Below are 144,179 nucleotides of genomic sequence, written 5' to 3'. Positions count from 1 at the left end.
TCCAACACCATGTCTGCTTCTTTGCTGCCATGTCTCACCACGATGATAATGGACTAAACCTCTGAAACTGTGAGCCAGCCCCAATTAAATGTTTTCTTTTATAAGAATTTGGGGTGGTCATGGTGTCTTTTCATATCAGTAGAATCTTAACTATGACACTATTCTATATTTTACTCTACAACTAATAAAGTTTGAGTACTATGATGCTTAAAGACTTCATTTGCCATTCAATTCAATGACACTGTTTTTTAATCCATTAAATTCAATGAGAGATGTTCATATGTGAATGGGTGTGAGTCCATCTACTAGAGCACGGGAAACTTACCATGAGTTATTTCTTCAAGAAGAAATGATTCTCTCTATGTCAGACCCTACCCACTGTCAACAGCTCTTCTATATATGGGTGGGACTGGAGATAATCTACTCCACTCATGCTGGGATTTTGGATGTCTTGGCCTTGTGTGGGGGCTTATGTAGATGATATGAGGTCATGATTATGGCAGCCATGTCTTGTCCAGACGAAAGCATTTCACACCACTTTCCTAGAAGGTCATTTATCATAGGATATATGATCCAGAACTGGGAAAGACCATTGATACCTTTTCTTATCAAGAACCTGCATTGTACTTTCCAGCATTGTGGAGGGTAGCTATCACAGAGGATGTTTCCTGGTTGGTTGAAGTTGATATCTCTGTGACCCAGGGCCCAAGTGTGTGTTGTCTTCAATAATAAAGCCTTAACATCAAGTTATAGTAGATAATCAAGGGCTATGATAATATTCTGTGTTATTTTTGAGACCCCTGGGAACTTTCTGGCCAATATCTTATAGTGAGGCATCCTATGTCTTTTACTGTGATTTTTATTTAACGATCAATGTCCTCTGGGATCAACATTGTCTGCCCATGTAAGACAATTCCCTTTATTGGGAGAGCAATGAAAGAGATACCATGAGAAAGGGAGACATCATGGGGATATGGAGAGACCATGAGCTAGGGGAGTTCCCAGGAATCCACAAGGATGACCCCAGCTTAGACTACCAGCAACTGTGGAAAGAGTGACTGAACTGGCTTAGCCCAGTAATCAGATCGGTGAATACTGAATACCCTAACTGTCATCATAAAGCCTTTCTCCAGTAACTGATGGAAGTAGATACAGAGATCCACAGCCAAACACCAGGCCAAAACTCTGGGAGTCCAGTCAAAGAGAGAGAAGAGGGATTCTATGAGCAAGGAGCATCAAGATCATGATGGAGAAACCTACAGAGACAACCAAACCAAACTAGTGAGACCTCATGAAATTTAGATCAACAGCTGTGGAGCCTGCATGGGGCTTGACTAGTCCCTCTGTATAGTGAGACAGTTGTGTAGAGTGATTTGCTTAAGGGGTCTCCTGGCAGTAGGATCAGAATCCATCCCTGGTGCATGAACCCACTTTGGAGCATTTGGAGACCACTTCTATGGTGGGATACCTCTCACAGCCTTGAGGTGGGGGAGGAGCTTGGACCTGCCTCTACAGAAGGTACCAGGCTTTGCTGACTCCCCATGGGAGGTCTTACCTTCTTGTAGGAGGAAATGGGGTGGTTTGGAGGGGTTGACTGGAGGGGCTGGAGGAGGGAAGAGGGGATCTTTGGCATGTAAAATGAATAAAAAAATTCTTAATTAAAAAGTAAGACAACTCCCTTTAAAATATTTTCTCTTTGCAAAGCTGTATTTTAATACTAGTTTAGCCACTAGGCACTAGCATGGTTCCATAAAGCTTATTCCATGTGTCCTTAGCTCTTGTTAATCAACCCTGTAACATTTCCTCTCCCCTGTAACTCACATGGTCTCACCACTGCTTAACCCTTAACCCTGAGCATCACTTGTCTTTTGTCATGTGAATTTTTACCATCCTTCCAATTTTTTGAAGTAGGGTAGTTGTAAAATAATGGGCTCCTACTGCTTTTCATATCCACTTTCTTTGGGTTAACCCTCCCTGTCACACCTTGATTTCTCCTATACCTCACATCCTCCCTCCTTAACTCTATCTGTCCCCAGTATTCTACTATGTTATTTAATTTTACCTGTATTCTATTATTCCTCTTCCCTTAATAACTTCAAAGACCTCTTTTTACTTTGCTAGCTTCTACTTGTATATCAAATTAAATACACAAAACAAAAAAAATTGAAGGATCTGAACATGAGAAAAAAATAGTGTTTATATTTTTGGATCTGAAGTTACCACACCTAGTATAATTTTTCCAATTCCATCCATGTATCTGATAGTTTCATTTTTCTATGAATAACAGTGCATTGCGTCCATGTGTTGCATTTTTGTTATCCATACATCTACTGATGCATATCTAGATTTAGTTCATTTCCTAATTATTGTGAATAGAATAGCAATGAACCTGGATGTTCAAATGCCCTGTGGGTATACTCTGGGAGTAGTAAAGCTGGGTCACATAGCAATCCTATTTCTAGTTTGTTGAGAAACTTGAAAATTGATTCTAGGGTGTCTGTACTAGTTTACACTTCCACAAACAGTATATAAGGGTCTCCTTTCACCAAGGCAATGCCAGTATTTGTTTTTACTTTATTCCTGATGATATCCATTCTGATTCTTTCTTTCTTTCTTTCTTTCTTTCTTTCTTTCTTTCTTTCTTTCTTTCTTTCTTTCTTTCTTCCTTCCTTCCTTCCTTCCTTCCTTCCTTCTTTCCTTCTTTCTTTCTTTCTTTCTTTCATTCTTTCTTTCTTTCTTTCTTTTTTTAAGAGATAATTTCTCTGTGTAGTCTTGCTATCCAGGAACTCTATCAGTAGACCAGGCTGGTTTTGAACTCACAGAGATCTGCATGCCCCTGTGAGATGGTTTCTTAATGATAAGTTTAGTAGGAAGCAAGGATTTTGAATACATTTTAAAGTGTTTACCAACCCAATCATTTGTATTTCTTCCTTTAAGTATTTTATATTTAACTGTATAGTCCATTTTTTATTTGATATATTTATTGTCTTGGTGCCTGTTTTCCTTAGTTTTTTACCTATTCTAGACATTAATCCTGTTAGATGTAAAAAGATATTTTCACAGCTGGGTGGTGGTGACACATAACTTTAATCCGAGCAATTGTGTGGCAGAGGCAGGAGAATCTCTGTGAGTTCTAGGCCAACCTGCTCTGCTGAGTGAGTTACAGGACAGTCGGAACTAAACAAACAAACTTTCTTGGAAAAACAATACAAAACAAGAAGATATTTTCCCATTCTGAAGTTGACATTTCCTTTGTGTACACAAGGTTTTAGTCTCATGAAATCTCATTTGTAAACTGTTGGTATATTTCCTGAACTACCTACTAGAGTACTGTCTAGAAAAGCCATACCAGTGCTTAAGTGTAAGAATGTATTACAGCTCCAGGTGGTAGTGGCACATGCCTTTAATCCCAGCACTCAGGAGGCAGAGGCAGGTGGATGTCTGTGAGTTTGGGGCCAGCCTGGTCTACAGAGTGATTTCCAGGACAGCCAAGTTTACAAAGTGAAACTTTGTTATGAAAAAAAAAAAAAAAAAAAAACGAACAAACAAATAGGCAAAAAAAACCAACCAAACAAACAAACAAAAAAAACCACCAGTACTTTTCCACAATTTTTTCTAACATTTTCAGCTATTAGGTCTTATTTTGATGTTCTTGGTCCATTTATCTATTCAGAGTTTTTCTTTTTTTCAAAATTGGTAGGTCACTATACACATAATATATAATCATATATACAAGTGTATTCTAGATTAGACGTATTATATATAATATACTATGTGTACTATATTATATGTTATGCATTATGTATCATATAGCATATACCATGTATCATTAATCAACATATATCATAATTACATATTATATTATGTATGTGCAGTATTTCATACAATGGATTTTGATCATGTTTACCCTCCCTGAATTTCTTAAAAATTCTCCTCCTCCCCTACTAAGCAAACTTTATGTTCTTTCTCTGTTTAAAAACAACAACAATACACACACAAAAAAAAATCCCAAACATAGAGTTCATTTTGTGTTGGTCAACTGCTCCTGAGCATGAGACCTGGTCATGCTGTTGATACACACAGAATCATATAATTGAGGAAAACTGATTTTTCATCCCCCAGAAGATGTTAATTACACATAGATTCTTGGTCACAGGTGGGATTTTGTTAATAATTCTATTTCTGCATGTTAAGATTTTGCCTAGATTAAGCTGGTGCAGATCTTGTACATGCTGTCAGAATATCTGTGAGTATATTCTGTGCCATTATAGGTTTGAAGTATGTGATTTGTTTTTTGATTTTGATTTTTACAGAGGGATTACAGTTAAGAGATTGTCATACATTTCATACACTATCAGGACTTTTGAAGTTGGACTGAATGAATTTTTTTTTGCATTATGATATGGTCTTTGGGGGCCAGGTTGTGGAATGTGGTAGTTTGAAAGAAAATGAGCCCAAAAGTAAATGGCACTATTAGTATGTGTGGCCTTGTTGGAGGAAGTGTGGGAACAGGCTTTGAGGTCTCTTTTGCTCAAGCTTCCCTCAGTGTGACAGTCAATCAACTTCCTGTTGCCAGCAAGATGTAGCACCCTCAGTCCCAGCACCATATCTGCCTGAGGCTGCTGTGTTCCCCTTCATGAACATAATGTATTGAATCTCTAAAACTGCAAGTGAGCCACCCTCAATGAAATGTTTTCTTTTAAGAGTTGTTATAGTAATGGTGACTCTTCAATAGTAAACCCTAAGACACCTCCTTCAGTATTTTTTTTCAGCATTGTTTTGGTTACCATTGGTCTTTTGCACCTCTGTACATTTTTTTTACATTTTTTCTATGTCTGTGAAGAATGGTCTTTTAATACTGATAGGAATTTTTATGCAATGACTTTATAACCATCACCAAAATGTATCTGGTTTTGTTTTACTTGTTCAGAGGTTTTTTTAAAGAATGATAAATTATCAGTTTGTAATATATTGACTTAGTACACTTTCAAATAACGCACACATTTTGATAAATGAGTTTAATGATAAACAGGGCATCTCATAAAACTCTACCCAGGGATATTAGATTCTTAAGACTGATGTAGCAAGCTACATCAAACTACAAACTGATGACTAAAATAGCTTCAATTTCAACTGTCATAATTTTAGAAGACCCAAGATAGCAGCAAGAGAAACCATCTCTAACCATCCATAGTAAGGTGTCCTGCATTCCTTTGCACTGCTTCATTTATAAATCAATCTCTTCAGTATCTCTTAACATTTCCACATGGTTTCCTCTTATGTAACTTCTGTGTTTCCTCTTTTATTGTACAGCTATATTATGTAGGTTTAGGGCCTTCTGAAGCTATGATGATCTTTCTTTAAGCTGATTATATATACCATGACATTATTTCAAATTAGGTCACATTCACAGCTGCCAGCAATCACAACTGGAACATGTCCTTTACATAGACATTTGTCAGTCTGCCATACTGTGCATCACAAGCTTTCTTTTCCTCTCATATAGTGATAGAATCTAGACCAATATTTTGGAGACATATGAAGTTTCAGTTTCTCAAGAAATGGGGCTGTAATGTTGTGACACAGTTCTCCACTCACATCTTTTTAGTTTGAATACATGCACTTGTGGCTTTGCTATCATATTAGAGACAGAATAGTTATTGGAAGTTAAATGGATATGGTCATCTCCATCATCTATAAAACTGTCAAGTAAATACCTACTCCAGAAGTTTTGCTTCGATGTTAGTGACTAGAAGCAAAATAAACATAGTTTGATTTGCAGTTGGCCTGCTGTGTTTATGACATGAGAGCATTAGGAAAAAATGCCATGGGAGAGCAAAATCCAAGAAAATTTAATACAGACTTCATTGGGGGAGTCATAGGAGAAACAATTTTTCAAATCTTAGAGGTGTTTTATTGCTGCTTTTAACATTCACTACATCTTTCAGCAATCTTTGCATATAAATATTAAAGGTATCTTAAAGAGTAATTTATATGCAAATACATGGATATTAAACATCACATGATTTAGAAACTATTACATAGTGTTTTGAGGGCTACAGGAAAAACTAATTTGGGCTTTCCTAATTCGCATATTTTTATTTTTCAGCAAGAGTTTAGCTTAATTTTACCTTTGCTTTATGAGAAAATAATTTGCTAAGCATATTTATCTTATGAAGAAATTGCCTCTGCTTATTTGACAAATTATATACATATTCTTTGTAGCCTGAAAACATTTATATATGAATAATTGATATACTAATTATATCTCATTCTCAGGCATTAGTTAAATCAAGTTCTCCATGTTCTGCTTCTGTAGGAGACTCTAGTTCATATGCTGAGTAGAGCATGGTAAACTATCTCATAAAAAAGTTCTATCTATGTAAGAAAAAAAAGGCATTTTAATTTATGGTTTTCTTGGTTTAAAGCTCTTGTCTTTTGTTAATGATGTAAGCAAGAACACAACATTTCATTTACTGGATGTTATTTCTAAGTACTGATTTGTTCACATTCTGAAACAGAAAGGGAAATTTGCTGGGGTCAGTGTTAAGACTGGACATTGCTATAAGTGAGGGAATAATGGCACTTTGAAAAGTATGGCACTTTCTTTGTACAGTATGACACTGCCCATGATGTCATTGTTATTAGGAAAGTAATGAGGTAAGTAAACCAGGTTGGATTCTTTGGGAGCAGTGAGGACACTGAAGATATTTGTGTCTAACATTGCTCAACAGGATTTCAGAGACTGAAGGAAGCTGCTAAATTTATTAATGGAATTTATAGAAGAAAAATTTTAAAGCATTCTAATTTTGTAACATGAGTTCTCAAGAAGCCAAAACAGTGCTGGTGCTTGCCAAGAGTCTGGAGAATTCAGAGCCTAAATGATAGAATGAAAGTTAAGGATGTAGCTCAGATATTTCAGAAGAAGTTAGAATAGATTATAGACCCCACAACATTTTATGAAAGATAGTTACTGCTTTATTCAAGCCTTAATTATTTGAGCAGACTATAGGTTCAAGCCCCAAGATTCTCATAGTATTGAAAAGATTTCTAAGGAACTGACGAAAATATTGAAACAAGAGGTCAGCGTGCCCTTTTATTTCCACCAATATGGTGTTTTTATAGGTCTGCAATGTCAGCTCCTCCATTTCTGTTTTAGGGATAGTTGACTAAATGTCTATTATATGTATTTAAAACAGGTCTCTCCAGGTTTACCTCGGGATTTGTGTTGTTTGTTGCATTGTTTGTTATTACAACAGAGATGTCAGGTTTTTGGATATAATAGTTGCTTCTGAAAGCCTCTGACAGCAGCTGGGAAAAATAGAAAAATATTTTTGAATACTCATTAAAAACCTGGATAAAGATGAAGAATTGGAAAGCTTCTGTGGAGCTTTAAGAGTTTCTTATTACCTATAGCCATAAAGTGTGTGATGAGGGATGATTATAAGGGCTATAAATCACAATGTGAGTTAAATGTAGGAACCTCCAGGTGCCCTCACTAATGGTTGTACATAGATCCTGAAACCTAACATACAGAAACATTTTGATGAACAAATTATAAAACCAAGAACTAAATCCCCTTTCTAATAGGAACATCCCCCCTCAACTGCCTTACACTCCTTAAGACTGCATTTCTTTAGCCATGGACACTGGTGATGCACAATTCTCTAGAAAACACAACCTATTCTACCCATGAACTGAAAACAAGAGATATATTTTATACTCAAACAGCCCCAGAGGAGAAATAACAGAAAGAACTATTGTGAATAAAACAGTGTTGACCAAAATAGTTGCAGAAATCTGGTAATCCAAACATCAGTGAGGTAAAGCTGCCTGAGAAATAGTTGGGAAATACTCAGATGTTCTAAGAGTCACAACAGGTGGGCTCTGAACTGAAGTCAAAGACCAAAATCTGCACTATGATTTAGTGGTCAGAAGTGGCATTTGAGACCAGAGGAAATCCAGATATTTGGACTGTGGCATAGTGTAGGGCATTCATTTGGGAGTTTGATGTGTTATTATGCTTTCCCCATCATGATAAAACACCTAACTGAACCACTCAGGACAAAAGCTTAGTTCACAGTTCTAAAGGCTTAAGTCCACAGGTGACTTGCTTCATTGTTTCTAGGCTCTGATGATGCAGATCATCATTGCAGAAAAGCTTGGCTGAATGAATTTGCTGCCTTTACAGCACTGACAAGCAGAGAGAGAAAGAGAATAGATCTGAGGGGGAACCTACCTTGCAGTACTTTTTTTGTTCTTAGAATGTATTCTTAGAAACTAAAATACTTTTTAGGTTTGTTCCTATGAGTTAAGAGTCATTACAGTTGGTCAAGTGAAAGCCAATGTGGCATTTCTACACCAGTATTTAAAGCAATAATTTGTTCTAGAAGATTGGGAGACAATGAGTCATTATCAAATACTTGCAAATTTCAAATGAGTTGGTGTTCTTATTGTATCCACCATTAATTTATGTCTTGGCTGTAAATGGTTTATATTTACCTGATTAGAGGATTTTACCAAACTCAACTGAATAGCAAAACAAAATTTTATAGGAGAAAAATTAATGTCTTTTTACACACCTATGTTGATTTCTGTAGCATGTCTATCAATAAAGATAATCATATTCATAAATGACAGACTATCTGGCTGTCTCACATATGTTAGTTCCCCTGCTCTTGGTTCTGTGTGGTCCAGAAGGATCTTGAATGCCATGTTACTCTTCAAAATATATCATTGCATTTTATTGATGATATTATGCTAACTAACGAACTGTGATGGGTATTCTTGGTTGTCAACTTCATTACATCTGGAATTAACTACAGTCCAAATGGCTGGGTGCACTTGTGAGGGAGTTTTCTTAATTAATCATTTGGAATGGGAAGACTCACTTCTAGTCTAGACCTTCTGAGGTGGGAAGACCCAGACTTAATCTGGCCCACATCTTCTGCTGGCTGTTTATATACAGGACATTCAAGAAGGAGGCTTGCTTTGTCTTTTCCTGCTTGTCTTCACCTTTCTAGTAAGTCCATTCCTTCACTGGCATTGGAGCCTACTTTTTGAGATTCCAACATATACTGAAGACCAGCTGAGACATTTAGCCTCATGGATATAACAATTACTGGAATCTTGGAATTTCCATTGGTAGACAGCCATTGTTGGACTAGGTGGACAACAGCCTATTAATCATTCTAATAAATCCTCTTTCTCTCTGTCTCTGTCGCTGTCTCTCCCTAAGTTTATTCTATAAGTTCTGTTCCTCTAGAGAACCTTGACTAACACACCCAAAGTGGCTGAATATTGCAAAATCTAGCAGCCTGGATAGGAAACAAACAGGCAAGACAATGTGAGATAGACTTTGTAGTGTGAAAAGGACAGTTGCATCTGTGTACCACTTAAGAAAAAGGCTTGTGATGGGATGTCCCTTCTTAGTAAAGAACAAATCACATTGTATTCTATGAGCAAAGGATAGAAATATTTGTTTTCATTATTGGATTAATTCAAAGAAACACATACAATATTGAAGATCTCTGTTCTGACCTGTTTACTGGCCAGTTTAGCTTGGAGTCTGGTGGGAGAAAGGACTTGAGCACAGAAAAGGGACCAGTTGGTCTGCTGTTTGAATCTCATTATTTACTATGTTCAATAGTGAAAGTGGGAAAATTATTAAGGTATCAGAGCTAGGATTTGTGCCAATAATGGGTCCTTTTTCTGGCAGAGGCTAGTTATGGAAGGTAAAGGACAAAGACAAGGTCTTTCATGATTGGATAATATTTGATCACTGAATGATCAAGTTAGACATTTGAGAAATACTTGTTAAAAAGGTAAACAAATGGGAGTGGACTAGGCCCTCTGCATAAGCAAGACAGTTGTGTAGCTTGATCTGCTTAAGGGGGCCCCTGGCAGTGGGATCAGAATCTATCCCTCGTGCATGAGCTGGCTTTTTGGGGAGCATTACCTATGGTAAGACATCTTCTTGCACAGCCTTGATGCAGGGGGAGGGGCGTGGACTTGCATGTATGAACTGAATGTATGAACTACATTCAACTGGATGTACCAGGCATTGCTGACTTTCCATGGGAGGTCTTAACCTTTTCAGAGGAGGGAACGAGGAGTGGGTTGTGGAGGGAAGGCCGAGGGGAGCGGGAGGAGCAAAGAGAGGGGGATCTGTGGTTGGTATGTAAAATGAATAAAAAAAAATTGATTAAAAAATAAAATGTTTTTATTTTATTTTATTTGTATGAGTAATTTGTCTACAAATATGCATGTGATCTATGTCCATGCCCGTGCCTGTGAAGTCCAGAAGAAAGAACTGGAATCCCAGGAAATGATGCGACAGATAGTTGTAAGTCTCCATGCACATGCTAAGAAACAAAGCCCAGTTCTCTGCAAGAGCAGGAAGCACCCTTAACTGCTGAGTCATCTCTCCAGCTCTGAAATAGGACTGCTTAAACCATTTTATTTTTTTGGCCATTTAAAACACCATGTTCTTAATAATATACTTATTTAACTGAAAGGAAATATGATTAAAAGCACTCTTACAGGAAATACTTTTCTGAAAGCTGTATAGAATTAGTTCACATGCTATCAAGATACGTGAGTGGCTTCATGGACACATTTTATATCAGACCCTTTGCCATTCAGTCTCGTCAGTGCAAGTAATTACACAAACAGAATTAGCAGACATGACATAGTTGGCCAATCACATTATTTATGTATAGATCTAAAGTGGGAAACCAAATTGTGTGATAGCTATTTCTTTTCTTCCATTCTTTTTCTTTTCTTCCAGTATTGAGTTTAGAAGCCAGGCTGTGCCAAGCACTCTACCACCACACCACACTGCCAACCCAAAGTTTAGCACATGCGTTTGACATTGAAAAGAATTTGGTGTGGAAAATGTTTCTGCTTTCAGTGCTTAGCATCTTCATTTCTACATTGGGGTAGTTACACGATTGACTTTAATAAAGATAAGAACTAGTATTAGTTACTCACAAACAATAAATTTTCTACAATAAGTTTCCTTAAAATTGAACAAAGGTACTACTGTGTTTACTGTCTTTATGATGACTAATTGGATGAATGAAGCTGAACAAAGTCTAACAATATTTAAAACTATTTAATAGTCTCCATATTGATTTAACAATTTAAGTATTCTATCAACCATAAAAAAAGGATATGAAATGATCCAGGGTTAATTAGCTTCCAATGCTTAACCAGTCTTTTGAGCCTAAGAGCATAACAAGAATTTTTAAAAGTATGATTTTTCTTAGCTTGGCTTAAGAGTGCTAAAGACACTAACCATTATTTAAAGAGGCATAGATAAGTGTAATGGAGCTTAAAAATTTTGCTGAAATTTCAGTTTTGTGAAACATAAGACTTCCTTTGATTTCTGATTACAGGGATTTTGCTTAATTTCTGAAAAACAGATTAATTCCTTAAGTAATTAAGAAGACATTGAGATAAAATAAAGACAGGTGACTTCTAAATGTACAAATGTTGTTTGTATTGAAAGGGGAGAGAAATCAGGAAACTGTATCTATAGGAAAGCATACAGGGTTCTCAGAATTTGAGTAGGTGTCTTCTTCTATGTGAGCCATCTCCCCATGGTGGAATCCCTTCCCAACTACTTTATCATTTAACTGTTTACCATACATTCTGTGTTCATTTACCTGTAAGCATCTTTATCTAGTCAACTATGTTGCAGGATTCTTGATAGGTTATATTCTGGGTATATAGGTGCTTGGCTGCTGTTGGTAATGTTGGTGGGTATGATGGCTTTGGCATTTGGTTTTATAACCACTTAAGATGTCATAATTTCTGTCACGACCTGTCCATAACAAAAGCTCAAACCGCATACTTAACATTGTTTTCCTGAGTGATGTGGCTTTTTCTATATGGGCCTGTGACATATCATTTGGAGCTTAAGTCATAGATGGCTGTGAGCTGCCTAAAGTGGGAGCTAGGAGCTGAACTTGGGTCATCTAGAAAGCACCAAGTGCTCATAACTTCTGAGCCATCATTCCAGCCACTGGTGTACAATTCTTTAAAAATATTCTGTTAGTTATACTAGTCTAGGTTGACATTTTTATTCTTGTTATAAGTTTAGAGATGTGACTGGCTATTTTTTGGCTTGCATTATTTATAGAAGATATTCACTGATATTCCTATACACAATACATAAACTTGTTTCAAACAATTTTATTATAAAGGATATTACTGTTATTTTCTTAGGTACTCACGTTTATCATTTTCCATTGAGCTCCTACAATCTGTTTACTTAAAATTTTTATTATAATTTAAAAACATTTCAGCTATTATTGACTCCCTTCTCTTGAGTATATATATATATATATATAATATATTATATATATATATATATATATATATATATATATTAGTTAGGAACCAATTTTATTCAACTTGCCAAGATTTTTGGTCCAACTTATTGAAATGAGGAATACAGTCATGATATTAGGCATCCTTGTCTACAGGTTCTATTGTGTATTAGTTCTTGGTAGATTATTTGCATGTCATATCAAATACACTGGATTCCACTACTATCAGTAAAGAAACAAAGAAAAATTGAGATGCAACCATCAATCTCTCTCTCTCTCTCTCTCTCTCTCTCTCACACACACACACACACACACACACACACCAAGTTGTCTCCAGATCTTAGCTTTTTTGTTTTAAATAATTTTCATCTTGGGCTTTTAATTTAAATTGACAATTTACATTTCTACATTACTAAATTATGATGTCTAATTTTCTTGGGGGTTATTTTTTAACCAAAATCTTTTATAATTCAGAGTGAGGGCTTTATCCCATTGGAAGAGCATTGTGTGAAAATATATATATATTTGATATATATATATCGCATGCAAGAGGCTCCATATTCAATCCCAGTGCTACAGAATTGATACTTCCTATTTAGAAAATGTATAAAAAATAGACACTCATCTTTACTAAACATGACATTCTTCCAGCCTCTTGAATATATGGAATATAGTCATGATAATATTTAATGACTTTGCATACAAGTTCTGCCATGTGTTCTGGGTACATTTCAATTGCTTGTTTTGTTTTTGTTTGATTACTTGTTTTTTATTGTTCTTCACATATTTTTGACATTAATTTTCTGGGTAATTTTTATAGAATACTAGACATTTTAAATATCACGTTTCTTGATTTTTTTTATATATTCAAGTATTAACCATTTTCTGTAAATCCTTGAGGTTGTTCTGGAAGACTTTTAAAAGTGCCAATCTTTTCTTTTCTTTTTTATTAAGAGATTTTCTATTCATTTTACATCCCAACCACAGATTCTCCTGTCCTCTGTCCTCCTGCCCAAGCCTTCCCTGCCAACCCATGTCCTATTCCCACCTCCTCCAAGGCAAGGTCTCCCAGGGGGAATCAGCAGAGCCTGGTACATTCAGTTGAGGCAGGTCAAAGCCCCTCTTCCCTGCACCAAGGCTGCACAAAGTGTCTCACCATGGGCACTAGGTTCAAAAATGCCGGCTCATGCACTAGGGACAGGTCCCAATCCCACTGCCTGGGCCCCCCCTAAACAGTTCAAGCTGAACAACTGTCTCAATTATCCAGAGGTCCTAGTCCAATACCATGGGGGCTTCTCAGCTATTGGTCCACAGTTTATGTATTTCCACTAGTTTGACTAGTTGTCTCTGTATGTACTTTTTCTAGTCATGGTCTTGATATCTCTTGCTCTTGCTCATAGCATCCCTCTTCTCTCTCATTGATTGGACTCCTGGACCTCCTCCTGGGACCTGGCCGTGGATCTCTGCATCTGCTTCCATCAGTCACTGGATGAAGGCTGTATGATAACAGTTTGGGTACTCAGCCATCTGATCACCAGAGTAGGCCAGCTCAGGCACCCTCTCAATTGTGACTAGTAGTCTATGGTGGAGTCATCCTTGTGGATTCCTGGGGACCTCCCTAGCACTCTGTTTCTCCCTATTTCCATGGTGTCTTCATTTATCATGGTGTCTCTTTCCTTGCTCTCCTACTTTGTTCCCATTCCAGCTTGAACCTCCCACTCCCCTAAGCTCTCATCACCTGTGTCTTACCCTCGATTACCCATCCCCTCACCCCCAGTTTACTCATCTAGATCTCATCCATTACTCCATTGCTGGGCAATCCATGTGTCCTTCCTAGGGTCCTCCTTACTAGCTAGCCTCCCTGAAGCTGTGGGTTGCAGTCTGGTTATCCTTTGCTTTACATCTAGTATTCACTTATGAGTGAGTATATACAGTGTTTGTCCTTCTGAGTCTGGGTTACCTCACTCAGGATGATATTATCTAGTTCCATCCATTTGCCTGCAAACCTCATGATATCATTGTTTTTCTCTGCTGAATAGTACTCCATTGTGTATATGTACCACATTTTCTTTATCCATTTTTTAGTTAAGGGGCGTCTAGGTTGTTTCCAGTTCTGGCTATTACAAATAATGCTGCTATGAATGTAGTGCCAATCTTTTCAAGGCATACGTTTAGATTTTATTTTCTGAAAGCATGCAACTTTCATGTATTGAGGAGTTGTCTATTACCTATACTTTACTCTCCTACTGGGACAGTAGTTGATATGCCTTAAATCCAAAGTTGCCTGGACTATGACAAAGATACTCTTCCAGGCCCTTTGCAAGATTCCTTAGTTGTTCCATCTACTAATTTCTGCAGGTTCTTCTCCTGACCTTGTGTAGGTTCTGTGGAGCTGAACAGTCAACAAGGCCTTCTGTGAATTGTGAGAATACTCTGTGTATCCAGTTGTCTTTCTGGCACTCTTCCCTGACACATCAACACCATGGCATCCCTGGCTCTCAACTCCATATTCAGCAACATTTTCCTTGTTTCTCCTTTCATGCCACGTCCCTTGTTGTTTGTATATAGACATGGACCCTCTGTTATTCCACTCCATTCTGTCTGTAAGGCAGAGTTATTTTAATTTTAGTATCATCTTGATTACCTTAAAATCATCCCCCCCCCACACACAGAATGCTTGTTGCATTTTTGACACCTAAACACTGAGAAAAATGTAAATCATGAAACTTTTTACAAAGAAACCAGTCTGCTTTTTTTTTTTATAACAGCTTTCTGTATGATGCTATGTAGCCACTCAATAAATAATCTTTAATTAGTAGACAACCACTAAAAGATAATAGGAAGGGTATTTTTTGTTTGTTTGTTTGTTTTTCCATTTTTATTGATTTGAAATTTTATCAGAAAGTCTTAGCCTGGCATGGTGGTGCATACTCATAACCACAATGCTTGGAGATCTGGAAGGTTGAGTTAACCTAACTTGAAAATAAGTAAAATTCTCTTGTTTTTGTTCTCCCTTTGAATATGTTTTTGAACCTGTGTAGATTATGCCTGTATTTCTGAACATGGATTAAATACTTGCTTGTAATATTCACAGTCACATATGTTTTCCATACAATGAAAAATAATGTTACATATTAAGGTATGAATAGATAAGGTCAGTTTGTGTGATCTGAATTTAATTCATATCAATCAAAATAATGCTTTCAGTATTCCATGTTTTACATTGAATTCTTTGATTGAACTTGATCTAACTAGAGCTGATTTTCGTGTATTTCAAGAGATATGAGTTTAATTCTTTTGTATACATGTCCACATGATGTTTTCACAGTACCATTTATTGAAGATGCAGTTTGTGTTGGTCAGTGTTATGTCAACTTGATGCAAGCTAAAGTCATCTAAGAGGAGAGAACCTCAATTAAGAAAATATCTCCTTAATATCAGGTTGTAGGCAGGTCTGTGGGACATTTTCTTAATTAGTGATTGATGTGGGAGGACTCAGGCCGTTTTGGGTAGGGTCATTCCTGGGCTGGTGGTCCTGGGTTCTATAAGAAAGAAGGCTGAGGAAAACATGGGGAGAAAGCCAGTAACCAGCACCTCTCCATGGCCTTGGCCTCTGCATCAGCTTCTGCTTCCAGGTTCCTACTCTGAGTTCCTGCCGTGATTTCCTTCAAAGATGCAATGATTTGGAAGTGTAAGCAAAATAAACTCTTTCCTCTTAAAGTTGCTTTGGTCATGAGGTTTCATCACAACAGAAAACCTGACTAAGGCACTATCTTTTCTCTGGTGTGTATTTTGGCTTCTTTTTCAAATATCATATTGTAGTTGCCTAGATCCATGTTTAGGTCTTCTATTTTGTTCCATTGTTTTTACATGTCTGTTTTTGAGCCAGAACCAAGCTGTTTTTGTCTCCATATCTTTGTAATATAGCTTGAAATCTATGGTGGTAATCCTTGCAATATGATTCTTTTTGCTCAGAGCTGTGTTGTTGTTTGAGTAACAAATGCTGATGAGGATATATAGAAAGCTTATTCACTATTGGTGGGATTGCAAGTTTGTACAGTCAGTGTTGAAATCAGTGTGGAGAACTTTCAAAATGTTGAAACTAGATCTACTTTATAACCCAGTCAAGTCACTCCATGGCATGTGTCCAACAAACTGGACATCCTATGTCACAGATCCTTGTTCAGCTACCTATGTTCATTGTCACTCCATTCCCAATATCTAGGATGCAGCAATGGCATAACTACTTCTGATGATAAATGGACAATGGGACCTAAACAATGCAATACCAATTGACATGCCAACACACACACACACACACACACACACACACACACACGTATATGAAGAGGTTATGAATTTGAAAGGTAGTAGGCTATGAATTTGAGAGGCACCCAGGAGGAGTTGGAGAGTTGGACAGAGAAAGGGAGAAGTAAAATGTGTAAATACAGCATTCATATATAAAATTCTCAAAAATTAAAATAAATGAATAATGTTGTCTTTTTCTTTCAGTATTGATTATTTTTTTACCGCTTAGAAAAATCTTTCTCTAACATAACATAAACTTATTTGTTTATGATATGTTATTTTGAGTCAGTATTTGATTTAATTTGATTAGTTGTCATTAGTTTCAATAAAGAATTATTTCATTTCTGCTCTTGACTGGTTTTGTTTATAGCTATGGTAACAATTTTGTAATGTAAATTGGTGTACTTTTATCCTTGAAAACAAACAAACAAACAACTTGGCCCTGTTAAGTGATGGGTTCTTTTAAATATTAGCAATTCAATTTATTTATATTCATAGAAAAATGAAAGAAAGTTTTTGCTACATTTTAATTTTCAGAGACTGTTCTAAAGAAGCAATAATATATTTTAAGGGATATGAGAAAAAGATGGCATCATGTTTGTTTACAGCCAGATTCCTTAATCAATTAGTTTAAATTCTTTCTAAAACTTATTTATTTTATTTTTTGAGATATAATATTCTAACAGCACAGCATTTCATCTCATCCAATTTACAATGTAATGAACTTCTTCTTGGGTTTTTAACTTTGCCTCTTTTTGCAAGATAATATAACACAAAGGTAAACTAAATTAAGTTCACTATATGTTTTCGCACTATAGTTTGAAAAGTGTTATCTTGCTGTGTTATATTCATAAGATATACAATAAATAAGAGGACAAACATTCACAGTCCAGTAGTATTAACACATATGCATACACATGCATTCTTTTCAGCCATAGAAACCAATACCAATCTATAACGATGGTATTTAAAAGGGTCAACAGCCATAGCTTTGTTATTTTCTATCTCTTTATGCCTTCTGGAAGTTGGTTACAACATTTGAAGCTAAGCTGCTTGGGCTTACCTTCCCATAGTGACTTTTTTGAAAATGATGATATATTTTTAGACCTGCAAACAACCCATCTCTGTAAACTCAGCAGAGTAATACATTGTAGCTTATTAATTCTGTGCATTTTATTGTATTTTTAAAAGGCTTTGATATGAACAGGAGAGTTTTAAATGACATAAATGATAACTTGGGTGTATATTTAAGAATCTGGAAATGTGAAGTAACTAAATATTTGAAAAGAAGATATGTTTAAGAAAGGATGGAATAGAAAATGGAAGAACTGAAGGTGTAAACAAATACACAGGTGTATAATATTACCCGTACTGTACATTTGTAATGTGATTTTATTACAGATCTCTCATATTAAAATTGATAGTCAAATACAAGTAACACATTGCCCCCAAATGTGTGTATAATATTCTATATACTTTATCTTCTATTTACTTATAACCAATACATTACCTACAACTCAGTGGAATTTTGGATAAAAATATTTTATTATACTTTTATGTGATATTTAGTTTGCAAAAAAATACTGCTTTCCTCAAATAGTATTGCATACACAAGTATCAAGATGCATATGTACAGATTTTGACATGGTCATAAAAGCCACTAGAACCCACTATGCTGAGATTTGAAGAGTGGTTCACAGCTTTGATTAGTATGGAACTAAGTGTTATGTGTCCTTGTTCATCTAAACAGAGTGAGTGAAGCCAGTGAAAATGAATGTGTTGTTAAAGCTATCAGATGGTGTTGTTATTATTATTATTATTAGTAGTAGTAGTAGTAATTAAATATATTCATTTATTCTACAGCCCTATTGCAATTTCCTCTCCTTTCTATCCCATTCCCTTTCTCCACTTTCCTTCCCCCCACCAGTCGACTCTTCCTCTGTGTCTGTTCATAAAGGGGCAGGCCTTCCAGGGGTGTCAACAAGCATATCAAGTTGAGGTGAAACTAAGCTCCTTCCCTCATATTAAAGATGGGCTAGGTAACCCAGCATGAGGAAATAGTTTCCTGAAAGGCAGCCAAAGTGGTAGGGCCAGACCCTGCTCCGAACACTAGGAGTTCCACAAGTACATCATGCTACACAGCTGTCACAGGTTTAGAGGGCCTCGCTTGGTCCCATTCGGCTCCCTACCTGTCCAAAGTCTGAGAGCTCTGATAAGCCCAGGTTAGCTGTTTCTGTGGGTTCCCTTGTGATGACCTTGACCCACGCTGGCTCTCTTCAACAGGATTCCCCAAGCTCCAGCCCAGAGAGCAATGAAAGGATGTCTTGATGGGGGTGGGGCACTTTGGCATCGGGTAGAAACCTGGTGCAAGGAAAACTCCCATGAATCTACAAGGATGACCCCAGCTAAGACTCCTAGCAATAGTGGCTAAGTACCCTAAACTGGCCATCTCCTGTGATCAGATTGGTAACAATCCAATTGTCATCAGAAAGCCTTCATCCAGTGACTGATGGAAACAGATGAAGCAATCTATAGCCAAACATTGGTGGGTTTTTTGTTTTGCTTTTTTTTAATTAATTTTTTTCAAGGTTCCAATAACCTTTCTAGGGAATTCAGGACTTTGCATTGTAGTTTGTAGAACTCTCATAAACATGCCTCATTTTTTTTTTTTGCTGTAGTATTGAAATAAGAAATCTGGTATGGGAAATTTTAAATAAAGTCAGATATAACATTTTGCTTCAGTCTCTGCTAGTATTTTAAGTTTCTTTTCTATGAATCATACATTTTCCTTTTTTAAAGAATGATCAATAGTAAAAATCCTCCTGACCTATGCAGATAGCATCCTTTTATCCTCAAATCTTGTCATTGCTTCTGTGTAAGCACCAGCTCTATGAATTTTATTGAAATGGAAAGACATTGAGCTCAAAACTGGCCAGTTGGAATTTTCCTCTTAAGGTACACGGAGTTAACCCAGAGGGATTAGAAGGCACAGCCTCCAGCATCAAGGCACTTGGCTGCCATGAACTACTTAGGCAGAAATGTATGTTGTACATGGGAGAGACAAAAGAGGCAGAGCCACAGGCACAAGCAGAGGTGAGAGAATGTGGATTCAGAGAACAGGAAGCAGGATGAAAGCTAATTTCATCCTTTTATAATGATTCTAGTTCCCTTTTACATTAAATTAGGAAATGCTCGTATTATAAATGTTCTTTCCCACCCAAGTAGAGCTAAGAATGTTTTCACTTTTATCAATTAAGACTAAGTGATGTCACATAAATTATTCAAAATGATTATTGATTAAAGCATGTGTCTATTTGTTTTCTGGTCAATAATGATTTATTTCTGCAAACTGGACATTAATATTCCACCAAGCGTGTTGAGGTAATTGCAAAATATAAACAGAAAGTTCAGAGAAAATGTTGACTTTCATTTTTCCACTTACAGAGATAAAGTGATTGTCCAAGTACACAGAGGAAGGAGAAGTTGGGGTCAGGGCTTGATCTTGCTTCTCCTGTCACCTGGCAGGCCTTTCATTTATTCCATGCTTGGCTGTGAAACACAGCATCATTGCTGCTCAGCTCAGCTGTGTCAAAGGAAAAAGCAGAGTTTGTGTCTGATGAAAGATCATGCTCTCCGCCTTAGATGTTCTGGTTCCAAGGAATCAAAGGAGTTGCATGGAGCTTTCACATCTCATGGGTCATTACACACAGAGAGCATCCCAGGCACATGATAAATGTGGAATCAGCAGTCATATTATCTCAGTTCATCTTCAAGCAAACATGAGACTTAACTACCTTACAGATGAAGAAAGTGAGATCAAAATGACATCTTTAACTTTATAGAGGAAGTAACTGGTATAGCCAGAACACACATTCAAGTCTTTCTGACCAGTATCCCTGCAAGATGTCCACCTTTGTGGAACTCAGGGTTTATAGTTACGTTGGTGGTTATCTTTCACCTTTAGTAGCTTTAGAGATCATGTTCTTTTCATATTTAACTCTTAAAATATTGATAAGGTTGGTTTTTCATCAAATCAACTTATGGTCAGATGTTTATTCTAGTGTAATGATAAGTTTAAAAATAAACATTGTAAAAATTCCATAGAACATGTGTAACTACAAACTTGCTAAACTGATAGAGTAAACAAATTTGAAATTTAATAATATATGAAATTTTATTCAGCTAATTGCCAAGCCTAAAAGATAACTAACATTTCTCAGATGCAATTCATTTAATACATTAATTGCTTTTAAATAAGTGCTATAGAAAGTGGAATATCTTTGAATACTTTAAAACATTTTTAAATTTTTTCAACATTATCATTTATGATGAATATTTTGTTATCCATATCTTTATTAAAAATATACATACTTACTGTTACTTAAGCATAATAATATAGACACATTTGTTATAAATATCTGAAAAGGATGATTCACAGAAATGACTATTATATATATATATATGTTTTATATAATCTAGAATGAAAGTGTTTATTACACATTTCAGTAATTTTTCTTATTAACATCAAACTAGGTTTATTTTTCTGTCATTAAAATATTCTTGTAAAATTATAAATGCTGTATTCTTTCTAATTCATTTGAAAATTGTATCATTCAATTTGTGTCAACAAAAAATTGCACATTCAACTAAAGAGAATCCCCTAAATTAAAAATTCATAGAGAACATACACACAGGGTATGGTGGTGCATGTCTTCAATCCCAGCACTTGAGAAGCAGAGGCAGGTGGATCTCTGAGTTCAAGGCTAGTTTGGTCTACCAAGTAAGTTCCAGGACATCCAGGGCTACACATAAAAACCATGTCTTAAAAAAAAAAACAACCAAAAATAAAACAAAACACCACATATTCAGTGCTGAGTTTTGTTGTTACAAAATAGATCCTCTTAAACAAGTTTGAATAAGCCTTTAAATTAAGTCTGTCTACTAAGAAATACTGTTTGCAATTATGCTTCACAAAATGACTCAATTCTTCTAAAATCCATAATTATTCCATTTTGAACTTTAAAATTCTTGTCTAGCAACTAGCAGATTAAAAAATAATTCACATGAGTCTAGAAGAATAATTTTGAAATACCACTTGAAGACTGCAATATAGTTATGTATTTAGGGCATTCTTTGGGAAAATCATTTATTTTCAAATGACACTAAATCTGGCTTAAGCCTTAGAGAAAATTATTTTTGTTTTTTACATAAAAAGAAAAGTAAGATTCAAGTTCATCCTCTTCATGATACTTTAATTGTGCTTATTCTTTGAAGATTTCATACATGTCATACAACTTTATCATATCCACCTCTCATTTCTCCTCCTCCTCCATATATACAATATAACTTTATCATATCACCTCTCATTTCTCCTCCTCCATATATACAATATAACTTTGTCATATCAACCTCTCATTTCTCCTCCTCCATATATACACTATAACTTCATCATATCCACCTCTCACTTCTCCTCCTCCATATATATGATATTACTTTATCATATCCACCTCTCATTTCTCTTCCTCCCTATATACAATATAACTTTATCATATCCACCTCTCATTTCTCCTCCTCCATATATACAATATAACTTTGTCATATCCATCTCTCATTTCTTCTCCATATATACACTATAACTTCATCATATCTACCTCTCATTTCTACTCCTCCATATATACAATATAACTTTTTCATATCCACATCTTGTTTCTCATCCCCCAACTAACCCCAGGACCCCCATCACATCTCTCCCTCATGTCTTACTCATTTTTCTTATTGAGGACAGATAGTGAAGCCCATATGTACACGGACCTGCAGTCTGGGCATGAGGACCCTTCTAGGGACCACATCCCTAAAGAAAAGAGATTCTTGCTCTTCCTGTAGCTATCAAGTGTCAGTAGTTCCCAAGCTTTCAATGGAAGTTTGAGAACCTCTCTCCTGTTCATGTTAGGATTTATAAATTATTATTTATTGTTTGGGAATATTGTACATGCAGATAATGACTTTAGAAAAAAAGTCACTCATCATATCCTCATGTCAAATTTCTTCTTTCCCAGTTTCATTTCCATGTGCTTCATTTTTTTAATTGAAAATACACTTTTCATACAATATATTGGTTTTTTTTGTTTCACACTCCCCCAACTCCTGCCACATCATCCCCATCCAATTCCACACCCTTTCTTTCTCACTCCCATTACAATACAAACAGGAATCTAAAACATTAAAAAGAAAATAATAATAATAAAATAAAAACAAACAAACAAAAATAGGACAAACCAACCATACCGAAGAAAAAGAGCCAAATGAAAAGGATAAGAAACACATACATTGGCAGACACAGAAATTCCATAAAATACAAAATCAGAAACCATAATATATAAGCAAAAGACCTGTATGATAAGAAAAAAATGCGCAGTCAAAGCATTACAAGTCAAAGAACTTCCAAAAATACCACTGATTTCATTTTGTGTTCGCCTTCTACTGCTGGATGTGGGACCTGGTCTTAAAAGTGGTTTGTCCAAAAAAAAAAAAAAAGCTGGGCGGTGGTGGCGCACGCCTTTAATCCCAGCACTCGGGAGGCAGAGCCAGGCGGATCTCTGTGAGTTCGAGGCCAGCCTGGGCTACCAAGTGAGTACCAGGAAAGGTGCAAAGCTACACAGAGAAACCCTGTCTCGAAAAAACCAAAAAAAAAAAAAAAAAAAAAAAAAAAGTGGTTTGCATCCCCACTTAGACTAATTTTTACTTTGTGAGTGGTGATCAGTTGGAGGTGGTTCTGGGCTAGGGATGTGGTCTGTGTCCACTTCCACTCTCAGCCCGTGGTCCCCATCAGACCCAGACCTGTGTAGGCCCTGTGCATGTTCCCAGGCTCTGTGAGTTCATGTGTGCATCTGTCCTGCTGTGTTTAGAAGACCTTGTTCCCTTGGTGTCCTCCATCTTCTCTGGCTTGTATACTCTGCCTTCTCTTCTGCATTTATCCCAATCTGCTGCACAAGGGAGCTCCTCTGATGACGGTTGAGCAAGACACTGATCTGTGAGTGTAGCAGAATGTCCTTAGGCGTCATCCTGCCCACTATGTTCCTTTAGCAGAACAGTGTTATTTGGTTTTCTCCTAGGTCTCTGACCTGTCTAGTCTCAGGTTCTTGGCCACTGGAGCAGTGTCAGGGATGGGTTTCATCTCATTCCTCATAGTCATCCTACTGTGCAGTAGCGTGCAAAGCCTCCTTCTCCTATCTAATTATAACAATACTTGTTGGTTGAGTTTGAAATTAAGAAACACCATGTCATCCTGTAGCTCTGACAATATTACTTTTATTTTTACTCTCCTTTCGTGATCAATATTTATTCCCCTTATCTCAGAGTTAACATGATTGATCTATGACCTTATATTTATCTCTGTAAATTACACAATGTATTTTTTGTGAATGTGTATTTTTAGTAACCCACAGAAAGACCACCACAGTCAATATTCTTTTCCTGTAACCAAGTACAAGGGCATGGGTTCACTCTTCATTACCAAAACGTTTTAAAAGGAAAGTCTTGTTTTCGTTAATGTACAAATATTTCTCAAAATCTCTGTGGGATGCATGGATCTAATCATAGTATACTTGTCAATGCTGGTTCTGAAGATAACACTCTCTTCTGCAAAGGCAGTCAGCACTATGCATACACGCACACGTACACACACAGTTGATATTTTTACTCTGTTTAATTATCATCTGTCTAGATCAATGCCTGACTGTCTTGATTTCCATTTCTGTGATCTGAGGAGCGTTGTCTAGCACACTGCCCAGTCACTGGGAGCAGCATGGCAGGTACTTTATCTCCTTCAAATCTCTTTTGCCTCCCACCCCACCCCATCAGACTTTCTGTCTTTTCCTTGGTTAGCAGAAGTTTCTACTCCTTTATTTATCTCTGTCACGTTGGATCCAGCCTGCCTACAAGAAAAAGCCCTCTATCTCCGCTGCTGTATCTCTGTCATGTGAGATCAACAGAGAGAAGGCTGCCCTCTGCTGGCCAGACAGAGTCCTCACGAGGGTCACCAAATTGACGCCAAGTGGTTTGGGCTGGGACTTTCAGGATTCAGAATTGAGAGAAATAATTTCCTGCAAAGCCACCTCGAATTCTGTTATGGTTTCCTAAACTAATTAATAAAAAAAATACTGCTCCAAATTACTTTGCATCTTTTGTTTATATAATAACTTTCATGTTTCATTTTTCCTTTCCTGTCCTGTATTTGACATAGCACAATGCTTGTTATAGTGTTATTCATTGTATTTCTCTTCCTTAAATTCATTTGTGTTATTGTTTGGTTTTTTAGTTAGTTAGTTTTGTTTTGTTTTAATTTTCCAGTATTTCTACCTTCTATAAGACAAAATAGACATATTGAGACATTCCATCTCTCTGTTGCGCCCACTGCCTTTTTTTCCTTGACCACACACTTTTTTTTTTCACTAGAATAGTGCCAAAAAATTTAATTGCTGGTTAAGGGAAAGATATATTTAGGATAATATGCAATTTAAAATTTACAAAAATATATAATATTAACTAATAAAGGGAATATTCTTAAACCAGACTCCCTTCCAAATCTGTAGGTAGCATTTAATTTGCACTATTCTTGATAAGTAATGAATGAACAAACCAACCAACTGTTTCACTCTTCTGGAATTTGACTTGTTCGGAAAGAATCCAGTGAAGTTTTATCCAGAACAATGTCTTGTCTTGCTTTAGCAAGTTTCTGCTCCCTGCTGGCCATAAAGATTTGGTGACTATTAAGGAGAGTATGAGCTCCATCTTTAGTTAATTCATACTTAATCTGCTTGGGTGCTGGACTCAGTTACAAGTCAACTTGGGCTCTGTTCTTCAGGAGTACACCGATTTTTGCAACAAGAAACTTACAGCTCACTTTAAAAGCACTCTGTGGACTGTGGTCTTTATAAAATGTTCAAGAAAATGGCACACACAAAAAAGGGCACCTTACTTTTTGAGTTTAATTTGGTTAAATAGAGAGCCTTGGATGGTGCTAGAATTGGTGAGATCTTAGCAGCACCTAGCGTCTGGTTGTGGAATCACATCTGAGACTCGAAAATCTGTGTCGAGTAAAATACAGATGTTATGTGTCTCACATAAGGTTGGATAGTGATTCACAGCAGCTCAGGTCAGAGATGTCGCCCGTGTTTCTAGATAACTGTTCTGAGATATGTCCCTGCAAGAGAAGTCTCTTTCATAACCAAGGAGTAATCCATCAGCTTTAAAAGTAGGGAGGCTTGGGCCTAGGGAGATGGCTTAGTCAATAAAGGATTTGCAGGGCAAGGATGAAGACATGAGTTTGATCCTCGGAGCTCACAGAAAAAGTCTAGATATAGCACGATGAGCCTACAATCAGAGTACAGTTCTACTCTGGGGAAGTAGACACAGCAAGACACTGACAGTCAGCTGCTCAGCAAGTCTGGTTATTGATGAGCTCCAGCTTCAGTGAAGGACTTTGCCTAAATAAGTAAGATGGGCTGCTTTTGAGTAAGATACTCAGCTTTGACCTCTGACCCCCACAGCTACACAAATACAAATTCATATGTGTGTGTGTGCGTGCGCGCGCGTGCGCACGCACGCACACACACACACATTTGTGCACATATATGTGAACACATACAATAAAATAAAAGACTTAAGAAAAGAGAAGTTCTGATTTGGTGGAAATAAAAATATGATGTGTTAAGTAAATTTGGGTGGCCCTGATTGCTGGAAACCAGAGATCATACATGTTTAAGAATAATTGAGCATACACATGTGTGAGGTCATGCTACTACCTTTATTGCCTATACCCAAGTAGATCTTAATACACCCACTTTGACACTGATTGACATAGTAAATAAACCACAAGGAAAGGACATGGGGCTATGAATAATCCAACCAATAAATTTGCATATTTCTGTTGATTTTTGAGTAAGAATCTTAATTTCATTAGAGAATAAGCTTTACTGTATTTTTGTAGGACATTGAGCATGCAGTTAGCGAAAATGAATATCTCTGTGTAGGGAAGGGTGTGTTAGGGATCTAGCCAGGCACTTGTACATGCTAGGTGAGCACCCTCTCGTGGCTACATTGCCAGATTGCAGGCAGACTTTCTCTGTCCTACCAGCCAGCCCTCAAATAACCACACAGAAACTTATTAATTATAAATACTTGGCCGATAGATTAGGCTTGTTATTAACTAGCTCTTACAAGTCAAATTAACCCATATTTATTAATTTACATGCTGCTATGTGGCTTGTGGCATTTTACTTAATCTTCTACATATCCTGCTTTCTCTGTGTCTGGCTGGTGACTCTACCCTTCTTCCCAGCATTCTCTCAGTCTTTCTCTCCTGCTTAACCTCTTCCTGCCTAGCTAATGGTCAGTTGGCTCTTTATAAACTAATGAGAGCAACACATATTCACAGTGTACAAAAGGGTTATTTCATAGCACCAGACTGAGATTGTTATCTTAAATCTAGAAAGTAAGATACCATCTCATCATATTCTCAAAGGATAAAATAACTAAATAAAAGAATTAAAGTTCCTCATAGCCATCTATAAATAATAAAAGGATACAATCAAATAAGTACCAAATTAAGGAAAATAAAGCTAAAATTATAAAAAAAAATTATGACTCATACTGCAGAATACAAAAATACATTTACTGATGCAAGAAAAAATAAAAGGAGGGATTAGCATTTACCATAAAGTACTATAAAATCCAACAAAATATAGAAATAAAATTATATCCTAACTATTCATGTGTTGTTGGAGGGTCCACAGTAGAGTCTCAGTCTTTCCAGAAAACTCCAAAGCCTGGATGCTTCTTAAAGCCACATTTAAGGTGTACTCATATTTTAATCAGTGTATCTACTAATGTTTGGATCTTCCATCTAATCTTGAATTGCTGACAGTGCTTCCTACTGTGGAAGCTGAGGCTTTGTGATGTTCCATGTCTGCCCAGATGTCAGAAAAGGGCCAATATTCTTTTGCCTGAGGATACATGTAAATATTTGGGGCTTTGAGAGTCACGTGCAATCTGCCAGTTCCAGCTACAGAATTATACCAATATTGATCACTGTCATTCCCATACAAACTCATGTACAAGTTGGGAGTGTGCAGTACATGGAGCTTGTTTGTAAACTATAGTTAAAGCTAAACATTGATTTGAATAAACGAATAAAAGAACCAAATCCTTCTGTTTAGCTTCACTGGTAAAAATTCTGAACCTGAATTTCAAACTTACTAGCCTTTTGTCTAGATTTCACTTGTTAAAGAGCAATTAATTAAAATTTCCTGATATGGGAACCACAGAAATTGCAGTAAATTGTTGGGTATGATTGATATCAAGTCCATGTTGTTTTTAAAATATCACCATCTGCCTAGACTATACCCCAGGACAGAGTAAATCTGAAATAAGCCTGATGCTCTGCTCTCGTTTGATAAGTCCATAGAGGGTCCTTAAATGGTGGACTATGATGAAGTTAATGGAAGGTTGGCAAGTTACAGTCTGTCCTTGAAATGATCCAGAACTGAATCTAATGAGAGAATGTGAAATTGCAAAGAACTGTAGAATGAATTACCAGGGTCAATGGTAGTCATCACTGAAATGAATGGTTTGACATAATGAAGCTCAACTACAAAATGATGATTGATGTGAGAGCAGTCACATACAAGAAGAATAGCAGGCCACTCTAATTCTGTCCAGTGCAAATCCCTTTGTAAGAAACACTTAAGTCAAGCACACAGGCTCATTCTTCAAGTGATGTATGTGGCTGGCCAATGAGAGACCACAGTGAGAAGGAAGAATTAACTCCCCAATTTCACAATGACATTTTAAATTGGTATCTTCTCCTTTTGGATTCTGGGCTCTGAAGATCTTGCCTAAACGAGTGAACTGAGACCCTGACAAAGGCAAGGTATTTGTACAATCAGGCAGGAATAGGTTCTCTTGGCACCATCTAGTGAGATCTCAATCAGTTTTTACTCCACAGCTGAAAAAAACAAAACACTAGCTTGTGAGGATTTTCCCTAAGTTTAGCTATTGTGAGACTAAAAAGTTGAATGTTCTTTCTTAAATTACTCTGAGGAGTAAGACTTACTAATTATGCAACGTTTAACAACTATGGTCAGCTGGCATTGTGGCATCCACCCCAGTTTGTGGGTATGGCATCATCAGTAATAGCATAAAAGAAATACAATATATATAATATATCACCTTTAGATATAAGACTATACCAAGATCAAATCACTACTATTTAAATATGCCTTCAGACATCTTGGCAAAGTCTCTGGCCAGGAGATGAAAGGTAGATGATGTATGAAACAAATGCAAAAATAAAAATATCTCTCAACTGTATAAATATTTAGTTTATACATATACACATACCCAGTGGTGGAAAATAAATAGTTTGAGGCACAAATCTTAGTTTAGTGTATGCATAAGAGAGAAAAAAATTGACAGAGGAAAAAGTAAACTTGGCTATTTTTGTTTTGTTTATTATTTCTTTTCTTCACTCTGCAGTGCTTGGATATCATGGTCTTCCGGCTTAAGCCTCCTGAGTTCTGAAATTAGAGATGTGAATGTCCATATCAGGCTGGCCTTGCTTCTAATTTACCATAAGCATTCAGCTTGGATGATCCGAGTCCACATTGCCTTTTATGTAGTGAAGGTTATGTATCAGAACTGTATGGATTGTTGAATTTCTGATGTTACTGTCATTCTTCCAGCAATTTCACATGGTGTAAAATGTAAATGAGTAGTTTATAAATTGGAGCTGCTGAAGTTAAACAAATTTCAAAATCAATAAGTCATGATATACTTGTAATTCAAAATCAGCATGAATTACTTCCTCCTCTTCCTCCCAGTATTGACCTCCTACCCCTTGGTCTAATATTGTTTTGAAAAAAAAAAAAAAAAAAACTTCTAAAACTCTGGCAAAAAACAAAGCAAAACTGGATTTCTTTGATTTTTCAACATGCAAGTAGTGCTTTAGTTAGCCCTTGCCTCAGCTGCTGAAAAATATTTGAGTCTTTTAAGGGAGTCAATGTTAATCCCTTACTGCTTTACAAACCCCCAACTGAGAAAAAAAAAAAAAAAAACCCTGAGGCTATATCATAGAGGTATTAGATTCCTATTGTTGCTGTGGGGAATTTCCACAAATACAGTGGCTTTTCACCAGGAGACATATGGTTGTAGTATTCCTACCCCCAGCATCCTTTCTGAATCTCCAGTGAAGAACCCATTTCCTTGCTTTCCCAGCTAGGATTGGTCTTCTGCATTCTTTGACTCACAGCCCTTTCTACATTTTTATATTTTTCTTTTTTATTTTTTCATTTTTTATTTTCCTCAGTTTGTACTACACTTATGTATTTGTAGGGGACAGGGAAGAATGTCATTAACTATGTATGGAAGTCAGAGGACAGCTTTAGGAAGTTGTTTTGTCCCATTATGTGAGTTTTGAAAATTAAACTTGGGTCATCAGGCTTAGTGGCAAGTTCCTTTATCAGTGTTACCTTTATTCATTTTAAATTTGTCACATATTTCATTCGTTCATTCAACAAATTACTAATGTGCTAAAACAATGGGGTGTTGATATTATAAAAATAATGGGTTTTATCTGTATTTAATATGGATTCAGGAGAGTAACAAAAGTCACATGAATAAGTGAAAAAATAGCCTATGCATGTAAAAAAATATGATTGTTGAAGCAGCTGTAAGGAAAAAAAGTAGAAGAGTTTGATCTGTTCAGGATGGTCAATAGCTATTGCTCTGGAAGGGGAAGAGAATTCTTGCAGGTAACATAACTTATACTAAGAACTGCAAGAAAGAGAGCCACTGGGGTGTATTCACTGAGGTAGGGGTTAGAATGCAGGGAGGTTTGGGAATGGCAAACACCATGAAGAGCCACCTAAGTCATTTCAAGATTGGGTCTTTAATTGTATGAAAAATAGATTTACACAGGTTTTATGATCTGAGGGGAGGTTTCCTTGAGTATAAAGTACACAAAATAGAAGTATGTGATAGTGAAATTTACAGCTGGCAATACAAGGTAGCAGGATTTGCTTTTTAATTTTGGGAGACTATTTATCAAGAGAGATATCATAAAAAAAAGTTTGACGGATAATGTTTCTCTTTCCCTTTTGCTTGTTTGCATTGATCAGAGAAAACTGAGAAATCGTCTCTTCAAAATTGTAACATAAACAACATTTTTCAATGCAACCTTTGTAGATACAATATTTCAAGCATTAGGAACTTTTCTTAGCTAGAAAGAAGTCAGTGTTGGACAAGCCTGGATGAATTTAATGCCATTTTGATGCCCTGCTGCCTGAAACTGCACCCCCTGAGATATGAGATTTGAATGCAGTGAAGGGTGCTATTTCTCAGAGTCAATTCTGTGTAAAACAAAGCAAGAGGAATTTCTATCATAAGTAACACACTGCGGCTATATGGAAGTAGAGATATTTGAAAATAAAGAAGCACAAAGGCATGACTTCCTGTGTGAAGGATGATAGTACCAGGCATGGGTAAACCACTGTTTCAACAGACAAGGTTCTCAGAACACTAAAGGGAGGACAGTGACTTGGATTCACATTCAAACTTAAAACAACTTTTCAAACAAAAAGGATGGAAATAGCTTATCTATAAGTACTGAGAGAATTTACTTTTACTTTGAGTTTTAAATTCAGAAGCAGTAGCAGAAGAAGAATGATTTTAGGAAATCCATTCATGTTGAGCCATGGCATGAAGCAATATTCATTGGCATATAGGAAGTATAGTCTGGCTTGATTGTATTTTGCACACAACGGGTCACTCAGTAACAATGATGAATAATGAAGTAGAAAAGATAAAAATCCAACAGCATGCTAGCACTATAGAAACATGACTCTAGGCAAAGAACTGAAATGCATCACATAAGCCTTGGCTTTTTGAAGAAAGACTTGTTACATTTGTGAAGGTGGCCAACTCCATCCCTGATATCACCACAACAAAGCTGGGACAGAATGGACAAATATTATCGCTAATTTCCCCTGATACTTAGGTGGGTTACCAGCGTTATCTAAGATCAATGAGGAATGCAAGATCTTCTCCTTTATAGAACCTTCCATGAAGAATGAACAATGTAATGGCAAAGCTGTTGGGTAAGCTGGCATGTTTCAGTGTACCTTTGAAATGCTGCAAGTATCAGCAGTGAAATTGGAACCACTGGAGTTGACTCACACTAAGGGACATAGAATTTTGCCCTAATAGTTAAAATTGTAATTTCCTTTAGAAATTAGTAAGGTTTAATACACATTACTAAGGCATATGTATATCATATCCATAGAAAAGTATGTATGCAAATGTATAATACGGTGAATTTTCACAGTGTAGATATTTTATAACCAGGTAACCCACTTGCAGATCAAACCAGTACCCAACAATCTCTTTATTGTCTTCTCCCAAAGAAACCACTATTCTGTGGTTCATTTTTTATTGAGATGATAATATGATTACGTCATTTCTCCCTTCCCTCCCATCAAACCTTCCCATATATTACCCCCTTGCTCTCTTTCAAATTCATGTCCTCCTTTTTCTTTAATTGTTGTTACACGTGTACACACACACACACACACACACACACACACACACACACACCCCTAAATACTACCTGCTTGGACTACATAATGCTATTTGTGAATATGTTTATAGGGATGACCATTTGGCATTGGAAAAACAACCCAATGGGGATGATCATATCTCTCACTCTGAATAGTTGCCTCCAGTTCTCTGAATGAGGATGAAGCCCCATGGCCTTCTCCCATCCACTTTGGCATGCCCATTGCTGTTGTCCTTGCTAGGTTCATAATTAGGCAGTTATGTTGGTGAGACTCCAACCACAATCACCAGGAGACACAATCTCATAGCAAATTCCCTTATCCTCTGGCTCCTACAATTTTCCCTTACTTTCTAATGCAATATCCCTTGAGCTGGGAACTAGGAGCTGTTCTGCAGATGTATCTAATAGGGCTGGGTTCCCTAACCCCACATCTTGATTGGCTGTGGCCTTCTTCAATGATGTCTGCTTGTTGCAAGGAGAAATCTCCTTCATGAGGAGTGAGGACCATACATATCCCTATTCATGGATATAAGAACAATATCTAGAGTCTAGCTAGGGATTATGCTGGCCCAGCAAAGCAGGATTTTAACACCAGAGATTAATAATAGTAATTCTTCTTGATTGTATGTATCAGTAATTGAATATGATATAATTCCCATAGCTATTCTTCCTGCACCAGTTAGTGTATTTTACTTTTGTCATTTGAGACAGGGTGCTGTTTTGTAACTTGCACTGCCTTGAACTTACTAAGTAGACCAAGCTGGTCAGGAACATGCATGCAGCATGTTTCTGCCTCTGCCTACTTAGTCATGGGGTGAAAGATATGTACTTCTATGCCCATCTATGACTATAAGTAAATTATATTGGAAAGTTCATTGAGATACTTCTAAGAATGCATATAATATACTTTAATCATATCCAGACCTCCATTACTCTTCATGTCCCTTTTCCTCATAATCCCTTTTTCTTTCCCTAATAGTCCCATTGTCCTTTCATATCTTCAGTCTTATTTTGCTCATAATTCCACATAATATAGAAATCATGATCCATACATTTCTTGGTTGGCTCATTTTCTATGCTAATTTTTGACATGCATGACTATTACTCTACTACACTATTCTTTTATACAATAATTTATAATACTTATACATCTGCTGGGTATATTCCAAGGTGTTGAACTACTGAGTCATGGATATGTAACATTAGCCTTCAATAGCCTACAGAGCTATATTCTCAATGGTTTTACACATTTCCCACACAAACATGAAGTGCTAGAGTGCCATCAGCTGTCACTGCCATGTGAATGAAAATTTACTCATTTGCATAGGCTTGTTATGGTTTCTTATTATGGTTTTTATTTTTAATTTTTTCAATCACAAAAGTAATAAAGTAAGTTATTCACACTTACTGGCAACTTGTAAATCATTTCATGAAATTTTTTCTCCATGTATCTTATTTAATTTCACAAGGTTTTATATATTCCCACAGAGAACCTTCTTGGAGGTTCTCTTGGAGGGAAGCTCATAAGACACAGCATGTTCTTAAGAGAGGTGAATTACTCCATCCCACAGAAAAGCTCATTAAGTTCAGGAAGTAAACCATTTGAGTGAGGGCTTCAAGAAGTCCCTGAAACTGACAAGATTTAGAAAAGCCCCCTCTCCCCAAGAATATATAATCTGTAAGGACTGCTGAAAGGTATCCTTGGACATGCTGAGCTACCTAAAGGAGGCTCAGACGTGCTGAAATTTCTGGAAGAAAAGACAAACTGAGTTTCATGGAAGAAGAGGGCTGCCTGGAGGATGCAGAGACAGGATGGGCTGCCTGGAAAGGTTCAGAACAACTGGACTGCCTGAAAGAGACACCCTCCATTCTGTCAAGATGCCTTCAAGTTGGACACTGTGCTCCAGGTTTCCCACTTTGGTGAGCTGCCACCTATGCTGGGGTTGGGCTAGTAATGTAGTTGTCTTTGAGTCCCTCCTGCTCCTGTAAGCCCTCACCCCAGTAAACCCAATTCGTTCACCAAGTTGGACTTTGGTGATATCCTTCCTTTGGTCTGAGATCAGTTCCTGATCTGGAGTGAGTGGATGTTTGTTCACATCTCATCAATAATTGTGTCACAAAACAGTTCTAAATTTGAATTCCTGTGGTATGTGTATTTAAGTCTTCTGCCTTTCTATAGGCTTAGACTTTTACTCACTTTGTCGAAGTTTTTGATTGAGAATCTGTGGTAAAGTTCAACAGAGTTTAATTTACGTATCTTCCCACTTAGAGTTAGTGCTGCTATACCATCTTTAAGCAGAAAACTCTTGAAAAATAAATTAAAAAGCATTTTTAAAGAAGGAGGACACGTGGATGAACATATAAGAAAAAGAAAATCCTACTTGAATTTCTTGAATCATTTTTAGAAGATATCAATATTTTGTGATTATTTTACATTTGGGTCTGCATGCTTATGCAAAAGTGTCTGAATGTGCATCTCTGTGTGTGTGTGTGTGTGTGTGTGTGTGTGCGCGCGCGCTCGCGCGCGTGCACACGCGAGTGAATGTATGTTGTGTTATGGAGACAATAACCATTTTCCCATATGCATATCCAGTTAAATCAACATCACTTCTTGACTAGACTATTCATTTTATATATAGCATCTAATATCAGTTTCCTATATTATGGTCCTTTTGTCCTCTTTTTTGCAAGAAGTCCTGAGACTTGGAGTGAGATATGAATGTCTGATTTAGGGCTGAGCACTCTGCAGTCTTTCATTTTCTACATGTTGGCCACTTGGTGGAGTCTCTGTTATTCCCACCTATGCTAGGAGAGGCTTCTCTGATGAAGGTTGAGACATGCTCTGATTTTTGAGCAAAGCAACAAATCATTAGAAGCTGCTTTGATACTATGTCAATTTAGCAGAATAATAGTATTGGCTTCTTCCTTAGGGTTTAGGACTCATCTATCCAGAGATATTTTTAAAATACAAATGGCATATCAGCGTGTCTCATGATTATATATGCAGAAAATTGAAGATTTAAAAAAAACAGGCTTAATTTGTAATATAGAGTGCACAGAATTTTCAATATTCACAGTTGGACTAGTCTCCCATTCCTTATTAAAGCAGCCTGGACTAGTCTCCCATTCCTTAGCCAAACCCTTTACTTAACTGAATCACAAGCCATTCACAAATCTTGCTTCCTGATTTCTTCCAACTTCATTTGCCTCTTGTCAAAATTTTTCCTTCTTTTGTGTTCAGAAGGAGTCCTAGTCCTAGAATGAAGGAATCCGTGAACTGTAATCCCCAGTATTTCTGTAACAACACTTAGGCAGCCCTGAGGGAACCGCTCTGGGCACACCATGCTCCCTACTGGATTAGTTTCTGAATTTTTAAACTCAAGATTCTTGGTGAAGTTAGACCTTTCTGGCTTTCCATGGCTTCTCTAATGGAAAATGGACAGACTCCTACATCACTGAAAATTACATTAGGACTGAAGTTATATTAAATATTAAACACTACCCATCTAGTCACACCGACTCAGGCAAGAATAATAGAAAATAAATTTGAAGTTAAAGCTTAATGTGCCTGGTTTTATTGGTGATTGCAATCCCATAGGAGCAATTCTGGGGGATTAAAATCACCAGCAAAGCACAAGAAATAAATGTTTGCTGGAGATACGAGGAAGGATGCAGCTGGGTAGCCAGGGTGAGTGTTGCTTTTCTCATTTCTCTGAGTATTCAAATAGAAGCTGTGGGGTCCACTGCTCTGTAAATAGTACATTCAAGGTTATACAGAGAGTTGTTTAATTCCAGTTACTGTTGGACTCCAAGGCTTCATTGGTCAAATGATTTTTTTGTTGCTGTTGTAATTTTGGTCTTCTCCGTGGAAGGTGAACTTTCTTCATTTGCAGGTGCCTCATCTACCTAATTCAGTTGTAGACAGTGACATCTAGTCTTGCCAAATGCTGCAGAGAACTTTGTGTGAGTGCAGAGTAGTGGAAGTAGCAATATTCATGCTGCAACAGTTAGGGGTAGAAGATGTATAAAAGCTATGTAAAGTTGACAAATGAAAAACTGGAACTAAAAATTGACCTGGAAATGACAGTTGAGTTAGAAAACATCTGAGCTGGGAATAGATGTCAATACTTGGGGCATGGTGCCCACACCTGTAATCTCAGAATGCACCAAATTGAGACAGGAGGAATTCATGTATAAGGAAAGCATAGGCTACATAGTGAGACCCTGTCTAGTAAACAATAATAATATCAGCAGCAATATTTTATTGCAGATATATTAATATAGTCTGTGTTTGCCTAGGAACCCCTGAGACTATATTGAGTATTTCTACTATTGCTTTATTAGTGAATAAAATAAATTTATTTACTGATATTTTTAATTTAGTGCTTAAAACAGTTAAGACTGTCTCCCTGCTTTCATTTTTATAACAATTCCATACTACTACACTCTTAGTACTTGGGAATCCTAACACTCATCTTTGTCTAGCATGCCCACTCATATCCCTATTAATTAATTCTGCAGAAGATAATTCACAAGTAGTAATTCAGCAGACCATGTTGATGATCTTTGCCAAAACCAACAATTGTACCCACATATGCCTTTGCTTCCCATTTTCTTTTTATAGCCTTTGTATACACTCATTATTTTTTAGTATGTTGTGCACTTTTCATACATTATAAAACTTGAGGTGGTAAACAAAAACACGATTTATTTTAAATGCTGTGAAATAAATTTATAAATCAGCCAACATGGAATGCTGAGTAGATATAACTAAGTTGAGAAAAAATGAGCAACGCAGTAATTGCTTTTTAGGTCCTTTTAAAATTTGTCTTTTTATATCTAAGTTGAAACAATGCTGGAAACTATGTTAGTGCCATAAAGGATGGCTATTTCTTTTTATTGTCTTTATTTGGAGGTATTTAGAAAATGAATACAAAACTGACTTACATTCCTGGCTCTTAGTAAAACTTATGGGGAGTTCACTTTTCAGCACTGCACTCTGCAATCCCAATGGCCCAAGAGGGTTATTATTTTCTTTCAACTCTAAGATGTCTGTTTCTGGCCAAAGCAGCTACATTAGGAAAGTATTTGGAAGAGCCCGTGGCCATTCTCCTTGGTAAAGCAAAGGTCCCGGGAGACACCTGGCCGGGCTAGTGCTGGACAATGATGCAGGAGGCAGCTAGTCAGGGATAGAAAGCAAAAAATGAAGAACTACCTCCTCTAAGTACTGGCAAAAATTTAGGCTCATCTGGATCAATTACTCTGTTCTTACATTCATTGTATGCTAAATCAGTTTAGTATGCACAAGCGTCTACTTTGTTCTGCAGTTGAGTGTTAAAGCCCTGGACCCTACTCTACAGGCGCCATAGATTTTCATCAAATTCTTCAGACTTTCAAAATGCAAACTGAAGCCTGAAACTGCAGTTACGATAGAATGGTTCAGGGCTTATCCCCTGCAGACCAGAGCTCAGATCCTTGAATAAGTATGTTTGAAGGCACTAGTCATTCTGGGATAACATGTTTTCATCATGCACTTTTATGTTAGCAGGTAACATGTTCACTGAATGTCTGTACTGAGAACTATGCAGTCTAAGGTTGAGGTCGTCAATACTTTTACTCTTTGGCACCATTTAAAAGATTCATGTCTCTTGTATGATGGGACTCTTGTATGATCTTTCAAACCAGTCTCTGAATGGTTATTACAGTTGGGTTTTAAATCTACAAAACTGGAGATGCAATCATTGAAAAAAAAAAGAAGTATTTTCTGTTTTTCCAAGAGTCTAGGAGCAAGTTGTCATGGTTTAATGTTTCCCAACTAAAGAAAAAGCACATAGTCCTTAAGGAGCATCTCTGTTCAGTTGTGATAAATGTCTGAGGAGCATAATCTGCATCTGTCCTAGTGACTTTCTCTTGATGTGATTCAGACTAAAGGCAATTTAGGCAGGAACAGCTTTATTTTAGCTTACAGATTCCAGCCCACCATCATGGGAAGCCAAGGCAGGAACTGAAGGCAGGGACTTGAAGTGGAGACCATGGAGGAACACTGCTTAAATGCCTCCCTTTCTTGTTTCCTCACTGGCTCAAGCTCAGCTTGCTCTTTAGTACCACCCAGACCCACTTGCGTAGGCATGTTGCCACACCGTGCACTGGGCACTCTCAACATCAATCATCGTTATGGCAATCTATCACAGACATAGCCACATGCCAATCTGATATGGACGATCCCTCCATTGAGATTCTCTCAGATGACTCCAGGCTGTGGCAGATTGACAGCTGAAGTTACCTAGAACCCTGTCAAATAACTGACACCCAGGTAAACGCTTCCAGTTTTGCTGAGGTTTCAAAATAACTGGAGAATAATGACATCTTTGCTTATCATGGGACAAAGGATTTAGGGAGGACTAAGGAGGGCCTGAATAATAATGGAGCTAATAAAACTATGCAAACAAATTTGAGAGTACAAGGCACTGCATTATTCACATACTCTAGAGTGTCCCTGACTTAAGTAAATAACAGCACTTTGAATGTGAGCTGTATGCATACAATATTAAAGATAAAACTTCAAAGCTACAAGGAAGAGTTTTAAACAATTGATTCTAAACAAATGACTCCAGTGTGCTGCAGTCACGACTGCTGAGTCCTCAGACAAGCAGTCCCTCCGCTCTCAAGGCCCCTGAGGCTCTGAAACTGGGAGGGTGGTAGCATGTTTTTCTCATTTCTCTTCACTCCCTAAGTGCATTTTCAGTTTTTCTTCCTTGCTTGCTCTTAGACTATTGGAAATCATTACCGTTGCAGCAACACTCATTTTTGTACCATTATAAATACTGACATTTATTCTTAATGACTCAGTGTGGAAGCCAAAAAGCAATTACAATCGATTATATGTAGAAAGTTCTTTTTGTTATAATTATAGCATTTGTAGAAGTTCTAAGATCTGAAGCTCTAGTTGTCTTTGAAGGTAAATTCTCAATTATCAGTAAAATGCAAAATACAACTTTTAAAAGCAAGTTTCTTAATAAAAAACATCTCAAATATGCCATTCTCTTTTTCTTCCATTAGGATCCAATATAAAAATTCTTTTTTACTTTCAAAGATTCGTCCCCTAAATGTAGCAAAGATTTTCTTTTATTCTGACTTCTCAAAACAAATTACCTTATTAAAATGAAGTTTTAGCATTGATTTCATATACATTCTTTTTAGCTTACCTGGGACTTCAAAATGTGATTTTTTTTCCCCCTGAAGCCCTTCAGGGCTAGTGCTTCCTATCAAAGTGGTTTCAAACAACCTAATATCTATGCTGTTGTTTCTTGTCAACTTATGTGTTTCTCTTTCCTTATCTTTTCCTATGACTATGCTAAAAGAACAGGCTCATTATCAGGAAAGGAATGAGTCTGTATTATTTCTTTTGTATTATTCTCTAACCACTAATCTCTATTTCTAAACAAATATGGACTTTCCTTGCTTTACGCTTCATGATAAACTTCCACAGACCATAAGTTCATTATTGAAATTCCTACAATGGTCAAAGCTTTATAATCACTTCTAGAATTATCTGGGTTGTTTTTTCTTAAAGTTTTGTTTAAAATTATATATATATATATATATATGTGTGTGTGTGTGTGTGTGTGTGTGTGTGTGTGTGTGTGTGTGTTTATCCATGTGTGAGAATGCACAAATGTGTGTGCAGATATCCTCAAAGTCTGGAAGAGGATATCAGGTGACCTGGAGTTGGAATTACAGATCATTGTGAGGCACCAGACACCGTGCTTAGTACCAATCTCGAGTTTTCTGCAAGAGCACTGTACATTCCTAACCAATGAGCCACCTCTTCAGCCCTGACTTCTCCACGTTTAATCTTCCATTGTATTTTCTATTTGTTCTTTTAATGTAGGGTCATATTTATCTGTATCTTCTAGTTGACTGTAGAAGGTGTTTGATATATGGTTTGCTGTATACTGTACATGTTGTATGTATAGTACAATGTATGGCACATAATAGGCATTTCACAAATACTTGATTATGGGAAATAACAACAAAATTTCCCTCTGATTGCCAGTTGGGGAATTATAAAGAAAAAGGCCTGAGTTGGAGCAGAGCATGCATTAGCTTTTGTCATGGATGTCTATTATTTTTACTGTTCCTTGTTATATTTTTCTCCAGGCTTGAAGTGAGACAAAGCAGTTGTTGCCTTGAGGTCACTGTCAGCTCTAAAAGTCCAACACAATCTTCTTTGTGCTGTAATTTGGAAGGAGAAGAAAAAGACATGCCTTTGCAGATTTTCTTAGATGTTTGCATAAACTAAGTATTATGGAGCTACCTCTACATCAAGTAGAGTAGGCATAGGGGAGCCAGGCTATGTGAGGAAACACTGGTAGGCTGTGTCTATAAGGTTGCTTCTGAATGAGGCTAAGTTTTGACTCTGTAGGTTGACACAGCAAATTGCCCTCCCCAGTCTAGAGAGCCCTCATCTAAAGTGTTGTAGGATGAGCAAGAAACAATGCCTCTTATCTTAGAATAGGTTGAAAGAATGACTATCTTCTAGCTGAGGCTCTTTCCTTCCCCTGACTTTAAGCATAGATTCAAACTGGAAAACTATCACCTAGTCCCCTGGGGCTCTAGCTTACCTGCCAGAGATCACAAGGCCTACCAGCTTCCTGCTTTGTTTACTTCTCTGCTTATTTTTAAAAATAAGGAGTGCTATGTAGCCTAGACTATCCTTGAAAGCAATATTCTCCGGCACCAACATCTTTAGTGCTAGGATTAAAGGCATGTGCCACTATATCATGCTTTTATGTGAAATGTTATTTTTTTCAATGTTGGGAATTGAACTCAGTACCTTGTGCATACTAGACAAATTTTCTATCACCATTCTGAAAATATAGCTCTAGAGTATTAGTTTTAGATTGGAATAATTTTAAATACATAAAACTAATAAGTAAAAAATAATTATGGTTATGATTATCAACCTGCTAAAATTTACAGCTATAATTCAAATAGATCTGACTTCTATGCCCAAATCATACAGGAGTAGGTTGTCTAGGTGTCATGCAAGGCCATATTCAAACACCAGGGGGCAGTAGAGTATTTTCTTGTTGAAAATATAACCTCTGAATTCTTAATTTAAAAATTTCAATATCTCACATATTGCAAATGCCATTGTAGGCAGATCCTTGGAGATCATGTTGAGGAAATACATTAATAAATAATATTCATAAATCGGAGGCATTCAAAGTGCATTAAATTAGAGTTTGCTCTATAATGTAAATGATCCATAACTACACATAGTTGTTAATTACCTTGTTAGTCAGACATTTTTATCATTGCAGAATGTACTTTTGGATACCACAGCCAAAGGAAATAGAACACCATATCTTCTGAGAAGATGTGCCGGGAAAAAAAAATGAGCCAGAAAAGTGTGGTGTCAGCAATCAAAAAGAAAAGTTTTCAGGGAAGGAGTGATTCAACAGCACTGTGTTCTGACATTTAGGGGATTTCTTCTGCATGTTATACAAAGTCTCCAAGTTCCCAGTATTATAAGGTGATGTCATAAACAACCAGAGGGACCAATATTTCAAGTAAATGGAATACTGAATTTTAAGACATTGTGCGGCATCTTAAAATTAGCATAGAACTATTTCTGATTTCAATTGTTTTGTTGTTTAAACTGAAAATTTTTTCTAAGATAAAAATAAAATTAAAGATAAACCATGATGGTGTTAACTGCTACCATGTACCTCTGCGGGGCATTTTATTCCTGCAAGATGTTCTTAGAGTTGGCCCTGACAAGATCATTTCAGGGTAAGAGAAATAATCTAAAGTCAAATTTTGCAGGACTATAAAAGAGCAAATGAGATGAAAAATGTCACACAGAAGTTGTTTAAGAGAAAATAAAGGAAAGACAGGGACCCATAGATCAAAGGCTGATTTTATTGCATCATCGCCTGAATAATTGATGGGCTGGTTCACAAACCTTGTGTAACAAAACATAAAATTTGCTGGTTTTGTGCACCTGTGTCATTTTTATGTAGAGATAGTACATAGCATATTTGTAATCGAATGGAAGAATCTTGAAATCAAGAATGAGAAGGGAAAAGTGATTCAAGAAACTGCCACAGAAATGCATAAAGAAAGGAATCACGAAGAAAGAAGAAACTCTGTGGAGGACCATAACATCTTCAGCCCTGTTCCTTAAAGGGAAGGGAGGTACCAGGTTGGGAGAAAAACCTGAGTGATCAGTCTAAGAAAGCCTGCAACATTGTTCTCAGGGCCTTGTATTTCTTGTCCATTTCATACTGGTGTTTTCCACACACCACTGTTAAGATGGTCTCTGTGAAGAAGAATGTTTCTGTTAAAACCTAGATTTTAAAATAACTTATCAACACTTATTAGTTGGGGGCTCTAAGAGCTGATAATGTCCAGTACTTTTAAAACTATTCTTGCACATGCTTATTTGTGTCAAGACCAGAAATATTCAGAAAGGCTGCGATGTAGCATTACTCAAAAGATTTTTAAATATTTAGTGCATCTGGGAATTTTCTTTATGTTTGCTACTCATGATACATAATTTATTTGGACCCTTTCTCCAGCATATCCAGAGTCCTCATTGTACTTTGCTATAAGTTCCTGGGAAGCATGATTATTTATGATGTGGTACTATTATTTCTTGTAGCCTGCTCATCTTGATTTGACTCTAAATAGGCATATGGAACTCAATCTCTGATCATACTTTTGCTCTAATTGTTCTGTAATAAACTCCAAAGCTGTAGCATGTATTAAGTAATTATCATTCAGAAGCCTTGTGTTGGTGAAGTCATTTAATCTATAACTTTGGATGTAGGTGCACTATCATGCTTTCAAAGTAGCAAAATAAATGCAATAATTCTTGGGTCTCTGATGACCAATAGTTTTGCTATTTGCTCCTATTGCTCATCAGCCAAAGCACACAAAAGACTTCCAGATTTCTAAGAAGATGGTACTTACCACAAGAAAGAGGCATGTTCTCTGATTCCTTGGGAATTATCTTCTGGGAAGAATATCTTAGTCAATTAAATAATGACACCATTGATAGCAATTGGAATAGGCTATGCGAATGCCTGTAACTGGTTTTAGTAACTGGAGTCCTCTAACTCTTAAATATGCCCGGTAACAACTGCAGGGAGACTAATGCAGAAGCCATGATACCCAGATGTTATTGGAGAAGTCGTTGTCTCACAAGTGATGGCTAATTCTTCCAGATTTATGTAATATGCTGAAGAAAAAAAATATTTATGTTCTGTTGTAAACATGTCAAAATAATGAATTTTGACAATTAATTATTGGGGTCCAGCTGGTCTGCCGTTTCTTTCTCAGGCACAAACTCTTGACTGAATTATAGCTACGTCATTGAGATGTTACTTTGGAAAACTGTGGGAAATGGATACAGCCTAGGAAGAATGTCCTCAGGGGCAAAACAAGACCACAAGGGCAGAGAGATGTGAAAGGTGTCCAAGAGACCATTTGCTCGAGCTCTGCTTGCAATACTGTTTCCTTAGTAGCTAGCTAAACAATATAGACAATATTGAAAAACCTAAAAATTGTTGAAATCTGAAATAAACCCAGAATCCTGTGTCTTTGCTTATCATTGTGCTTTCCAGATCCCTCTGTCACCATAGCCATTAACTTTGCACCCCAGCCGAAACTTGCTGTGTAAAAGGAACATTCTACTCTCCCCCTACCGCCCCCCCTCCCAACACCCACAAGTCCTGGAACATTCCATTCCAGACTCACTGTGGATTCTTTGAAGATTGGTTCCATAGTCCAGCTGCAGTTCTGATGGATGGGTCTCGAAAGACCTTCTCATTGTTTTTGAAGGGAAAACAGCCATGTCTGTGAGAGTGGCCAACAGAGATCCTCTGTCTAGAGGGCTTCCTGAAAACCTGGTGGACTGTGGAAGGCCAGCGAGAGTTTCTCAGTTACTCATAAACGCAATGTTACATAACAAGACAGAAGACAGATAGAGAGCTCTGACGGCCTTACTAGACCTTCCCCTCATCCTGATCAGGTGAAAAGTTAGGGAGTGCCATCTCTTCAGAGTCTTCCCTTGAGTGAGTTTTCTGTAAAATATGCAACTCCACATTGTTGGTCTTAAAGTGACTTAGACAAAGCCAACTATCCTTGTAAGAGGTAGGATATTAGTATAGCTCCATATTTGCTGATCACTTTTCTTAAAATTGTATATAGATTATTTTTAATTTGTTTTATTAAGGCAAAACATAGTTTAAGAGCTTACACTTTCATTAAACCACTCATTTGGCCTGAATACTCTTTCAAAATACAAAATCTTTCAATTATTTTGGCTGTCATATAGCTTGAAATTAATTGAGCTCTATTTGATCAGACTTGGAGGTGAAGTATTGATGCTGACCTCTGAAGACCCATCAGTTTCCGACAGTATCCCCATCATTTCTAAACTGAAAACTGATTGTCATCACTCTTCTTCTCTTTCCTTGCAAACACACTGTCAATGTGGCAACAGATGACTGGTTCACTGGTTCAATCCACAGTGGCTAGATTCACTATTATTATTATTCTTCAAAGTCAAAAGGAGAGTACAAATTGTATAAGCATATTTTTTATATAAAGATAATATTATAATATTATATTTTATATTCTATATTATAGTAATATAAAACTAATATTTGCTAATATATGCTGTAGGACAATGCTTTTGTACACAGGTTTAATAAAACGCTGATTGGCCAGTAGCCAGGCAGGAAGTATAGGCGGGACAACCAGACAAGGAGAATTCTGGGAAGAGGAAGGCTGAGTCAGGAGATGCCAGCCTGCCATCCAGGGAGCAGCATGTAATGGCACACAGGTAAAGCCATGGAATACATGGCGACATAGATTAACAGAAATGGACTGAATTTAAGTGTAAGAGCTAGTCAGTAGTTAGCCTGAGCTAATGGCCAAGCAGTTTTAATTAATATAAGCCTCTGTGTGTTTACTTGGGTCTGAGAGTCTGTGAACTGGGCGGGACACAGAAAACCTTCAGCTACAAGTATATATATTAATTAATATTAGAAGGGCTTCTAAATTTTTTAAATTTAACTTTTAACTTTCTCTTGCTTTGAATTGTTCCAAGGTGTATACTGTTTCTGTTGCCTGAGCTGTATGTCCTCAGAACAGATATGTGTCTGGCACATCCATTCTGATCATTAGAAAGTAATCCTTGCATTTCCTGTGTGTGATAGGATCACCTATTGGATCATGGGGACTTGCTTTATGGTGTCTCATGCTTACTCCTCTGGACAGCCTGCTTATCTTAAGTGCCCCTCTCAGCTCAGGAACTTGTATGTTTGCTTCTTCCTCTTCATAACCTGTTTTCTAGTAACTTCTTAATCAAGAATGGACATGAGTAATTTAAATGTGTACAAAATGGATTGTTGACAACTTCTATGTCTGAAAAGGATCTGTGTCCTCTTGTATTGACTAGAGGCTTGGCCCTGTATACATAGTAGATTGGAAATAATTTTATTTAGGAATTTGAACATACCAATATGTTCCTGTAGATTTCCATGCTGATACTGGCATATCTCAAACCAATCCCCTGATCTTTTAATCTGTAGGTTTTATTAGAATAATAAAACCATGCATTTACAGTTATTTTTCTGGTTTTATTTCAAGGGAATAATGTGGATAATGTGTAGTTTTTTTCCCACCTTTCCTATACTTTCTTATTTTATTTAGTGTTTATTTTATTTTACATTTATGGGTGTTTTACCTGTATGCCACATGTGTGCTTGGTACCTGCAGAGGCCAAAAGAGGGTATTGGATTCCTTAGAACTGAAGTATGGATGGCGTTAAGCTACCACGTGACTGTTGAGAATTGAACACCTGTCTTTTGCAAGAGCAACACATGCTCTAAACCACGGCTCAGCCATCTCTTCTATATTCTAAGGTCTTTGCTTATCTCTCATGGATTCAGAGCCTTTGAAAAGCCTGGCTTGGCTGTCAGTGTGTGTGTGTGTGTGCGCGTGCGTGCACACATGTATATGTCCACATGTGTGTACAAGCATGTAGATACAAGAAGATGATATTGGGTATCATCTCTAATCACTCTCTACCATATTATTTTTGAAACTTTTTACTACATTTATTTATTTAGTGTTTACAGGTATGGCACTGATGCACACATGCACACAGGACCGGGTGCATGTGTGGAGGTCAGTGGAAATTTTATGGGAGTTGGTTCTCTTCTACTGTGTTTGTTCCAGTGATCTCACTCTGCTACCAAGCTTGGCAACAATTGCCTTTCTTTACCTGCTGAGCTCTCTCTCAGAACTATCTACATTAATTAAGGCAGAGTCCCTGAATGATCATCAGTTTCTTGACTTGACTTGCTAGCTGGCCAAGAAGCCACAAGATCATCTTGTCTTCAGCTCCCCAGCACCATGTTCTGTTTTTTTTTTTGTGTGTGTTTTTTTTTTTGTTTTTTTTTTTTGTTTTGTTTTTTGTTGTTGTTGTTGTTGTTGATTTTTTTTTTTTTTAGGTTGTAACGATCCAACTCAGATCTGTACCAAGTTAGCAAGCACTTAATTGACTGAACCCTCTCTCTGGCCTCTCAATTGGGTTTTGAAACATGGTCTCTCACTGAATCTCAAGTGCTTGCTGATTGGCCAGACTAGTTGGCCAGCAAGCCCCTGAGAACCTCTGTCTCTGCCTTTCTAGTTCTAGGATTAAAAGCACACGCATCACGCACTTAGCCTCTTCTCTTTTAATATGGGTTTGGGGGTTCAAAACTTCAAACTCTGGGAAATGATCCCCAGCCTTTTTCCTGACATTTTCTACTCAGGTTGGGTCTGCACATTTGCCAAGTACCATGGTCATTTCACTGATCAGTCTGCCTGAAGAAATGACACGAATACAACAAACTGACCAGGCATGATAAAGGTTATTCATGTATTGGAATTTTTCTGATAATTGCTTATAATGAGTCTGGACCCAGAATTTAGAAAGAATGATTACAATAATAAAATTTCATTTTCCTTTGCTTTTTCAAAATTTGACATTATGGTTTTGAGCCTAGAATTTAATAGCTGAATCATCTAGCTACAACCCATAGAACAACAGAGAATAGGTATAAAGCACGTGATTGCAAAATACAGATTGATCTTGCTAGAAAAGGGAAATAGAATAGATAATTATGGATGGATAGGGTGTGCTGAAACAAAAGGATCAGGTGGGGAGGGAGAAGAGAGTGGTGAGGGAAGGGACATAGGGAGGGACAGCTAAATAAAAGGCCATTTGAGTGGTGCTGTGGAAACTTAATACAGTAGAGGCTTCCAAAAATATATATCTATATCAAGGCAAGTTCCAAATAATGTAGGGAAAGAGTCCCAACTGGTCATCTCTTGTCACCAAATAAAGCAAATGAAGCTTCTCATACTGGGATTGGGTTACACCAACTGAGTTGTTGGCTAAATGGGGGTCAATGGAAATTCCCCCAAAGAATCCTGGCTGTTGCCATGAAAATAGCTTGCTCTCTACAAATTGACCAAAAGGCTCCACTGCTGAAGACAACAGTTACACAACTCATTGAACATGGAGAAGTGAGCTGGTGCCTACAGAGAGCCTTTACTCCTGTGTTCTAGTGTGTTTGGTAAAGTAGGGTACTCTATACATTAACAAAAGACAAACCTATAGACCAAGTCAGCCACGACCCTTAAATCTATGGTAATGTCTTGCCTACAAGATGTGCTGGGGCAATGGTGACACTAAGCTTGTGGGAATAACCAACCAATATCTGATTTGACTTAAGGCCTGCCTCTTGAGGTGAAACCCATACCCAACAATGGTTGGTTGGCCAAGAACGAGGAACTAGACAGCCCAGAGAACTATCTATATAGACCAAACAATACTAGTCTAAAAACAAACAAAAACCAAAACATTAAGATAAAATGACTCTTAATGACATTCTGATATATTCATAGATCAGTGCCTGGTTCAGCCATCACCACAGAAGATCCTTTGACAGCATTAGGAACAAGCAGAGTCTCACAGCCAGGCATTAGGTAGAGAGAGAGAGAAAGACTTTGGAACACTCAGCCCTAAATAGGTTGTCTCCATCAAATACTTCTCCTACGGCTGAGGAAATCCTGCAGAAGAGGAGGCAGATAGAGAGAGTATAGGAGCCGGAAGGGATGGAGGACACCAGGAAAAGAAGGCCCTCTAAATCAACATGATCAAGGTCATATGAGCTCACAGACACTGAGACAGCAGGCACAGGGCCTGCACAGGTCTGCACCATTCCTTTGTGCATGACTTCCAGTTTAGTGTTTCTATGTGATTCCTGAGTGTGAGAATAAATGGTTCTCTGATTCATTTGCCTTCTCTTGGTCTTTTTTCCTTCTGTTTGATTGTCTAGTCTAAATCCAACATGTTCGTTTTTTGTTTTATCTGATTATATTTTATTTTGTTGTTTTATCATTATCTCTTAGAAACCTGTTCTTTTCTAATGAGAGACAGAAAGGGAGTGGATCAAAGTGGGAGGGAAGGTGGGCAGGGAAAGGGAGGAGTAGAGGAAGGAGAATCCATAGTCAAGATATATTATGTGAAAAAAGAATGTATTTTTAGTAAAAAGGAAAAGACTTTTTTTTTGATTTTTTCTTTTTTTTTTAGTAAATTTATTTTACAACATCATTTAGTTCAACATAATAGCCACAGATTCCCCTGTTCTCCCACTCTCGCCCCCCTCCCCCTCCCCCACCCCACCCCCCCTTCCCACCTCCTCCAGATCAAGGTCTCCCCCGAGGACCGGGATCGACAAAAGACATTTTTTATGTCTTATATCAAGAGAGTATGCAGTCATCACATGTCGTGACTCTTGAGGCTGACTCAGAAATATAGCTACTCAGACTTCTGATCCATAATGGAGATATCTGTCATTTAAATTATCCTATGAAATTTACTGTTTTTACCTCCACTGATTCAGAACTTTCAGTACATTTGTTTTCATGGTTTTTTTCTCTGACATCCTGAGGCATTCTTCAAATAAATAGTGGCTATAATTTGGTAATGAGCAAACAAAAAATTGTATGTTCTGTGTACTGTGCATGAGTGTGAGGGTTAGAGAAGCCATTTGTGTGGATTAGAAGGCTTTTGTTTTCTGTTTATCTGGTAATCACTTAACCTTTCATTTTCTTATATTTGTATTAATTCTTTCAGAATTTCATATAATATAATTAGATAATTTAACTATCTTTTAAAGTCATCACTGGGCTTAGATTGTGGTACAGGCCATGTACATGTGAGAAAGACTTTAGAATTGCCCTTGTAAAATTAAAAACATGACAACTAGAATTCTCAGAAATAAATGAGAAAATTGCAGCAAAGGGAAGATTCTTTTTATTTTCAATAACATTTCCCAAATGTTGTTTTCAGTCAAGCCTTCATCTTTGACTGTATTTATTATCCCAGATTTAAAAACTTTATGGTGAACATTTTCTAGAGCATGTACTTACCATTTTAAATTGAATGCAGGAGAAGTTGACAGGGCAGATGGAGACTGAACTTCTGGTAGCCTAAAGATTATCAAAAAAGGTTCTGGTTGTAGTGTCCTGGCTTGCCCAGTTGCACGATGACAAATTTATTTTCAAAGAGAGACATATAGCTGTCGAAAGAGAAAACTAACTTGATTCTCACCACAATCACTTTCTATAGATAATGGACCTGGAGTTCTTTTGCTTTCCTGAAGCATTTGTCATTAGTCTGGTGTATTCCACTACATATAACTGGCATTGTTGTTATAGACACTTCATAGTTTCACTGAAAACATGGTTAGGAGATTTGTAATCTTTGCCTTGAAAAATTTAATGGAGCAATAGTTTTCAGCTGATATTTTATGTAACCAAAAATAAGGTGGTGAAGAAAAAGAAATAGGTCTAGTGAGATGGCTCAGTGGGAAAACACACTTGCCGTCAAGCTCAGATCCAGGAAGGAGAAAACTCATTCCCACCAGTCATCAGTCATCTCCTATTCTGCCATAGTGTGCAGATGTGTGTGTGTGTGTGTGTGTGTGTGTGTGTGTGTGTGTGTCCGTGTGCATGCACATATGCCCATGCAGGGATAAATAAGTAAATAAAAAGTAAACTGAAGCATATATATACACACACACATAATTTGGAAAACTAATGATTTCACAAAGCTAATAAAAACCTACTGCTATACTGACCTATCTGAACTCAATGCCTAATAATTCCAAGCTGTGTAAGAGAAATGTTTTATCATGCATTGGGATGTTTTATTTGTAAGTACATTACACATCCTTGAAACAGGGATAGATACCAAAGGAGAAACAACAGATTTGAATAAGCCAAATTCTTTGGAATGTTGTAGCCCTTTTCAAACCCTAACTCTTTGAGAGACCCAAACTCTGCTGCTTTTAAGTTACTATTATGTCATGAAATTGTAGTAGTGTAATATGACTTATGTGCATGGCATGAATATGTTAACTAATCAACATATACACAGGCAATGAAAATAGAGCTTCCAGTAAGTTACAAGATGCAACACATCAATTATGTTTTGTATTTTATTTTTATCACTTGGAGTCCTGTGGGTGTGTTCTAAGCCTGTCTGGGAAGTACTTGAAGCTGGTTGTTGAACATGTAATTGAAACTGGAATGCATTGTGGTTAGGGATATTTTGAACATGAACTTCAGACAGGCTGATGGTTTTTACAGTCTGATTTTTAGGATTAAGGCAATATAATCAAGGAAGGTTGAAACAGCTCAAAATCCTAGATGAACAGAAATTTCCCATTCAAGTGTTTAACATATTTCCTAAACTTAAATATTTAATTTATATTTCTTCTAATTTCCTTTAGTGATTATGTCTACATTTAGAAGTCTTTTGGAAACTCTGATATAACGTGAGTTTATATATATATATATATATATATATATATATATATATATATATATATATATATATGTGTGTGTGTGTGTGTGTGTGTGTGTATTCTCTATATATAGTTTATATATCCCAGATATAAAATTCTGTAAAATTGGAATTAGTTTAAATTCTTTTTCAACTTATGGTTAATGTTACAGTTTCTGCCTAACTATTATAAGGATGTTCAAGTGGCTGGAATTACCAGCAGGCTGTCCTTTCATATCTGAGAATCTGGGACAAGGTTGTTTAATTTTTTTTCTCTCTGGCTGCCAAACAACTTTTACAGTTTTATTCACCAGTCAGGTCCACATTCCAACAACTATGGAATATAGGACATGGCTGAAGATTGTGATAAGATTTTCTTGAAGCAATGCCAAGGAACTCAAGCTTATTAATAGGATTGTTTATAGAATTCTATGCATATAAAAAGCATGATAAGAAGCCAACACTGGCTTTGTGTGTAAAGTCTTCAACCATTGAAGTCTTTCCTGGCGATATTTCAAATTTCACCTTGAAAATCAATTAGCATTTGCAAGAAAAATCATGTGAATGCTGATGGATTATAAAGTCTGGGGTAGGCAATGTAGCTCAGTGGTATGACAATTGGCTAGAATGAGTGAGGACCTGGATTCCACACCCTACATTTCAAAATAAAAAGAGACAAAATGCCAATACTCAGGAAGACATGCTTCTACAGTATGATTTATAATTTATTCATCCTTAAAAGCCATTGTCCTGGTTTTGACAACAATCCAAAAGCAGTATGTATTCCTTATCATCCCACAACAAGGATAAAGAAAGGATGCTGACTAGGCAGTTCATGTTGAGAAAACAGTTTCTCTCTTGTATTGTTAATTGACAATAATTTGGTACATTTGTGAGGTTACACTGCAGTGTTTTGACATCTGAATGCACTGTGAAAATAGTCAAACTAATTAACATAGCTATCACTTCACCAACATAACATTGTGTGTGTGCGGTGAGGACTTTAAAAATATGCTCTTGCCAATTTCAAAATACATAATAATATTTCATTTGTTTGGTTAGCATGTAGCACAGGGTGTCTTCAAAGCTCATTGCTTCAGCATAATTGAAATACCTGTACATTTTGGTTGGAACCTGCATTTTCCCTCCTCTCCCACTCCAGCCTCTGCAAATCACATTTCTTAGGTCCATTTTGATGATTCCACGTATATATGAGATCACTAGAGCAGTTATATCTCTGAGTATGTCTTAGTTCCTGTAGCATTACAAGCAATCTTTCATGCTTTGCAAATCATAGAATCTCCTTCTCTTATAGTCCTGTAGTATTAGAGTGTGTGCATACTCCGTATTTTCTTTATCTGTTAGTGAATAGTTGGACCTCTGCCCCTAAGAAATGAAAGCAACTTGTGAGTAATGATTAATTATACATGAGAGTACAGATGTCTTTTTGATGTATCAACTTCAATTCCTTTGGATTTTTACCCAGAAATGATGATGTTTGATCCTATTGTAACACTATTTTTAATTTTATGAGAACTTCCATACGCCTTTCCACAATAGCTGCACTAATTTACATATCTATCAGTTATATTGAGCTGTTCCACTTTTTATATCTCAGTCAACGTTTTTCATCATTGTTTTTTTAAATAATTACATACTTTTGATTTTTAATAACAATATGATTACATAATTTCCCCAGTCCCTTTCCTCTCCCCAGCCCCTTCCATATATGCTGCCAACTTTACTTTCTCTCAGATTCATGCCCTTTTTTCCCTCTATTATTGTTACATGTTTATCAACTTGCTAAGATCATATGTCTTTACTAGTATGTATATGATTACATACAGAGCTGACTACTTCATATTGGATAACCAATTAGGAGGTTCACTCACATGGCAGACCATGTTTCCTGCTTTCAGATGTTTCTAGTTGTGGGTAGTTCTTTGTCAAAGGGTTAGGCCCCAGTAAGATTTCCTTCCCCACAACAGACTATCTGTTGGTGTTGCTGGTGTTCAGGACCTGTTTAGGCAGACATATTGTTGAGGTATCACAGAGGTAGCTTCCCTGTTGCTCCTAGGAGATCTGACCTCATAGAAGAACTTTTGGTCCTCTGGTTCTTGCAGTCTTCTCCCAGTCCCATTCTAGGTTATTCCCTGAGCCTTAAGGAACTGGAACCCCACATACAGTTGTTCTCTGCAGTTATTGAGTTGTGACTTTCTGTAATAGTTTCTGTCTGCTGCAAAGAGAATCTCCTTTGATTAGAATTAAAAGATATGTTTATCTACAGGTATAAGGATAAGTATTTATAGTCCAGTTAGGAATTATGCTGGTTTAGTAAAGTGTGGAATAGGTTCTTCTTTATGATAATGACCTTACTAGCACTGAGTAGTTGGTTAGGATTCCAGTACCAGTTACAGTTTCTCTCCTGGTGATAGGGTCTTAGGTCCAATTAGACAACTGTTAGTTACCACCAAGATATGAGTGACAGCACTGTGACTCATAGGAATCACAGCTCGGTAAGACTATTGGTCACTTCCTCCCTTGGCAGCTTGCATAGGATTGTCTAATACTATGAAAGTTAGTCCTCAGAGAGGACGCTCTCAGGTGAAATCCAGCTCAAATCCTCAAAGTCTTCTGTCCAAAATGCATGGTGTCTTCAGTCTTTGAGAAGCAACCAAAGGGAGCAGCAAAAGAATGGTTTTGAGACTCACTAGCTGATGTGGTATGGAGAAAAGAGACCTTTATTAGGGGCAGAAATTACAGTTCTTTCATTGGATCTTTCCTGCATGTGATATAAAGGTTGTTAAGAGTGGCAGCAAGAATTTAGATGGAGAAGAGACAATCACGAAATAATTTTTGTTTTTTTGTTTTTTTGAGGCAGGGTTTCTCTGTGTAGCTTTTCCTGGAACTCACTCTGTAGCCCAGTCTGGCCTCAAACTCACAGAGATCCACCTGTCTCTGCCTCCTGAGTGCTGGGATTAAAGTCGTGTGCCACCACTGCCCCCCAATAAATTATTTTTAAAAATATTTTTAATTAAAATATAATTACATCTTCTTCCCCCTTTCCTCCCTCCAACCTTTCCCATATACATCCCCCCAATCCTCTTTCTCTCTGTCTCTCTGTCTCACTGTCTCTCTCTCTCTCAAATTCATGGTCTCTATTTTTAATTGTGGATATATATGTATGGATGGATATATTCCTAAGTATATAAATACATCCTGCTCAGTTCATATAATATTACTTATTTATATGTGATTTCAAAGTTGACCATTTGGTATCAGATTAACAAACTGGGAACTATTCCTTGGACAAGACTGTTTCTCCCACTCTGAACTTTCCTTAGTTGCCTGTAGTTCTTTGTCTAAGGTTAGAGCCCCATGAGATTTCCCTCTTCCTTGTTAGTGTGTCTATTGATGTGGACAGGATTGCTGTCTTGTTTAGGCAATCATGCTGTGGAAATTTCTTGGCTGTAGCTTCTCTGGCATGTCGAGGAGATAAAAATCTCAAAACAAACTTCCTATTCTGGCTCCTATTCCTATTCTTACAATCTTTCTACACCATCTTCTGTTATGATTCTCGAGATTTCCGTTCAGGGGTTGTGCTGTGGGTTTGTCAGTTAAGTTAGGCACCACAAAGTCGCTGTTCTATTCAGGTTGATGAGTTATTACTGTATATGATGGTTTCTGTCTGTTGAAAGGAGCTATTTCTTTGATAACAGATTAAGACCTATACCTATGGATATAAGTATACACAGTTATAGTGTAGTGAGGAACTATGTTCATTTAGTGAGGTGGTATTTGAAGATTCTCCTCCAAGATACATGACCACAGGAATCCTATGTAGTTGGCTATGTTTCCAGTACCAGGCACAATTTCCTTCTTGTTGAATGTGTCTGAAGTCCAATTAAAGAGCTGTGCATTAGGGTATGCATGACACTATTGCACTCTTTGGTTTATCATGTGATGCTGGACATTATTGTAGTTCACAGACATCACACCTGTGTAGGACTATTGGTTGCTTGCCTCAGTTGGAAGTCTGCATGGTACCTTCTGGTACTGTGAAAGCTAGTCCTCAGGGAGAAAGCTTTCATGTCAGATATGGCATGAAGCTCCCAGGTCTTGTTTCTGAAGTACATGATGTCTTCAGCATTAGGGACTTGCCTTCCACTTCTTGGAGATAACCAGTGGCAACAACAATAGCCCATACTGTTTGGGGAGTTTCTTGGACAGCCATGAACAACAGCTCAAAAGTGTGCTTCTCATGCCTGGTTTTGGTATTCTTATTAGATAATCTCTGCCTCTTCAGGGAATAACTGTCAGCACAGATGGGAATTTCCATTTATACTGTCTATGTCTACACATTTACCTGTGTTATATGTAATTTTAGGGAAACAGGCAATAATATAATTCCTTATGATTTTTAAGACATGCAAAATAATACTCTTAATACGTAAAGACATCCATAAATTCAGATGAAGCTATCAGAAGACAAGATTGGTGAAGCCCAAGGTGGTGTAGCTTTGAAAGAAAAATATACCTGTGTTTGGTAGAATTGCTTGGTATTTGTTGTGTTTATTTTTACACAGGGCTAGCCAAGTAAATTCTGGGATGGTAATATAGATAAAAAAGAAGTCCGGATCCATCTGCATTTCTGATACTGACCTGTTTATATTATAACAAACATCTTTTGTTTACAGAGGATATAAGAAAAGTACTGCTCCCGCGTTAGGGAGTTGTTTAAAATAGTGTGTTGTTTTTTAAGATAAGGCAGAGCACATAGGTCCATGGCTTCTCTATTTTTAATATATGATGAAGACAAAATAACTTAGAAAATATAATAAGATGGCTCATCTTATTCTATAATAGCAAGACAAGACAAAGTCCAAAACAAGAAATGTATCAGTGTCCACTTTCCATATTTCTTTCTGCTGAGAAAAATGGAAATATGGTTTGGTGTACTCCTAAGAATATTTTGAGTGCAAGAATATTTCAGATAATGCCATTATCTAACACCATTAGCAGGATATTTGTTTCAGAATAAGTAAAAGTTTTTATCTTGCAATGTAAATCTAGTACAAAGTGCTTTTATTATTTATTTGACTTTTCAGATTGCAAGTTTGCAGCTGCCTCTTTTTCACACAATATGTAAAATTGTCCTTGTTTATACTCCTATCAAATAACTTGCTTAAGCTTTGAAGTATTGAGGGGTTAATATTGTTTGAGAATTTCATACCAATTTTGTTTTGACCAAGTTCACCCCTCACTGCCTCCCATGCAATTCCTCAGTTTCTCCCCTCCAACGGCTTTCCCTTCACATTTCATTCTCTCTCTCTCTCTCTCTCTCTCTCTCTCTCTCTCTCTCTCTCTCTCTCTCTCTCTCTCTCTCTCGTCCATTCCATGCTTCCTTATATGTGTATAGGTACAAGACAATCTTTCAGGGGTCTTTCTCCAAATTACCATCAATCACCCATCACTCCTCAAATAGAGGTAGGTTTCTTGAGAACCTCCCTGAATTGTGCTTGGATTTTGGTTGCCTTGATCTTATGAAAGTCTTGTGCATGCAAGTTGCAGGGCTGTGCCTTCATGTGTGCCACTCTCCTGTCATATTTTGGCAAATAGTACTTCACTGTAGATGTCCACTACCTCTGGTTCTTTTATTTCTGCCCCCCCTTCCATAACGATTCCTGAGCCTTGGTAGGAGGGGGCGTAGTACTCCTTTTAACACTAAGCACTCCACATCTTCTTACTCTGTGTGTTGATCAACTGTAAGTCACTGTTTATCTGTCTACTGCAAAATGAAGTTTCTTCGATGAGGATTGAGAAATGCACTAATCTATGTCTATAAAGATAAGAACTTAGGGTGCAGTTTATTACTATGTCCATTTGGCATAATAAAGGTTCTCTCCTAGGGTTCTGTAATGTAGCTGGACACTGGTTTGGGGGCCAGTTAAAAATGCCAGGTGTAAGTTCTGTCTTGTGGAGTGGCCTTTAAGTTCAATCAGAAAGTGGTTGGATACTCTAGCAACATTTGTGCCACTGTGCAAAAGTGGATATATCTTGCCAGAACAGTTATTATTGTAGCATTGAGGGATTACATAGAAGCCTCTAGCACTATTAAAGCTAACTAGTAGAGACAAAACTTCCAGGTCTATACCAGATTTATTTCCCTATGTCCTACTACTCAAATATGTGGTGTTTTCAGCAATAGGGTCTACAGTCAATTTCTGGAGGGCAATCAAGAAAAATAGTAATAGTCTATAATGTTGGTAATGGTGTCTACAGAACCTGATGGACAATTTAAGTATTGGTAGGCCCTAGCTGGCACTGTGCGTTATAAAAGCCTATGCTACGTGGGGAAGGCACTTTTCCTCCATTATAGGATGACTCCATTAAAACTCCTTCTACACACCACACCACACACACACACACACACACACACACACACACACGCTTCTATAGTAATAATTCTCAGTATGGCATTTGCCTACAATTGAGAATTTTTTCCATCATTGTTCTTAAATTTGCCTTATGTTTGAATATAGTAAAAGACACTTAGGATCATTTAGGTGAGCATGGAAGATTGCTCCAGGGGAGAGTTGTCTACACTAAGCTATGTGTTTGCATTGACACTACAAAGCTTGAGCAAGAGAAGCTGGAAATCCATGTACCAACTTCGAGTAATAAAATCAAATGGATGTTTGGCATTACAAAGTTATTATTTTTAGGTATGGCAATAGTACTGGGTTAAATTCTGCAAATGTCCTTATTCATAAAGGTATGCTGATGAAGTTTTTATTAAAATACTGCAATAAATCTGGACAAAATAAGATTATACAATGAATGGTCTGTGTTGTGTTAACATCTTCCCATGTCCATCTAGTACAGAAATCTAGTACATGATCCCTACATCCCTCAAACCAAGATGTAGAGCATGCCAGTTTTTAAAAACACAGATAAAAGTGTCCTCTGTACCTCATATTCCACTAGCCAGAGTGGGACACAAATACACAATGCACTTATAGTCTTCCAATCAAGACTTTCTTAAGCAGCTGCCCACATGCACAGAACAGCAGCCACAGCAATGTGCAGGTTTCCATGCTGAAGGCTGGCCATCTGTCACAGGCTGACACTTAGTCCATATGCTCTTTGGGGCAATCAGAGCAGGGAAGGGAAAGCTTCCCTAAGATCAGGGTCTTGAGTTTGCTCTCCTCCTCCTCCTCCTCCTCTTCTCTCTCCCCCTTTTCACACACTCCAGTGGCACAGAAGCACAAGTTAGCCACACCCGGCTCTTGCTCTTCTCCCAGACTTTCGACCCTTCACTCCTTCAAGTCCTTGCCCTTCTTTTTATCTCTCTCTCTTCACTAAATCTCAATCCCACTTGTCTGACTGGCTCCTTCCCAGGCAGCAGGAGGATGAAAAGCCACTGCTGAAGCTGTTATTGCCTCTGCAGCTGGGTCTCTGTCAATATCGCCCGCCCACGCTTATCTGGCTTCTAGAGTCACAGGCCAGCCTGGCGATGAGGGTGGGGGAGTGGCCAAGAGAAGGGAGGGAGGGCGGGAGGCAAAGGACACAAAAACAGCTACTAGGCTTGCAGGGCATCAGTCTGCAGGTGGTCTCTGGGGCTGTGGTTGGGGAACCACGCAGGTGGCTGAGTATCTAGCTGGCAGCAGCTGGGGAGAGCAAGCACAGCATAACAGCCTCCTGAGTCGAGAGCTGAGAGGAAAGAGAAGCCCAAGAGAGCAAAGCGCTCTCAGGAGCCTTGCTTCTGGGGCTCTTGCTGGGCTTTAAGTGAAAACTATCATTTGGCAGCAAGTAAGTGCATTTTTTTTCCTTGTAGTGACAATCTCACGATGAGGATAGTTCATGCTGGGTCCAGCTTTTCCTTCCCACCCCACTCACCCCACCCTCTGATCAATCTTTGGGAAATACTGTTTGAGAACCAGAAAGAACATTAAAATCCGGACCTGAACTAACAGCTGAACTCTGCATATGTGGTTAGTTATCTCACCTAACCAGGTAAGCTGAAACCAAGAGATGCTCTGTTTCTGTAAAATGTCTAGAACCCCCTAGATGGTGACGGTTAGAATAGATGGGGCCGGGGTTATGTGAGTTGTAACTATACTGTTAAGGAATTCAGTCTCGGTGTTTTGGCTAATTTTGTGCCTTCAAGAGTAGAACTTTTGATGTGACAACATCAGTATTGAAGCAGAGGGAGAATGTTATTGGAAATGATGTCTTTATTTTGAACAGCTTGAGTTTGGCATATTTAGTTCAACGTGGTTTATGTTTTGTTTGTTCTATGATTCAGTCTCCCAAGCGCATTCTTTCTAGCATCTGTTTTCCTTTTAGAGTTGGTGATGCTGTTCTGGTCATGTTATCTCCAAGACTTAGGACATTGTCAGATCAGTACTGATGCTGAATCTATGCAGAAGTCTCAGCTGATGGACCCTGTCAACCTGCCATGTGGATATTGGATAGGAAAATCTGAAATAGAAGTATGGCAATATTTTGTTGGGCAAATGGGGAGAAATTGGGTCACAGTAAAAGGGACCTGCTGTGGAGTGATCAGAGTCCTGACTCCTTGCCTGCCATGGCTAGCCCTAAGGAGCTATAGTCATCTGCTACTTTTGTAAGTAACACAGCCAAGGCCCAGGAGGAGTACTGGCCCTCTTCCTCTTCCTTTATGCTTCCTCCGTTCACTTTACAGCTGACATCCTACTTTCATACCATACATAATAGTGTCCTGAGTTATTGGGCTGTCTCATAATCGAACTGGAATCTCAATCGTAATATTTTTGGCATTTAGAATTATAAAACTTTATTTTCATTTTGCATAGAAAAGTTAATTACTAATATTTAACTTGACGGCATTTTTTTTCTCCTGATTTGTAAACAATACATCACAAATTCCTGTTAAGGACTAATAAAGACAATATGGATTGTTTTAGGGAAGCAATCGTTTGTGTAAATGTTGGCTACACAAGGAGTTTAACTGTGTTTTTATCTACTTTGGCTTGTGTGTCTCATTTAAAGTGTAGTACTGTGGGAAAGGGGAGCCTTTGGAAAAGTTTATAATAACCTGCAATAGTCCATCCTTTAAAAATATGTGCCAGTCATATTCTGATACCCTTAAGGCTTCTGTAAATATGTTTTATACTTTTTCTCTTTTCACTTTGCTTTTGCTTTCTGATTTAATACCATCAAAAATAGTAAACAGATGGTTGGGACTTTATTTGCTATAGCTATTAATATGTGTGTAATCAAGTTTAGACATAAAAACTCTCAGCTCTAGAAATCCACTAAGTCTTACAGTATACCAAGAGGTACCATGAGCCTCCCCTTTACTTGTGGATGTGTTTAAAATAATAGAAGTAATTGAAATTGGTCAGAAGATTCTGGAAAAGAGGCTAACAAGCCTTGGATAACATAATGAGGACCTGTACACTATTGCTGCTCATCAGTCTCACCTGGGAAAGAACTAAACACTTGGCATCTGGACATTCTGTCTTCTAGTTCTTATGTGGTAAAGATATGGGCAAGGTAACCGATACAGGCTGTGTGATTGAATTTGCCAAAATGAGGCAAAGTCATGTCTCATAAGACTAGAAATGTAGACTCAATCCTTTGCCCAGCATTTCCTTGGATAAGAATTATGCTTATGTTCCCAACTCTAGACCTCATTGGAATAAGCTCTGCATGGCAGAGCAGTACTCAGAGATTCACGCACAAGTTTCTAGTCACTAATTATACTTTTATTTCAAAGATTATGGTAGAAACATCAGTGCAAAAGAGACCTTCTTTTAAAAACATTTTTAATTTTTGAAATTATAACACAATTACATCCTTTCCTCCTTTGTTTACCCCATTTTTTACAGTATTACCTTTTTCCTCACCCCATTACTCTCTCAGAAATTAATGGCTGAGGTATTTCTTTAATTATTGTTATTTTTTTGGGAGTCTGACCTCTTATTTCCACAAGCCAATATCAATGTTGACCAATTTGAGACTATCTACAATCCCTACCCACCTCTCCTGGCTATCCACAAAGATGCTGTCTTTCCTCACATGTGATTAATTTGTAGAAACAGACATCATTTTCTTTGCCTTATTCTACTCTTCTGTTCTGTATCTCCTTGGTGGTATGCTAACAGCTTAGAAAAATCCCACCTCCTTGCCAGGTGGTGGTGGTGCACGCCTTTAATCCCAGCACTCAAGAGGCAGAGGCAGGTGGATCTCTGTGAGTTCGAGACCAGACTGGTCTACAAAGCAAGTTCCAGGAAAGGCACAAAGCTACACAGAGAAACCCTGTCTTGAAAAAGAAAAGAAAAGAAAAGAAAAGAAAAGAAAAGAAAAGAAAAGAAAAGAAAAGAAAAGAAAAGAAAAGAAAAATCCCACTTCCCAAACACTGAAAGATGGAGCCTTTGGCTTTGAGGAGAATGTTTTCATGTGATAGTTGCTGTGGATATTTCTTAATTGTGTTATTTATATCTCTTGACCTAGTTAAAATTCTGTTCTCCACATATTTATTTGGCCTTTGCATTTTTCCTTATAAACCAGGATCCATCTTGTTGTACTACCCTACTATACAAAGCAACAGGGTCTCACTGTTCTTGGTGCAGCTTGCCTGACTGAGTTCAGTCTGCTGAAGATGGCTGAGAATAACCAGGCATAGCTCCACATCAGAGTCAGGTATCAACCTCTCTGTTTAGGTTATCAGAGATCTTGTTTGAAAGAAGAGCTGAAGTTAGGGTCCTGCTTATAGAAATTCAAATTTGAGATGTCTATCATTAGTACATCTGTTTTTAGCCTGGAACATTAAATGCTGATTCTTTGGGGACCATAGTCCCTGAATGAATAAACTGTGTCTAGTAGAATCTTCCATCCTTTGTACTTTAAACACAGAGACTGAAGCTTCTAGTTCAGTACCCTTTCCTCACAGTCCTCCCAGCATCCACATGACCTGAACCACTAATTACAGGTTACAACTTTGGCTCTGGTCCGTAGCTTCTATCTTCTCTTGACTGGATAGTCCATTGTTGGTCATGTTTTGCCCAGTGCAAAGTGACATTAAAAACTAATTCATGGTCATTTGCCAAAATTGTTTTAAACATTTCTCTGTTGTTGCTCTTCAACTTGAGAAGGGGTGGCCATCCATTGTGTTTAGTTGTTCACATTTGAAAACCTAGAGTGGCTTTTGGGGACTCGGGGATCCTAGAAAATCAGACAGACTACAGGCTGTGAAAAGAAGTAAAGAGACAGTTCCAAAAGTCCTTCAGGCCTTCAGGAAATGTCATAATTCTGGATTTAAAAAGAGCATTTCGTAGATCTAGTGGCATCTTAAACTGTTGCCCAAAAGGTCTTAGGATTGCTGGGGACCGTGCAAGCTACATTCATTACTGGATTCCCTTTGTATTCCTCAGAGACAAGAATGCATTCCTCCCCTTTGAGGTTGCAAATGGCCCCTAGCCAGCTTCTTCTGGTCAAGGGTCTGACAGACTAGGCTTGTAAGAATATTTCATGTTGAAAGCTTTTGGCTTTTTCCCCAGCATGCTTGTTTTGCAGACCAGACAAGCCCGGTATGAGAGTTTTCACCATCTCAGTAGGAGACTTTAGGGCCTTGTAATTGGCATAGAAAAGTTCAGGCGGACATTGGTCCAGTGAAGCAGCATTCATTCTGGTGCCCAGAGTCCTACCATAACTCCACTGTCTGGATAGTTGTGAAACTTCACTGTGTTGAAACCCACCTTCTTCCAGACCTAATACCCTGTGTATCATTCCAGGCATTCAAATTCATATTGAATTTTCATTGGATTTTTTTTCTTTTTTTAAAAGTTAAACTTAGTCTTTTTGACAATTTCATATAGAAGGTGCATTCAGAGAATATTCACCTTCCTCATACTCTCTTATTCCCCTCCTTTCCCCATCAAGTCTTCCATAAGAAGACTTCCCCTTTCCCCAGCATTTATCAGCACCAATAGTTTCCTAACTACAATAGTATCTTTCTTCACATAGAATTAGCTTGTAGAAATAATTCTCATTTTTTCTGTCTTGGTCCACTTCTGTATTTCTTGGGTAATACAATATCAGCTAAGAAAAATCTCACATCCCCATTAATGAATGATGGCTCCTTTGAGGTTGAAGAGAATGTTTTCATCTGACAGATGAAACATCCAAGACTGAATGTTGAAAGTCTCTATCTTGTGAATTCCAGAAACCATCCTAGCTGTGAGTTCATAATTTCAGTGACCCCCTCATAACCATACAGTGTCTTACAGTCCTGTTCTACATTGTCAGGCTCCAACATTCTATTTGTCCCTTCTATGATGTTCCCTGAGCTTTAGAAGGGGTGATATAGATGTCTTATTTAGTCACTTTTTCTCAAGTGACACAGAGTGCAATTAAGGTAGTATAGCCATAGATAGTCATCATTTATTTACTTATTCCCTGCATCTTGAGCAACCATGGGTCTCTGTCTTCATTGTTATTTGCTGTAAAAACAAGCCAGTTCTCTGATCAAGGATGAGAGTAGCATCTATCGATAGTCACGAAAATTAATATTTAGAAAGTTCTACATCATATATTTTTTACTATTTAGCTAACACTAGTAGTAAGTGTCCTCCTTGGGTATATGATCTCCCCAGTAGCCATGGGACTTTCTAGTATCAGATACGCATTCCCTCCTGTGGGACAAGCCTCCAATCTAATCATACAGGGATGGTTACTCCAGTATTGTACCAGTAGGTCGATCTTGCCAGTTATGTCAGTATTATAGCCTTCAGGTCTACCACAGGGAAAGACTACTGTCTTAGGGCATCAGTTGCTGTGAAGAAACACCATGACTCTTACAAAAACTGTTATTAGAAAATATTTAATTGGGATGGCTTACATTTTCAGAGGTTTAGTCCATTATTATTATCGTGTGACATGGTGGTGTGCAGGTAGACATGGTGTTGGAGCTGAGAGTCCTACATCTTGATAGGTAGGCACCAGACATAGTCTGAGACACTGGGGTGACTTGAGCATATATGAGACCCCAAAGCCTGCTTTCACAGTGACACATTTCCTCCAACAAGAGCACACCTGCTCCAACAAAGCCACACCTCCTTATAGTGCCACTCTCTTTGGGGGTCCATTTTCTTTCATACTACCACCACTCCTAAAGACTCTCTCCTAGCTGCCTATAGAGTACCTTCTATTTAGCATAGAGGAAGCTTCCAGTTCATTTTGATCCTGATATCTCTGTGTCCTACAGCCAAAGTATGTTTGTTTTACAATAGGCTCCTACCGTGTAGTTCGAGTGGGCAGTCAAGAGGAATAGCTACAGGCTGTGTTGTTTGGGGTTTCTGGGGCCATTCTGAGCAATAGTTCTTAGGGTAGTGTCCCACACCTAGCACTGGTAGTGATCTCAAGACTCTGTCCTGTGTCTGCTCTTATAATTAACTTGATTCTGCCACTCAGAATGTGGGTGACATTAATCCCTCCTCCATCAGTACAGGACATACTCAAAGGCCATCAGTCCTGGTTTTAAAATTGAGACATGATAGCTGGGCAGTGTCGGCATACACCTTCAATCTGAGCACTCATGAGGCAGAAGCAGGTGAATCTCTGTGAGTTTGAGGACACGCTGGTCTATAGAGTAAGTTCCAGGACAGCCAAGGCTACACAGAGAAACATTGTCTTGGAAAACACAAACAAAAAAAAAAATTGAGGCATTATAAAAATCTAGGTTTGCTAGACTCAAGGTGAAATCTGCCCCTTAAAACTGTGATAGAATCTATACTTTAGATTTTGCTAACACTCCTTCACATATTAGGCCACTATCTGTAGTTTATAATTCATAGGAAAGACTGAATTATAATCAAATAAAAACAGAAAATTCTATATGAATTTTCTTACTCTTTAGGCTGAAATATATATATTTGCTTTATCCACTTCTCTGTTAATAAATACTGAGGTTGATTCTATATCATCAATGTGGTAAATAATCATATAATTAATATATTCATGCTGACAATTTCTTAAAAATTCTGATTTCAGTTCCTACATGCATATACTCATTGCAGTGTGGATGAATCTGAAATATATTATGCAACATTAAATTATAAATAATAGAAAATAAATCTATTTACCTTGGCATTCATAGAAGATTTGTCCCTTGTGGATACCAAAGTCTGTAGAATTTTATGTTTTTTATATCAAGTCATGTAATGTTTTAAGTCATCCCTAGACTACCTACAATATATAGTGTCAATGTATATATATGTATATGCATATATATATATATATATAATTTATGTGTGTTCAGAAAATATACAGTGCTTTTTATGAATGGCTTTTCTCTGTTCTTGGTTGAATCCCTAAATGTGCAACACATGGGTAGTAAGGACCAGCTGTATTTCAGGATCATATATTGAAAATGGACTTTTTTTCTCATACAATAATCCTTATTACTGTTTTTCCCTTCCTCCACTCCTCCTAGTTCCTTCCCATATCTGTTCCCATATAGATCTGCCCCATTTTCTGTCTCTCATTAGAAAACAAACAAGTTTCTAAGGGATAATAATAAAACAAAATAAGAAGATAATGTAGAATTTAAAATAGTCTGACTTTTAGATATAGAGTGGAATATAATGATCACCTAAGGATGGGATTGTGGAATGCAAGAGATGATGTTGGCTGCAGCATTCAAAATTTCAGTAAGGTAGAAAGAATGTTTCAAAAGGTTTGCCCTGTGGTACAGTAATTGTAATCAACAATATTTGTGTACATGCATTTCAAAACTGCTAAAAGATTATCTGGTAAATATTCTCCCTACCAATAACACCTTTGAGAGGTGGAGGATATATTACTTAGCTTGACTTAATCATTACAGTATATGTTCTGTGACAAGCAATGCATTGTGCTCCTAAAATAAAAGTTAATAAAATGTAAGATAAACTTTAAAAAAATATTAAAGTACGCTTGCATAATTCAGAAAGTTGTTTATTTATATTTTAACTTCCCAAGGTGATACTTCCCAAGAGTGTGTTGGCTGGTGGGAGAGCTGGTTCCGCTTCTCATAGACCCAGGGCACTGCCTTGCATGTGGTGATGTTGGTGATGTCAGCACAAGAGAACTAGCCCTGCCTTGTTCTGGCCACTGTATGGATCTCCTCACCTAATGGCCTCTTAGGCTCCTCCCCTAATGGTGGCGGAGAAAGACTTATCCTCCCTTGGGGAACTGGCCACTAGAAATTTGGCCATGTTCCAGCGAGTATAAGGACTACTCAAAATGGACTTTGCTGGGGGGAGGAGGAAACAGAAGAATGGGGGTGAACCTGAGAAGACCGGGAGGCAAGCACAATCAGGAAGCATGATGTGAAATTCCCAAATAATAAAAATGGGGGTGGGGTGGGTGTTGGCAGAAACTGTCAGAGTGAGCTAGAATTGGTAGTTATACCGGAGAGTAGACTCGAAAGCCAAAACTAATTGACCTGGTTACAGAACAGCTGCAAAGAGCTTAGGTCCCAAGACAACATGGCAAAGTCCAAAGGTCAGGATTAACTGTCTGTGAGGGACAAGTTACAGACTGGGCATCCAATACCTGCAATAACCAATCCAGAGTCAATGCAAAGGAGAGCACCAAAGATATTAAAGAAAGGAAGAATTTCAGATGGCTGCCAAAATCTAGATAGACTGGAGTTATCTCACTCAAGTTACCCTTTAGCCTCAAAATTTCACTGTATGACATTTCAATGTCTGAATGGTGACAATCCATACTGACTGCAAATTATGCTACCGACAGAAAAAAAAAAAAAAAAAAAAAACAAAAACATTTATACTCTGATCTCAAGTGTATCAGAGTGGCCATACCTCCATATGCCAGTCAATCAAAGGTTGTTCACTGAAATAAGTCTCCATTATGTCTCTATAGAGTTTCACCATTACAATTATTGATTATGCTAATTTTATTCAGGCTTCTCAGAATCTTATTAGCTTCAATCACTTTTCCTTGTAAGCATCTGCTTTCAAAAATCAATGATTATATATTTTGTAGAGTCCCATTTAAAAGATAAAAGAAAGATCAGTGCACTGAATAAGATCACTTTGCTATACTCTGTGGAGAAAATAGATTCTAGTCAGAGAGATTCGAGAGGAAAGAATGTATCAGAGAGTTCAGCTGTGAGTCATCCTAGAATACAACAAAGATGAAATATAAGCTACGATGCATCTACTAAGTGCAGTGAAGCAGCCACAACCGAAGAAGATGTCAGTCTAAATTGACCATTAAATGGATAAATTGATTAGCAGTTACCTTCTGTATCTCGAAAATTCATCTCCTCTTCAGTGTTGGCTTCCCTTTGCCTTTCACCTCTGTCGGTGTCTGGAGTAAACCTTATTTACCATATTATGTTAGACTTATAATTCTCATGGCTTTAAAAGCAATTATTTCAATGGCACTGGTGTAATAGCCCATGTCTGATGTCGAACACTACTCATTCAAAATAATCTGAAGACTATTAAATGAGAAATAGTTTTATACTATCATGTCTGCATGAAATTGGCATCTGAGCTGCTACCTTTACTTGAAGGATCTACTGTACTAAATTTTTGGTTTTCTTTTTCCATATTCTTCATTTATGTGATCCTTTTCTGTGCTTCATATCCTTATTTGCTAAGCTAAAAGATTTTGTAAGTTTACTGGAAATGTTCATGTGTACATCCATATATGGATGTATACAGGTGATATCTATTACAATTCTCTGTCAAAACTAATCTACACATTTATTTCTTGATAAATTCCCCTAGTTCCCATAAAGCATGCAGATTAATTATTTACATTCAGTGGATTAAATACCCCCAAATAGGAATAATCATGAAGAGGCATTGGGTGGTAACCTAAAATCTCTGGAGAATTTGATTGCTCTGCTTGGCTGCAGCCTTGCAGATTCTGCTCTAGATGTGGAACTGGAAAATAGTGGTGAAATTGGGAATTGGAATAAGAAAAAAAAACATTGATATGACTTCCCATTTTTTCATATCCTTCATTATTCCTTAAAGATTTATTTATTCGTTATGTATACAGTGTTCTGCCTACATGCGAGAAGAAGACACCAGATCAAATTATTGATGGTTGTAAACCACTGTGTGGTTGCTGGGGATTGAACTCAGGACCTCTGGAAGAGCAGCTAATGCTCTTAACTTCTGAGCCATCTCTTCAGCCTGCCCTTCATTATTTCTAAGAGGATGAAACAGCAGTTGTGGACAGAGAATAGTACTGAAGTTGGCTGAACCTAGTGAGCTGAGTTTGGAGAAGCCTTTCATTGGCTCAGTGATTGAGTGGCCATGTAATGAAACAGGATGTTGTTGATAGCTTTCTTCCACAGCTGGTGTACACTCAAACTATCTCTAGCTACTGAAAAATTTTGATTGTACTATTTGAAGGTAAGATGGGACACCCTGGAAAGAAGAGGAGAGAATAGAAGGAAAAAGATAAAGTGATTACCAACTAGGCAAGTATTAGGAATGAGATAAGATGGAGGTTCCCAGGTATTTAATTTTAAACTCGGGGGCTTTGGTATCCAAGGTCTTCTGTTACCAGAATACCACCCCGACCAGGTCATCACCAAACCAGAACTCAGAGGAGGAGGAGAAACTGTGCAGCTGAGGGAAAGGGGATGCCTAAAGAAGAGAAAGGAGTGTGAATGTTCTCGATAAGCAGGTGTTCTTAAGCAGTTATTTCTTTCACTGACCTTGGTTTATGGTTGATCTCTCTTATTCTGTATGTTTATTGAGATTAAAACAGAAGACAAAAAAGAAATCTAATGATGTATGTGTCATAGAGTTGTATTAAGATGTTTAAGTAGAGCACGGTTATTAATGTATCTTTCTGTCTTCAGTGTGCATCAGATTCACCTCATGGGGCTGCAACCCAAATCTTCTGAGGTTTTCTGGTTTGGACCATTGTTTCTTCATTCTTGATAGATAGGCCATGAAGAATTCTGATGTACTGCCAAAAACTAATATTCTCTTCAGCACTGCTGATAGGACTGTCTCACTCCATAGTGCACAAATCAGTTTTTGAAATTCCCATTTTGGCCTCTCACAGACTGCAGGCTTCCTGAAATGCAAATTGGAATCCTCACATCGACTTCCCCTCCCAGGGTCAAGCACACTGATGAAGGTTTTGTGTTCATATCAAGCGAACATGGGCAGAGCAGATATTAGAGGTTTATGTTTGGACTTATATAAAAACTATATCAAACTCATCAGTCTGGTCATTGGTTGAGAAGACTGGTTTAGAGCCTATGTATTTACTTCCTCTACTAAGAAGCTAGGCATCAGTAAATGGCCAGGGAAATCTAGCAAGAGTAAAGATATCAGAAAGATACACATGCTGAGCTGCTTACGAGAGCTTCTCAGGCACTCTAGAAATATTTCTAGTTCCGGAGTTTCTTTTTCACAGACATCAGTCAGGCCATTCATTTCAGAGGAGTCAGTTGTACTAAGATTGCAAGAGCCAAATTAGAGTCTGGTTGCCTGATGGAGACACCTTCATCTCCCTGTGAGGAGTGACAGGGTGCTTTTTCTGTTACTTGTTTGTTTCTAGTGTTATCACAATCCAGGAATTTTTGGTGAAGGATCTGACAGAATGGATCTATCAGAATTCAAAGACAACCCTGATTCTTTGCAACTTAATCATTTTGATGAGGTAACAAGGCATGACCCAGAAATCCTAATGATTTCACCATGCATTGGAAGTATTTAGAACATCTGGATAAATAAGATAAAGTAAGCAATTTAAAATACTGGGTTAAACTACTTTCCAGGATGCCTAGCAGGGAATAAAAGACCACTGATACTTGGAAAAATTAAGTATGATGGGAACATTTAAGGCAGAACCAGATATACATTGTAAACTTAATAGATAAATTTCCCTGTTGTTTTATCATAGTCATAGTCCATAATGGCATTTCTTGGGAGACCCTTGAAAGGACTTTATTGAACTCTGACCTGCATCTCTTCCTGCTGTTGAATCCTACTAGGCTCTTCTTACACTTATGGATCTTGCAATTTTGAAATCACAGAGGTTTCATTGTTGTTTTTACTATCTGATGCTGTCTACTTGTAAGCTTATGATGACCACTGTGTCACTTTTCACATCAGAAAGGCATTGATTAATTTATTGTACAAGGCTACAGTTCAGTTTGACCATTGGAACAATCCAGGTTCATGAGCATTTGGAATAATTTTGGTCTCTTCTTCTTGAAGTCTTAATCATTTTCAAGGATAAGCAAGGTAAAAGTTTGTTCTGATTTGTTTAAGAGTCTGTATTCCATTCTCCTTAAATTATGGGCTTTCTTTATTCTATATTAGCAACACTAGTGTGTGATACTGTGTTTAGCATCTTATACTTATATGTTCTATGAATGAAGATACAAAGCAAAGCACCTAGTGTACACAGATCAAAACACTGTATTGCATTCATTAAGTATGTACAAACATTGGGTATAATTCAAAAACAAAATATGTAAAATATGAAACTATGGTAAATTTTAGTGTCACGTAGGACTATTAAATGGATGAACAGTCTTTTGAAAGGCTGGTGTAACATGAATCTTAAAAGGTTTTATTAATAAAAACAAACCCGAAGTCAGGTATTGAGGTGAACACTGAAAGATCAGAGAAACAAAAGAAGCCACATCTAACCTCACCTTGATAACTTCTCAGCTGATCCTGTTTCCTCAAACTGAAAGCCTCTGAGTCTTCACCCAAATGGATCTCAGCTGAACTGCTGCTGAAAAGCCTGAAAGCTTAATAGACTCTAGTTCCTGGTTTTCACACCTTATATACCTTTGTGCTTTCTGCCATCACTTCCTAGGAATAAAGACGTGTGTCACCATGCCTGGTTGTTTCTAGTGTGGCTTTGAACTCACAGAGATCCAGATGGATCTCTGCCTACAGAAGACTAGGATTAAAGGTGTGTGTGCCACCATTTTCTGGCCTCTAGTGGCTGTTCTATTCTCTGACCCCAGATAAGTTTATTAGGGTGCACAATATATTTGTGGGACACAATATCATCATAGGCTGGGAAAAACTTTAATGTATCCAAAAATGTTACAGTATAATAATAAAAGATAAGAGCCAAACATGGAAGCAAACACATGTAATTACAGCCATATGGAGCCTAAAATAGAAATATTTCAATTTCAAGGTCAACCTGGGCTATTTAGTGAGAACTTGTGCAAACATTTTGTTCTTTAAAGTGAGTAAGACTCTATTGTAGACACCTTCCTTTCTTTCCAAATGTTCTCTATAAGATGTCCTATTTCAACAATGTTTTCCAAAAATGTTAGAATAAGGTAAGGCAAGAGAAATAAAGAATAACAGATTCAAGCAATCTGGAAATATGAAGCCGGCAAATGTGAACCACATTTGGTCCCAGTGTGATTAGGTTAATTAATTGTCCAGGAAGTTAAGTTTCAAGCATTAACCAAAATTTGATGAACTATGAGGAAAACACAATTACAAAGAACTCTAAAAAATAAGAGCTGTAAGTAATCAACAGTAGCTTATATTAGAAAAGAATAAAGCAAAATAAAATACTTGCTCTCAGGAGCAAGTAGAAGAATTTGAATAAAGAAAGTTAAAGTTGCATTAAGGAGATGAAACCACAAGAATAGAAGAGTGCCAACAAAATGTACAATGATGGAGTGAACAACAGCCAACTTTGGAAGCCAGAGAGTCTGTCCTTATAGATGGACATGACCATTTCCCATTAGAAGTAAGTCTGAGCAGCTGGATTCTTTCAGTATCTGCACATGAAAGTTTTTCTACTCTTGAGACTCACAGCCATTAAGGAATAATGGTGACAAATTTAGATTATGCTTGCCATAGCATCTGCTCCTTCTAAATCTGACTAGGAATTTCAAACCTAGAGAGATGTGTGCAGTGCTTTGAAGACCAGGCTCATTCCCCATCAATCTCCAGCCTTCAAGCTCAGCTCAGTACAAGAAAATAATAGTGCATTGGGAGTGGTTGGACACAGGAAGGAAGGCAATTTAAAGAGTCAAAACATTGATGATATGGTTGACTATTTCAATGGCTATTTTAGGCTACTTTTTATAGCCTGTTATTTCCATTATCATTCTCAATTGCGATGAGTTAGAGACAATTGCTAGAAGAGGAAACAGCAGCAAACACTATGAAAATAGTAACAAGTTGAATGTACAATCATGAAAGAAATATAAATAAAGTAGAATAAAGCTCACTGCATTTTGGAAACTGTTCAAGAATGTTGTTGTATTGTAGTTGTTCACTGTAATGTGTTATTACTATTAATTGTTGGTTACCAGTAAGACTTATACTGTCTTCTGCAGGTTGTCTTTAAAAATTCCAATATATTAGATAATTGTTTTATTGAAAAAGATTAGTAAGCATAAAAAGACTAGACTTTAAAAGATTTAAAGTAATAATAAAAGATATAATAATAAGGGTAGTGTATTGTACCTGGAAGGCATTATTCTAAGTGCTTTATATTTCTTACCGTTGCTAACATTACTCTTCCTTTCATCATTTCCACTTTGTAGTTGAGAAAAACAATACATCAAGAGGTGAAATGACTTGTCTAAGATCAAAGACAAAAGAAGTGTTTTATGAATTGCATAATCATTTACAAATGCGTAAATGATATTTTTAAAATAATAATACAGGGCTGGAGAGATGCATCAGTGGTTAAGAGCACAGGCTGCTCTTCTACAGAACTCAGGTTGATTGCCAGCATCCACATGACCATTCACAATAGTCTATAACTCCAATCCAAAGGGAGTCAATGTCCTCTTCTGTCCTCTGTGATTACTGTGCACATGTGGTACACAGATATACATTCAGGCAAAACAAACATACACATAAAATCAATTTAATAAATTAATTTTTAAAGCCTAGATAGGAACCTAGCTACACAACTAAACTCTTCCTCACATATTTATAATCAACTATTTCAAACACATAAAGTGTTTGTGAAAAATGCATTAATACCTATATTCATAGTGCCTGGAACTTACAAATGATCATTTTGAGTGAACTTAACCACATTTCTGTCCATTTGTACATTTCTAAAATCAGATTGCAATGATTATTCCATTTATTCCAAGAAGAATTTGCAGACTTCCCTATATCTTAATCATAAGATGTCTTTATTGGTGCAATAGTTAAATGAAAATCACGTTTGTTTATGGCTTTCCAGGGGGAAAATGCACAAACCTTAAGAGTAATTGAGTGTCGTTTTGATAAGTATGTCCACCAGTGTTCCAAATTCCTAACTGGCTTTTCACCTTGCAACCAGTACTGACTCTCCATGAAAAGTGCCATACTGGGACATGCCTACCCTTCTTTTAGAAATTTAGTTATGCAGTGTATAATCTTTGGTGTGTATGTTGCATAGGGTGAGCTTTTGAGTCATCATACCTATTGGTAGTTCAACATTTGCATGCAGTCTATTGTATAAATTTTATTCTATATTTTGATCTATTTTGATAGACAATTTCCATATTTTTATAATTATCCACATATTATATTAATATTTAAAAATAATATATAGATTAATTTTATATTTATGTACATTATCTCATTTTATTTATTTCATGTAAAATGTCTAAATATCTACCTGAAAGGTATGAAATTGTCTTTGTCTTGTGTTCATGATTGAAGAACATCTTTTTTGAAGGCATAATTTTAGTTTTACAGTTCTTGTTTTTTATATGCATTAATAGTATTATTGTATTTTGTTTTGGTTTCCAATTTTCTAAGGAGAATCCAGGATTCATTTTTGTTATTGTCTCTTAATGCATATCATTCCTTAACTGCTTTCCAGATCTTGACTATTTTCTATCTTGTTAATATTTAACCCATATAACTTAAAATACAGGTTAATACTAATCTTTTACTTCTAGATTCCTATTACAATTACAGTTATTTATAACTAGCTATTTTTTTTCAATGAATTGTATTTTAAATCATTTTATAACAAATGTCAGGGTTGCTGAGAAGATGGCTTGGTGGGTACTATGGTACCAAACAAGCATAAGGACAAGGTCCCCTGTAAAAGCCAGGTTTTGTGGCATACTCCTATGATCCCAGAGCTTGGGATGGGGAGCACAAGGAGATTCTTGGGATCCCTAGACAGCCATTGTAGCTGAAATAGGAACTTTCTTGACTTTAAAAATGAAAGTGGAAAAGCTACTGAAAAAAAGACATCCTAACATCACCTGGTCTCCATACACATCCACACAAGCACAAGCAATTTCACACACATATGCACACACATGCATACATCACATACATACATGCATACATACACACACCAAATGCACACACATCACATGCAGGCATGCATATGCACACAAACACACACACACACACACACACACACACACACACACATTAACAAAATAAAAAGGATTTCAGCCATTTTGCCAACACATAATCCTTTGTTAGAACCTGATTTCAATGCTGTCTATCATAATATACTATACATACATGTGTGCTAGTGTATGCATATGCAAGTTTGTACATAAAACACATGCACACGAATAGAACTAACTTATCTGTATCAACCTTCAGGTCCATATTTACAATTTCTTACTGAATTTACACTTTTGGAAGTTTTTAGATATATTTCAAAGTCAAGAAGTCAAAAAGTCAAAAAATATTATCTCTCATTCCTAATATTTGAAAGACTATTTTCCATATTCCACAATATCTTTATAAAGATCTGATAATCACTTTTAGCCAAGTTTTATAAACCCCTGTCACAGCCTCTGACCTATTCCCAGAAGTCAACTATTAGGGTTTAACCATTTCAAGGAACATTAGAGAGAACATCATCTACTTGCTACCACCTATTTCTATTTTAAATTAATTCCCCAAATACTCTGGTTTGTGAAGCATAAATAATTTATAGGAATCCTATCTAAAGTGCATTATATGGGATGAGGGGGAGGTGGCTACATCGGAGCTGTTCCAACATCTCAGAATCCTACATAGAAATGTAACAATTTATGCTACCAAGAGTTTCCCAGCATGTTTCTCTGCACGTTAGTCAACACTTTGTAAAACCAGGATTTTTATTATGTATATTTATCTATTTATTTTATGTTATATAAATATATATATATTATGTTTATTTATTTATTTATCACATGGTATGTATATATGCATGTGTTTATGTGCTTGCATGTTTGTGGATACACAAGTATATGATTCATACACATGTGTATGTGCCAAAGGTTGACATTGACTATCTTTCTAGATTGCTCTCCACTTTATTTACCAAGAGGGGAAGCTCACTGAACCTAAAGATTGTATATTTGTCTAGTCCAGTTAGCCAGTTTGTCCATGGAACATCCTTTCTCTGCCTTCCAAACACTGAGATACAGGAGAACCATCATTCCTGTGGGGATCTGAACTGTCTTCACAACTGATTAACAAGCACTTTATATGCTGAGACATTTTTCCAGCCTCTCTATTATAAACTTTTGTTTAAAAATTCATGCATGCTTACTTTCAGAATCCTTTCAAGTTTTTAAATTTACACCTTAGTTTTACATTCAAATAATTAAGCTATCTAGAAATGGATCTGGTTGCGAAAGTGCAGGAGCCAAGGTTCATGGGAACTTCTCAGTTCCACATCTTGCCATATGTGTTTCTGCAAACATGGAAAGTACAAAAAGAGAAAGCACCCCAAAACACTATACAAAACCCTCCCTTTTGGCATAATGAGAACAGAGCAAATATGCAAACCTCACAATGTTGTACAAGAACAGTATAGTTGTGTGAGCTGTATCTCACAGTCCCAAATCTTCAATGAGATTGTGACTGGCAAGAAAAAAAAATGAAAGCATGCCTGGTGGAAGAATAAAACTGATGTAAAATGACTGCCAGGGGGAATGCAAAAATACTGGAGGAAAAGGCATTTTACACAGCCATTCCTTGAATAACTTCACTTCTCTACTTTAATTTGAAAGGCACTCCTCAATATCTACAAACCTGCCACCTGCCAATGCTTCAAATTATGCTTAACGATAACAACAAAAGTAGCACCGAGAAATATAAAATTACCATGCCAGATTAAAAACCAACTTCAAACATTCTTACTTACATCCATGAGAATGAGGCTCAGCTAAGTCCACAGTCAGTATCAAGTGGCAAAGCCACTTCAGTGAGCTTTCACATTCTTCAGCCTCAGTGAGCCAAACATACAGTGTGGGGCACCGAGCCTCGCACTGTTGCTGCTTTTGCCAACCAAACTGCTAAAAGGTGCTGCAAAAACTTCTGGTGCCTGCAAAAAACGATTACCCAAGGTCCTACCTCCTTTATGTCTTTTGATCCAAGTGAAAAATCTTGAAGTGGTCTGGTGATATATTGTGCACCCAAATAAAGTTTGTCTGGGGATCAGAGGACAGAGCCAGCCACTAAATTAGACATAGAAGTCAGGAAGTGGTGGCACACCCCTTTAATCCTATTACTCGGGAAGCAGAGATCCATCTGGATTTCTGTGAGTTCAAAGCCACACTGGGATAGATGAGAGACACAGAACCAGGTAGTGGTGACACATGCCTTTAATCCCAGGAAGTAATATGGCAAGACACAGAAAGGTATGTAGGGCGTGAGGAAATAGGAACTCACTCTCTTGAAGCTGAGACTTTGTAGAGGTAAGCTAGTGGCCGGCTGTTCTAATTTTTCAGCTTTCACCCCAATATCTGGCTCTGGGTTTTTTATTATAAAATCTTTAAGACTCGTGTTACAAACTGGTGCATTTAGTTGACTTCCCCAAAGCATAGAATTATTTGTAGCTAAATGAAGCCAGATAAGTTCTTCTCCCAATTACCTAGCTCTTTCTTTTTGCCTGTTGATCAGGGAGTTTCCTACTATGATTTATAGGATTACCAATTCCCCAAATCCAGAGAGTTGAATCCAGAGAGTGGATTTCATGAGAGCAGTCTCTTGTCCTTTTGTCCTTATTTGGGGTTTTTTGGTTAAGCATATGCCAATGTGAATCTAAGCACAACTGAGTAAGCATTGCTCTTCACCAATTACTCAGCTGTGCTGTAATGGAGCAGTCGTGGAAGAGACAGAGATACACTTACTCTTCTGTAAAATGGTGCTCACAAGGACAATATGAAAGAAAATGATAATTTGAAATTTTTGTCTCAGAAATGGCAGTCATTCAACAGGAGTGCCCATAATTACAGTCTCCACAGTATTTTGATAAATTTTTCCTTATCAAATTTTAAATTCAAGAACTTTTTTTCTGTAAGAATATACTCCATACCCTTTCTGATTCTTAAGAGAAAAGGATTCCATTTTACTGAACAGCCTAAAATGTTATAAAACTGCAACTTGTCAAGAGTGCAACCGTGAGTTGAATGTGATACTGTTATTGCCAAAAGCTGACTCTAGCTATTCAGTATTTTAGAAAGGCCAGCTAATGGACAGATTAACTATTAATTTTTGTTTTCTTAGGCATTGATGCTGTATTAAGATAGCTCAACAGAAAGCATAGTGCCTGGAGCATATTATATAAATTTCCCACAGAAATGCTTTTACGGAATTATGTTTTAATGATTAATAATTCAGTTCGCACTCTACCATCTAAAAGTCAGAGGCCTGCCAGTTCCATTTGATAAATGTTTGCACTGCCTTGCAGTGCATAGAAGACAAATGCCTACTGTCCATTCATTCCTTTAGTCAACAATTCGGTATACTTTCTTTCAGTGTCAGATTAACTGCTAAAAGAATCATTGGAGATAAGTTGCTGCACTGAGGGGCATAATGAGCCCCAATAAAGTCCCAATACAAGGTGGCTCAGGGATTCTGTGTTATCTGACTTAATCTTACAGCATTTTACACTGCATATATATGAAGGATCCCAAATACTGGAAGTTTTTCTGATGGTCCCTATCTGTTAGCTAATAAAACAAGGCATCATTGGATTATTTAACAAGAAGTGGTACAGAAAAGGAAGGCTACATTTGGACTGTACGATAGGAAAACGGACTGGCAAATTGAATCTTGAGGTTTCAGTGAAATGTGTCTAGACTATTTCCATTAATGACAGCATCATATAATGAGCTGGAAAGATCTCTTTCATGTCTAATGCTAATAAATGTAATTTTAATATACATGGGTTTAATACTGTTGGCTAGCCATCTAAGTGCTTCTAAAAGCAATAAATAGAGGAATTATTTTTAGGGTGGGTGTTATGGTAAGTCCAGCTATTTTGACTATTTTAAATTTCTAATCCTTCAGTCTCAGCTAATCTTTATCCAGTGATTCCGTGCAAAATAATGATAATGTTAAATTTGATAAAAGTATCTTAACATTTGATTGTTCCAAGATTACATTATATTGACATTATCAATCAATATTTGTATCCATTGCAAATGTCTCACCCAACTATCAATAATTTCATGCTTCCTATTATTACTTAAGATGAGGCATGATGCCCACATCAACTCATTCAATTTTAGAAAACACTTTATCTTAAAAGCAAATCTGTCCTGCTATTGGCTCATTGATTCTAGTTCCTCTTCTGTGATAATACGGGAATCTAGTTTCTCTTCCACTTGAAATCCTTCAGATACTTGGAAACAATGAGTTTCTGCTTTGTGCTTTTTCTCCGTCACTATGACATACCCTCCATTCTTTTTATACAAACTCTCCACAATGTCATTTTACTTTAATCAAAAAGGTTTTGTTCCGGTTTACCCATACTGAACAGAGAAGGATAGCCTCTCCATCATCTATCAGCACAGTCTAAGTTTATATTATCTTTCTTGGCAAGAGAAATTGGTATTGACTTGATATTAATATTGATATTGATATTAAGTAAGACATATTGACAGTTATCTCTGCTACGAAGCCTATTTCTTCCCTGTTGTACTTGTACAGATGGTTCCATTTAGTACAGACTTCTGTGTCTTATATACACTGTCATTATATATAATTATATTACATTTGATCCACATACCAAATTTTATCACAAATAAAATTCCTTTTAAGAGGTTAGAGAGATGGCTCAGTTGTTAAGTTCACCAACTGCTCATCCAGAGGACCTAGATTTGATTCCCAGATTTGACGGTGGCTAACAACCATCTCTAATTTCAGTTCCAAGGAGTTCCATTGATCTCTTCTGAACTCCACAGACACTACATGTATATATGGTACATAGACATACAAGCAGGCAAAATATTCATACACATAAAATTAAAATTAAAATTAAATCTCAGAAAAGTTTATATTGATTTCTTATCTATTATGTGTCTATTACTGTACTGAACTTTTTGTCAAGGTGTATAATTTTATCTTTAATTCAAGAAAGAATCTCAGTGGTATGACTGAAAAATCAAGTTAAAATATATAATTAACTTGATTGAGATCTCCATAAACAATAGGAGCAATTTCAAATTTGAATGTCAATCTACCCAATTTCAAGCTTTGTGGTTTTATTTGTTTCATTTATTTCTACTAGGTCATTTCCCACCACAACCTAGTTTATCAGTTCAAAAGTCACATATGATAACATGGGTTTGAATGGGTCTTAGTTACTGTTCAAAGTGGCTTTGGGGGGAATCTTTATAAACCTATGGTATTGGAATATTTTCTAGCATGTATGTTTTTATATGTTGAATCATGTTATATTTTATTTTATTATAAATTTTGATATTTTATTTTATTTTTCACTGTTAAGTAAGCAAAGCTCATGTTAAAAATCTAAAGCACAAACATTGTCAGTGTGTGTGAATGTAAAAAAAAGGTCCTTGACATGTTTCTGATTTATTAATTCATTTATTCTAAAGAATTGAGCTAAACATAGACATTCACCTATTTTCTTCTTTACTTTATAAATAAAAGGAGTACTTAAGAAATAGCAAGGCAACATTAGATAATGCTTGACAACAGAAAGAAACAACTGAACACTAAAAGCATAAAAAGAACATTCAGTGATTCCTTTGGGGCTCAAGCCATATTATATCATGATATAGTAATAGTAATTAACATTTAATATTACAAGCATCAGTCATTAATAAACCAGTTTATATACAAAGATGTCTATGCTGAATATAATTTTATAAAACTCATTAAAGATTGTTTACTAAAAATTTCATGAGAAAACCTGCAACATGAATCACATTTATTCAAAGCACTTTGACAGCCCACAGTAAATTTTAAGATGTGAATGTTATTATTTTTATAGCATGAGTCTGTGCAGGTGGTAATTCTTAAGAACCTTTTAAAAAGTATCAGTTTTATGAACATATTGAACAAGATATTTGGAAAATAACTTTATGTTGATTGAGGTGAGTTGATCCTGCGAGTTTTTTATTTTATAGCATTCATAAAGGATGAGAGCTCCATATAGCTATATGCTCACCTTCCTGCCAGGGTTCTCTCTTTGGAGTTATTCCGCACCTAGGCACTGGCCATTTTTGAGGATGCTGGCGTAGACAAACACTAATGTGAATGTATCTTTCTGTGATCAAAAGAAGCTACTTCAAGGGAAAAGGAATTCATTAGCTTGAAAAGAACAATAGAGCACATTTTATTTACATATTTTTGAGATAGAGATAATAAGTAAATATGGAAATCTATGTTCACAATACCTCAGAAAGGGAAACTTCCTCAATGTCCTCCAGCTGATGAATGGGTAATGAGAATGTGTTACATATACAATGGAATTGTGTGTCATGCAGAAAAGGGTTCATGACACAGAGACAAAAATGTCATGAGTAATTTTCTAGTCATGAATTCGTGACTTTGTTTTTTCTTTTATTTTTTTGCATTTTCTTTTTTGGCATTTTTCGTTAGATTTTTTTTCATATAATATACTCTGATTTTTCCCTCTCCCAACTTCTCCAAGATCCTCCACACTTTCCCAGCTCTACACCCTTACTTTTTCTTTCTCTTTAAAAAAACAAAAAAAGATTAAGATATTAAAGAGTTTTTGTCATAATTGTGAAAGAAAATAAATTTTTCTGTGTTGCTTTATTGGTGAAATACTCACAGAAACATCCAAGAGAAGAAAGTATTTTAGAACTGTAGCTTTAAATATCCATATACAGGGAGTGGTGCAACCCCAATGCATTCATCAAGAGTGTTTGTATAACATTGGAGAAAGGCAGAATTTTAAGGAGATGAGAGTTAGAATGTGGTCCAAATGTGACCCATGTTCCTGGAGACATACTTTCCAAGTATGAGCAAGGCTCTGGGTTCATCCTTACACCACTAAAAGGCGACAGTGATGACAACAACGCACATGCAGGGATTAGGGTAAAGAAAGTAATCCAAATCTAAACACAAGAACAATGGGGCCCAGTACCATTGGAGACCATTAAAAACAGTTTATGGCTATATGTAGTGCATAGGACATAATTATATTTGACCATTAAAAGAATTCTTATACCCTTAAAAGTTTTCTGTTACAGTGGAGAAGTGGAGAGATACCAATAGAATTAAAAGAATTCTAGGAAGGACTAAATGAAATTACAAATGAGAATAATATTAAGTATAATAAAATTCAAAACAGCATATAGCTCTATAAACTTGAGGTGTGATCTCTTTAAATGTACCTACTCAGTTTGGTGGTCTCTATTTTTTTTATATCTTGAATTATAAATTTAAATTTTGAGACCATAAAATTCTATATGGTCCAGAGAATGATCCATAATATTCTTACTTTTGATTTTGAATGAGTTGAGTCTAGCAGGTATATAAGAAAGCAAAAATAAAAGGATAAATATTAGCAAGAGATGAAAGGAGATGAATAATTAGATGATAGGAGAGAGAGAGAGAGAGAGAGAGAGAGAGAGAGAGAGAGAGAGAGAGAGAGAGAGAGAGAAAGAGAGAGAAAGAGAGCATTAAATCAAATCAAAAGAGGAAGCAGAAATCAGTTGGAGAAGCCCCATTGAAGTTGTCAGCTAAAGCAATAGATTGATAGTGCCAGGTGGAGCAGTATCTCAGGTAAAACATTCAAGTATAATAATAAAAAAAATAGCAACAGAGAATCACATCATAGAAAGTGTTTACAACATCGAGCAGAAACCAACTGAGGTCATTGAGGTTATTCAGGTAGTCAGCTGGGGCTCCGGAGTTAAGACAACCATGCTTGGCTCTGAAGTGGTAGAGGGCAGCCCCACTTACAGAGCTTGTCACTTAGTTCAAGGAGTAGGTGACAATTTACTGATACAATGACTTACCAAATTTTATATACTTACTTTTATTTTTACAGGTATAAAATTGAAGATGCTGACGTCACCAGAGCCAAAGGGCCTTATCCCCTTTACGGCAGAGTCACTTGAACTCATTGAAAATCATGTTGCTAAAAAATGCAACGAAGAGCATGAAGAAGATTTAAAACCAAGCCCTTATTTGGAAGCTGGCAAAGAACTGCCATTTGCCTATGGAACCCTTCCCCAAGGAATGGTGTCCGAGCCCTTGGAAGATATGGATCCATATTACTATGTTAAGAGAAATGTAAGGATTAATCATCATTATTGAAACTATATTTTTATTAGTTTATTTTCAGCCACTTAAAATATAATTGACATAAGAATAATAAAATAATAGAGAAAGAGCTTTTTCATAATGTATTTTATGTGGGGATAACATATTCAAGATAGTTAATAAATCTGATATAACATCTGAGTATTGTATTCAGGTTAGTGAATTTAGCATATGTACTGCTATTCCTTAATATAAATGGCTTTTTGTAGAAATATGCTAATTATCTTTTTCTGATTATCAATTTTAAAATAATCATAAAATAATTAGAATATGGAAGCAATTTCAGATACCTGGATAATTTACTCACTAGTCAGAATAGTGCATCCAAAATATATTTTTTTATATTCACTCATTCATATATTCATAAATTCAAACCTATCTCATTTGCAAAAAGATTTACAGATTATGTACACACACATACACACACACACACAAACACACATACACACTCCCAGAAAAAAACACAAAATACTAAGTATGAGAATGAGTTCTGTTAGAAAATTCAGAAATCTATGTGGATTGAGGAAGCTAGAAGAGTTTTCATTCCAAGAGCACAATTCGGGGGCTGGAGAAATGTCTCTGCGGTGAAGAACACAGGCTGCTCTTTCAGAGGTTATGATTTTGAATGCCAGCACCTGCAGAGCAGCTCACAACTTTCTGTAACTCTAGTCCTGGAGAAGGTGAAGCCCTCTTTTGTTCACCCTGGGCACTAGGCACACACATGGTTCATGGGTACAAGAAGCCAAAACAGCTATACACACAAAATAAGAAAATGAAGTTAAGGTAAAACTTGAGTTACAGCTTGCAGAATACTTGGAATTCTAATAAAGCCAAAGTAGAACCTTTTTTGGGCAAGTGGACGGGCAGCAGCCAAGATTGATTCTGTAAGGGGACGTAGAGAGGGCAATGCTACTGCCGGAAATTCAGTCATGTTGCCGACAGTGGCAGAGGTGAGATCGCGGTGATCTTGACACGGACTTGCGGTGATCAAAGGACCTAGGGCATGGCAGTGGCAGTTCAAGAAAACTAATCTAGCAGTTTTCTAAATTAGAAGAGAAAGGATCAAAAGAGGAAACAGAAGGGAGAGCAAAGGAGAGGGAGAAATGGGTAGGGAGAGAAGGTGACGAGGGAGAAGAGGAAGGGGTGAAAATGGGGAAAAGAGGAAGAGATAGAGAAATGAAGAGGGCCAGGGAAAGAGCGATATGTTATTTTTAGTTAACCTAGTGTATGCACGGATATACCTTAATATAAATGGGTTTTGTTGAGATACAATGATTACTATCCTCTAATTATCAATTTTAAAGTAATCATAAAAGTTTTGATTATGGGAGAGGGAGAGAGGGGAGGACGGAAGGAGGGAGACAAAAAGAGAGAGGAGGGGTAAGAACCCTGCTGTCCAGTGTCCTATATAATATCGGGAGAAGGAACAGCAAGTTATGACTAATGGATAGTGCCAGTGTTTACAACTTGGAAGAGTGAAGTTGCTACTGACAAAAATTAAAGTGTATTAAAATGGGGAAATATGAGGATTCTCTACTGGTATTTTGATAGCCATGTATAAAAGTCACTGATGTTATCTAATGAGGAAGTCAAATGGAATTAAAGTCTGTGGAGAACACACACACACACACACACACACACACACACACACACACACGATGCACAGCTACACCTCTGTAATACTGTCATGGTAAAACTGTCACTTGCATTATTTTGAGAACATTTTAGTTAAAATGTAAATTAGGTCCTCATCTGAGTTATTTCATCACTCACTTTTTGGTGTGCTTAGGTCATAATGGCAGTAACCTTAGGAAAGGTTGTTGCTAAAGCAGCGGTCTGAGAACTGTGTATGCAGAACATGTATGCAGACATGCTGGGAGGAGGAGCTTCCTTGTTAAAGACAAAACAAGGTCTTAAGAAACAACAAATACTTCATGGCAGACCATGTGCCTGGAAGTAGTTGGCCAACACAAAACAGACAGCATGTATTTTTAATTATTTTTTATGTGTGCGTATTGTCCTGCTATTTTTTGTCCTTTTTTTCCCTCTTTTGATTTGTTTTTACTATTTTCTTTTTTGTTTTCTTTTTTGAAACAGAGAGAAAGACATGAAGTTGGGTGGTTAGGGAGGTGGGGACGATGTGGGAGAAGTTAGGACAGGGAAAGGAATATGTTCAAAACTTATTGGATGAAAAATAAAATAAAAGTCTAAAAACTCACATAAATAAAAGAAATGAAAATAAAATAGGATTCAGAGTTATTCATGGCCCTAGCTGTTATGAAGTACCTGGGGAAAAACCTGCAAGGATGTCTCATGCTGTAAGTTCTCTTTTCACTAAAGTCAGCTCTTCTGAATATCTGGGCTATATCTGGCTTATTCTCTTCAAGAAAGCATAGGAATAAATAATCATAAAAATAAAACACAATTGCAGCACAATCCGAAATTACTTCTCCCTTCACAATGACAAACACATCTGGTGTATTTCCCATGAGGTTTGCAATTGTTCTGGAAGCTACCATGGAAAGTAGACTTTAAACAATCATGTTTATTTCTTATGGTGTTTAGTTTATTTAAGTGGAGCTGGAAGAATCATGTCAATAGCAGCACCAAGCCCATACAGCTGCATGTTGAAGTGCACTTTTCTAAGAACCGAGGCACAGAGTAGTTACCAGGTAGAGCTGACATGCAGGCAGAAGTGTTGGGCAGTTGCTCATCCTTGTAATTTCTTTTTTATATGCATCTGTCAATATAAAGAGCAATAAGTCATAGCCTTTGTATTATTATCATTGACTACATGTGTCTATTTTGGTGTATATAATATTACTTCTAAGGCCAGACCTGGTGGCCAGGTTGTAATAGTTGTTAGATAAAAATATTGCAAATTCAAGTCTTCTGTGGTCTAGAGTGTGAGTTCAAGTCCAGCCTGTACAACTTAATGAAACCCAGTATCAAAAGAAAAAAAGAATTTAAAGAGCCTCAGGATAAATAGTGGATGAGGCTTTGCCTAGCATATGTGAGGTGCTTGATATAATCCCTATTAGAAAGAAAAAGAATTAATGCCCTATTTTGATTTTTAACAATACCTTTTATCTTATTATGTACTATATGTTATATTTTAAAATATGCCATCTTATCTCATAATTTTCAGAATACTTACTACTTACAATAATTTTTTCAGTGTTAAGGGGCTCAAACTCAGAGCTTCCTGAAGGCTAAGCAAACACTCACCAAGTTACATCAACAGACAGAATATGTCTGTGCACACCCCACAACTAATAATTTCACTGAAGGGACATATATAGTTAATATACATGCACTTATACATTCAATGATAATATTATATATATATATATATATATATATATATCCATGTACACAAGCCAACATGTATATATGCATACATAACACACTTATATATGGATCAATTTTAATTTTAGAATATTTCTGTTCTTTTAATATCCAAAGTCTTTGTGTTTATGTTACATAATTTACTATTTTTAGAAAGATTAATGTCAGTAATACCAAATAAATTTGATTTTTCAAGCAGTAATTTTTAGGATTTACTTTTTACTTGTTTTATTTTTAAATACATTTTAATTAAAATAGAAATGCATCACATTTCCTCCCTCCTCCAGCCCCTCCCACATAAATAATTTAAATGATTGATGTGATATTTCAAAACATTGGCTCTTCTTTGCTTTTGTAATAGTACATTGATTTTCCCTGGTATAAAATTAAAAATTTCACATTTATTTAGTTGAAATATAGCCGTCTGATACCTTTAAGTGCAAATCCATGAGCTATCTGGAGTGCTTTCTATTACATTAGTTCAGCTGGGAGACAGGCCTGTGATACCTGGCCAGTGACTTTCCTAAGCATACAACCAGCAAAACAAAGTAAAGCGGTGAGCTACCAGGTAAGTCTAAATATAAACAAAAAACGATAAAACCCACTTCATTTTTACTTTGACTATAATTAGATATCAAAGCCAAGGAAAATATGAGTGAATTTCAGTCTGCTGAGCATTGGTAATGTTGTTTAAGTTCTTTATTCTTAATGAACTGCATTTTTCCTGTGGTTTCTTACAGACTTTCATAGTCTTTAAACAGAAGCAGAGTTATCTTCAGGTTCAATGCCATTTCCATCTTCTGCACACTGTCTCCTTTCAACTCTCTCAGAAGAGTAGCTATCAAGGTTTTGGTGAATCCATATCCTTTCCAAGGGTGGTTGACTGTGTCTTCAATGCACAAATAAGTCCAGATGTTCTGTTATTCAACTGCTGCTGCAGAACTCTTCGTTCTCATTGGTACTTTATGTCATCATATTAAAGACTGGGTTTTTCTTGGTTAATTTTATAGTGTTTGAAAACACATGGAAAAGAAGAGTTTAATAAAACAGTCAAAATAGTTAACAAATGTTAATCCTTATTTTTCAATATAAATACATGTATTTTTAATATTTACAAAATGATCTTATCCCTTGTCCTTGTATTTATAAATGCAATTTATACAAATAGGTCTTTTCTAATGTAATTTATTGTGCATTATTCCTTGACCATGGCTTACCCTTTTTCGCCTGCTGATTTTAATTAGCGTCCTTACTGACAGCATGCTTATGAGCATGAATAATCCACCAGAATGGATACTGACAGTACAGTAAGTAACTTAGTTTTATTATATGTATAAAATATATAGTAAAGTATATATTTATATATACATTAAGTTACTTAGTTTTACTATATATAAAATAATCTATAATTATAATATTGTTTTTAGCATTTTTACTTTTATTATAATATATTAAAATATAAAATATGGATTGAAACATAATAAATTTAACTTTTTTAACTTGTTTTAAAAAAATTATGAAGACAAGAGATTTATTTTGGTCACAGCTTTGAAGGTTCAGGATACAGCACCTTTGCTGTTAGGTTTCAGTTCTAGGTAGGTTGTCTCTGCTACATTAAACTGTGGCTCATGGAAAAAGCAGGAGTTCTTTTAGAAGCAGTAGTTCATATCTTGATACCATAAGACAATGAACTGAGTGAAGCCAGCCTCAGCTTTTCTATGATTCCTCTTGTGAGTCCTGTGGAAACAGGTGGTCAGGGACCTCAGTGACACACGGATCCCTAAATAGGCCCCATATCTTTAAGATTCCATTAACTCTTACATCACCACAATGGGAGCAAGTTCCCAATAAGTAGAGCCTGGGAGGACAATCCACAGTTTAATATTTCTATTTTTATATACGGGGTGTATTTGTGGGGCATACTGATATGAGCACCATGATTGACTTTCTAAATAAAATCAAACATAAGCATATGTCAATTTGAGGATTTTTCTGTCCATTCATTATTCTTACTTAGATTTTTATAAGTGTTGTTTTTATTCATGCTGGCTGTGTAACTCTTATTTGTCTTCTGCCTCAGACTCTTGAGTCCTGGAATTATAAGTGAATATTATCAGTTTAAATATCTATGGCTCTACCTAGACTAAGGGTTTAATTATACTAATTGGAATGTTTAGGTCTTTTTCTATCTGTCCAAATCATGGTATCATATGATTGGGATTCACCTCATGTTTGATTTCTTTCTTATTGAAAGTTTTATTTATTTCCATTCATTAATAAATTGTTAGTTTTATACTTTTCACTGTCCATGAAAATCTGAAGAGTCTGGTTTTCAGTAGACTAATGGGAAATCACATTAAATTGTTTTTTTTTTTTTTAGGAAATAAGGTTTCTCGACAATAACTTTGAACTTCAGCTCTATTCAGAACAGCTGTGTGTGTGTGTGTGTGTGTGTGTGTGTGTGTGTGTGTGTGTGTGTCCTTGAACACATTTGTATTAAATTAGGGTTTAATTAGTTATGTTAAAATCTGTATTAGGGGTATAGTTGATATTTTCATAATTTATCTACATACTATGAAGAGATTATGTACAACCTCCGAGTTGGGACTATTGGGAAAAGCATCATTGGGAAAAAGTCATCAAATTCACACAGGCATCACTGAAGGCCTCTCTACAGGTTCAAGGGGAACAGGTTCCTTGATCCTTGTCTGATTGACTGTTTCTACCCTTCTAACAGATAAAATTTTACTTTACAGATAACTTGTTTTCCATAATGGGTGGCTGTCATAAACATAAAGTTTCAGAGCTGAAAATGTACTATTCTCAAGAATTAACATTTGTGTGATTTTTTTTTTCTTCAGGAACACTTTGCTTGGGATTTACACGTTTGAAATACTTGTAAAAGTCATTGCAAGAGGTGTCTGGGCAGGGTCGTTTTCCTTCCTTGGGGATCTATGGAACTGGCTTGATTTCAGCGTAACTTTGTTTGAGTGAGTAGATTTTCACATTGCAAACATTTTAATGATTCCAGTTATCAGGAGTCACTCAGACAACTGTTTCTGGGTGTCCATTGCAAATTAAAGTAATAGATAGTTTGCTATGTTGTAGAAAAGTTAAATGTATTACAAGAACACATTGTAAGTGGTTTTTAATTTTATTTATTTTTTAAACTTATAAGTAACTTAATTTCACATATCAGCTGTGGATTCCCCCATCCTCCCTCCTCCCACCTCGCAGCCCTCCCCCTCAAACCACCCTCCACTCCCACCTCCTCCAAGGCAAGGTCTCCCTTGGGGAGTCAGCCCAGCCTGGCAGACTCAGCCTGAACTGTTTGGGAGGCCCATAGGCAGTGGTGCCAGGACTTGTCCTTGGTGCATGAACTGACTTTTTATTTTTGTTTTTGAGGGTTTTTTGTTTTTGTTTTTTTTTAGAATACACAGAGGTGTCATTTATTTTTTGATATTGAAATTCTCTGTCAATAACAAGATTGATAAATTCCATAAATATTTACAGTTATTAACAGCTACATCTATAACTACAAAATAAAAAAATCAGAGTATGAAGTATATAGAACATTAACTTAGTTTCCCACAGCAGTGAACCCAGATATAGGTACAGCTATTGATGACACATGAAAACACTTTTTATCCCAGGGTTCTCTCTATGCTTTTCCACTATATATTGTCTCATTGCTGAATTAGATTGATGTGGACATTGTGTAATTCCTTACCACACTTATAATAATATTTTCCTCCACAGATACATTCTTTTAGGTGTGTACATCAGTATTTATATTCAGTAATCATTCACTAAGTGTATAATAAGTATTAGGAAAAATAATAAATAGCAAGGTAACATTTCTGGTCTTTTAGTCTAAGCTAAGTTAATGTCTGAGGACAAGAAAGGCAAGAGTGAGACATGATTATAATATATTCAGACTTGAATTTGATATCACCATGTTCCTTGCTTAAGCATCAGTTCTAGTACTGGAACTTTTTGATTCCCAATGGTCAAAATAGCCATATGGTTACAGACTCTCACAGTCCCAAAACCTCACAAGGACCTCTTCTGGACATGTCATAATCTACACTCAATGTGGGAACTACTTGCTATAGTTGTCATTTATTTTTAAATTAATCACAACTAGTATTTATATGAGGGGCTGGGAAGATGGCTCCATAGGTACAGTGATTTCTGAGTAAACATGATGACAGAGTTCAGATGCCCCAAATCCTCAGAAAACTAAGCTGGTTAGGCATGGCAGTCTATTTGTAATCCTAACACTCAATAGGCAAAGACAAAGGATTCTTAGGACAAGTTGGCTAGCTTTATTAGCTGAATTAGCAAGCTCCAGATTCACTGAGACCCTGCCTCAGTAAATAAAGGACTGATTAAAGAAAACATCTGATATCAACCTCTAGTCGTTATACATACATAAACATAAGTACATACATATGTGAATATGCAAATGAACAAAGACACACACTGACTTCTCATCAAAAGTATATTTTGTTCATTCAGTCACTGCATCTGACATTCCCATTACAACAGAAATTTCCACTGGAAAGCATTGACCAATGCTTATCCTCTGTCCTAAGTCCAAACTTTGTACATCAATTTTTACATTGATATATTGTTTCTTTGCTTTACATTTTATTTAAGGCAATGCTTATGTTTTCCATTGATCACACAAAAGATTTATTGTAAAACGTCTCAAAGTGCATTGGCATCATACTGGTACATGAGAATCTGATACTAATTTTGATTAATTAAGTTTTATTCTAGAACATTTCCAATAAGCAATATAAGACTCTCATATAACACAAGTTAATTTTCTAACAACTTACATATGAAAATTACAAGAATTTGAATAACTCATGAATTGATTAACAGAAGAATATGTTACTTATTATAACTAACAAACACATGTAACCCATGAAAAACTATTGAATTACTTAAAAATTCTGTTCTTCTGTGTCTGGGGAAATAAAAAGCAATATAAACACACAACAGTGTTTTCAAATGCTGATAATGATAATTGAATCTGGAAACACTGAAACACAGAACTCTTCATTAAGCATTATTTACTCTGGGTTTCCTTTTATCCATTATGTGGATCATTTTATTAAAGAAAGTTACAAGTGAACTGATCAGGAAAACATAGAAGGGCACTCTATTTATGGAAAGAGGTAGATAAATGCATAAGGAGAGGAGGGTAAAATATCATTAAGAATGTCTGAAAAGTCATAAAGAATCACACTCATTAACTACCTAAGAAACACATATTTCACATAATTCTGTATATAAATGGACATATATAGTTTAAATGAAAATTTCTTATATAGTCTTACAATATTATTTTCAAGAGAAAAACATGATCTAACAAAAACCTCAACAGTGGAGTTGGAGTTTTCTCTAGCCCCACTCGGGCCCACAGCTGCTCAGACCCAAGTGAACACACAGAGACTTATATTACTTATAAATTGTATGGCTGTGGCAGGCTTCTTGCTATCTAGTTCTTGTATCTTAAATTAACCCATTTTTATTCATCTATAAGTTGCCACATGGCTTGTGGCCTACTAGTACTTTTTTAGGGAATTCTAGCTTACTTGAGGCTTAGTATTGAAACATTTCATTTAGCCCATGGTTTGAGACCAATAAATATGCTAAATATCTGAATAAAGTGTCTAAGTACTCACAGTTCTTCAGTATTATATATAATGCTATTTCTTACCTAATTTTTCATTTTTTATATTGATCATATTCTTTTTTGGATATGAAAATGATTAGTAAAGTAAATTTTCTGTTAAAATAATTTTAAAACAGATTTCACTTTTCCTTAAAAATAACTTTTATAAACAGGAAGAGCAGTGTCTACTGGTATCATGATAGCTGATATATGACTGATATCATTATAATTATTGTCATTACTATTTCCATTATAATTTTTGTTCACTTTGCTGCCAGCTAACAGTTATCTGGCCTTGGTCACAGATGGCCTGAATTGTTTATATGTATGCTTCTGTGAAACTTGAATACATCATTCCATTAAATTCCTACAAAAGTCCTCTGAATAAGGAAATATTCCCACTTTAAAACTGAGGTAATTGTGTCACAAAGTAGTAGCCATATTTCCTGTCACACAGCTAGTCAACGGCAGGTGTCCTTTCTAACTAGGCTTTCTGACTGCAGAGTAGATTCTCTTACAGTATACATCCTGCCTTTTGCCTTATCTCTAATCACCATCATGTTCCTCATCATCAGGAGTGTAAATACTTAAGATGAATTGTATTCCTATTTTTAAAACCAGCTAGTAGGTTTTATTTTCATTGTGAATTTTTGTAATAAGGTAATGATGTTTCGTAAATGTTTTATAAATTGTTGTTCCACATGGAGTTTTATGGAGTTTATCATAGAGTAAAAGTTATAATCTCAAAGTTTGAATTTGTGAATGAGTGCTACATAGTGGCTACCTTGTTCAGAGCAAATTTATCTTCCAATCAGCCATTAAACTATTTCTAGAATGAGATAATGCAAGCAAGGGACATTCTTGGAAATATAATTTTTATAGTACCTTTCAAATTCCATAGATTCAATGACTTCTCAATAACTCCAATTACTCCCACAGGCTTATCACAAAGTTTTCATCACTAAACTTCCTTCCATTGGTTAAAACTGCAAGAACTTTGAGGATTTTGAAGATTATCCCTTTGAACCAAGGTAAGAAATGCTACTGGAATCATTTTCTTCACTGTTGTTTTAGTACATTTGTGAATCCATTTGAGCCGTCCTGTAATTACTCAGAAAATATGTGAAATTGAACATTATTTCCACTTTGAAAACAGTCTTGAGTCATCTGAACCTTAAATCTGATTGTCAAGCAGGAAAGGCAGGAAAAACAATACATTTAACTGTTGTTTCTATGGTGGCGCTTCAATACTTGTGATTCAAAAATATAGATAAAAATCAATCATGATTTCATTTTCAGTTATCTTTACATATTGTAAAAGAACTTATAAAGTTTCCTTAAATTCCAAGGACAGCAGAGAGATTCTAAAATGCTGCTTTTGACCCCTTCTTTTTCTTCATTTCATCAAGAAACTAGTTGAAATGAGTGAACATAAACTAATATTATTGTCAGCATGCTATGTAAGAAACATAGACGAACAAGTTTGTGACTTCACAGAAAGACAAAATTGAGCGATTTACAGTAAATTTAGAAGGTGAAAGGTTTCACTTTCAGGAGTTTACCAGAAAATCCTATCTACCTTGGTAGTCTGGCCAAAGCAAATGTAGACTTTTTTATTCCAATCTTAGTTGCTCATATTAATGCCCATATCACACAACATATAGCACACTATGATTTACGGGATAAATACAATGAATACAAGTTAGAGAGAGCACAGCAGAGCTTAAGAGATTTTGGAAATAGGCTAAGAAAAAATGTATATAGACTGTATATTGATAACATAATGAACCTAAAACAGATTTAGGACAGAAGCTGCTGTTGAGGCTATGGGAAGGGTCAAGATTGACAGTGACATACAGAATTAAGTCCTGCTGTGAGGTAAAAGGACAGAGACCAGGTCAGATTAGAAACTGCAGATTCAGGGTCAGCAGGGGAGCCTGGAGACAGGCAGATGCCAGTAGTGAACACTGCATCAGTAATAGAAGAATTGAGCCTAGCTGAAGCACCAGGGATCATCAGGAGTGCTCTCCCCGTTGGTCCTCACCAAACACCAGGTATCCATGACACCGCTGTGCTAACATTCTATCACTTGGTTGGGTTCAGGTGATAAGAATCATACCCTTTCCTCAGTGAAGCCTGCCCAATAAAATCTTGGGCTCGGATTGCCTGAAATGATTTTAATATGCTCATGCACCCCTACAGTCTCAGTTCACTCAGGTAAATTTAAAGGACAACACACTTTATGCTTCCTGGAATGTCATCTTTCATTCTCTATGTGCAAGGCAGATGGCAGTTTGCAGGTCGTACAAGGACCACCATCATCAGCATCCTCAAAATGTAGTCAAAAGCTGCTTATAAAATGGAGTCTCTTGGGGCTAAGGTGCATCTTTAGGCACCACTGTCTTACATAATCTGGAATAATTTAGAGTAAAGGACAGCATGGTCTCAACTAATAAAAATCTCTTTTTTTCTCAGTACTTAAATATGGTAACAACATGTTCAGGGATGTTCTCACAGACAGATAAAGTAGAGAGCTGTGATCCTCACAATTGAAGATGGTGAGGTCTAACTACAGCTCCCATTTCTGAATGTGCAGGCAAATGTTCACATGTACTTTTAGATATGATGTGTTGTTAGAAAGAAAAGACACACACACACACACACACACACACACACACACACACACACACAAACAGAGTAGAGCAAGTTCACTGGGCTGTAGTGAATCATACAGTACAATGAAATCAATAGGTAAGGACACCCAACGTGGGTGAAATATAGCAATAGTGAGACCTACAGGTAACTTTCCTGGTCAAAACTCTGTGGAAAACAGATGTGACCACATTAGGAAATTGAAATCTAGGCTGAGCAAAAAAGACAAGTAGACTAGAGAGTAATGTGATGAAAAACCGATCTATAAATATTTTAAAACATCAAGTTGCATGCATTAAGTGTGGGTATTTTAGGATCTCCGAATTACAGCCCAATAAATATGTTTAACAAAGGTAGTTTGTGGCATGGCAATCCAACCAAAGCTAGAGAAGAAAGCAAATAGTTTTGCTCTGGTGGAAACATAACACTTTAACTTTCTTTGTATCCTGAGAACAAGAAGAACATAAAATGGGAGCATTTTTATCTTCATAAGAGGGATTTTTTAAAAAAAGATCAACAAGTTTTAGTCAGTTCAAGAAAGACATGCCACTAGAGTTGGGGATGGATATGTCATAGGTATCTCTTCCTTGCCAAAGAAAGCAGAGTAGGGCACCTGCTAGCCTACTGCAATATTGACACATGCACAGATAATACAAGACAGGAAGAGAAGTGCATCAGTAGGAAGAAAGTCATTTCATCTGTGCATTAATTAGAAACAACAAAAAAGCATATGGTATTTTCTTCAATTTAAAAATGTTTTTTAGTCTTTAAAAATTGTTTTGCTTTTATTGCTTACTGATCATACTCATCTACTGTCACCTCCCTCCAACTCACTCTGGGACCCCACTCCACCTCCATCTCAATGCCCAAAATTTTTTGTTATTAATTTACCCTTGAATCTAATTAGTGCTGCCCATAAGTGCACAAGTGTGTGACGATTCACTGTGGCACAGCATGGATGTTGCACCCATTGGCTGGTGCACACATCAACCAACAGAACCTGTGCTTACCAGTATAAGACATACACCTGACTGAAACAGTCATCTGATTTTGAGGATTGCAACAAAAGGAAATCCAAATTCTGTCAGGCAGAAGACGAAAATTCGATAAAACAGACCTATCCACACATTTTAAGATGAAAACTGACATGAATTATAAGATGCTAGATGAATATTAAGTGGTCATGTAAGTAAAATGTGTTATTATCAATGCACCAAACAAAGGCATAGTATGAAGGAAGACTTCATACTATGGTGAGGTGGATTAACAAAGTAGAGAAAACCACATTCTGTATTCTGCATGACTGGTGACCTTGAAGAAGAAAAAATATATTAGAACTTGTTTCTTTGAGTTGGTAATGAAAAGAAGCCTTTAAAAACAGAAAAGTAGTTCTACTAGATAATTCAGACACAATACTTGAAATCAAAGTCTATTTGTCTTGCCTTGCTGTGTGAACAGCCTGGGTATTGACATGACAAGATTCCAACAAGCACCCGCTTAAAATGGTGTCTCTGAATGATCTCATCAAGTATCATAGCTAGTAATGACACAGAGAACCCTCTTGCCATGACTTTATTTGTATTTGTTAGATCCAGGCAATAGGAACTAGAATGAAAGGCAAATGTATTGATTTCAAAAGGGACGGATGTTTGCCACTGGAGAAATTTGCTGTAACTGCTTTGTTGGAAATAGGTCTCTCTGTCTTAGGTTAAAAGCATGCATCTTTCTTTGCAGGCTTGCTGTCAGTTGTGGCGACCCTGGCCCAGTGTTTGAAGAAACTACTTGGTGCCATTGTCCTAACTCTGTTTTTTCTGACTGTATTTTCTCTACTTGGGATGGGTCTCTTCATGGGTAATCTAAAGCACAAATGTCTGCATTGGCCCCAAGAAAATAAAAATGAAACCCTGCACAACAGAACTGGAATCCAGTATTATATTTCAGGTAAGAGTGACTCTATCTAATGATAGAGAAGTCTCTAGAGAAATGAACATCAATTTCTGGGCAAATTATACATGTTATAACTATACTCAAGAACTAATTTTAATCTGTTTTTTTTTGTCTTTTTCCAATCAAAATAATAATTTTCCCAATTTTCAGACAGTTAATCAGGAGAACCTAAATTTTGTAAAGTCATGCAAATTTTATTTTTAAATTCATTCCAGAGAACTTAAAGTTTATTTTTTGTCATTATTTAAAGAATTGTTTATTAAAGTGTAATTTTTTGTTTATCTGTTATAATGTTTGTGGTTACACTAAAAGTCAGAATATCACCTTAATATTAAATTCTTACAATGATTAGATTTTAGTTACTGATGTACTTTTAAAATATTTTAGTTCTGATTTTTAGAGTAAACAAAATGTTTCAGACATAAAACAATAAATGAAATATAATTTCTTAGCATTCAGACATCAGTAAATACATGTATATTCATCATGACTTTTTCAGAAGAGACATAGTAATAGCTGTGCTATCATGAACAACAGAACAGGAAAATAAAGGAATTAAATTATGTCCCAGGACTTTATAACTCCTAGGCAGGGAAACTGGGATTCTAGCCAGGCAAAGACTGCCTTGAAAGAGTAAGAGTTCATAATATTGGAGTCTTGTCTCATGTTAGGCCTCCACATTGGCAATATTTGGGGAATATGTCTGTGTTTTCCTGATAAAAAGATAATCTTATAGCTCCTCTAGTTAATTTCATTTATATTTTGTGTTTCATAAACACTAGAAGAAATCGTAATATTTGAGCTCCCTGGCCAACTGCATAGTATGGCTGTGCTGTAACAGGGAATTGTAAGTACATGAAGAAGCTAAATGTTTCATTTCATATACATCCCAATAATGTACAAGGGAGATGCACATTAGATCCTGTTCCTAAGTACCAGTACCCGCTGGTTTTTCCGATGTGATAACTAAAATATGCTAATTATTTAAAATAAACAGCTATTGCTACTTTATTGGTTATTGAGGAAACAAAAACAAACTAACCAAACAGGACTCTTGCTCTTTACACTCTTATTAAAGCACAATATTGTAATTTTAAAACTCTTTCTTAATGCATACTACTTTGAAGCCTGCCAATCTCTTCCATTTTGTCAATGATATCTTAAGAATTACAGGAAATGTTGTATTTCTGAAATATTAGGACATAGGCAGATGTGTGACTCCTGTGGAAATCCAGAAGGGCTCCCTGTGGCTGACTCAAGATTAAACATTGAACCTCATTTCTTTCTCATTTTTTCAGAAAGAGCAAACTTCTACTATTTGGAAGGAGAGAGATCTGCTCTCCTCTGTGGCAACGCAACAGATGCTGGGTAGGTATGGTTAATGCTTTCTTCTAACATGTCACTACTTCCACAGCGAATGAATATTTGATTTACTACTATTCTCAATTGATTATATTTTCTTACTTTGTTATCAAAGCTATGAAGGAGAGCTGTCCTTTTCTGTCTGAGAAGGTTTTAGCAAAATTCCATAGATCACAAGTCTTAGAAAACAATAGAAATGCATTCTTCAGACAGGCAGACTTAAATCTTCAGATCCAAGTGCCCAATAATTGGCTATGAGGCTTGCTCTGTTGGCACATAGAGGGTGACTTTTGGGTTTATCTTCATAGTTTAAGCAGGACAAAGTTTCTCAGATCTCTGTAAAAACTTTAATCATATTCATTGTGAATTCATTGTGACCTACTCTGTCACCAAGAGGCTCACCTCCTAATACCATCACCATTAAGAAGCTAGGAAATTATATGGATGGAAAGCCAGTGAAGATCTGATTCGTTTTCAGTGAGTCCTAGCACCAGCAATTAACAAAGAATGATATACACTAGCTCTTTGGTTGTGAGCTTTTTTCTGTCACTATTTTTTAATAAAGTTATTTACATATTTATTTTACATCTCAGCCACAGTTTCACCTCTTCCTCTTCTCTCAGTCCCTCCCTTTCCCACCCTGCCCTCTGTTCCCACCCCCAATCCACTCCTCCTCTGTTTCTGATTAGGAAAGGGCAGTCTCCAATGGGTCACCAAAACATGGCATATAAAGTTGCAGTAAGACTAAGCACCTCCCCATGTATTAAGACTGGGCAAGGCAACCTGGTATGAGGAGTAGGGTCCCAAAGGCCAATAAAAAAGTTGGAGACAGCCCCTGTTCCCACAAATAGACCAAGCTACACAACTGTAACATGTTGTCACCAGAGAGGCTTTATCCAGCAACTGATGGAAACAGATACAGACCCACAGCCAAACATTAGGCAGAGCTCAGAAAATCCTGAAGGAGATTGTAAGAAAAGATTGTAGGAGCCAGAGGGGTCAAGGACACCACAAGAAAACTCATAAAATCAACTAACCTGGGCTCAAAGGAGCTCACAGCATCTGAGCCAAAAACCAGGGAGCCTGCATGGGACTGACTTAGGTACTCTGATATATGGCTGACATGTATACTCTGATATATGTCAGCTTTTAAAGAAGAGAAACTTTGAACATATACTGTTATTTTACTTATTTGGTGTCTATATGCATTTTATATATGTATTTTACATTAATAAAATTACTTTAAAATTTTATTAGATAATTATTCAGTACTGTAACATAATTCTCATGTGTTGCTAATATGAACTCCTTTTATTACATATATGCCAGGGTATGTGCCATGGCACACATGGAGATCAGAGGAGAACTTGCAAGAGTTGATTCACTCTACTATCATGGGAGTCCAGAGAAGTGAGCTTAGGTGACCAGGCTGGGTGGCAAGTGACTTAACCCACATAACCATCTTGCTGGCTGTGTCCTGTAGAGTATACTGGAACAAATAAAAGAATAACAACAAGCCACTGCCAGCCACGTGGACTTGGCCATGGTCTTTGTTGCTTTTCTCTCAGTTGAGATGGGCCACCAACCTATAGGCTCCTTTATTTCATTCTTTTTTCCCTTTACATTCTGGAAATTGACTAAAGCACCAGGCAAGGGAAAGCACAGTTATATAGTCTATATAACATAGGGTGATTCAGAAGTTTTATCACGTAGCTTCCATTCTATCCTGAAGTCTAGCTTTTGGTCCTATAGCATCATATTCAGTAACCCTCCACTGCAAATATAATCCATATGTCTTATGAAGGCATCTGGCTACGAATATTAACAACACAATTGTTATATTTCAAGACAATAAATAAAAATCACATGGTATTTTCACCTCTAACACCATAGTTATCAGCATGGTAAGGTACCCTAAATTGGTTGATGGCTGTAACAACAAACATGCCTTTGCTCTAACTCTTGGGACTTCAGTCCAACAAACCTCAGTACACAAGTGTTTTTAAACCACTGCTTCGTCCCTTGTGTATCTAAGGCACATAACTTGGCCAATCCCAAAATAATGTCAGGGAGAAACTACACAAAGGCTTGTGTAGAAGAAAATAGCATTTATTGAGCCAATACCATAATGAGCCATGTTACTCCAACCTTATATAGATAAAAGTTTGAGAACTCCCTGAAAGGGAAGGAAATAAATATTTAATGTGCTCTTTTCCACAAGTTCTCACTCTGCTTTTCAATTATTAATGTGACAAATGTTTTCTCACCCTCAAATAATGGAAACTGAGGTTCTGAGGTGAGCTCACTTGAAAATTAAGCCCTCAAATATTGTAGTTTATTTTTATCAGTGCTATTTTTTAATATTTATACTTTCACTACAACATTCAGAGATTTTCCAATCTTTCCACCCTCCCCCACCTCCTCTCTCTCTCTCTCTCTCTCTCTTTCTCTCTTTCTCTCTCCTGTGTTATGGTGTTATGGCTTGAACTCAAGGACTCAAAATGCTAGACAAACAGTTTACTGCTGAGCCACATTTGCAGCTTCTTCAATTTGATTTTGAACAACAAAAAGTATGAATAATAACAGTATATTATATTTTTGAACCTTGTAAATATTCTTGCGATGGTCACTGTAGATTTATGAACTATGCAAATATTAGCCTAAATTAGCCATTCAACAATGTATAGCTATATAAAGCATATATGTGATAAATATATACATTTTTGTCAATTAAATCAATCTTTAAAGAATGGCTCCTTAAAAGCCAACTTGAGAATACTTATCAACTGATTTTAGTGTTTTCTTTAAAAAGACAATTTTTACCTTTGTGCAGGGGATAGCTCTATGCTGTTGGGCAGAGTGTAGATAGTATTTCTGATTGCTCCTTTGCCTGAAAGTTACTTGATAGGGGACATTTCTTTCTTTTTTTGTCTTCTTTAGCCAATGTCCCGAAGGTTATGTGTGTGTGAAAGAGGGCAGCAATCCTGACGATGGCTTCACGAGTTTTGACAATTTTGGTTGGGCCTTACTTGCTTTGTTTCGATTGATGACCCAGGATTACCCTGAATTGCTTTATCACCAGGTAAGAAGAGATAACCTGAGATAATCTGCAGATAGCATAATCTGCAGGTGTTAAAGTTATCTTCTCCATCCTTGCATAATACAATCCAAAATGTAATCAAGTTGTTAAAAAGAAATTGTGACTACACACACACACACACACACACACACACACACACACACACACACACACGAAGACAGAGGAGGGTGGATTTTTGTGAAGAAGAATTCAAGGACAAAGCCAAGAATCATAGCTACTGAATGTGAAACTCTCCATCAACTCCTGTGCCCTGTCTGTGTTTGGTCTTTAATAGTTCATCTTTACAATGCTCCACGGTCAATGCATAGACCCTAGTTTACAAGGGTCTCACTTAGGGCATTCCAGCTTTTCAGTGGTGCCAAAGTGATACAATTCAATAGTGAAAACACTCAGATTTGGGAGTCTGATCTTGCCCCTTGCATTCTCATATTTTTTCTGCACACCGGGCAGTGGCAGAAGCCTCAGCACTACCAGCCACACAGTCCCAATGGAAACAGTCATTTGCTGTGGTGTGTGTGTCATGCTGAGTTATGGTATTTGCCTGGTCAGACACAATAAGCACATATGCAACATATACACTTTCAGCCCTGCATGAATTTATTGAGAACATATGTTTACTTATTTTTTTATATAAGAAAGTAAAATTTGAGTGAATTTAATAAGGTCCCCAAATTTCCAAATGTACCCAATGGAGCTCACTTTCCTGCTCCAAAGGCCGTAATGCTGACATGTTTGATATATCTGATATTTACAAAGTGAATTTCTATGTAATAACTATTGAATCAAAATATTGTGAGTCTATGAAATTGGCCCACATTAAGCATTAATTTATTAAGTGAAATTTTCTATTTATTTTTATTTCATTTTATGCTTTCTACTTAAATATTAAACAGTGATGTAGTTGTGATGACAGAAGTCTTGTTATGAACACAATATCCAAATTTTAAGAATTTGCCCTCATCACTAATTTTGTGTAGCAGTATCTCAGCAAGGGATGACACTTGCTATGATAAAGGTTCAGAGTTCCTTTAAAGACCATCTTCATTACTGTGAGTTATATGATGTTATTTTCCAAAGCAGGATAGCTAATATTAGAAGATAACAGAAGAAAGAGTTGTCACTCTGAATTGTAAAAGTTTTTTAGAGTTGAGAATATTCTTCTTTTAAACACATGTTGTGTTTAGAGAGGTGTTTCACTTGGTCAATATAAACAAATGTCTTTGGCTGAAGATATGGCTCAGAGGTTAAGAGCATTGGCTCCTCTTCCAGAGGCCCTGAGTTCAATTCCCAGTAAGCACGGGGTGGCTCACAACCATCTATGAGGTGTGATGTCCTCTTCTGGCATGCAGGCACACATGCAGACAGAGTACTGTACATGTAATTATGTAATAAATAAATAATTTTTTAAATGTCTTAACCCCTGAGATAGGGTGCCCTTGATAGACCAAAATCCACATTCATATGTTATAGAACCTCCAGAGTCTACTTGGACACATATACCTTTAGGGCAGAATTATATATAGAGTGCTTGTATACAGTACAATAGAGAATGGCTATAGTCTCAGGTGAGGTTCCAATAACCATCCCCATCTACAATGTCAGCAGTCAGTAGGTCTGATAGTGAGGGTCTCTAGCAGAGAGTCTCTCAAGCTTTGGTGAAAATGACAGTAGTTATGTTTGAAGAATAGTGTTCTGTAGCAAGTCACATACCTAATATGCTTATTTCTATTATGTCTGAACTGTGATGTGTGTCTATGTGTGCACTTGTGGTCCTTAAAAATGATAGGATACAGTCTGCAGAGATTGCTCAGTAGATTAGAGAACTTTCTGGTCTTTCAAAGGACCTGAATTTGTTTCCCAGGACCTTTATCAGGTGGCTCACAAACCCCTATATTTCCAGCTTCAGGGAATTTGGTGCTCTCTTCTTATCTCTATATGCACCTCCAAGTATGTGTGAAAACACACATGCAGACCACACACACACACAGAGAGAGAGAGAGAGAGAGAGAGAGAGAGAGAGAGAGAGAGAGAGAGAGAGAGAAATTGAAAACTAAAATAAGTCTTTAAAAATGATTGAATAATGTAATGCAATTTAAGCATAGGTTGACAATGTATTTCTAAATGGAAATCAAGCATACTACACATGTATAAAGTAGAACTTGCATTATGAATTTCTTATTTGCTTGTTTGTTTCTTGTTTTATTATTTTTGTTTTTTCTTTTGTTGTTGTTGTTATTTGTTTTTTAAAACAGAGTCTCTCTCTGTATAGCTGGCTGGCCTGGAGCTCTCTGTGTAGATAGGCTGGACTTGAATTAATAGATGTCTACCTGTTTCTGCCTCCTGAGGGCTAGTGTTAAAGTTGTGTGCCAAAAGAAAGTTATTAATTTCTCAAGTAACATATTTTTGTTGTGTAAACTGATTTTCTAACTTTATTATGGTAGTGTTTACATTTTTATTTTCTACCATTTATGACAAGTGTCTGTGCTTCTTCCACGGCACTTAGAGCTTCTTATTTCTAAAAGTGTCTTGCTACTTTACTAAATTACCTTCCCTCAAAATACTTTTTTATTATGTGTGTTCGTCTTTGGACTTTTGTTCAAAGCCCATATGTATGATGTAGTGCCCTTTAAGATATCTGCTGTGTTTGATAATGAAATAAGACTTTTCCTGAATGATCTTTTCTTGTACTTGTTTCCATGTATATTTTAAACTCCACAAAAATGATAGTTTTCTTCCATCATGAATAAGAGTCAAACTCCCTTTTGGGCTTTCCCTCATGCCTTTCAGAAAGAATGCAATGTACTCATCCTCATAATGTGCCATTTTAAGTATTTGTTCAGATATTTCCCTCATTAGGAAGCAAGCTTTCCCAAAAAGATTTTGTCCTATATTAATTTAAGAAAAACAACAGTAAGTGAAATGTTGTGCACTACATCAATCTGTATAATAATGAAGCCCTTGTTTTTTTTTTTTTTTACAATCAAGAATGTATTATAAAACTATCTAGTAGCATTATTTTAAAGTCAACCCTTTAAATGGAAAATGGAAGAGAATCTGGTAAGCATTCAGGCTTAGAGTATACTCATGACTTTAATTTCTGATCCCTGCATCATTATTGTGCAATTATTGCTAATTTGATGGTAGATTTTATTTATCATTTCTCTAAACTCAATTGTCCAAGTCTTCAGAAATTTTGTAGTTGTTCCCAAATAGTACAGCTCATGTTTTATGCAATATTATGTTTGTCCCAGGTATTCCTTGAAACACATTAGAACAGATATGAGCAAAATGTTTCCAGCCCTCATGAACACAGTTGAGTTCAACAGAATAGTTAAAGTTTATTGTGGCTTTACCGTGTACTAAGGACTCTGTTTGCTTGCTTCATTTTATCCTCATACAAACCCCAAGAAATCAGTTCTAGACTAGCCAGTCTTACAATGAGACCTAAGAAAACAAGAATTTCCCCGTTACTCTAACAAAAACTTATATTTTGAGTCTAGATGGGTGGTGCACACCTGCAATGCTAGCCACTGAGGCAAGAGGATTGTAAATTTGATACTAGCTGGCCTGAGCTGTATAACAACTCCTACATTAAAAAAGGGGAAATATATATATGTGTGTGTGTGTGTGTGTGTATGTTTGTGTGTGTATACTTTAACCTATATTATAATCATATGCTAAAAATCTAATCTATCCTACATCTAAGATTGTGAACAGTATTTCCGAAGTCTAACTATTAGATGCCTATTGAAAATAGTATTAAATATCACATACAAGTGTTACTGGTAAGACAAGAAATATATGATCCTTATTGTTTATGACCTATAGCAAATCCTAAACTGTTCACTCATGGCCACTGAATGGATTAGTGTTAATAGCAGCTACTTAAGTGGTATAAATATTTAATCAAATCATTAATAATTATCTAATGTACTAACAGGTTATTAAAATCACTTTTTAAAGACTAACATGTTCTAAGTAAATAAGACATTGTCAGAATAAATTTGCCATTTCTTATTACTCTAACTTAAACTTCTTTAGTCATAAAATATTTTCCTTAGATAATATTTTTCTATTTATTCAAATGTATGCTTAAAAATAAAAAAAATATTTCATTTAGTTGCATTCATACACATTAATCATTGGACATAAATCAATTGTATTTTCTACTTACATTTTTCTAAATTTGTTTTGATCTAGCATATGTAATTATTATGAAATCAAAGATAATATTGTTCAGTTCAAAAATATAAAATTCTATATTCAACTCTCCATAAATATTTTTTGTAATTATATCACATTAGTCTCATGTATTCTAATCAGTTTTCCTGAAAGACTTCATCAGAACTAGGCTCTGATTGACTGAGAAACACCTCTCTTATCAGCCTGAGTTTGCACATTGTTAATTTCCCATAAATTAATGAGCAGAGAAAATGATCTTTGTAGCACATTTTGAAAGTTTCTTATAAAGAGAGAAAGCATTTTCTCTTTTGGTATTTTCCAGCTTCTTTATTACACAGGGCCAGTTTTTTCCCTTGGTGTGTTCACTCTGGTAATGAAGACTTGAATCAAATATTCACCATAAATTGAGGGAATTCCTAATTTTATCTCTTCATTTGATTGCCTATATTTTATACCATATGTGTATATTTAAAACTGAAGTAGTTTTTGTTTATTTATTCAGGTAATACCGAAAGACATGAATTATGCTTTGTTTATGTTGAATATATGACTAAATTACTTTTATAAAAAATTATTTTTTTCTTAAATGAGGAAAACATAGAAAGATAAGGATAAATAGTAGTTCTCTCTTTCTTCTGTGTCCCAACCTCTCCACAGATCCTTTATGCTTCAGGAAAGATCTACATGATATTTTTTGTTGTGATCAGTTTCTGGTTTGCCTTTTATATGGCCAGTTTGTTCTTGGGCATACTTATTATGACCTATGAAAAGGAAAAGCAGAGAACTTCTGAGAAACCCAGAGACACGGAACCTAAATTTCAACAGACTATAAAAGAACACGAGGAAGGAAATGAAGCAGCTGAGGTACAAATTTATCATTTTAAGATTCATAATATTAGAAGAATTTCTTGAAGTCTTGGAGTATATGGCCTTCTGATAGACGATCATATTTGTGTATTGTACAGTATCAGGGGAAAAGGGTGCTTTGGTTGGGGCTGGAAAGATGGCTAATCATGTACTGTTCCTGCAGATGTGAGTGTCATGCCTAGTATCCATATCCGAGAGCACAACTACCTGAAACTACAGCTCCTAGGGACTCTAATATTCTCTTCTGGACCTCCCAGACACATGTATCCAATGTACACAAATAGCACACATACACACACACACACACACACACACATACACACCACACACACACACACACACACACACACACACACACTTCATTAAAAATAAAATAAGCATTTCATAGTGTGGTTTCGCTAAAAGGGACTCATTTTTGCTTTTTTACTTTACTGGCCTTTATATACTTCTTCTATCTTAATATAATGGGGTAAGAATAACCAATGTATTTGAATTTCATATGTATAATTGTTGACCCAAATTTGCATTACTGCTAATGAGAAAGTCTTGATATGTTGTCTTCTTATAACTTAACTTCTCTTAAGAGAAATGTAATTTATTAATTTGAACATGCTTTAAATAGCACATCATAATTAGCTTTAAACTGCATGCTCAATTTTAAATGATGACTCCCCCAATTTTTGCTATAAAATACTTAAGAATGGTTAAAAAAATACAGTGCTAATGTCAGAAAAGCAAAAAAAGAAATTAACCTCTGGCCTAACCAAGAAACAAGTGACAACATGATATATGAAAGTATTTTATCCATGGATAATTAAATCCATAATAATAAAAACTAATAATATTTTACTCTAATTTTAAATCCCCTAGTCTTATACCTAAATAATTTTCCAGATCATTAGCCTCCTATAAAAATTCAGTCTGTGAATCTGAAAGCTTTAGCAGAAGTGGTGTTCAGGAGATTGTTTACAATCCTTTTTAAAATGAATATACACATTTGTGAATAGGAATGAGGAGTCAGAAAAATGCAACAAGGAGTTGGTTATGGTATTGGAAGTGGTCACACCTCTTCCATTAAATACTTTACAGGAAGACTAGAAATTGGTTAAAATTGAGACAGAAAACAAAATTTAGAGAGGAAATATATTTGGGAATTCTTCTGTAGAAAGAGAAAATAGGGGAAAGTAGAAGGCCAATAATGGTTTGACATTAGAAATTGGAGGAAGGCTAGCTGAGAGCTTCATTAATACAAAAATTACTTCTGAGTGAAAAGCCGCTTAAGATTAACCCCTCCATATAAGTAGTGATCAACACTGAAGAGTCTCTGGGAAATAACTGTACCCCAAGTAGGACTTGAATAACAGGATGTAAGAATGTGCCCAGTGACTTCATAGACTCTTGTACCCATAACATGCATGCCATTGAACAAGAAGCAATTATGGACTGTATGAACAAAACATGTACAAAAAGAGGCTATTATCACTCATAAGTAAGTAGTAGGGAAGGAAATTACAAAAGCTTTCTGTCTCTACAAGTCCCAAGACTTCAGATTGAACTCATAGAATCTGAAGGACATGTTGACTGTGTAATTTGTTTTAAAGTGGAATTTCAGAATCTCAAGAGCTTGCCACTACATTTCAATGTACCCAACAGCTTAACAATACTTCTCTTATTCCCAGATGAAGTGTTCTATTAGCTCTGATTATGAAATAGCTCTGATTATGAAAGAACATCGGAATTTCCTTGTTTCTTCTTTCACTTTGGTAAAATTTAGTTTTAATGAAACTTTCCTGGTTTTTATTAAAATATTTCAGTTACAAAGACTAACAAAATCCTAGAACATTTCCCATGTAGAATTTTCTGGCAAAAGAAAGTAAAATCCATTTTAATAAGATCTCTTTTCTTTTAATTTGTATTTATACATAATAACATGCCAGGAGAAAATAATTCAGCTACTAAGTGACCTTTTGAAATGGGTCAAGTTCTGGTTCTAAAGATGGGATTAGAAAGAGATGGCCTACATGAGACAAATTCTCATACTGTAGGAAAGCTGAAAATTTTGTTGGCTAAAAACACAATGGTACAGTCAAATAAATGTGGGATTTAGTTCACTTTAGCCACATAATAGACACATGATATTCATCAACTGTATCAATCTTGGAAACATCAGCTTCTTTATCAATAAAATGCATGCCATATATATTACCTGTTGTACAAGTGGGATAAAGCCCAAATGAAACACACAGAAAACACTGTGTAGTGCATCAATATTTTTAGACAGCAAAACATGTTATGAGAAGAAATGTTAGTAAGGTTATCATCAGTATCATAGAGCATATAAAAGATAGCTTTGATTTATCACAGTCAGCATTACAGAGTAATAATGCTTGATCTCTATTTTTTGTTTGTTTCTCTATTAACATAAAGTCTCACAATGTAATTGTGACTGGCCTAGAACTCATTCATATAGTACAAGATGTTCATTCTCCTTCCTCAGGCTCCATCCTTCAGTGATTATATACCACAACCAGATAGAACACATGACATTTATAGGAAAAGATGTCTCACATAATATGTAATCTAGTTCATAAGAATAAAATGTAATTTTATGAAACATAACTCTTAATGAAGAAGGCAAAGGTATGAGATGTTCTAATTTTGGATACCAATCAGGATGTCATGTCTCCATCCAGATGCAGAGGTAGAACTCAGTATGTGAGATTAATATCATCTGCCTCTACTTGCTGTAAAATTTGGAGATTCTTAATATATACTGAGGTGAATGCAGTGATATCCTTGATCTCTATTTAGCTGCATCAGATGCACAATATCAGAATTTGACAAGTAGCAGACTATGTCAATCAGAGTCTGGTATATTGGTAGACTGTAACTGCTTGTCATCTCTAGACTTGTGCGACAGTTTTAACATTACTGGGTATGCACTTCAACATACCATCCCAGAAGATTTCTGTGGTTCTTCCTTCAATTGTTTTGATTGGGTAAAACTGAAGAATCTGTAAAACAAAGCCTGGGATTTTAAAGTAGCTTTCCAATGCAAGAACTATTTTAGGTTTGTTTCAAAAATTGGCAAAACCCAAACGAGACTGGTAGCCTGAGTTTCATCCCAGGGACCCACATGGCAGAAAAGAGAACTGACTCCAGAAAAACTATGTCCTCTGACTTTCACATGTGCGCTGTGTCATGTACACACACACACACACACACACACACACACACACACACACTCACACACACAGACTCTCATACACCTACACACACAAATTCTCACTCACACACATACCTACACACACACACACACACACACACACACACGAACTCACACTCTCACACACACACACACCTACATACACCCCAAACCCACACTTACACACATACACCTATACACACCCACAAACGCTCCCCCCACACATACAAACAAACAATAAATAGATGACAAACACATAGAAGATAAACAAAGCACAGAATATGTTGGAAGCATTACTGAAGGGACATGAGGTTCTGCAATAAATTATACCTTTATGGAGTTAGATAAGTTCCACTCATTTACTGTCCTGCACATTCTATCCAAACAACCCTTTAAATGCATTCCACTACTGGAGATTCTTTAAGAGTTAATCATATTTCCCAATAATTTTAATTGTATTGAGAGAATTGGCCAAGTTATAAAATTAGTATGTCCCTGAGCAAAAGGATTATAGTTTTAGGGAAATATTCTGATTACTCTGTAGAATATTTGGCAACTGGATATTCCATAATTATCCGGTAAAATTTATTAAATTATTTTTAACTATAGATAGCACTGCTAACATTTACTACTCTGTTCTATTTATTGTTCAGCTCAGAGTAGAACATTTGACTGCCTTCAAATTTTAGCATTTATTGTACAACTAATTATAAATAATTCTATTATGGCCAATACCATTTGAAGACTAGCGATGGAACACAGAAAGACCCTGGAGGCAAGAGGCTGTGGAAAGGCCAAATTCCATGTTTTGTTAACGTCCATTGTAAAGGTGTGGGGGTGAGGAACTAGCTACTACAAAACCCATTGAACTTCTTTTAGATGAAAACTACAGAAATAGAAATGAAGAAAAGATCACCAACTTCGAAGAACACTACCTTGGATATCTTGGAAGAGACTACCCTCAGACAGAAAGGAGGTAAAGTGAAAAACGACTTGAACTCTACTCAGTAATGGAGGAACTAATTGCAAAATCTGTTCTTACAAAATTGGGCAGTTTCTTTATAATCTAGGTGGTAGCAAGCAAAATATAAGTAAAAGCGTGAGGCTATTAGGATGAGCAATATAGAAACATTCAGAATAAGGTTTCTTCAACATTGGAAAATGTCATTAAAATGTACCAATGAATAATCACAGACCGCGTGTGGTGCCAGTTGAATTTGAGAGAAATAGACACATACGTAAGGAGGTAGAATTAAATCACAGCTGTATAGTATCATTTTCAGTATTTAGCATAATCATTTTGTATCCACCTCCTGTTGCTCTTGTAATGGGCTAAGTTTCAGTATCATCTGAAAATCTATGCATTGCTAATTAGATCCACAGGAGCAGTTTGTCTTTTCAATTAATTGCATGCTACAGTTTCCATGGTTCAGATTTTCATCACTAATTAATGTAACAAGTTAGTATTTCTCCTGGGCAGCTTCAGACTGATAGTACTTCTGTAGGGATGGGAGGTTACATCTAGACTTTGATTGTAGAGGTCTTTACCCTAATCCCATATTCTTCAAAGATCACTTGTATAATCATGATACCTCAAGGTTCTTTAGATTCAAATAAGTTTTTGTTTTTACATCTAACCAATGGTTCTTTATCACAGACAATTTCAGAAGCTATTATAATATAAAGCATATAAATCTAGAATTTTAAAATCATGTTATTCTTACTCATACTTGGCTTGTGAGAACTTTGTTTTCCTACTAATACATTGTTTGCTTCATTTACATTACAATTTTTAGCTCAGTAATCATAAACAAAATAGAGGACATGAATTTTACTTTGTTATGTATTAGTATAGACTATTTGTGTTTGCTAATTCCAGACACAAAATCAAGATCTGTAGCACCATTTGCATGAAAACATTTAATTTGTCTGCTATCAAGAATTTAAACATTTTTTCAATAATTGGCTTTTCAATCTTTCATTTCAGAACCAGAAATATCCAGGAAGAAATGCCCACTGTGTTGGCATAAGTTTACTAAAACGTGCTGCATCTGGGACTGCTGCCCCTGTTGGATAAAACTGAGCAAGTTGGCTGATGGAATTATAGCACAACCATTTGCTGATCTTTTTATTGTCATATGCATCATTTTAAACATATGTTTCCTAGCCCTTGAACATTTTCCAATGAGTGAGGAGATCATGTATATCCTCACAGTTGGAAACTTGGTAAGACCTCATCATACATTGTTTTCATCCATACTTTTAGGTTTTGTTTTTTTTTAATAATTGCTAACCTCACTGTTTTATCTTACAAACCCTCTGTTGCTGTAGGTATAGATTGTATTGCTGTTGAATGAGATGTTATGTTTATATCATGTTCATTTCTGTCCCTACATTGCAAATATTGTTTTAATCAGAATTTTTACAATTTGAGTTCAAAATTCTGTCACTTAAATTTGGAATCCTGGCCTGCCCCCTGGCAATGAAACTAAGTGGGTTTCATTGATTTGATTTAGTGTTTCATCATTCCCAAACATACATTCTAGGTATGGCTATCCTATAATAAACATAGAGCATGGGGTGTGGTAATAACACTGGCACTCTTCTTCTAAATTCTGAATCCTGACTACAGCAGTACCAGGTCCAGTTTGTCCCAATGCTTCTTTTTATCTTATATCGGAGTTTATCATTTTAACAATGTACTTTGAGATTCATGTAAAGTTTTTCATATAACAATGCAAGAAAATGAAATAGATTTCTATGGATTTATGAACATGTTAACACTCAGGCAAATGTATGTTGCCTAAATTTCTTAACCCCTTTTGTTATTTAGTTACTCAGTACCATACATAAAACAAAACAGCCGCCCATTTCAAACTATACATTTCCTTGATACTAAAACAATAACAGGATGCAGGCAAGTTGGCTCAGTGGTTAAGAGTGCATACTATTCTGTTAGAGGACCTGAGTTCAGTTCCTAGAGTTCCAGCATCTACATCTGGCAGCTCAAAACTGCCTGTAACACCAGCTTCTGCAAGAATCTGATTCTTCTGGCCTCTCCATGTATCTGCACACACACACACACACACACACACACACACACACACACGCACGCACGCACGCACGCACGCACGCACGCACACAGGCACACATACACAATTGTCAAAAAAATAAATAAAATTGTTAAAATAATAGTTCAGTAATTCCTGCCAGTATAACTTATAAATGATCACTTCTATAAGTTTATTCTGGAGTCTTTCTAGATCATATATGTACGGTTTTAGATTATAATATAATTACAGCATTTCCCCCTTCCCTTTCCTCCCTTCAAATCCCCCCCCCCACTCTCCATCAAATTCACAGACTCTTTTTTCGTTCTGGCATATTCCTTCATGAGTTGAGTGTTTATGTGTCTTAAAATATATGCTCTATCTCCAAAGGAGCTATTAAAATATAGTAACTTTTAATCAAATACTTCGTTTTCCAAGAATAGCTTTTGTTAAATAATAATATTCCATAAACGAGGTCCTGAATTAGAAAATTAAACAACATGTATGACTTTATCATAATACGGACCCTGAAACCAACCAGGGTCTGAAAAGAACTGTGCAGCCGTCAAGAGTATAAAGCTCACCCCACTTCACAGGTCTGTATGCAAGTGTCAGGTGCAGCCATTGGAAACACTTCTTACACATGTGTTTGGTTGCCTTTTAGGTTTTTATTGGAATCTATACAATAGAAATGATTTTGAAGATCATCGCTATGCATCCATATGGGTATTTCCAAGTAACATGGAATATTTTGGACAGTATAATTGTCTTTTTTGGATTAACAGAAATTTTCCTAGCAGGTATTGAAGAGATAACTATTTTTATTTTGTTCCCGGTAAGTAGAATTTAAGAACTAGTTTTTATTTTATCACAGTATATCCTATTTTCTTGAACATGAAATGACACTATTGAAACATTTTAAAGGAAAATATTAGGATCCTCTGTGAAATTAATTCCATCATGAAATTAGTATTTAATATTTTCTGTGTGTATAAATGTGGGAGAAATTTAATATATTATGAATACCCAATGTGTTATAAAGAAAAACAAGAATGAAGAGTGTATATTTACCCTACCACATATTAAAATCCAAACATGTCACAATAACAAGTGCAATATTGAGTGGGATTTAACAAGTAGGTTAAAGACATATGAATAGATTTAGTGCATAAAATTACAAAATGTGTAAGATGAATTATGAATGTAAAATAGTCACTTGTCTTTCGTTATAATGTTGAAACTGGTATGAATTTAAAGGCCATATATATATGACTACATAATTCTGATGAAACTAAGTATGCAAGTTTGCATTATAATCAACACTGACCTTTTATTGTTGTTTCTCTTTTAATTTGCATTTGATTATTAGTTGAGATTTATTAAACTGGGGAAATATGGTCCACCATTTGAGAATTTGGTACGTATCCTTGGTAACACCTTGATGGCCCTGAAAAACTTGGTCCTGTTGCTCTTCTTATTCGTTTACTTCTCTGCTGTGTTCGGCATGAATCTGTTTGGTCAAAGTTACAAAGACTGTGTCTGCCACATAGACGAAGACTGTCAGCTCCCCCGCTGGCACATGAATGACTTCTTCCATGCTTACATGAACGTGTTCCGAATTCTCTGTGGAGAGTGGATAGAGACGTTATGGGACTGTATGAAGGTCGCAGGCCAGTCTTGGTGTATTCCTTTTTACATCATGGTCATTTTAATTGGAAATTTATTGGTAAGTATTACATTCCTTTATATTTTCTTAAGGAAGTACCTGGTATACTGTATGTATTTGTATGTGATGGGTTGATGGGATCCAGTGATTTATAGCTCAATTGTCTAATATAGGGGGTACTTGGTGATTTTATCAATTGAAATACAATTGTCCCAATTTGAAATATGCAATAACTGAGAAAGACATACTGGATTTGAAGTTTTATGCCAAAAGAGTGTGTGTTATTAACAGTTTTATATTTATGATATAATAATATTAAAGTGCATGTAGTTTAATAAAATTCACTAGTATGTCTTTTCTTTATAATTGCATGTGTGATTTCCACCATATTTCTATTGATTTGCACTAGTTCATAATCTTGTTAGCCAAAGTAGCTTTGACATCATGTGGAAAAGGATTAGACCTTGCAGTCTCCAACCCCATGCAGACATATGGAAGCATAATCCCCTTGTAACTCTATTCCCAGTGATTTTTTTATCCATTAACTTTTAAGAAGCACTAAAGTGTAACCCTGGCTGTCAAGCCTACCTGCACACAGGCATTACCTGAGGAATTGTTAATGGTGTCCTCATGCCTCGAATCCACACCCAGAGATTCTGATGTTATTGATATGTAGTCTTGTCCTGACCATCAGAATGATTTTTTTTATTATCACTTGACCACACAGTACAGCAATGACTGTAAACCAATGGGTGAACAAGTTGTGTTACATAAGGAAGAAAGCTTTACCTTTCAATTTCTTTACCATTGAACTCTTGTCAAATTAATTGAATAAGGAACCCTCACTGCTTCTAAAAAAAATAATAAGGCATGAAAATTTTCTTTAAAATGTTTTTACAGACTAAAAATTGACTTGATTTTTTCTTATAGTTGTGTTTGCTAAAACACTTTTAAAAAGAAGGAAAAATAATAATCTAAAAGTATTATACATACACAACAATTGAAAAAAGGATTAAAACTTCCTTTTCTGTAAATTAAACAGGCCCTGATTATATTTCTCAGTGATAGTAAAGTCAAAATACATGCTACTGTTGCCTTGACAATTAATATACAATGATTTTGAATTATTTTTCTATGACTTACATGTATCCATTTACAATGAGAACATGTTTTACATAATGACTATGTCTCTGTGGTTTAGAAAGTATTAGATGTGGAACTCAGTACCATGGCTAGTTCCCTGGAGCTTAAACTCTGCTTTACAGGGTCATGTTTCTTTTCCTGGGACTGGGCTGTAAAACTTGTGACACTAGCTGTTTCTAAGATTGTATTTGTTTTCTCACATTTGAGAAAGTCTGTCTCCATGATGAAACAAGCTTTGGCTTAAACTAGAGTGGCCTTTTGATGTGAAATCTATAAACCTTTCCTACCTGGGAAAAAGAAATAAATCAAACCACATAGGCTGTGCTGGCAACTTCAAATTAATTTTGTTTGGTAGGGTAAAATGCCTGCGAGCAGTCACAAGGCGTCATGCTTATTCCGTAGCACCAAAACAACTACAACAGCATAAACAACAACAACCCACAAAACAACGGAAGTTTGTGCACACATCCTGGTAGCACATCTGACACTGAGCACCATGATGCATTCGTGTTTTCATGTCTCAGACCAGAATTATTAGAAGCCTCTTTTAAATCATATAAAAAGAAACAATCAAGATACATTAAGCCTCATTTTCCTTTTTTTTTTTTTTTAAGATACTTTACCTCTTTGTGGCATTGGTAAGCTCATTCAGTTTATATGATGCTACAATACCAAAAGTGAACAAAGAAGCCAAAAACTTTCAGCTTGCCATGGCCAGGATAAAGAAAGGAGTAAACCATGTGCTTCTCAAAATATTGTGCACAAAAAGAACTATTCCTACAGAAGCAGGAGACCAAATGAATGATACAGGTGTTAAAGAGAATGTTTCTGGCCACACCCTTTCTGAACTGAGTGACAGCCAAACGTTCCTGAGATATAGGGAAAAGAGCAGTGGCACAGAGAAGACCCCTGCCACTGAATCAGAGAGCCAGTCCCTGATCGCTAGTCCCACTGTCTCAGAAACTGTGCCAATCGCTTCGGGAGAATCTGATATAGAAAATCTGGATAACAAGGAGACTCGAAGCAAGTCTGGGATTGGAGACAGTAAAGAGGTAAGCAGTTCTCCTGTATTCATAATTCTGCATGAATTTGTGATTCTGTTCAAAAATTAAAGCAATATTGGCATTACAGAGTTAGATTGCACATTTGATCCCAACTCCACCTTCTTCCCTAACTACTGGATTTCATGGTTTTGGCCAAATTACTTAAACATCCAAGTTTTTGTTTCCTCATCAGAAAATGAAGGTATACTTTTTGAAGGGAAGAAGTAAGAAAATTATCATAGTAGCACAGAGAATTTGCCTAATATAGGGTGACCTTGCTAGAGATATTAGATGATGTAACTGTGAAATTCTAGAAACTAATAAGCAAGACAATTTGTGGTGATGAAAACCCCCTTTAAAGCACCTAAGTTTGTGAAATCAATATGTATGACTGGGAGACTTGAATGCCATGTGCATTACCATCTTAAAGATGTGAGACTAGTTTTGAAGAGGCCATGATACTTTCTTACTTGCTAAGACTTAAATTCTACTCCATTCATGTCTGCTGTGTATAAAATATGTATTGAGTTTAGACTAAAAGAAAAAAATCAGTAGTTTGAATTGTGAATAGTTGATAACTTTATAGAGTCCTGACTTAAAAAATAACAGGCACATTTTAGTAGTCTAGATATTGTTCACTTAGCTTCTAAAATAATTAACGTTGCATCCTTTCCATTTACAAATAACTTAATGATTTAATGAAAGGTACAGTTCAATAAAAAGAAAATCATACTTATAACAAGCACTCTCTGCTATAGGCTTTTTGCTTTGAGTTTCATTGGGCATCATCTCAGGTCACTCAAAGGCCCCAGAGAAGGACAAGTTGTAGCATGAATCTTAAAAGTTCTTATTAATAAAATCAAACCTGAGGCCAGTTATTGGGGTCAATGCTGGTAGATCAGAGAGACAGAACAAGCCACAGCTACCTCACCTTGCCAGATCCTCAGCTGATCTTGTCTCCTCAGACTGGAGGCCTCTGAGTCCTCATCCAGCATGGGTCTTAGCTGAACTGCTGCTCAAAAGCCTAAATGCTTAACCAGTCAAAGGCTTAACCAGGCCAAATGCTTCTAGTTTCTGGTCCTCATTCCTTATATACCTTTCTGCTTTCTACCATCACTCCCTGGGATTAAAGGCTCGCTTTCTGGGATTAAAGGCGTGAGTCACCATGCTTGGCTGTATCCTTGAACACATGGATTTCTTCCTCTGGAATGCTAGGATTAAAGGCATGTGCTACCACTGCCTATCCTCATGTTTAATATTGTGGCTGTTCTGTCTCTGACCCCAGATAAGTTTACTGGCTTGCACAATATTTTGGGAAACACAATACCACCACAACAAGTTGTGTCTTTTCCATGTCTCCATTGTGCCTGGCATCTCTGCCCTCAGAGCTCTACCACTTTGGCACATGCTGTCTATTATAACACCTCAAATTTGTCATCTGATATAAGTTCAGGACCGGTAATAAGTAGCCTCAGTTTTCTTTGAGAGTATCAATAGTCTTGACTTTATTTACCCTTAATTAATCACAAGATGATGGGAATCCCTATTCATCACACATCCACACATCTCTATCTTCTCTGAAGACTTGGCTTCTGCACATCTCTAGATAAAATTGATATTTACCACAGTACAACTAACTGGTGGTTCCTTGGAAACTCTTGATAATATCAATAGAAAGTCTAGAGCATAAAATACAAGGTAAAACAATTATGTAAAATAACTGTAAATATTAGGATTTCAGAATCTGTGAATAATATTGTATGATTATTTATGCCTTTATTAGGCCTTAAAGATTTACTCCATTATGTATATATTTAACTATATATTTAGTCAGGTATTTTGTCGATTATGTAGCCCAAGATTATTAATGCACATTGACCTAAAAAATGAATCATGAAAAACACACTATTTAAAGAGATATGATATTTTAATTTGTGCACATCTATCCTTCCATTAAAATATTTATGTATGTACATATTATAAGAGTGAACAAATTACATATCAGATTATAGAAATTTTTTATAATATAGTGCCATGTCACAATTAATTTTTCATGATATTTAATAAACTACAAAAATAATTACTATAATTTATATTTTGTTCTATTTGCAATATAATAAAATAAAGCTGTTGAAAGATCATATCTATAGACTGTGTACAAGTGTTTGAAATATTCAAAAATACATCTGGTGTATCATTTAAACAACTGAGTCCATGCATATTATTTTTCATTTACTCAGGGTCTTTCAGCAAACAAATGCATTGATACAGTTTTTATTTCACCAAAACTAAATAAAATTTCAATAATAAAAACATATATATGTCTGAGTAATACTTCTCTGCCCACTTTGCATCTTTGCTCAAGCAACAACTTTTGCTGAGATGACAACTGGCTGTGTAAAGACTAAAGCAAAGAAAGCTTTCCATTATCCTGATTGTGCACAAGATCAAACATTGTTGAGGTCCTTTTCCAAACTCTACCTAAATAATCCTGAATTCGTAATTTTATTTTTATATACTCATATTCGATTTGTCTTAATTAGACAATATTATTTGGTGCTACTAAGTTATAGGAACCTGGCAAGTTTAAAGGATGATATGTTTATGTTTATATTAAAATAAGGTAAACTGAAGCATTTGCTACATGTATAAAGCAAACATCATCTTGATCCATCAACCTTGTCAAGGATGAGTGGGAAGAACCCTCTCTTTCCCAAGGAGCCTCTTACATGGCTTGTCCATTTGCCCCATTCTGTCCTGGACACTGCTGTGTGTTTTTACTCATTTCACATCATGATAGCCTCACATCCAGAGTTGAAGAGACAAGTCTATTTGGAATAGATTTAACAGTTATATTGAAATGCATTCTTGTCTATTTAACATTAGCATAGAAGAATGGCTTACTGTGATACTCTTTGTCTAATTAAATTTCCTTTATGTGGCCTTCGTGAAAGTCTTAAAATTCAAAACGCAATTATTTTTTAAACTGTGATTAAAGTGCTTTTTAGGTAATCTTTGATTTTTATCTAATGTTATTTGCACTTAAGTATTTCAAACCATTTTAAAAAGCAAATTTTAGTTACACAAAAATTTTAATATCAGACCCAAATTACCTTGAAGTCTTTTGACTTTGATAATATTCTTCCAATATATCATATTTACTTCTAATGAAGCAAATAACTTTTTGTTGGGGCTCTTTTTTTCTAGAAAATGAAGCAGTCTAGTTCATCTGAATGCAGCACAGTTGATATTGCTATCTCTGAAGAAGAAGAAATGGTCTATGAGCATGAAAAGCCAAAGCTTCACAAACATGGCAAGTTGAAGTTTCTTCGGAAATTTTCAAAATTATACTAAATTTCTCTGAACCTAAATAATGCAATGTTTACTTTTAACCTGAATTCTAGAAAGTTTGCATATGTTTTGAAATGTATATTTATTTGCCTAGCTATAACTTAACAGATCAGTAAGTATGAAGAAAAAAAAAGTCATCTGTGGGAAAAGAGACAGATCCTCTTTAGCACGGTGTGATGTGGCATTTACAAAACTGTCTCTGGAATCAACAGGTTGATTCACCTCCCTATCTACTGCCTGTTTTCTCTTCCCCTCATTGCCTCCTAATCTAAACAATGAAAAACCTCATGAGATGGTTAAAAAGATTAGTGTTTGTTTGCCCAATCCTAGAATAGCAACACTTATAATGTCATCAACATCATCATTATCCTAGCTCCCTGATTATGCCTATAAAAATAGTTACTGACATAGTTGATAGAGAAAGAAACTCTGAGCACTTGTCTTTTGGTGGAATAATATTGATACTATTTACTCAAATGCAATATCCACGCTATACATAATATTAAGATTATAATGTTAATATTTAATTCCATACTGTAGTTGTGCAACTGAGTATATTACACTAGAACATGAAAAACAAAGTATAGCTAAATCAATACTAGAATATATATATGTATATATATAAAACCTAAAATGCTTTCATATATCACATATATTCTAAAGTGAAATAAGATAATTTTAGACTTTAAAAATTGAATCAAAATATCTATAAATTTTGTAGGAAACAGAAGCATAATGATATGTTTAGATATTTTACATAGAGATTAGTAAGTCTACAATGTACAATTCAGTAAGCTATTCACCTCCTAAGATATATAACACATACTTCTCAGTACTGTATAGTTCAAATGTGTTTCCTAGCAAGATTAATAAATTACTACATATTTAGACTTTTGAAATCAATTAAAAGTGATCAAAGTACTAACTGCCAAAGATACTTGATTAATAGCTTTAAAATAAAAATATATTTTGGCTGAAAAGATGACTCAGAAGATAAAGCATTTGCTATACAATCCATGACATGACCAGAATTTGGATCCCAAGCATCCACGTGAAAGTCACGCATGGAAGCATATGTCAACAATTCGAGTGCTGGGGAAGAAGACAGGGATCTAAGGAGCCAGCCAGTCTGGTTGGAATGGTAAGAACTAGGTCCAGTGAGAGACCTGTCTCAAAACACAGATGTAGAAGCAATTGAGGAAGACATCTCGGCATCAACTTCACACTCACCTGCATAGGAAAAGGCCCCTTACAGACACACATGAAATTTCAGCAACTTAAATACTAGAATATTAATCACCTAAGACAAAGGTATAAATAGACCTCATTTTTAGAAAGAAGCTTAATCTGACACTAAAAAATACTGAAATTTTTTTTTAACTTTACATTAAAAAATACTCACATTCATACATTAACATATCTAAAATAACCATTTCCTTGTTGAGCCACATATTTGCTTGTACTGGCTCTCTCCGACAAGAAGACAGGCTTCCTACAGCTACATATACTCAACCCATGAAGTACTCAGCATTCCTGACTACCTCTTCAAATTGTCTCATTCAAGTTTCCCATTTCCATGCTGTCTGAAAATCAGTTCCAAAGGAATTTGGGTGACAATATTATATGTGTTAATGTAAGTAAGTGTGTCTTAAATCATCACACTGGGTATTAAAAATGTGATTCACAAGCTATCACACACATGTGCACATTTGGGGTAGCATGGAGTAACTGGCTTTTATTTGCATTCATTCTCTTCTCCGTAGGTAGAGAGACGTTCTATTATATCTACCTTCTTGGTTATTTGCTCCTCTTCCAAAACCACAAGTTCAGTTCTTCTTTGCTCCTCACTGATCACAAACCACTGAGCAGCAGTAAAAGACAAGTGTGTGGAAATCACGGGCCACCGATAGCAGATTCAGTAAATAAGTCATTGATAAAGCATCTAAAGTTTGAGATGTTTACTCTTTGTGAGTCTTCTAGGCATTTACTTCTAACAGTTTCCTCCATTGCAGGTTATGAACGAAAATCTTCACCTGGTCAAGTCAGTAGAGAATCTAGGAATGGAAATATTTGGAAGAACATAAGGAAAACTTGCTGCAAGATAGTAGAAAACAACTGGTTCAAGTGTTTCATTGGCATGGTCACTCTGCTCAGCACAGGCACTCTGGTGAGCACTCAGCTTCAATAAACGTCATGTGAAAATACTCTATAAGACTTTGAATTCAAGGTAGTCTCTATGCCAGCTGACTTTACCCAGAATACTTAATATAGTTCCAGATTTCATATTCTGCAATTTGTTAGCAATAGAAACTGTATCACACTTTATTATGAACATTGTGGACAAATGATAAATATTAAATTTAATATCAGTACTATTTTATGATATGTGAATTTTGTATTGTTGATATATCTATGATAAATTTTATATTTATAATATATGTAAATTCTTAGTATTGATGTTAAATTTAAGTTTCTAAATTAAATAAACAATAATTTCAAAATTACGTATTATAGTGGGAAAAGGAAGTGAAAACAGATAACACTGATTTTAATGTTTTATTCATTAATAAATTAAAATTTTTAAACACCCCAAATTGGCATATTGTACTCTTCTAAAGTTTCTGTAAAGATCACTGAAAACTGGTGTCTGATAAGAAACAAATGAACACATCTAGGCAGCTGTGACTTGATTGTTAACAAAACATCCCAAGTCTAGAATCGTGTTCTGACTCTGTATAGTAACTCTCTCCATGGGTAGCCATCCATTTGTGGATTCCCTGTTCACTTTATATATTTTTGATGTTCATAAAAATTCATTCAAATAGTATGTGCATATTTTTTCACCATTCTTTTTGTTGTGTAGCATATCACTTTGCCGTGATGGTATGAGCCATTCATCCCTGCTTGCCTGTTTAATACTTTAAAAAAAATAATAATTTTGTGGTACAAGCAATCCAAACTTGATCAGAGGGCATCTTAGCTTGAATTTTGGTAAACATCTACTCTGACTTCTAATGCTGTATTCAGTCCATGAATAAACATCTGCAAAACCACTGATCTCATAGTGAACGACTAGAAAGCTCAGACATTTCCAGGTAGGATGGCCAGGTGCTCCTTTCGGTTTCTTTCTCCATCACAGGTTCCCCTTGAAGCATATCTTCATATGACTCAAATGGACAGGCTACGAGGAATGTAGCTGAACAGTTTTAGAGTACTTCTCTTTTGCCAGGTCCAGCTGAAAAGAAATAAGTCATCTGAGTCACCTTATAAGTATGTTGGACCAGTATTCTCAGGCATGGAATTTTGCCTTTGGGTCTGATGTGGTCCAGTAAGCATTGCCTTTCTCTCTTAGTAGTAGGAAATGCATCCCCACCCCCCATACCTGAGCATCTAGTGAACTATCTATCATGTTTGCTGATAAGGTCCAAGTCACAGGACATCATAATGTAACAGGTTAATTCGATATGCATTTTTATGTCACTGATAAGACTACAACAGCAGTGTGTCTGTCCTTTTACCCAGGCTTGTGCTCTGATTCCTTGATCCTATTAACATCTGAATAATAAATAGCTCCTAATTGTGTCTATATTGTAAGATCCAGAATGTGTCTAACCTCATTTAGATGACAAAGGATCATGAAATTCTGACTAAATTCAGGATCATGAACAAAGCAGATGATCCTAGGTTCTCCACATGAATCAGAAATAGTTACAGTGGTCCATATAAGAATAATCTTATTCTTATAAGAGTTAAGTGCTATTAAATAAAGATAGAATTAGAGATTGGAATAACATGCCTTCAGTATGAAGGAAGACATCAAAAGACCAGAGAAAATTGGAAATTCACTCTCCAGACACTGATTTTCAAACAATGAAACTAATTCTGTATCACATTTCAAGAATTGTGGGGCCTAGAGAGAGGTGGCTCATTGGTTAAGAGCACTGACTGCTCTTCCAGAGGATCCAGGTTCAATTTCTTGCATCCACATGGCAGCTCACAACTGTCTATAATTCTAGTTCCAGGGGACCTGACACCCATGGAAAAATACAAATGTACATAAGATAAAAATAAATACATTTAAAAATGGGGACACTGGAGAGATGGTTCTGCAGTTAAGAGCACTGGCTGCCCTTCCAGAGGACCCACGTTCAATTCCCAGCACCCACATGGCAACTCACAGCTATCTGTAATTCCTGATCCAGGAGACCAACACCCTCACACAGACATGCATGCTGGCAAAACACAAATGCACATAAAATAAAAATAAATAAACTTTTAAAAGAATTTCAAGAACACGAATTAACTTCTTCTCAGACACCAATTTGCAGTGATCATTACAGCAACTATGGGGATCCAATAAACACCCCCTCAGAACATATTCCTGATCTTATTCTCTCCACTCCTCCCATTACATTTTACAATATCCTACATATGGCCCGTGATGTCAGAATGAAGTCTGGTCCATTTCTTAGCAGTATTAGTAATCACCTAAGCCACTCAATAAAGGTGTTTGACTCTGTTTATACTTCTGGGAGCTAGGAAGGCAGTTGAAAGTAGATCTTTTAAAAGTAGTTTTCAAAATGCTTATTGAAAAATTTTTCATGGTCCTCAAGTGAGACCAGATTTAGTAGATATTACAAGGAAACTAAGGAGTCCAAAAATGCCCCAGAATTCCACCTTGAGTGGAAAAATGGTTGTCTTTTATATCTGAGTTTGAGTGACAATTGTAGAATCAACCACACTATTCAACATGCACTTGAAAAGTAGCTGTGGTATGTGATGCTGGAATTGAATATTTCATTTGTTATTTCTTTGGCTCCATCTCTTATATCGTTGCTGATGGAGCCAAGGTGGATTTTTGGTTTTGGCCTTGCCAAACTGGGCATGCTGGTCTTAAGTAATCTCAGAAGCTAAGCAGAGTCAGTTCTGGTTAGTAAATGGGAGACATTTTCTCTATCAAAGTACCAGGTATAAAAATTGATGTGTAAGCTGGATAGTGGTGGTGTATACTTTTAATTCCAGCACTCAGGAGGCAGAGGCAGAAGGATCTCTAAGTTTTAGGCCAACCACGGTCTACAGGGTGAGTTCCAGGACAACCAGGCCTACACAGAGAAACCCTGTCTTGAACCTCCACCCAAAAAAACCCCAATACAACTCATTTTTCTAGACATTTTAGTTCCATTTTTAAAATATGTTTTCACAACCTGCTATTACCTACAGATATGCATTTTTGTGAAATCCACTCATTTTTCATTTATTTAGTTTTATATCTCAATGAATTTGAAGTTGAATTTAATTCCATATAATCAAAGTTCCTAGAATTTTTGCATTTAAACATTTAAAAAAATTAATTACAGGCTCTTGAAGATATATATATTGATCAGCGAAAAACCATTAAAATCTTGCTGGAATATGCAGACATGATCTTCGCTTACATCTTCATTCTGGAGATGCTTCTTAAGTGGGTGGCTTATGGCTTCAAAGCCTATTTCTCTAATGGCTGGTACAAGCTGGACTTCATGGTCATCATCGTACGTATTTTAAAGAACCTCTTTAAGCATTACTTTCCTTTTTACTATCATCCATTCACCTTCTTCTCCTTCCCTTCTCCCTCCATACAGCCTCAACATCAGCATCTCATTTTCTGTATTTCTACATCTGTAATGTTTAATGTCAATTGAGATCCTGTCACTGTACAACTTAAAATACTCAACATTACAGTTCTAGATCTATTTAATAACTCACCTGTGAAATTACTGATAAGAGAACAGTTTTATTGAATAGTATATTGAAAATATCACTAAAAATCTTTAATACTACTGAATTGACTTTTGAATAATATAGCCACGCTTTGACTTTTTATTATTATTATTATTATTGTCATCGTCACTATCCTTCAAGATGTCATGGTTCCTCTTGTGGATCACTGAGTAGATTCTATGCTGACATTCTTGCTCTGGCCAAGGTGTCGTTTCTGTTGTTTTCTGAACAGAAATCAAAGTGGAAATTACAAGGTAGATGTCAGCTAATACATGTGGAACCCTATAGCAGTCTATCCTCCTCAGAGCAAAAAATTCTCCAAGCCCCTACATGACGTGATGAGACCGCCTTCTACTCTCTCAACCACCCCTGTTCTCCACCCCTGCGGGCTCAGGGGTGACCTACCAGCACTGGTTTTTGAACTGCTTCAAATTAGCCAATGTGACTTCTATCCGATTGCCTTGGTACTCGTTTCTCCATCAGAGATTTTGCAAATGCTTTTGCTGTAGCTGAAATGAAACCTTTGAAGTTCCATCATCCTTTGCTATGTAATTAAAACTACAACCACCATACTATTTGTCAATTTTTTTTACCTCCATGGCATTTATGAATATTATTTACTTTTATTATTTTTTTCTTGGTTTTTTTTTTCAAATTTGTCTTCTCACACAAAAAAATAAGTGCTGTTAAGGCGGATTTTTTTCTGAATATTATTTTTCTCTCCTTTATCCCCTTTGCCTTCTAGGCATACAATATAGCTAATAATGTTTACCCAATGAATAGATAACTGTCTATGCTATGAACAATTAGGGAGTTTTTTCTGCCCATAATTAATGACTTGCAATAGGTCACCTCTGTTGTCTAAGCCAGCTCTTATGTTTGACCTTCTACTCCATAAAATGATACAAAAGGACAATGCACCTCTACTCAATGCCCTTTGTGTCTACTTCCTTGTATACTTATGTAGAGAACCCTTTGTTTCTAAGGCTACCTCAACACCATCTTTATAGTATAGAATTAAGAACAATACTGAGATGGTATTACCTCTATGTTGACTTGAAAATATAAGAAGCATTTAGATATAATAAAAGTTTAATCATAGCTACATTGACCTTGTTATCTAAGTAACATATATAAAGTCTTGATAATTTTATAAATATAAATTTATAAATCATGTAACTTCATAACTATAATTTTATACTACTGTGTTTCTGTTTAATTCTTTCTTCATATATGATTTCTGAATTATTTTATATATCGCCTTAACTGTAATAATCCAGAGATGAATAAGTGAGTATATTCTATATTTTGTTTTAATGAATATGTTTTCATCGCTATTTTGCAAATGATCTTATTTCAAACTGAAAAACAATATAAATATTAATCTTAATCATATAGAATATCAAATTTATAAATATTTGTATAAATGATATTATTTGTTTCTGTAAATGATTACATTTTATCTTAAGAGAGATTTTTAACAAAAGTGAGATTCTTACAGTTTGCATTTAGACATTATACACTGTATATTTAAGTGGTTTAAAAGTTGAATGGTTAGTTTCAATGTGTCATTTTTTATAAGCACAAAGTTTATGATCACCTTAACTCTTTTTTAACATATGTGCAGGTGTTTTGTCTTAGCTTAATAGGCAAAACTCGAGAAGATCTGACCCCACTCACTTCCATCAAATTCCTTCGAGCACTCAGAGTTCTCTCTCAGTTTGAAAGAATGAAGGTATGACAGACAGTTTAAAACTCAGCTGTGAGTTTTCATTTGTGACCACTCACTACATTTCCATGAATTAACAGACTTTACTGTTGCTTGTAATGGTTCTTTCAAAACAGACAAGTATCTCCCAGCAACAGTTCCATTTGTGGCTGCACACTGCATGCTCACTATTCATTCTCTTCACTTTCACCTGTTGTTTCTGCACTAACCATGATGCAGTGTACAAAGAGACTTCTCTGACAATGTCTAAGAATTGAACTAATCCAAAGGGAGAAAAACGTAAATTTTGAGAGAGTTTGATACTATGTCCATTTAGCAAAATATAGTAGCTGATATATATCTAGGATCTGTTCAGTGCCCAACCATGGGTTCTTGGCCAGTTTTGCAGCACTGTAGTAATCTTAATCATGTAGAATATCAAATTTATAAATATTTATATAAATGATATTATTTGTTTCTGTAAATGATTATACTTTATCTTAAGAGATATTTTAACAAAAATGAGATTCTTACAGTTTGCATTAAGACATTATAAACTGCATATTTAAGTGTTTTAAAGGTTGAATGGTTAGTTTCAACATGTCATGTGAAAAAATGGATGTGTATCCATTTCCTCCTGAGGAGGGCCCCTTCTATCCAACCAGGAATCAGGCAATTATACCCATAACATTCACAGTTATTGCACTCTTGCCGTATCTTGTCTCATCAGTCATAACTGCAGTTCACAGCATTCACAGCTGAGGAATACTTCTGAAGACCTCTCTCCCTCCTCCCAAGCAGTTTGCATAGCACCTCCTGGTATTATGAAAGCTAATATGGAGACCACTTTCAATACTGACTTGATTTCTCCAGGTCCTGTGACCATTGTGTGTGGTGTCTTCAGCGATAGGGTCTCATCATCAAATTCTCATGAGAGACCAAAAGTAATCACAATACTGAGGGCCTCAGGGTCCAACAACTCAAGAGGAGGTATCTCACACTGCCCTAGGCTTTTCTTTTAGCAATCCATGGTTTCTGGAATCAGTATAATCGCCTACATAGGGTATCTGCAAATAACTTTTATATAAATATTATGTATATGAATATGTGTATGAATATATATGTAATTTGTAAAATAGTAGGTTTCCATATGACTTTAGAAATATCCTATGTGCTCATTGCCCCTCTCCCAGCTCCTATCACTGTCCTACCCCACTTAAACCTCGCTCCTTATTCTTCCTCTTTTGTCCTTCATATCACCTATGTTCTAGTCTCCCAATCCCTGTAAGAGCTTTCTTGTCCTTTGCCACCAATGGTTCCTTTTTAGTTTAACTTGAACACATTTATACAAAGATTCAGTGCTAAGATCACATATGAGTATTTGATAACGTGCAATATTGGTGGTTCTGGATCTGGGTTACCTTCCCAGCCCAATCCATTTACATAAATGTTCCATAATTTCATTTTTCGCCACAGCTAGATCAAATTCAATTGTATGTAGATACCACGTTTTAATTATCCATTCATCAGTTGATGGACATCTAGGCTCTTTCCATGTCCGAGCTAAACTGGGATATTATATATATAATTTACTAAATGAAAGTGAAGTTTGCTTTTTACAATAAATTCACTTAAAGTCACATCACACATTACACACAGTTAATTCTCATCTGTCCTTTCTCCCTCACTCTGATGCCAAAGGAATTCTCTGAACAATATGAAGAAAACCAATGTTTTTAGCTATATAAATGTCAAAATACCTACAACATCAACAAATGTCCAGTGACTTCATTTTAGAGTTATAATAAAGTGATTAAAATACTTCAAGTCAAAACATTAATCCAAGTACATATATCTATAGCATATCAGCAAATATGTGTGAAAAAGATATAAATATAATAATGGTGAAGAAAAAGAAAAGATGTTTAGGATAATGGAGGAAATCAGAACTGATTGTGCTTCTGGAGTGGAAAAGAAATAAAAATATAAATTCCTGGAGGAAGAAAGAAGAAAGAAAGACTGCCGAAGTTTGAAGGGGATTCTGTTGCACATAGCAAACAGCTTAGTTTTGTCCCAACAATTTCAGGGCAGCGATAAGAAAAAAGTTCTAATTATAATGTTAGAGGGAGGTGAGAAAATGAAGACAGTGATTTCACACTGGCTGTGGTCACCTTAGGGTGTGTGTTCATCTCCTCAACCTCTCACTGAGCGGCTCATTAGTAACACAGCTCAGCGAGGAGGGCACAGTCTGCCTGGTCAGGGTTTCCTGAGCCAATCCATCTCTTTAACTTCACCACTTCATCTCTCTTGGCTTCATATTTCCTGTGTCATTCTTTTATTATATCCTTTGCAAGTCCATAATGTGGTGGTATTGTGCTCCCCGAAATATTGTGCACCCTAATAAACTTATCTGGGGTCAGAGACAGAACAGCCACAATATTAAACATAGAGGATAGGCAGTGGTAACACACGCCTTTAATCCCTGCACTTGGAAGGCAGAGCTAGGCAGAAATCCATGTGTGCAAGGATACTACAGCCAAGCATATTGACTCCCGCCCTTAATCCCAGAAAGCAAGCCTTTAATCCCAGGGGGTGATGGTAGAAGGCAGAAAGATATATAAAGCGTGAGGACCAGGAAACAAAAGCATTTTGGCCTGGTTAAGCATTTGGCTGGTGAAGCTTTCAGGCTTCTAGCAGCACAGTTCAGCTGAGACCCATTTGGATGAGGACTCAGAAGCTTTCAGTCTGAGGAAACAAGACCAGCTGAGGATCCGGTGAGGTGAGGTAGCTGTGGCTTGTTCTGGTTCTCTGATCTTCCAGTGTTCACCCCAATACCAGGCTTGGGTTTGATTTTATTAATAAGACCTTCTAAAATTCCCTCTACACCATAAGCTTCAAGTCAGTTCTCACCCCATTCCCTAGACTTTTTATATACTTTATATACAATCTAAGTCATGCACTGAGTTGAAATTATCTTAACCAATCTGACATAGTACAGAATCTCATTAAACAAATATAGGTCCACTGAATAAAAGATTTAGTCTAGGGTCCTAACTAGAAAGTTGTGTTGTCTGTCAATGCTGTACAAATTTTTAAGTATATTGGACTTTTTAGTATATTTTTATTAAAACTGAAAAACTGTTTCAGTGATTCTAATACTTGTGTATGGATTATTCAAACTCTAGATATGCATTTTATATGATTCAATATGATATTATATTAATGAGCGCTTTGAATGTGATCAGATATCAAAATAATTTCCTTTCCTTATCTAAAATATTCACTTTCTTGTACTCCAGGTGGTTCTGATAGCTTTGATAAAAACAACATTACCCACTTTCAGTGTGTTTCTGGTCTGCCTAATGACCTGGCTACTTTTCAGTATTATGGGAGTACACTTATTTGCTGGCAAGTTCTATGAATGCATTGACCCAACAAGTGGAGAACGATTCCCTATATTTGAAGTTATGAATCAGAGTCAGTGTGAAAACCTGGTATTTAATGAATCAATGCCATGGGAGAATGCAAACCTGAACTTTGATAATGTTGGAAATGGTTTTCTTTCATTGTTCCAAGTGGTGAGTATACTTTTTGAACTACTTAAAGTCAAATTTAATTTCAAGCTCAAGTTCAAACTTGCATTTTGAACAGAATATGGGTAAGGAGTAGATTTGATTATAAGATAACTGAGTAATTATTAGCTGATAGATAAAAATTATAAGATACATGCCGTTCTAGCCTTCTTTGAAGATCCAACAAGACACAGTTCATGCTCTTGTGGGAGAAGCAGTTGGGGATGACAGTGCAGACAAAAGAAAAGAATCCCAGAACTTGGCTATTTCTGCCATTGCTCATTAGATAACAGGTTCATGGCCCTTCAATCTATTTGGATTGCTACTATCTTTATGCTAATTAACATACTGAGGGATGGGTTCTTAGTGGTCTGATAGCCAATGTATAGGAAGGGTCCACCATTCACAAGTCACATGAATAAGAACATAAGCAAAACCTTGATGCTTATTAGCACATATTTAGAACTCTAATATTAGTTCCCTTTGTCTCTCTTGTTCTACTGAGATTATATATCTACTATATTAAATAGTTCATGAATATTAAATAAATTAGGTAAAAATAACATAATCTGATAATGGACATGTTAAATGTGTTAGTTACACTGTATATCAAAGTATGGCAAGCCTCAGCATCCAGTGTTTTAGAGTACCAAACCAAAACAAATTAAGGTTTGCTCTTTATTTACCATAAAAAGTTCTCTATAAGATTCATGTATATTTACCTTACTTTTAACAGGCAACATTTAATGGATGGATCAGTATTATGTATTCAGCAATTGATTCTGTTGGTGTAAGTATTTGACATTCTTGATGTCATTATCAAGATGATAACCTAAGCACAGGTCACAAGAGTAATTTTTGTATTTTATAAGATTAAATGTATTTCAGATTTGGTATTCTATGGTCACTGAATATCCTTCCAGTAACATACGTAACAACTGAGGCCCAGTTACCTCTCTTTCTTTCACAGTAACTAGACCAAATAAACACATTTAAAAGACCAAATGAACAAAGCCGTGATACCCTTGCACCAAGAAGCCCAGAAAATATTTCCTTTATTTATCGGGGTTGGGTTTTCTTGTCGTCAGATGTCTTATGAGACTCATGTTTAGTTAGTAGCCATGTTGTATTAACTTTTTCACATTTAATTTTAGGTAGATATGCAGCCTAATTATGAACACAACCTCTACATGTACAATTATTTTGTCATCTTTGTTATCTTTGGATTATTTCTCCCTCTGAGTATGCTGATCGGTGTTATCATTAGTAATTTCAACAAGCAGAAAATTAAGATAAGTATAAATATTCTTTATACATGCTTAAAATTAAACAATTTTCCAAAATGCTTCTAGAATTGTCTTATTGGTTTAATGTCATTTGTACATGCTACAAATATAATTGAACAATAATTAATGTTTTTATACATTGTAAATGTTACAAAAATACCCCTCTTATTTTATCTGAAATGCTCAGAATATACTTGGACAAGAGTTAAAGTTAAGAAGTTTCTGCATTTCTGTGTATGGGTTTATAAATAATAGTGTAATGAAAATCAAACATATAGCCTTAATGTGTCTATACACAAATATATGTGATATGGCCAGAAAAAAAAGTCCTATTTTTGAAATAGAGTTTGACTATTCTTTGGTATAAATACATGATAGTCTTCAAGTATGGTTAAAGTACAAGTAAAGTCATTTTTGCAGTTAAGCACAGGATGCACATATGGAGATTAAATGTATTTCTGATTTGATATTGCACAGACAATGAAATCTTTCTAGAAATAACATGAAATTATTGAGTTCTAATTGGTCCAAACTGGTCTCAGTGTCAAGATACTTCAGTCTCCACCTACGGTCATCATCAATCCTGCCCAAAGAATATGGTGTGTGTACATGCACACACACACACACACACACACACACACACACACACACACATCTTGGCACATGTGTGTGCATGTGTATGTACTCATACATGAATATCCATATAGAAACCAAAGGTCAACTTAAAATGAACTTAAGGTTTCATTCTACAGGTGTGACATCTACCTTTTGTTTGTTTGCTTGAGACAGTTCTATCACTAGCCATTGATCCAGAGCTCATTAAGTAGGCTACCCTGGCTAGTGAGTGTACGCCAGGAATCTGTCTGTTTCTGTTCTGCAACCTTGAGATTACCTGGGAGGTCTTCATGCAGGCTTTTTTACCTAGAATCTTCAGGTCCATTTGCTTACAAGGCAAGCACCTTGCAAGCACTTTTCTCCCTAGGCCTAGAAAAGTTCTGTACATCAATGGGTTCTAAGCCTCCAGAGTCATAACCAGCATGGACACAGTCTAAGGCAGAGAGCTCTTTTTTAAGTAGAGAAAGTGGTAGCTCATAATCGAGAGGCATGTGCATGTTTACCAGGGTGAATCTGCTACTCAGGGGGAACAGAAAGCTCAGTGGCAACGTGTGATTTGATTTGATGTTGCAGCATCCTAGGACAGTCCTCCCAATGGATAGCATATTAAGGTTTGTTTCTGGGCTTCATAATGGTGGAACATGTCAGTTCTAGGGATGAGATTCTGACTCAGAGCATAAACAATGACAATTTCCTAGATTAAAGACACTATTCACTTTATATATTTTGTATAGGATATCAAAATTTTCACTAGAAATACACAAAAAAAGATCATCTCTAGAAAATTCTGTTTGATTAGCACTCTGTACTTTCAGAATTATTTTTAAGAATCTTTCAGTTGCATTTGTAAAATATGACAAAAACTGAATTTATAAAAATGCAAACTGATCCAACTGTTACAAGACTCAAACATTATCTATCAAAGTCAGTTCTTTATGGTGGGCCTTTCTTGTCTCTCTAACTGAAAATAGAAAAGTTCAATAAAGATAGTTGAACATCATGTACCCTGTGTATTTCATATGAATTTTCATATAGAAATGCAAAAAGTTGACTGTGTGAAGAATGAAGTCTAAGTTTCTGAAGTGCACATCAGTAAAGGTGAGAATTGGAAGAAATGTAATTTGATTTTCATATCTTTTATTTATTTATTTATTTACCAAGGAGGATCAAATATCTTTATAACAGTAAAACAGAAAAAACAATACCGGGCATTGAAGAAGCTCCTGTATGAAGATTCTCAAAAACCAGCACCCCGTCCCATAGTAAGAAAATATTATTTTAATTAAATGAATGAATTTTAAAATGTTCATTGTATTCAGGTTTAAAATCTATCTTAATGGTAGAGTGCTTTCCTAACTAATCCTAGGCTCAATCCCTTGCACCATAAATAAGTAAGCCTCTTTGCCAAAAATAAATAAATAAATAGATAAGTTTATTTACTATTTTTTAAAGTTATGAATGTAGTTTTTTCCAATTATTAATAAATACATTAGATGTAGTAGAGCACACCTGAATTCCTAGCAAGTGGGAGGTAGAGGGAGGAGTATTAGGAGGTCATGGCCATTTTTCACAACATAGCAAGTCTAGCACCAGCTTGGGTTACATTATCCTGTCTCAAATTATAGTCAAATATAATATGTATGTATTTATGCAGATTTAGATAGATAGGTAGATAGGTAGGTAGGTAGATAGATAGATAGATAGATAGATAGATAGATAGATAGATAGATAGAGTTTTTGACACAATTATAAAATGCATTCTTTGGCAAAGGATCAAGTGTTACATTTTGCATTATTTTGAGAGGGAACTTGTAGAATCCAGAAACTATGCATATAAGTACCTAAGTAGCTTGCTAATAGATATTGCATTTCTCTTCACCTACAGAACAAGTTCCAAGGCTTCATTTTTGACCTGGTAACACATCGTGTCTTTAATGTTATCATCATAGTTCTTATCTGTTTCCAAGCAACCACCATTATGATACAAAATGATGAGCAGAGTATACAAATGGAAACTGCCCTCTACTGGATGGAAGTCATTTTTGTCATGCTGTTTACTCTAGAATGCATCCTGAAACTCATAGCCTTCCGCTGCCACTATTTCACCAATGTGTGGAATGTTCATGATTTTATGGTGGTTATTTTCTCCATTACAGGTAAGGCTTGCTCTTGTCAAATTTTCCTTTATAGCATTAATTCAGTCCATCACAATGCCTGCTGGGAAAGTGACCCTTGAGAAGCAAAATGATGAGATCTTTTTCTTTTTCTTCCCCCAAAAGAATGAACTACAGTTTGAAGTGTATATGTACAATCACCATTTTTCTTGTTGAGAAAATATGCTTCATGGTGTTAAAAAGCTTATAAAGTATCTGTCACAAACACATGATACCTACTTGCTAATATGAAATTTGTGACATTCTAGGCTGCCAGGAGAAGGAACCCTGTGCATTAAAATGTTATGACATTTAAACTCACTAAGATTCCTTGCTTTTAAATTTTAAAAAATCCCTGATTTTGCAGCATTACCATCTTATGATTTAAAGGATTTTGCCCTGAGTCTCATAGTTTTAGGTTTAATGAATTTGTCTCTAGTCTTCTCTTACTTTGGTAATCTCACTCTTTGTTTACAAATACATTTCATTAATCCTCTTGCTAAACAGATAAGGCTCTGTATCTAAAGGTTAGAAATCATTTATATGTTTACATAACTTACAGACCCTGAGAGGATACATATTCAGAGCAGTACATTCCCATACTGTGCTGATATATAAGAAACAGAGAGTACTAAAGCACAGGACAGAGGGAAGGGTACCTTATCAGTAACTGGTGGTCAGAGAAAACATATAAGTCAATTTAAACAGAGACATACTGGGTAAGGGCACAGACATGCACTGAGTTTTGGGCAAAATTATCTCAGGAATAAAGAAGTTTATTTAGTGTTTGCTTCTGCATAACCAGAATGTGATTTCCATGAGAGTAGGTAGCATTTTTTAAGAGTTAATGATGTCAACTTCTGCACCTAAGGCTCAGGGTCATTGCAGAAGAGAGGCAGGAAAGGTTGTAAGAACCAGAGGATCAGGTAGTTTATGATGAGACTGTCTCCTAGGAGTGTCAGAAGCTACACCCATAATGTCTCACCAATATGACTGCCTAAACATTAGCTCAACAAGGATGATAGTTGCACTATGAAGGAAAGCCAAGGAGATCTTTATTCTGCAAAAAGAACTGCAGAGAACAAAGGAATTCTGAACATGAGAGAAATAGTTTTCCCAGAGAAGAGCATACCAATTGATTACACAATACCAAATGGTCATCCCTGAAAACATACATACAAGTAATACTATACAGACTAAGCAGGTTGTATTGATGTATTTAGGAATGCATATGTGTGTAACAGCAATTAGTGTAAAAAGAGACCATGAATTTGAAAGAGAGGGAAGAAAGGTGTATGGTTTGGATGAAGGAAAGGAAAAAGAAACAGGTATAATTAGATTATAATCTCAAAAAATAAAAGAAAAAAATTTAAAGGGACTAATGATATTAGCCAGGACTTTCATAACAACAACAACAAAACATAAATAATCTACCTTCCTGAAAGCAATTTAGTGCTTTCAGAATTTTCAGTTCTTTCAGTGGAAGAGTGAATTCTTGCTACTGACTACTGAGAGAAAAATATAAGAAGATTGATAGAAAAATACACAGAGATGGTGAAGGCAGCAGGAAGAAAACAACTGAGTCACAGAACTATAGTGACCGAAGCAGGCATTAAAGGAGTGAGCAGGAATGGGAGGTCAGCCATAGAGAAAGCTATTTAAATTTGAAGCTCTGCTCTTCTGGGTCAGTCTTCTGGCCAAGGCACCAATGTAGGTAACTGAAGGAAAACAATGAGAATTATTGAGTTGAGACGGTGAATGGATGCCATTGGATGGTTTATTGAGGGAGAGGCTGAGGTGAAAGCCACATACTAAAGCCTTCAGCTGAGTGTAAGCAATGGTGATGGTGTGGTTCACAGAGCCAGGACATGATAAGAAAGGACTGAGTGGGGCGACATGATCCACAGAGAGTCTAAAATCTATCTTACCTCTTAACAAAAATGAGTGGACAAAATATGACTGGGAGTCTTGCTAGAAAGGTACAAAGATACTCATTCTGTCTTTTTGCCTGAGAAATGTAAAGTGGAGGAGAATATGTTTTCTACCTTTGACAGTGTTTCATGGAAAATAATGTCATCAGGAGAACAGATTTTAGATAAAGGGTTTAATTTCCTGGTAGTGAGCATGTCAATAAGTTTGTGCACAGTCAAATGAGCTTGCCTCTTGAATAATGGAAGAGCTTGGAAGACTGGAGAAAGATGGGTATTTGACAAGGGTAAAAGAGTCACTGGCATACTTTAGAGGGAATATAGACATGACAGAACCTCACAAAAAATGTCATCTTATGGAGTACGCATGTTAACAAAGTGTGAGCCATGATACTTCCTCTCAATAGATATACCAAAACCTTATGACAGTTCTCAACCAAAACCCAACATGAAGTTATGAGGAAATACAGCTTCTACTTATATTTAAAGTTCTTTGGCCTGAAATACAACTTATGAAAGAAACAAATTAGATTACAATCTATGATTCACTAAATGTTATACATTTTGATTTGCATAATTATCAATGATGTCTTCCTGTGTTGCATTCTACTCATCTTTAATAACTATCATAAGAATGGATATAAAATATTTGAGAGAAATTATATTATTCATCTCCCCATATTTAAATGATACATTTTTAAGGCATTCAATGTAAGATTGAACAAAATTCTTTAATCCAACTATATTCAGAAAAATTTTGACTATTGACCTACAGTGTATATTCTAGTCAGCTATGATTTCAAAAGTATCTTATAATGACTGTAGCTGCAGTTTTCTCCAGTCCTGCCTGGCCTGCAGCCGCTCAGACACAAATAAACACACTGACACTTATATTAATTAAAACTGTTTGGCCTAATGGCTCAGGCTTCTTGCTAGCTAGATCTTACATTTAAATTAACCCATTTTGATAAATCTATATCTTGCCACATGGCTCGTGGCTTACTGGTATCTTTATATCTTGCTTCCTCTGTGTCTGGCTGGCAACTTCTGACTCAGCCCTCCTGTTCCCAGAACCCTCCTCTCTCTTTGTCCCACTTGTACTTCCTGCCTGGCCACCAGCCAATCAGCACTTTATGTATTAACCAATCAGAGCAACACATTCACAGCATACAGAGCAATATCCACAGAAGATGATAGTACAGAAAAATGTCTCCTGAGTTTGGTACATAGCCTTGTCATTGGTACAATTAATATTTACCTAGCCCAATATTCAATATGCTGTTATATGAGATACTTATTTAAGTGATAGATTGGCAGAAGATTCATGAGCCTTAGAAAACTAGATTACTTGCAAAATAAGTTGTTTTCTATTTATAGTTGCATTGGGATAATTTTGTTGCCTACTTGTATCTCTTCTCACACTAAGGATTGTTGCTGCCTTTGACAGTAGGACAATATTTGGTGCCTCCTTCACTTGTGCAACTGATACTTCTCTCTCGGGTCATCCACATCTTGCATCCTGGGAAAGGACCAAAGGTGTTCCATGATCTGATGCTTCCTTTGATACTGTCACTCCCAGCATTGCTGAACATTAGTCTTCTCATCTTCCTGGTCATGTTTATCTATGCCATCTTTGGAATGTACAACTTTGCCTATGTTAAGAAAGAAGCTGGAATTAATGATGTCTCCAACTTTGAGACCTTTGGAAGCAGTATGCTCTGTCTTTTTCAAGTTACAATATTTTCTGGTTGGGATGGCATGCTGAATGCAATTTTCAACAGCCAATGGTCTGACTGTGATCCTGATAAAATTAATCCTGGCACTCAGGTCAAAGGAGATTGTGGGAACCCTACTGTTGGGATTTTTTATTTTGTCAGTTATATCCTCATATCATGGCTGATCATTGTTAATATGTACATCATGTTGATCATGGAGTTTCTAAGCATTCCTTTTAAGAAAAAAAACAGGACCTTGAGTGAAGATGACTTTAAGAAATTTTTCCAGGTATGGAACAGGTTTGACCCTGATAGGACCCAATACATAGACTCTAGCAAGCTTTCAGATTTTGCAGCTGCTCTCGATCCTCCTCTTTTCATGGCAAAACCGAACAAGGGCCAACTTGTGGCTATGGATCTCCCCATGGCTGCCGGAGACAGAATTCATTGTCTTGACATCTTACTTGCCTTTACAAAAAGAGTGATGGGAAAAGATGAGAGAGTGGAGAAAATCCTTTCAGAGATAGAATCTGGATTTATGTTAGCAAACCCTTTCAAAATCACATACGAACCAATTACAACCACTTTGAAACGCAAACAAGAGGCAGTTTCAGCAACCATCATCCAGCGTGCTTATAAGAGTTACCGCTTAAGGCAAAATGACAAAAACACATCAGATATCCCTATAATAGATGATGACAGAGATGATCCTGCTTCTAAAGGTGCACGTTCTGACAAAATTGAGGAAAAGACATCTATTCAAACCCAGATCTGATTTCATTTCCCACTTGTGCTTTCTTCACATATCCTCCAAACACCAAGTTTAACTAAGTACAATTACGGATCAGAGAGTAGAGAAAATGATTACATGTTTGTCGATACACACATCTCCATGCCAAGCTCATTTTCATGTTTGGTCTGCCCAATGCATCTAAAGTAGGTTACTGTCATCATGTGGCTATTTAACTTTTTCTACAGGGCTTTCCTGGTGTTGCCTGTGGCGGAAGATGAGTGGGAGGAAATGAAAAAAAAAAAATGGCAGTAAAGTTCAGCAGCCAAACGACTTTTCTTTTCTATTTTATATGTAATTTCACAGGTAGCTAGGTCACCACTCCTGGGGCTTAGTTGCAAATATGTGATACTTCCTTAAAGTGAGATTTTGCTTCTGAGAATCATTGCATTACATCACAAGCATTACATCACAAGCATGCATTACATCACAAGCATGCATCAATAAATGCTGCTGGCTGTATGGGAAAATGCAGTTCCTCAGAAAGTGCCTTTGAGTTCGGTCACAGAGATTTTAGGCTAATTTACAACACATATCCTTTGAAAGGTTTGGCTTGACACCTTTTTCTTGCTATTCTTTTTTCTTTACTTCTTGGCCTTTTGTATGTTTGGTTGGTTGGCTTTTGTTGTTGTTGTTGTTGTTGTTGTGGTGGTGGTGGTGGTGGTGGTGGTGGTGGTGGTGGTTTGACATCTGTTGTTTAGTTTCAGACAGTGGATGCTGACATTGCTTCCTTGCTCTTGGGCTCCTGTTTCCTCATCTCTCTAGCAAGCTCTGCATGAGGCTCAGCAGATTAGATTCATAGAGTGAGAAGCACAGAAGGAACTACTCTCTAATCCTACATTTTCTATATTTTCTTCACATTTATACCTTTTTAAAGTACACATTTATTAAATAGATACAATAGAGATAAATGTGAATGGACTAAAGCTTCACCTTATTGTAAAAACTGATGTATTTTTTACCATTTATCCATAGCAGATGCATGCTGTCATATAAATGAGAAGAGTCGAAGGCAACCAGCATGTCTAGGGATTTTCAGTGCCCTGACCCTTAATTAGGAAAGTGGAGACTTGAAAGTTTTCATTGCACTTTGTATTTCTTGTATCTTAAAAAAGTAAAGTGATCCTTAAAACAATAGGGCCTATGAATTAACAGACAAAATTAAATTGGTATTTGATAACATCATTATATGCAAATTAGATTTAGTTGCTCATTTAGCTTTTACCTACTTATTTGTTTTATATTTTGTCATACATACAAGTGCTCATGTAAATGTTTTATATTTGAGAATCTGTAAAATAACAAACATTAATTTTCATTACTGACATTATTACTAATATTGTTGATTTTGATTTATTCATAAAATTGTTTAATTCCCTTCATGTAGTTTGAGAATCTGATATTTACTCCCTTTGTATGAAAACTGATTTCACTGTGCCTATGAAGTCCTCCAGAATTAGAAAGAAAATATATATTCTGTTGACTTACATAACAAGCTTTAAATGTGTTTTATGACACTCAATGCCATGATGTCCTAGAGATTGTATTTTGCAATGAATGCATGATTGTGAGCCTTAACTCCTGTTATCTGCTTCTGCTCTTCAGAAACTTAGTAACTTTACCAACATGCCTTGAAAGACCACCTAAGTAAATGTAATTTCAGAGTCAGGTGGGATTTTTTATAAAAATATTTCCCTTTCACTGCTCACTCTCTGTCTTGTGATAGAGACAAGAGAGGCATGGGATGTTTAACTAGTAACTTGGTGACAACTGGTGTGTTACCTCAACTTCTCAGTTTTTTCATTCCTGGAAATGCCTTAATGTGGAAATTGCTGCAGAAACTAAAACTGAATTGTAACTTGCTTCCATAAATGCCATGATGACAACACACTGATTTGAGTTTGAAGATCATTTTGCTATTACTTATAAAGAATGGTGAGCAATAACCATGCAAAATTGCAGGAAGTTTCATTTCTGAAAGATTGTTGCCATATGTTCTACTTTTGAGATATTGCAGGAAATAATAAATGTCACCTGTTAAGCACACTTGGTTTTGTTTGTTTTTATATTATAATGTTGTAATCCAGATTGGCAAATTTGACTAGTAAAATTTTAACAGTAATATTTACATGGTAACTCATTCATTTGTTCATTCTCATAACTCAAGAGTGAAAATCTCTAGGCTACTTTTGGTTCTCCAATGCTTACATATCAGTGTATGACCAGCCATCAAATCTGTGAAAAAACAAGTTGGGTTTTTGCTAAGACTCATTGAATTTGAGATTCATTTGGTATAATCTCTGTATTAGTCTTCTGTTTCACTAATACATGGTGTATTTTAGTTTTAATTAGAAACTAATCAATTGTAAGGGCTTTGTAGAAAACGATTTTTATTACATTGGTTTTCCTGTTTCCCTATCTCACTCAGTTTTATTGATTTATCTTATTATTGTTATAATTTTTTCTTTCTGCTTACTTTAGATTATTCTGCTCTTCATCTTTATTTTTGTACAGTACAAAATTAGGTTGTTTATTTGCATACTTTCTTCATGACTAATATGCTGTAAGAAAAAAATTATACTCTGTAACATTCTAATATATTCTATCTTTGTTTTCATTCAATTCCATATCTTCTTTTTAGAGACATACAATACTGTACAAAACAAGCTTTATCTTGTGTTATATCCGATATTACCCAATAAGTTCAGAGCATGCATTCTTTTTGAAACTGTGGGTAATTTATCAAAACTGGACATCTTCTGGTCCATAAGATAGATCTTCATGAATTTCAGAGTATGGGTGTCACATAGATCATTTTCTCTGAGCACAATAAAATTTAGATAAAAATTAAAGGGGAAATATTTGAAAACTGAGTTAGGCACCTGTACTCCTGTGTACATAGAGGAGTTTACTCATAAATACATACATACATACATACATACATACACACACACACACACACACACACACACACACACACACACACACAGTTAAAATAACCAAAATAAAATACTTTATAAATAGAACTGTGGTAATTTCAATCCACTTGGTCATGATTCATTTGTTGGCCAAATACTGATCTATTTCAGAAGCTGCTCATTGATACTTGATAGCATGTGTTTTGTCATTGATGAGTAAGGTGTTGCTGTGGGATAATGCACTTGTACACTGTAAAGATTTATCACTCGAATTGGTTTAATAAAATGGTGATTGGCCAGTAGCCAGGCAGGAAATATAGGTGGGACAACCAGACTTGGAGAATTCTGGGAAGAGGAAGGATGGAGTCAAGAAGCCACCAGCCAGATACAGAATCAAGATGAGACTGCTGCACTGAGAAAAGGTACCAAGCCATGTGGCTAAACATAGATAAGAATTATGGGTTAATTTAAGTGTAAGAACTAGCTAGTAATAAGCTTGAACTACTGCCCAAGATTTATAAATAATATTGAGCCTCCAAGTCAATTATTGGGGAAGCAACTCTTGGGTATTTGGAAACAGGCAGGCAGGACAGAAACTTGTACCTACAGAGTGTTCTGTCTGTGTTACAGCCTTTGTTGAGTGACGTGTTCTATGTGTGCTTGCATCCTTTGTTGAATATAGTATTCATTCTGTGATTGTCTGTATCCTTGGCTGAGTGGAGTATTCTATGTGTGTGTTTCATCCATTGTTGAGTGGAGTGTTCTGTGTGTACTTACATCCTGTCCACTTGCTGTGCTGTGCATATCTTCTGTGTCTTTGCTGATTTTGTATTTACTGATTTGGTTGGTTTCTGAGAGGGACATGTTAAAATTCTCATTCTCCTATTCTTCTCTTCAATGAATTTTGCTTAATCTTGAAGCTCTGTTATTTGACACATGTATGCTGTGGACGTTATATGTCAATTCTCTGACTGTCAATAATAAAACACTGATTGCCAGTGCCAGCAGGAAGTAGGTGGACAAGAGAGAGAATTCTGGAAGCGAAGGCTGAGGAAGAGAACTGCACCACGCCAGGACAAGAAGCATGTGAAGATGCGGTGAGCACCAGCACGTGCAAGTATAGGTTTATAGATGTTAATTAAGATAAAGAACAGTTAGCAAGCTGCACGCCATACAGTTGTAAGAATATAAGTCTCTGTTTTACTTGTTGGTCTGAGCGCTGTGGACTGCGGGTGACAGAGATTGTCCTGCTGTGGCAGCAGGAAAACTCAAGCTACACATGTATATTAAGGATTGCTATTTTGCCCCAGTAAACTTTCTTTTTATTGTTGTATAATGCCCCTTATAATTGTTTCTTCTGAAATTAACTTGACCAGATGATATAACTAACCAGTGCTGCTTTTTAGAAGTTTGGTATAGTAAATCTTCTCTTTACTTTTGACCATTTTTCTTGCCAATGTCTTATGCCCTTGAATTGGAAGTTTCCTATGAGAAGCACTTTGTTAGATTGGTGTATTCGAGCACTTGCATGTACCTATAGATCTATTAGCACTTAAGATTGACATTATTTGGTTTCTAGTTTTTATTATATTTTTATTTCTGCTTATCTTTTCTTTTTATTGAAAGAATTGTATTCTGGTATAATTTTACTGAAACACACACACACACACACACACACACACACAATATATATATAATATAATATATATATATATATATATATATTCTGATTACATTTTCCCTCCCCCATCTCTTCCTAGATCCTTCCACCTCTCCATCCACCCAACTCCACATTTGTAAAGTGTTTCTCAGCCATTTGTGTTTCATATTTTGAGAACTCTCTGTTAAGCTCTATACCCATTTTAATGTGGTTGTTTGATTTATTGATTTTCACTTTTCTTTAGTTATGTATATATTCCAGTAACTGACCCTCTCTCCAAAGCATAATTTCTAATTTTGTGTCTTTGCAAAGAAATAGGCTCCCCCTCCCATATTTAGCACAGAGAATATTTTATTTAGTCAGATGAAGGAAAGATCATATTCCTCTTCTAACTTTTCATGGTATTTTTCTTTCACTATTGAAATTTGTCCAAACTTACATATTTGCCTGAAAAATCCTGAACTTTTAAAAACTTTTAAAAGAGTATACTTTTTTGCGTTGTCTTATAATTCAGCTTAAAAATAAGAAACCAATTTTTCCTAGATGGTTGGAAAAATGGAAAAGGATGAAAAAAGGTAAAATAAAAAGCCAAAGATATAAATTCATCATTACACCATGTAACCCGCAATACAAAGGTCCTTTTTGCAAAAGCCATATGGAAACCTACAACTATAGAAGCTTCCTCAAATATACACATACACATCTTTATAAAGAATTTAAGTGGAGTTACCCTATAATGAAGGTGGGCAATGTCCT

General features: G+C 36.1%; 1 protein-coding gene and 1 long non-coding RNA gene across 3 annotated transcripts; one reads left to right on the top strand and one right to left on the bottom strand.

Moving 5' to 3' along the window:
• The first annotated feature begins 58,728 nt into the window (after positions 1–58,728).
• Positions 58,729–140,891, top strand: Scn7a (sodium voltage-gated channel alpha subunit 7). Its single transcript, XM_037204844.1, is given in 26 exon segments — positions 58,729–58,984; positions 82,439–82,683; positions 86,802–86,813; positions 86,815–86,921; positions 87,279–87,368; positions 88,923–89,051; positions 92,690–92,781; positions 96,137–96,343; positions 97,648–97,717; positions 100,652–100,793; positions 105,651–105,857; positions 109,945–110,041; positions 111,053–111,291; positions 112,780–112,950; positions 113,485–113,841; positions 115,539–115,976; positions 119,175–119,280; positions 121,331–121,485; positions 124,676–124,849; positions 126,706–126,813; positions 130,086–130,364; positions 131,095–131,148; positions 131,513–131,650; positions 133,417–133,521; positions 134,145–134,415; positions 137,767–140,891. Coding segments are annotated over 25 exon segments (5,043 nt in total). The 5' UTR covers positions 58,729–58,984; positions 82,439–82,452; the 3' UTR covers positions 138,831–140,891.
• On the bottom strand, positions 113,657–121,337 carry LOC114697507. Of its 2 annotated transcripts, none has more exons than XR_005091333.1 (3): positions 121,108–121,337; positions 114,387–114,519; positions 113,657–113,738 (listed from the first exon to the last, which is right to left on the bottom strand). It is a non-coding gene; the product is annotated as an uncharacterized LOC114697507 (long non-coding RNA). The 2 variants fall into 2 exon arrangements; XR_005091332.1 differs by lacking the exon at positions 121,108–121,337 and adding an exon at positions 119,081–119,168.
• Positions 140,892–144,179: the final 3,288 nt, after the last annotated feature.

The sequence above is a fragment of the Peromyscus leucopus genome, chromosome 4 (assembly GCF_004664715.2).
Source record: "Peromyscus leucopus breed LL Stock chromosome 4, UCI_PerLeu_2.1, whole genome shotgun sequence".
Classification (NCBI taxonomy): domain Eukaryota; kingdom Metazoa; phylum Chordata; class Mammalia; order Rodentia; family Cricetidae; genus Peromyscus; species Peromyscus leucopus.
Note: the sequence above shows the minus strand (reverse complement) of the source record. Positions and strands in the feature narration are given on the sequence as shown.